The sequence below is a fragment of the Argiope bruennichi genome, chromosome 6, assembly GCF_947563725.1.
Source record: "Argiope bruennichi chromosome 6, qqArgBrue1.1, whole genome shotgun sequence".
In the NCBI taxonomy this organism is placed as follows: Eukaryota; Metazoa; Arthropoda; class Arachnida; order Araneae; family Araneidae; genus Argiope; species Argiope bruennichi.
The window spans coordinates 58,579,529-58,723,707 of record NC_079156.1 but is presented as its reverse complement, the minus strand read 5'-3'; the positions used below and the strand labels follow the sequence as shown (position 1 = coordinate 58,723,707).

General features: G+C 28.9%; 1 protein-coding gene across 7 annotated transcripts; it reads right to left on the bottom strand.

Annotated features, from left to right (window-relative positions):
* Window positions 1–46,775: 46,775 nt before the first annotated feature.
* On the bottom strand, window positions 46,776–126,054 carry LOC129972222 (transcription factor Sp9-like). Of its 7 annotated transcripts, XM_056086265.1 has the most exons (5): window positions 125,641–126,054; window positions 90,441–90,537; window positions 64,761–64,863; window positions 57,836–57,965; window positions 46,776–50,599 (listed from the first exon to the last, which is right to left on the bottom strand). In XM_056086265.1, exons 4-5 carry the CDS (start codon window positions 57,851–57,853, stop codon window positions 49,319–49,321), a joined length of 1,299 nt encoding a protein of 432 aa, XP_055942240.1. In that variant the 5' UTR covers window positions 57,854–57,965; window positions 64,761–64,863; window positions 90,441–90,537; window positions 125,641–126,054; the 3' UTR covers window positions 46,776–49,318. The 7 variants fall into 7 exon arrangements, with proteins under 7 accessions (XP_055942240.1, XP_055942237.1, XP_055942243.1 ...); XM_056086262.1 differs by lacking the exon at window positions 57,836–57,965; XM_056086268.1 differs by lacking the exon at window positions 64,761–64,863.
* Between the last annotated feature and the right edge of the window lie 18,125 nt (window positions 126,055–144,179).

Genomic DNA, 144,179 nt, shown 5'->3' with positions numbered 1-144,179 from the left:
CAAGTAAGCCTGGGAATGCGACTACGTTGGCAAAATCTTGGCATCTAATGTATAAGAGAACCTGTCGATCTTGGCATTATCTGAAAATTGTCATGTGAACTCGTGAGCATTAAAAATAAATAAGAACGGGAAAAAAAAATCCCGAAACAAAATCAAAAAAGAATTTATAAACAGCAAAACGACTGATATATTCAAATATTTTTTTTTATATATTGAAGAATACGAAATTGGCATTTTGAAAAAAATGCAAAAGATGAAATACATCATTTTTGTAGTCATTAAAATGATATATCATAAACAAATTTCATTTCTTTTTCAGCGAATAAATAATATCATCTTTTCGACATTTATTCAACTATCCGATTTGGACCTGGATCTATTTTATCCGACTAATTGGCATTCTACTGTATACAAAAAAAGTCTAAAGCATTGTCATCTGTGTGTGATGTACATTCTATTTTTCTTCTTTGTAATAAAGTGCATTCGAAATTTCATACATAATTTGTAATAATATATACTATGAACACATCGCTTAAATTACCTTTTTAGACATTTGTTTTACTATATGAATTTCACACCTTTATGTGAAAAATACACTTTCCAAGCTAGCTATTCCTCATTTCACCTATTACATTAAAATCTCATCTCTGCTATTTAGTAATAAAACTCTTTTTCACATAGAAATGCTTAACCTTAATCATAAAAGCGCTTTCAACACCTTTTAGCTACTACTTCAATCGTGATGATTTTCCTTAAGATCGTGAGCATGTTATTACCCTTCCATGATCTTGAAAGCTGTTATAATTGCATGCAAGAATGCACAGAAATTAAACGGATAATATGAAGCATATGGAGGCATTTTACTTTGATAAAAAGAAGGCAAAATAAAAATAAAGGAACGTTAATTGCATTTTTTATTGAGAGCATTGGCTTTATATACATGTATAGATGAGAAAAGTAGTAATTTTGATTTTTCGTTTGCTCTGGAGAATTTCGAAAATTGAGTAATTAAGTATTCATGCTGATATGAATATAAATTTTGAACTTATAAACCGGAGAAATATATTGCCCAAGTAAGTAGAATGTTGACCCTTTTAATATACAAATAACTCAGGTATTTTTTTTTTTTTTTTTTTTTTTTTGTACGTAGGATGAAATAAATGGCGCCTTTCAATACATTTGTATTTAGGACATGTTTCTTGTTTTAAATATTTCATGCCACAGATAAATTTCTAGAACTAGATATTGTCATAGCAACTCTGTTGCATATTGAGTGAAATATTATTTTGTTTCATCTGTGCCGATACATGAAAAGTATCTTGCAGAACAAGATAAAGGTCAGAATAATGAATGAGATACGATTTAAAACATGGATTGAACATGACAGAATATTTGATCAAGAATCAACAATTTAGATCCCGTTCGAAATCAGGAATGCTATTAAATATGAAGTTGGAAATAATCTTATACTAATACTTTTAAGGAATACTTAAAGAATACTAATTTATTGTAAATAATACTTTTAAAGAATTTAGAGATCTAATTATTTTATAAGATTGCTTACTAATGCGATCATGATTACTAGAATAATAATAATAATTTAAAACTAAATTAAGTATAGATTGTTAAGAAATATCGCTCATATATTAGTACCTTGTGGTACTACTTCATAAAACTTAAAATCTGAGAAAAAAAATATTAACGCACAAAAAAACCGAATAATAAAAAAAAAGGATTTTTTTTTTTCCAAAGCGAATGAAAGTGCATCATTTGTTAATAAGTAAAATTTCTTTCTTTCTTTCTTTCTTTTTTTTTTTTTTTTTTTTTTTGCAATTTATCATCGTTTTACCAATGGTTATTTTGGTATCATTTTAATAGAAACTCTTTTTGTTTAATTTTGAACTAGAAATAAACTTGTTTGGTTTAGTATGACCTTCATATAGGTTCCTATACCATAAAACCTCAAGTCAAACTTGCTTTGCAGTAAATGCAATGAATTTGCCAAGCCCAGCAACTATGTGGGATAATGCTTAATTTATGATGAAATAAAGACAAATAATAATATAAAAGGATAACAAAAAATTGTAGATGACAAAATTTTTACAACCAAAAATGATTCAGATTGGTTATATTAGAGTGAATATTTGCTTAGATTGTTTCAATCCATTCAATTTTAATACCATTGTTTTGTTTTTATTCACAATGGAAATAAATGACAATGAAATGTATACTTTCTTATTAAAAAGTCTGGTTGAAATGGGAAGGGAACATTCTAATGGCTTAAAATACAACAAGAATTGTTGGGAGGAGAGCATTTCTATTGGCTCTAAAGTCATAAAATTCTTATCTTGAAGCTGATTTGTGACTTCTTCTTGTATTTGAACACATGGATTCAATTTTATAGTCTGATTGGTCAGTAAGTGACATTCAGGTTTATTGAAAGACACTTATTTCATTAAATTCTTGCAGTTTGGAGCCTAGAAATCAGTTAAAGCGGGGGGGGGTTCAATTGCTATTCAATTGTTATTCCATGATTTTTAATCCTATCTAATGTAATGCATATGCGATAGGTTTCAAAACAAGAATAGTACCGTTATTGGTCAGTATTTATCAAATCTTTGTTTCCTGAAACCCATATGATTTTCCATAAAATCGCCTTTTATTTTGAAAAACTTCATTTAAATGAACATATAAAAGTTAAAACCAATTTAAAATGACGAAGTACAATCAATTTGTTTTTGAAAGGCTGACATATGTTTGGAAATTTTAATTTGCTTAAAAAAATTATTATAATTAAATTAAAATTAAAAGTTATAATCAAAAAGCATTAGTAATTATAATAGTCTATAAAGAATAAAGAAATGCTCTAATTAGAATTTAAGTCTTCTATTTGTTGTAGATTTCCTACTTCTTAAACATCATAATGGTGATTTACTTATTTCATCTTTAAGAATTTTAAAAACGAAGGAAATCGTTAGGGATAGAATTTTAGATCTTCATCTATTGGAAAAAAGAATTAAAATTAAAATTTTCTTTCCATTTATTGAATGAATAATAATACCTAAGCTTTTGGCCATCTGCAACTGAAACAAAAGTTATTAAGGAGCTATGCTTAATATTTCAATAATTGATTGCTATATATTAATATTTAATAATTGAAATAAATTTATCTTTTAAGATATTTGTATGTGTTTAACTATTTTTTTTAAAAAAAATAGTGTATCATTTACTGTATTAACTAAATGCATACTTTTTAAACTTTAATTTGACTACTAAAAATCAATTGTTTTATTTTTATGATTTCTAGCTCATTGTCACATTCTTATACACTTTCATTTAACTTGATTTTTTCCCACTTATAAAAATTAATTTTTGTAAATAGTTTTTCAACCATTATTATTCTTATTATCATTTTAATGAACAAGTGTTTGAAAATTATGCTGTTTTAAATTGTATTTGAACTGTTTGAAATAAAACTGCAATGTTTTAATCTTTTCAGAATTTGATTTTAAGTTCATCAATTAATTTTAATTTTATATGATAAGCATCCTTTGACTACGATTTAAGGAAGTTTTATTGCCAGATTCTTTAATATTTATAATTTCGAGACATGGAATATAATAAAATGAATAAAAGTAACAAAAAAAGCTCTAAAAGCACTCTTTCATTACTGAACGAAAAAATATCCATTTATCAGAAATTTGGAGAAGAAAATAAAATAACAGGCGCTGACATAACTAAACTGAGGCGCTGATACAAATATTCTTAATAAATAGAAATTGTTTGCTTTTTAAAATTTGTTTAAGAATAGTTCAAAATTTCTTCCTTGTGGCTGCTTTCAGCTCCTCACACATTTATGATTTGATCTGATCTTCAAATGATTGACAGTGGATTAATTTCGGTTTTAGAATCAATGTATATAACTGTCCGACGCCGTCTGTAATGCTAGGTGTAGTTTGAAAATATCTTTGACAATGCGAAACCTCAACTTCTTTTTTGGCGTCTAACAAAGCAGAATTTATTTTATGAGTGGTAATAAAGCTAAACATTACTAAAATTAATTATGGGATCATAAGCGATGTTTTATTTACATTTTTTTCTGGATTGTGGTAAACATCAATAAGCTGAGGTCTGCTATCTTGATTAAGTTGACATTTAGAAGTTATATTCTATTATTCTCTTTCAGTATTAGTTTTTTAATATTTTGTATTTGGCAATGCAATTTTTTTCTATTAGTAGATCACTATTAGTTTCGATCCATTTTTGATAACTAGTTTTGATTTGAGTTGCGTGAAGTTTTTTAGTTATATATATATATATATATATATATATATATATATATATATATATATACATATATATAAGCATTTTACGATGTGTGTGAAATTTTTTACAACTTTCGTTAGTTAATTCTTAGGAATCAAATCTAAGATATTGTGCACATGATAACGGTCCGCCTGAATGACCACATCTTCTAGCATACGTATAAAAAGCTCTTTAAAAAGAATCGTTTATATATATATATATATTCAACCTTAATTTTAATTTTTTTTTTCAGAAACAAATCTTGTTGTCATTGAAATTCAATAACAACCGAAAACCAGAAACCTTGGGACTCCGTATACACGAAGCTATTACTTTCCCTTTGGTGAAAAATTGGCTATTGGTAATCCGAAATTTATCGTTTGAATTTCTTTGTGAAACTCCTTCCATCCGACCCAGAATAATCGGCGTCTGATCCACGGGACAACTTCAAGGAGACCGAAGGCGCGAGGAAGCCGATCCACCCTTCCGACCGCCCCCTCTTTGTCGAAGGGGGTCGAATGGTTGGCGCTTTTTAGGCAGCTAATGAAGCCGCCGACACGCTCTGTCACCGACACCAAATATCGTCTGCAACCGCAGCTGCGGAATGCGTGTGTGAGTCTCCCTCCCCCACTCCTTCTCAACTTGCATCACCGTGACTGGTGATGACGCTTATTAAAAAGGGGTTCACACGTGCATGCTTTAACAACTACAAGGCAGACGATCCCTGGTAATAGGATTTAAATTTCCGTCGGAGGGGTCGTTTGGTTTAACTCCAGTTGATGAAACATTCAACCCCACTTTATAAAGGAATAATGGATACATGCTTTCATTTTTCATAATGTCATCTGGCACTTAATTGATAAGAGGGTACGAAATAGAATTGTGTTGTAACATCTTCTGTACTAAGCTATAAGTTTAAAAAATGTTTTCTTTTTAAAAGTAAATGGTACCATTGTTGTTTACAATTGCATACTGCTATATATTAATAATTGAAAAAATGTAGCCAAATTATCTTAAAAATGAAATTATCTAAAATAATCACAATAATTTAAAATCCTGAAATAAAATAACCTAAATGCGTGCCTCGGTTAATATTTGATGAAGCAGGGTAATATTGATACCTAGGTAGCAACCACAAGCGCTTTAAGGAAGAAATAAGAAAGATAAAATAAATAACTACAAAGTAAGTTTAATCAAGAACAGACAAAAAATACTAGTGTTTCAGAAATGGTTATGGCGACAATGACTACGCTGAAGATCAACAATGTTCTTAACAAAAAGAGGCAAACGAACCAGATCCTTCAAATATATCTTAAGACTTTGGCTGAGTGCATACATAACGCTTTCCTTCAAAAACAATCGCTAACAAATTTTTGACTTTGTTAATCTAAATTTGTATTAGTTTAAACGTTTTTCTTAGCTTGACTCAACTACCTTTAGAACATTGAAATAATTTTGATTGAGTTCTGATAAATCTTTGGTTACGTTGTAGAATTACAGTTGTATAAAAACAGGGAAGAAATTCAAAGAATTTTACCAATCTAAGATATGTATCTTTAAAACTACCAAAAAGGAAAATGTTAGTTAGTGATTCCAGTTTCATGGTACAAACTTGGACGAGAGGTACAGAACAAGGACACAAATAATATTCACATAAGGAACTCAGGTCAGAATCCAATTTTTTACTCATGAATACAGGGTGTCTCGATTGAATTGAAACAAGATATTTAGTCACTAACTTCTTCACTAGTGAAGATATTTTAATGAAAGTTTCAACATAAGACCCTTGACCATTCGAATCTTCCAACTTATTGAGAATGGATAACTTTTGTTGTTTTTTTATGGCACTTGCCACGGACAAGCCCGCTGTTCAAAGACAGCCGATTTAAGCCTAAGGGGGAGCGCCTCGTGTTTTTACTGTAGAGCCACCTCGGGCCAAGAGTACGACTTGACTATTCACGCATCACTCTTTCGCTTACACAACCCCTTTTTACAGGAGGGCACATTCACACATCCCACAGATAGAACAGAAAGAACAACCATGCCCAAACCAGGACTCGAACCCGAGACGCCCAGATCACGGAGAAGATGTGCAACCCCTCTGCTAGGACACCGGCTGGATAATTCTTTCTGAGGATATTTGAAAAGTCTTGATCTGAGATTCTAGTTGAGCCAATTAAAGCTCTCGTTGCTCGAATATCAATAGCTGTTCCACGTGTGCATGAAATGCCAGGCACCTTTGGCAGTGTACACTAATTAGTCTCTAACATTATCAAGCATATATAGAAAGCGCAATTTTGAATAGTTCTTATAAGCATTGCACTTGTTTAGGATGTCGTCTTTAAACGCTTTCTCTTCTTTTCATCTCTTATTTGATTCACTTGCGCCCATACATACCTGTTCAATAAATGGTTATTTTAAAAAAAATACGCCACAGTTGAAAATTTAATTGAAATATCTTTACTAATGTAGAAGTTGAAGACAAAATATTTTGTCTCAGCTGAATTGAGACACCTTGTATTTATGATTGCACAAATGGATTGCGACTTGGATTTCCTACGTGAATATTAGTTATACTCTTGTTCTTTTCCTCGCCTCTAAGTTTGTACCATGAATTCGGAATCTCCCTGTATAAAGATATTACTATCTAGATACCTTTTATTGAATTATAAAGAACGTGGCATTATTTATTCCAAACTTTATGTGATAAAATACTCCAGAAGGTAAATGAATCAAATATATTTTTTCACTCGCGTAAGTACAATATTATATTAATTCTAATATGAATTGCTATCTTAATAAGAATTGCTGTCACTTGCCATTTTCTCATTTTGCGCATATTTTCCTGGTACAACATAATAGATTTTTCTATGTATAAAATTCCTATGACTACAATAAAATTAGGGACATTTAAAAAAATCTTATACAGTTTTGCTGATTTTCATCTAACGCTACTTACTCTGGTAAAAATGTCAACAAAAAAACACGATAAAAATATAAGGTAAACTATGTAAAATATTATTCAATCACGCAACTTTAATTCCAATTTAACTCTTCTCTTAAAAATTTTTGGTAATGGCAGATTTATACAAAACCTATTTTTGTCACGTGCATCGCACTCGATTTGAAATTTATAATATTGCAAATTATTACGTTATTATTTCATTAGTCATTATTTTACAAACGTTTGTTGCAAATGTCATTATTCCACAAATATTTGTTGCCACACTGATGTAATGCAAATTATTTGCAAATAACATTTAGAATCATTCTATCAGAGTCTGAAATAAGTCTATAGGATGGAATATAGAGAAGAAATCATACTTGTTCAGGATATAATCCTTTTGCTTCTTATATTCTTCTCTTCTATTCCCTGAATAAATGATAAATAATCCTGTGGAAAAAAAAACGATCAAGTGCACTATGCTACAAAAAGTCGACTAACCTTTGTAGTCGATAACTAGCATTCTAAACATAATGGCATTTGACTAAATATATTAGCATTTCGAAATTCTTTTTTTTTATAGAAAATAAACTGCAATGGTTAAAAAAAAACATCCTCTCAAATAATTTATTAAGAACCATATTTCGACTTATTTTGTGCGTTTTATGCCTTTACCAGTCTTCTTATAGTGGATCATCATTGAACCCTTATCCTTTTTAACTTTCTAATCCAACAACTCAATATATTTTACCACTTTATTTATTAAGTATTTTTCGTATATCTTTTCGTTATGGTTTTTGGTGTGTATGTTCAGTTTTTGGTCATTTATTTGTTTATCCATTATTTGTATTATAATGTTTTATTTTGTACTTTGTCATTCCTTTTTTCCCCATTTCAAAATAAAAAGGTTAATTCCATTCATCCATACAGGAAGGGTGCTATTCGATTCTAAAAACGGTGTAATATAATGTAATGAAATGTAAAATTATTTGTATATCAGATTCAACAACTTTTATCTTCAATGATATGGATTTTACAAATGCCTCAAGTATATGATGCGTCGGTGGTTCTGCATAGCGTAAAGCCATCCACCCAAATTGTTCTCTGAAATATATAAAGAATGCACCGGAAAAAATCCATTTTATCGTTTCCGGAAACATCTTAGGATTCGATTTCGACGAAAGCTAATCAAATATACTTTCTCCATGCTTCAGAGCATAGTAAACAAGGCATGTAAATTTGCACATCGATTCACATAAAAACAGCTTTATCAAATATGTTAATCTTTTTAGATATTTATATAATATTTTCTCAAAAACATAAGGAAGCACCCGTAGGAAATATTCGTTGAATAATAAAATGTTGCATATGAAATTTTATGCATGCATTTATTTATAAATGACCCGTTTTATAGTTATTTTCATCAATAACATTTAAGTTTGCATTTCAAATGTTTAATCTGCTTTTCATCCTTTACTGAGAAAATACTAATATTTAGACAAAGATTTAAAAAATGCTTATACATTTTTATTTCACTTGATTTGTTTTATGTTAATAAAGATGAAATTTTGTATTTGGTTTCTTGTTCATTTCTAAGTGCGATAGAGTTTTCAAATTTCGTGTTCTCGTACGTGTTTTGTGTTCTTGATGACAATGTATTATTTTTATATTTTCAATTCATGATTATCAGTGAATAGATTAATTAAACTAAATTTCGATTCGACGCTTGTGGTGTTATCTGATAGTGAATTTGTGAAAACATTGAATTTATATTCCTTATTATTTATAATAACGAATTTTGAATTAAAAACAAGAAACAGAAAATAATTCAAATACAAAGGAATTCTACTTTCTAAAACTCTAATGAAAGCTCATTTGAAAGAGATATTTCCCTCTCCTTTCCCGAATTTTTTTTTGAATAACTTGATTTGAAATGAAGAATATTATTAACACATTCAGTTTATGCTTAAACTCATAAAATATTTTCTGAATTTTGAAATTTTAACTTGATGAAAGTTAAATCAGGTATTGCAAATTCAGTATTTCGAAATATTACTAGAATTTTAACCCTTTAAACGGCCATTTTTTTCTAGTCATATTATGTTAAAATATTTTTAGGCTTGAAATTAGAATAAGAAAAGGGATTCATTTAGCTTATTAGATAAATTTAATTTGATTCATTAATTAATTTGGTTAATTAATAATTAAGTAACAAATCAAGACACATCATTTTGTCTGAGATAAAGAGCTGAAGCATCTAAGTTTCTGTCGTACTAAAAAAATGTGTCAGAACTTATGCCAACCTACAAAATTTCATACAAAGATTGATAAATTTGGTGGGAAGCATTTGGTGGGAAAGAGTTAAAGTAAAATTAATGAATAAATAAACTCTAATGTTGGTGAAACTTAATACGAAGAGAGAAATAAACACAACCATTCTTATTAATATAAAGGTTAATCAATTTCAAAGTATTTTAATATATGTCACATACATTTTCATGCTTAAAAAGTACCGGAACTTGAAATGAATACAGATAGAGCCAGTTTATTTGGTATTTACTTCAAAATTTGACCTGGTCAAATAAGTGTATTTGTCATCGTTCATACAGAGATATAAATGAATTGCAAGCCTTTTTTAGTAACTTTGCATCTAATTGAGCCTTCATTGCTGCATTTCTACAAAATTTGTGAAAGTTGCGATTTAATTATTATTAATCCAAAATTGATTATTAAAAAATATTACTTTTTTATAATCAACTTTGGATTATTATCAATAAAATAAAGTGACTTATTCGAAATTCTTCTATTTTGAATGTTAAGTTTTCAATTGATTGCTGCTTATTCTAAACCATGGTCCAAGAACTGCACCAACCGTTAATCACTCATTGAACACATGCTTCTAAAAGGCAACACCGACATCCTGATTTAACATCCGGACGAATACCGACAGCAAGGCATTTGCATGGAAGGAGCCAAATGCAGAAAATACACCCGACGACATCCGAAAACGGCAACTCGAAATTCTTCTCCTTGTATTTTCCTATAAGACAAACTCCGCGGCGACTTTTCACAAATCTCGCTAACAAGTCAGGGAACTCGCGAGTGGAAAAACAAAACATGAGGCTCATATCTTCCTCTTCTTTACTTGACAGCTTGTTGCTTTGGAGAAAGATAAATGCAACTTGAAATAAAGACATCACTATCTTCTTGCTTCTGCAGCTCCGCTACGCCGCAGAGTTCCCGAATCCACACAGGGAGCTCGATCCGAGTGTAAACATGGGGACTAATGTGTCTCTTTGACACACACTCGACACATGGAAGCGATTATGGTGAGACACTGGATCCAGAAGAGAGACCCTCTTTCTTGTTTTTGGCGTTCTGAAAATCGGATTGATGATTTGCGCAGTGTTTGGGGAACAGTTAAGTTTGTTAAGCCGCTGAGTTTGTTTTTGGATCGCGAAAATGGGAGAATGAAATAAGGGATGTTGAAGGAGTAAATATAATAAACTGTATGTTATATGACATAATTTGGGAAGAGTAAATGTGCGCTAATTAGGTTATGTTATGAATTGACGTCATGTATCTCAGTGAATACGGTTCATCATAGTTAAGAACATTAAAAATGATTAAAATATGAACATTAGTTTAATTTTTTGGTAAAAAAATATCGGCAACAAAGATTAATTTGTTTTGCAGCAAATCAATTATTTTGCATGCTTTTATTTATTTATTTTCTAAATAGAAACGTGAAAGAATTGTTATACATGTTTCTAATGAAAATACCGTCTAGCGGACATTTGATTTAATGGTACATCTTCGTTTCACATAGTTCTCTAAATTGCACTGAAAAGGTCTTCATTAAAAATATCTAATTGTTGTTATTTAATGTTTTCCAAGTGAATATTCCACTGTAATCTTCTTTAAAGTTAATATTTTGAAATAGAAGATCTTAAAAATACTTATTTTAGAATTATTATGACTAAGAAACTTTAAATAAATTAATTTTGAATTATCAACTCCTTCAAATTATAGTAAGCATTCTTAAAATTTCTTGAGTACGCATAGCCGCACGTAAATGTCTACTTCCTCTCAATCTTGTATTTAAATTGCTGTATTATAATTGAATATTCTCTTTCCATTTTTTTTTATTTTTTTAAAATTATATACTTGCAACACCAGTTTAAAACATTAATACACTCAAAGTTAAATCACAGATACCGTGTCTAGTAAGACAATTGAAATGTTAAACAATACCTGAAGACTATTGGAATACTGCCTTAACATTCTTCGGGCTACCAAGGGTGCTCACATTGAAATTTACTGGCATATACGGTTTTATTAAAAACTTTATAAACATTGCGGTTTTATTAAAAACTTTATAAACATCTTACTTTATATCTTTATTATTGTCTTTACATGTATACTAAAGTACAGACCGACAGACTGTAAACTTTTTGAGAGATACGTGCTAAACCTGTGTACGAAATTTTATTTACCTAGCTCTTTGTGTTTTATTGTTATCGAGTTCACTCGTACTCGAACAGCAGACAGACAGACGTCTTGTCAAAGTCTCAGTCACTCTCACTTTCTGTCAAAGTCAAACGTTTTGATAGAAATCAATAAAATTTGGTGGTAATTCCATATACAGATATCAGCCTTAAAACGTTTCAATATACACATCATCTGTCTTAATACGTTTTCGAGCTATTGCATTTAAAGACAGACAGATACGTATCTGTCTGTCAGATACGTACTGTATCTGTCTGTCAGATACGTACTGTATCTGTCTGTACAGATACGTACTGTATCTGTCAGTACAGATACGTACGACTTAAGGAGTTCTAAAACGAGAAGATCAGTCAAAATCTACCCGTTCCATTTTTTTCTGGCTATTGTAACATCTTTTTTATATTTGTATAAGATAAAGTAAAAAATTTATTGGATGTTTTTGATTTTTAAGATATATCTGTTTAAAACCGATTTTACGAGTCATAAATCTTGACAGCCTAAAAGAGTCATTTTACAAGGGACATTAATTCCCGTATTTCGTTCCCATAGATATTTCAAAAGCGAAGTCACATATTCGCATCCAAGTTATCAAATGTCCGATAAACCAGCCTTCATTTGCATTTTTATGCCATTTATCATAACAAATTGGGATTTTTTCTAACAATGTAATCCTTTTTATGACAGTATTATCTGGTTGATCACTCAGCTTTATGAACTTGAAATGAATTTATAGCAAGTTAACCTTTTGATGCATAATTTTGTTTCACTTGGTTTGAATTTCTCATCGTTTTATATCTATAAATATAACTAAAAATAATGCTCTTACATAAAATATATTCTATGATGCCTTGCGGGTTATTTTATATAATAATTTTTTTATTTCTATAAAATCTGTTTACAACAATTCTTTGATTTATTCTTCAATCTGAAACTCATGAAAAGAGGTTTAAGTTTCCTTTTTATTTATACATATATTTTTATTACGGATGTCTAAGGAAAACTTCTTAATCTTTTCTTAAGTGAACACATTTCGAACATTGGGTATTACTTCGAACGCAAATCTCGTCGATCAATAATAATATGATATTGCTAACTGCAGACATAAGATTTTGAGAGATAAATGGATGTAACTTGCTTATAAAATTGTTACATAATGTCGAAAAAAATAATCACTCAATCGCCACATATAACTAGAAATATCGATGACTGTTACCTTTATATTATATATTGAATTAAAGCACTTTATTATTAATGCATTAGCTAACAGTCCACGGAATGGTAAATCTTGTAGTTTCAGTCTAGTGATTATTTTTCTCTATGTCTGGACAAAAACGTTAAAGAGAGACACATAAATTTTATAGTACAGAATCCTTCCCCTCTCCAATAATTTTGCTTTTTGTCACGAAATAATTTATTATGGAAAATATATTGATAAAATTCAGAAAACTTGCCTTTCCTGGGAACCTACTTCACATGAAGAAGGCTATCCCCAATAAGGCTGGTTTAAGCACTGTTGCGATTTATAGACAATGCTTTTGAGGCTTCTTGTTTCCTCTTCTCAACTAACTACCAAACCCAGATATTTTTTAATGATTTTTATTCAGTCTTTATGTAAGCAATTTTATGTAACAAATGCTACAACAAACTGAAGTAAGAAAATATTTTATTGCAAGTTCCATTAATGAAAATAGGTTTCAGTATCTATTAATGTAAAAAAATAACATAATTTTATTTCACACAAAATGATAAAAAAATTAAAAATATTTTTTGATACAATCTAAGTGCTTTTATACAACGTTTGGCTGGGTCGTTGACATGGGAATCAGCCATATAACCACGAAATAAATTTAAGCCCACTGATCTACAAATAAATTCGAAAATACAAGAAAAAATTTCTTTGAATAATGTTCTAAAATTTAAACATATATTCGATTATAATTTGAAATTACCCAATTATATAGCCTTTGGAAATCAAGCAAAAGTACAAAATTAAATGTAGGTGAAAAAATGTTTTTAAAAATCTCAAAGCGTTAGGGTTTTTAAAAGCTGTGAATCCTCTCTAAGCCTTCTTGGTCTATTTGATAATCCAACTCTGGCTGTCCCATGAATATATTATTGTAATAAATTAATACTGAATTACTAATTAAGGCGAAGCAACTAAATTCCATACTCTTCTTGCCTTCATGATTATCACCAGAATTTCTAAAATGTGTTTTGTGTGTAATGAATTTTTTTCATGACTTCGTACTCAAATTCATTTAGTCCCTGCCAAACAGTTTCAAAGACATTATGAATACATATTATTTTCTTTCAGTTCTCTTTTGTGTAATTTTCTGTTATTGTTTTCTCAGTTGGAAATTCCAATGGTTAATTTCTCTTAAAGAAAAAAAAATCATATTTTCTTTATTTTTTTAATAGTAACCGAATTTTAGATATCGCAAGTTTTGAGGTATAAGGTTCAAGACATTATCCTGCTTTAACAAATCTTTAAATGCACAGCATAATCTTTATAAGTGTGTGTATATATATATATATATATATATATATATATATATATATATATATATATATATATATATATATATATATATATATTCTATAGATAAAACCTTTCTGTCCTAATACGTTAATGTCATTCATTTTCCAATATTCATTCTTAAGCTACTTGTTTGAAAAAGCCTATATAACTGTTCATATTCAATATTTATTTTCTGAATTTTCGATTTTTGTAACATGGATCATTACGAACAAGGTCAGTATGAAAGTCCCTGACGCCTTTAGGTGGAGAAAAATTCATACGCTCTCAAACAAATAAATATTTATCCATTTCAAACCAATACTTGCATATTTAAAAAGCCAAACTAAACCTTTTAGCTCAATATAAATAATGTATTTTTTTTTCAGTTAACGACACATTGTAACTTGCCACCAAAGGGAAATGATTTTTAATGATATTCTTTATATTGTATCTTAAGGAAAAATAATACATTAATAATAAATTTAGAACCAAATGGTATAATCTAAAAATTATGATGCTCGGAAACTTGACGAAAACTTGACAGTTTCATTCGATTTTCAAATGTTTAATTGATGTGGAACTCTTCCCCTATCGTCTAGGCTTGACTAATCGTGAAGTAAGTCCTGTTTATAAAACAAACTCAATAATAATTTTTTTCTAAAAAATCGTATACAAATTCTGTTTAATCTGAATCTAATTAATTAATACATAGTCTTCGAAACTTTGGCTTTGATTAAATATAAACTCTATTTTGAATCTTTGTAAATTCGTACTGCAATTTAGATTTCCTTGCGCTTTGTAATAAATAATCTTTGAACATAAAGCAGAACCTCAAATGTAAACAAAAATAAAAAATAATAATGAAGAAAAAAAAAAACACCTCTGCGAATTCGATCTGTGCAATCTTCAAATCTCAAATTTCTTATAGCTGAGATATTTAAAAACGAAACATGGCAAAACAAAGCCGAAAAAAATGTTTCCTTTTATTTTCTCGTAAATCATTCCCAAATTAGCTTTGACTCAAACTTCATCAATACTTTAAAAAATACTCCCTTGCATATTGGATATTTTAATCTTCGAATCTTCGGTTTCTTGTAACCACGAATTGAATCTTTGCGAATCAAATCCGATAACCAATCGCTTAACTTCTCAGCTATCCGAAAAACAAATCACGCAGGAGAAATTAGCTTGGCGTTAAAAATTTACCCTTTGACTAAAACAGCCGATTCTTTAAACACTTGAGTCAAATCTTGATAGTTCTGGGTTCGCATATCGCAACCTGTTCACGTACGTGTGTGTAATCAAGGTTTAATATCTGAGAAGCAGTTTGCTATTAGCCTTAGCCGTGTTCTGCATTTTTTTCCCCTGCGTGCACGTCTCTGTACACAGATATCAGATATCTAGCATAACATGAACACAGCGGGCCTTAAATTAATGTTAACGAGTTCTGAACTTCCCTGGATCCGTGTTAAAATAAAGTAAACAAATAATTGATAAGTCAAGAAAACGAGTTTTAATTTATCCACTTGAATTTACCCACACCTTCTTTTCATGTGGCTATCTGCATGCGAATTTATAATGTGTTTCTCTGCGATTACTGGGGGCTGATTTATGTTATTTATTTTTATTTCATAAACTAAAGAGCACGGCAGTGAACTGCAATCGGAGGTAACTTTTAAGTGGACTCAAGTCGAAAAATGTTGCTCTGTGTTTTTATTAGTGTCAAATAATTTAACCCTTTCGCACTGAATTTTTTTGATCACTTAATTCTTTCTTTCATGATATAAGAAACTGATCTTTAAATTTTTACGAATATTTCTTGTTTTAAATTTTTTAAACAGGATATAGCGTCTAATTCTGGTTTCACAATTCAAATTTAAGGAAACAGCATCTAAACATGGCTTGATGAGGTTTATGGTGCTTTAATCCATAACTTTATTTCATTTCTCCATCGACAGAAGGAAAGTTTCAACTGTGAGATTATTTTACACTTTTATATAACCATGAACAAGAGCCTTGTTACTTATCAGGTTAAAAAGTAGAAGGTGAGCATGGGATTGCTTAAATATTTGTGAAAGTATTTTTTTCTGAAAAGTAGCATACCCAACATTTTTTTAGTGTGATTTCACAAGCTACGACAGTTCAACGTTAGACAATTTAAGTGACAAATATTAGACTTTGAGAATTCTAGAAAATGCCAGATGCTTGCTTAGCTCAGAAGTAAAATGCTTTTTTGAAGTTTAAGGAACAGAAGTAAAATGCTTTTTTTTAAGGAACATCATCTAATTCTGATTTTATGACTCAAATATATTGGAGGTAGTTTTTTATATTTGTTTTATAATTCTAACATTTTGTGAACAGAATCTATACTACTATTATAAATGTGAAAGTTTGGATGGATGGATGGATGTTTGATAGTTAATCACGCCAGAACGGCTGAACAGGGATGAAATTTAGCTGAGAGACAGATTATAGTCTGGAATAGGACATAGGCTACTATTTATTCAGTTTAATTGTGTGGTTAATTGTTTATTAATTAAAAACTAACTTTCCCGCCAAAAATCGCTAAATGTGTAGAGCTTCAGGGTTGTTGTTTTTTTTTTTTTCCCACGCCAATGAGATTAGGCTTAACATGATTTTGACTATTATTTCAAACGATTCTGTTTATTTTCTTAGTGTTTGATGCATTTAAAATTAAACATTGTTAATTAATCGATCTTTCGGATTCATTCTGAAGTACTTTTGAATTAAAATAAAACAGAATAAAGGTGATTAAAAATTTATAATCTATATTGCATTACCCCAACTGGCGGAGAAAATTCATACATTTGTGTTGTCCCAATTGGCATTGAAAATTCACGCATGCGCAGGAGTAACAAAAGATAAAGCCATTGATGCAATAAATTCCAATCTATTTCCACGCGTATGAAATCGCGGGTAAAAGCTAGTTTAATCTAAATTTGATGATTAAGCTGTGATGGAAATAACTCTTAATCGTGATTTTTAAATTAATCAAATATTATGTAAAACATCTCATCCTGTTTTTTGAATTATTCAAATATTTTGCAAAATATCTCATCCTGGTTTTTGCATTTCAGATATAATGGAAATAGCTCTCTACTCATAATAGAAATTGCTAATCCTGGTTTTAATGCTCAAATAAATAATAATAGCATCTATTCTTGTTTTCATAAATCAAATATAATGTGAATAGTGTAATATCCTGCGTTTATAAATAAAGTTTGTGTGGAATATGTTTATTCCTCATAAAAATGCTTCAAATTGAAGCAACGCAATTCTATTGAAATTTACCAATAATTATTTCAATTGATTTAACCAGGGCTGGATTAAGTCTTCTAGGAGTCCTTAGGCATAAAAAGTCTCCAGGCACCTTTTCTCCTCTCTAAAATTCCTACAAAAAATTATTAGTTTTTATTATCTCTTTATAAGCAATTTTATACAGTTAATTCGGATAAATTGGGAAAATATTTTAATCTCTTACAAGAGAGTCGGTCTCGGTATTTCGCTTATAAAAAGTTCAATATTCAAATTTATAACAACTTTAAACGAAATAACTGAAAACAAAAAAGCCTTTGATTACTATCTAAATATTATTTGACTAGAGAATAACTCATTTGTTAAATTGTAAAACAATATGTATTTATCAGAGTTTTTAAGTAATATAATATAAAATAATAAAAGAACCAACATAAAAAAATCAGTATAAAAAATAGATGTAATTAAAAAACATTAATTAAATATATTAAAGAATAATGTTCTAGCTTCTTAAGAGGTACTTGATTTTAATTTGAATCAGTTCAAATATCTGGACGTTAAAAATTAAATGATATCATAAAATAAACATATCGGAAAATATCGTTAAAAAAATTGAAATAATCCAGTAATATTGATAATGCAACTCTAATTGATAAGTTTCTAAGAACTTTTTGGGATTTCATTTATAATGAAGAACAATATAATATGAGTTCAAACAGAAATAAATAGAAAAAATATTGATTTTAACTCTATTTTTAGTATGGAAGAAGAAAATAAAATTTCCTTCCAAAATCCATTTAAGATAAATTGCTAGTGAAAATATTTAAATTAGGAAAACCACAAACATGAAAATGGACTATAATAATAATTTTAAAAGATCGTCCATGATGAATTTGTCTTCTAGTCGTCAATGCACTTCTCCGTAATAATAAAGTATAATTCTAATTATCTGGGTTAATATAGACCATAGCAATTCCTGATAATCGAATATTCAATAGTTGGATAATTCAAAATAAGATATTTCGTAGAGAAAAGATGAAAAAAGAAAGAACATTCTAATAATGTGATAGTTTAAGGACTACAAAACCTATGCTGTTTAGATTTGTATATTCATGTATATCAAGTTTAAAATATCTCTTGAAATGTCACAATATATACCGGATTAAATATCATTTATTCAGTCAAAATTAGGTGTATAGGTTTTTTAAGCTTGCAGGATCACTTTGCTGAAAATAAATTTTACCAGAAAACCGTAGAATTGGTTTGAGTCGAAGTTCATCCTTTAAATGCTAAGAAAATGACATTAAAATTTCAACTTTCTAATGTATATCCAGTGGCACAGAAAAGATAAATGGCTCTAGACATCTAGACATTACTTTTTTTTTTTTTTTTTTTTTTTACCCACTGGTTTATAAATTTTAAAAAATGAAATAATTACTCAAGCGTTTTGTTTGCATATTCAATAAAAAATCGAATACTCCGAAGTGAAATATTCAGCTTATTTTCAATATTCATACTTTATTACTTTTCAAAATAGAATTAAATTAACTTTAATAAATTTATGACACATTAAAAATTGTTTGGTAAATAATCCGAAGTGAAATATTCAGCTTATTTTCAATATTCATACTTTATTACTTTGCAAAACTTAGAATTAAAATAACTTTAATAAATTTATGACACATTAAAAATTGTTTGCTAAATAATAGTTATTAGTTACACAAAAAAATAATTTAACTACTTTTTCTCCCAAGCATTTCTTTCTAATTAGTTTAATTATTCTTTAACTTCTTTCAACAATAGTATGATTATTTAAGGTATCAAAATAAAATAGATGAAATGAATGCATTTTAATAACCAACAAAGAATAATTAAACTAATTAGGAAAATTGGATAACGCAGCTATTATTATTAGTAACAATATAATTACAATGATTAAAAATATTCTAAATTATACTTTTAAAGAATGTAATGATAAGAAATGAATAAGTAAGCAAGCTTTTTGAAGTCAGTCGCCTTCTACAAATTTTATTCACATCTGGCACCCATTAAAAAATAGACATTTCCTTGATAAATTGGTCAGTTCATTTTCGAATGTGGGAAAGTATGAATTCTTGTATTGAAAGTATCCTTAATTCTTGTAATTAAATATACTTGTTATTTCATTGAAAGAATGTAATGATAAGAAATGAATAAGTAAGAGAGCTTTTCGAAGTCAGGAGCCTTCTACAAGCTTTATTCACATCTGGCCCCCATTAAAATCTCCTTGATACCTTGGTCAGTTCATTTTCGAAAGTGGGAAAGCATGAATTCTTATATTGAAAGTATCCTTAATTCTTGTAGTGAAATATACTTGTTATTTCATTGAAAGAAAACATTTTAAAAATATGCTCACATATTCTTTGAATAAATGATTATGAAATAGATGTTTTCATACTTTATTTGATGTGCAAGAAAATTTCGTTATTATAAACTAGATGAATTTAGCAATCATACTGGTTGTGTTGAATTTTAGTTAAATCTTTTATAAATAACTTGTAGCTCATTCTTGCATTAAAAAAAATATTTTTAAGTATCGAACTGTAATGCGTATTAAGAATGTGATTTTAATAGACTTATACCTACTTCGTTTCTTTGTGCATGAAACTTACTAATGGAGCTCATCGCAAGACCATTTGAAACATAACTTTCCAGTTAATCTATTTCCTAATTGAAAGTCATCTTACGCGAAACCGTAATTTTGTTTGTTCATTCCTTATATATAGAAAACAAACATATTTTTTTTTCTTTAGCTACCAACAATGAAAGAAGATAAATGATTAATTTTTGAAGAAATGATGGAAAAAGCTTGAATTTTATTATAACAATGAAATGTATAGCTAAAAATTATGAAAAAAACTATTTTTTTTAAAGAATTGTCAGAATTCAGATTAAATTACATACATTTTTGATATCATTATAAAGATATTTTTAACTTTTAAAATAATATTAAAAAAACTTTCTTTTGCAATTATATATTTTGAAGTTACCGCTGGAAAAATGACAAAATTTCGCTTGATTTTTAATTAACTAAAATTTCAAAAAAAAAAAAAATCTTTCCAAGATACATATGTCCATCCTCCGAAACTTATTTCTTCCAAATTTGTGAAATCTAGCTCAGTTTGCCTGAAGAGCCAAAGCATACACACACACTCTCTAGTAGTATTTATAGAAATTTGTTCGGAAAAAATTCCCTCTTTTTTTCTGGTAAAATTCAAAAACTACTAATCCAGCTAATTCTAAATCATATTATACTTTTTTATTGGAAATCTGAAGCAATGACTCATACTTTAGGACTTGAAAAAAGAAATGCGAATTCTAAAAAAGGATTCATTTTTGTGTCTCCTTTGATGTCTCGATTTTTCTGAAGCGTTTCCGTGTTGGGTAAAAATAAAGGAAAGTAGGATCATTATGATTGCAAAAACAAATTACATAAACCATTAAGTTCATAAGCTAGACGCATTAATTCGCCTAATGGCGTGACCGTAGCGCTAAGGTTATAACATTGTGATAATGGGTGTGACAAACCATTGATTAGAATTATCCTTTTTCTTCGGTCAGTTGGCATTTGGTGGGTAAAAGACAAAATCTCCTACGGAAATAGCTATGCCTGATTGGAAGAAGTTCTCAAAAATTGTCCTTAGGCATTTGTTTTTTCTTCATCATTGCAATTTTAGATCCACACATAGTTTTTTAATGAACGAATTATGTATGAAATTATATAATTATATTTAGATTGAGAACAATGTAATTTGACAATTAAAGACGAATACGAATATGTCAATAAAAATGCCAAAAATAGTTTTAAAAATATTTTTGTAATTTTTATGAAAACACCGAGCATAAAATATAGTTTTTTTGGGGAAAATGCAATATATATATATAAAGTCAAATATAGATTCTAATGTCTTTATAATACAAAAAAAAGAAAAGAATCAAATCTACAAATAAGAATGAAACACTAATAACTGTGGAATGACTTACTAAAGTACCACTTACTATAATAATTATCTGTGGGATAATAATAATACTAATTAGTAGTTTAGCGACTTTGGTTAAAAGAAAAATCGATAGATAGAAAATTATAAAGGATTTTTCTGTTAGACTGCATGTAAATATGTATTATATTTCATATTGATTTTCATTATAATTATGCATTAATTTGTGCATTTATGAAATGTCTGTATGTATACTCCTCTTAAAGAAAAAGAAAAATTTTCCAGAAGAATCTGTAATTATTATATAAATCAGATGAGAACAATGAAGAATTTATCATTCATTCCAAAATTAAAAGCGCTTAATTCTTTTCAAAATAAAATTTTTAAAAAACTCTTTTTTTTTTTCAGTAAATGTCTCTAAACACCAGATGCATTTATCAGATACAGTAAAATATCATTTATATATTTTCAAGTGGTTGACATAAAAATAATGCCTGAATGAAAATGTGTAAAATCGAATTTTTAATAAACAACTTTAATTATTATAAATTTAATATCACTGATGCAAACCCATTTAAAAAGTAATGATTTTAAAGTTTTTAAAATATAACATATGTTACTGCATGGTATTAAAAACAATTAATAAAATGAAATATATTTATATGAAATAAAAATTAAGAAAAATCGAATTTTTATTTCATACTTTGAGTATAAATTTAAGATTTCTTTTTTATATGATTTAAGTGCCTGCACCACATATGCTTTTAATTTTTAAAAAATTTAATTATTGTCAAATGGAGTGATTATAATTATTGAATACAGAATCGAATTAAATTTATCAAAAATATTCTAACTAATGTATTGACAAACAAAATAAGTTCGAAATTTTTCTTTTGAAATAATTGCGTCTATAAAAGAAGATGAAATAATTTCTTCACATTCTAGGTCGTTGTCACTTAAATTCTTTCTTTCCTTTATTAATTTGTTGTGGAAAATTCCGTGACACGATATTACAACTTCAAACGCCTTGAAAATAATCTCTGCTCTGAAAATAATTCAATCTTTTTTCAATAACCAGAACCAGAACTTTGATCTCTTTGCGTTATATAATATATTTTATGACCATAATGGTTTCGAATGAATCGAGATTATAAGAAATGGCATATAAATGAGAAACGCATAAACGATACTCTGTTGCATGCTAAAATCGAACAAACTAATTAGTGTATGAAAAGTAAATTAATAAATTTGCAGCAATTAATAATAATCATCAGATATAGTGTAGAATTGAAATGGAGACTTATGTTATTTTCGAGGCGCAAAAGATCAAAATTTCTTATCCTAGCTTACATACAATTTTATGATAATTAAATAAATTTTAATAATGAGCCGTTTAAAAAAGGATTTTCTGAATTTATATTATATTATTTAAAATCACATTGATTTCATTTTACCTGAATGGATTTATTCAGTTTTCAAAGGGATGTTTAATAATTACCGCTGCAGTAGATTAACTGTGAAACTGATGTGATAAATGAGAAAAAGTAGAAGTGGTGACTCATTCTGTTCCAGAAACAGAAAATTTATATTTATTACAACAGAAACATATTATACTATTATATAGGGATTATACAAAAACCGACTTTTTGAAAAACCGGTTTTCGAATTCAATATTTCCAAAAAACCGGTTTTAGCCGGTCTTCGAATTTTTGTCAAAAGAATGAAAGGGAAAAAAATTTAATTTAATTTATATAAAATAACAAACGAAATCAATATCAAAGTCAAAATAAATAAAAAAAATTAAGGATTACATATATATATATATATTACTTGCACAAAATAACGAAAACTCAAACAAAAATGTCAAATAATATTTATATTATTTTCACCAATTTTAATTTCTCCTAAGAAAATATAATTTTAAAAAATATATAAAATATTCACTGAACAGTGGCTGTCTTGTTCTTATTTTGGACATAATATTGCCTGAAATTGAAAATACGCTTTCACTAGCTATTGGGCTTGGTTTTATAGTTTTTAGGGCATCAAATAACAAATCTAAGCTTTTTTTTTTTCTTTTATTCGTTGCCACAAATTATGAAAATTCAGCTTATAGTTTCTTTGGATTTGTAAGTTTTTCTTCGGGGTCTTCAAGAAACTTATGAATTGATTTTTCTATGACTTCTTTTAAAAAAGCATTACTCTGATGAGTAGTTTCTTCGGTTTGCTCTTCATCAGAATCGATTTCCACATAAGACTTTGAAAATGTTCAAGACAATATCTTTCCAGATAACTTAATAATTTCGGTTTTTGGAGCTAAAGAAAGTACACTAGATTTCTTCGCTGAATTAGAAATGTTTTGTGGATTTTGCTAATACAGTAAAAGAGTTGGTAATTCTACTTGTCTTCTTTCTTGAATTCGTTCTTCTAAAGCATATAATAATTTCAAACTTATTTCAGTGTTTAAATGTTTTAGTTCAATTAACAGAAATTAAAATTTGCACTCATTTGTTAATAAATTGGCATCTTATCGCCCTACGCCTTCAGCTGCTAGACAAATCGGTCTCAACCAATAAAATTCAATTTTTTTGAAGACGAGGAATATCCAGGTATTCCGGAAAACCAGTTTTCTTAATTTAAAAACCGGTTTTCAAATGTGACAAATTTACTATAAAAACCGGTTTTTTAAAACCTGGTTTGAAAACCAATAAACCCTACTATTATGCAAGCGTTAACAAAAAAATTTGTGCATGTTTCTATTAGCATTTCTAAATTCCATTTCAATTGATTAGTAGGAAAAGTATCATTAAAAAACACTAGCTTTCCTTTTGTGCATCTGTTAAACTGTATAAATAGAAATGAAAATATTAATAATAATAATTAATGTACCAATAGAAAGAGAAAAACAGTAAAGAAAATGTGCAGGCATTATATATGCAGCATATAATGCCTGATGATAGTACTTTTATAAACATAATACATTTAAAGATGAATTTTTAAAGGAAAGGACCTCGAATCTACAAATTTTCGATCTAAAGATTTCACCACCGAAATCCCTGATATTTCACTACAATGCCACTGAATAACATTAATAAGATAACAGTTAATTTGGAATCCTGGGGAAATTTTCTACTACCAATGTGCCACTGTAATTGTATTACTATAAATAAAAACTGTCGGCAATTTTTTTATATATTTTACAATATTCTACTATTATTCTACAATTAGGTTATAACAAATTTTTAAATCTTATATGTCTATTTTCCTCTGAAGTAAGCTCTTTGGTATCAGTTCATTTGTTGAGTTTGGAAAGTTGTACTATCAAGTTGTGGCTTTCAGAAATAACAGCTTATTGTTTCTTAAATAACTTCTTTACAAAATACATATTGAAACACATCTAAACTTTTACTATTTTCTTTCCATTGGTCAGACAAAAACTTTCGGAACTTTATTCCCATTTCAAAATGTTTCAAACAAACAAGATAAAAATTTCATTTTTGATCAAACTAGACTCTAACACAAAAAGCAATAAAACGAGTATCACCAGATAAAATAAAAATTCTGTTCCAAAAGGAGAAATAATAACAACAATACTAAGGAAACTTTTCCCAAAAAGAAGATCTGAACATGAAATGAAAAACAGCTCCAGAAGATACAGAACTGCAAATTAAACTCAAATATTATTATATTCCTTCGAGTGGTCAGATAGGAACTATTGAATTCGGACTAGGAGCGCCGGTCTGAGACGGAGAAGAAAGAAGAAAGTTTCTGCAAATAGAGAGAGAGAAAAAAAAAATAAAGATAGCAGTGTGTAAGTTCGTTTGAGAGCAAGCAGGAGGGTTGCGGAGGGGTGGTTCGTGGGTGTGGACGAAGCAAGAAGAGGATAGTATCAGCCAATTTTGGAGATGTCCTGAGCCCCAGAAGTCCGACTCCCACATTGTTCCTCAGGAATTCTCTTGGCTCAGAATGTTTCTGGTATAAGTTACTCTTCAGAAAATAAAGCTTGGCAGAAGTGTTTTAAAATAGTAAACATTTTCTATAACTACTTCCATACACAATTAAATTTTTTTCAAACATTTCTTCAATTAACGATTTATTTCACAATCAGAAACTAAAAAAAAGATAGTTATAAATTAAAAACAATTTGTTTTTTTATCAAAATAATATTAATGTAAAATTGCACTAATAAACTAAAACTGTAAATTTTAATCGTTAGTATTATGATACATTACTGTTAAAATTAAAAGGGTTTTTTTTTTTTTTTTTTACTAAAACTAAGCGCAATGCAAAGAACTTTTTTTAGTATAATATATCGATATATTTTTAGTATAATATATCGACACTTGGAAAAAAAAGTTGCAAAACACTTCAAAATTTCATATAGGATTCCTGATCTCAAATATTGTTATATTTATGCGAGATCCCTTATTTCTATTTGATTCTTCAATATTAAATTTTTAAAAAGTAACTCAAGTAATTCAAAAGTTTGTAATGTTTTTTTAAAAATATTTCAATCAAATTTTCCTTTCGTTCGTTATTATTTAATACTTCGCCTTACTTTACTATTCACCAAGGGTTTTTTTTTTTTTTTTTTTCACTTTTTGTATACTTGAAAGGTATGGAAAGGTATTGCTAGCGAAATGTTTTTAAGAAACCTTATTCTGCAATTAAATAAAGTTATACCCAGTGTCTAGGAATTTAAGTTGAATGCAAAATTTTAAAAAGTAACAAAGCAAAAAAAGAAACAGTGCAATTATAAAATAAACTGGAGTAAATGACAATTTGACCAAAACGTAGCAATTCTATATATTTTCTGCATCTTTCAATATTAATAATCTCTGTAAAAAAATACTTTATTTTTGAACTGATCGAAAAAAAATATAATAAATGTCAAATATGAAAATAACATATAATATTTCTTTCATTGGGTGTTATATTACAATTCCTTAACCTACGAATTTACTTGATGATGATTTCGTGTCAGCGGTACTACTGAAAGGGTGTGCAGTAGCTTCTGAGAATAAAGACCCCTGAGCACCCGAGGGCAGAAGTCTGACCTCTAGTTCATATGAAGAACTCACACACATTCGCTTGCACAACTCCTTTTTACAGGGGAGCATATTCACACACCTCACAGATAGATGAAGAACAAACATGCCCGAACCGGGATGCCCAGATCACGAGGAAGATGCGCTACCCCTATGCCAGGACGCCGGCTACGAATTTGCATAATTTTCTAATTAAATGGTACGTCCTATTTGAGGCCTTTATTGTTAATTTAATGCAAAAAATAATATTAAAGGCATCTAAGACAATGAAACATTGCTAAATGATTTTTTTTATTATTATTATTTTAAAATTGCTTCATACTTTCGCTTAGTTGTGGATACAAAATTAAAATTTCAATAATTCGAATTACCAAAGAGGTAAATAACAACAAATACTCTAAAATATACTTTACTTTTAAACAGATCGTTAAAGGGAGTTTTAAAAGAAAATATTAGATGTAAAAATAACATACAATATAAGATTCTTTCATTGAGTGCTGTATTACAAGTCAATTCCTTAAACTACGAATTTACTTAACTTTCTGATTAAATGATACAACCTATTTGAGACATTTATTGATATTTTTATGCATATAATAATATATAGGTCATTTAAGATATTGAAGCCTTTCTATGCATTTTTTTTTCTTTTGTATTTTAAATTGCTTAATACTTTCACTTGATTGTAGGTTTAAAATCAAAATTTCAGCAATTTGAAATACCCAAGGAATAAATTAATTTAAATTAATTTTGAAAATTAATCCACATTTTGTTTGTGGATCCAGCCGAATTGCATTATTTTAAAAACAGATATTTCAACACGTGCATAAAAGTTGTGTAATGAATAAGGGGTATCACTTTATTTTTACTTTGAGTACGAAGGAATTAAATCACATTTTCTATTTTTAATCTACAAACATTGCAATACAAACAAGTACATTTAAGCAAAATTTGACTTAAAATTACGTGATTTCTTAAAATAACACAAGAATCCTTTATTTATTTTTGGCTTAATGAAAGAATATATACTTAAATCAGAATGCGTCATCTATTTATTTGCATAGAAAAGTTAACTGAAGAATCAAGGGTTAAAAGTGAAGGTCTAATCTTTGCAACAATTCCTTCTCCATTATTGCATTTGCTAGATGTTTTGTGCCACTCATGAGCGGTATATAATAGCCTGTGATTCAAAAAAATGATGTAGAGCCGATATGATAATTACAAATACAAGTTTCTTTACATTCCGTTTAGATTAACAGGAAAATTATGCTAGGTATGAGAGATGTGATACTGAAGTTTTATGAATATAAAGAGGAGAAATTACGTTGTTTCTTTAAGAAAGGGTTACGAATTCTACCATGCAAACCATATTTAAGATTGTTCTCAAATTTAATATAGTAATACAAAATCCCTGTCATAAACTAAAGCGTTTTTAGATTGCAAAATTTCTTAGCTATAAGTATTCTTTAAGAATTTCAGTATTATATCACTTCATTTTTTTTCAAATGAAAATTTTGCCATTTAAAGTATAGAAAGCAGAATATAAAATTAAAAAATAATTATTGATAACCAAAAATTATTTTTGAAAAACACTTTAGAACTTTTTATTTCACATAATGATCTAATTTATTCTTAATTTCCTCGTGTTAAAGAATGAAATTAACAGTTCCAAATTTTAATAAATTAAATAATTTCAGTTTTTTTAAAAAAATGGGAACTATTCTTTAAAAAAAAGATTATGGATGTTATTATTTTAAGTGAAGACAAGAAAATTTTGATTTACAATCAGCCAAGAAGCAATCATTAGTTTCTATGAAATAGCAAGGAAGCAATTTTAAACTAATATTTATTTATTTTTTCTTTTGAATTGTTACCAGCAATTGACTTAAATGAATAAAAGATAAATTTTGAAGCAAAATTAGCACGCATTTGCAAATATATTTATTTTTAAATCAGTAGCTTAAATTTGTAGTAGTAGAATTTGTTATTTATTTGTCTTAGGTTAACAAATCAAAACAATTTTCGATTTTTTTTAACTAATCAATGTTCTTAAGGAAAACTAAACCTCTTTCAAAATAGCATTTTAGCTATTTTGACATATCTTTAAATTAAAACATAAGAAAAAGAATAATATTTAATATAAATATATGTTTCTATATCTGAATTATTGAATCATGGTCGATTCCATTTGATTTTTTTTTACTAATCAAAATTCAGCCCTATATCAAAATATTCAGACAATAGAATTTTGAAAGTTATACTATCATAAACAGGCAATAAACTCTTGCCTTTAAATTATTTTAGTTCACAGACTTCTGAACAAGAATTTCTTCAATACTTTTTTAAAAAATTAAGATTTGGTGTCATAAATTATTGCAAAATTTAGGTTTTTACTTGCTTATTTCGGACAACTGTAATATAAAATGCATTAAAATATTATCTATTAGTTTTTTTTTAATTTGAAACATGCAAATGTAAGTTGTCAGCTCAGACTGATTTGTTATATGCAGTTTGAATTAATTTCATATACTTACTTCATTTTCATCCTAAATAAGTAAATTCAGCATTGAACTATATATCTGGTTTGTTTTTATATTTTATGTGGAAAAAAAATTATTGTCTCATTTTATAACTAACTGAAAATAATCTCTTTTATGGAAAATAATGTTCCAATCCATTAAACAATAACATAAGCAGCATTTTGGAAACTCCTTTTTACTTTTATTGCAAGAATTTCAAGCAATTTGCATATTTGATATGTTTTTAAGAAAAGGGTTTAATGTTTTTTTTTTATTCTGTAGTCAAAGACTTCAAAGCTGGTGGTGTGCAAACTTACTCCACTGTTCCACCAAGATCTCCGAATTCATCCCTTTTCACTTTTCCATTGACTCCAACCCCAAATACACAATCCTGGAGCAATGTTCACGCAATTGTAAAAGAGGGTTTCAAAATTACTCCCACCCTTTGCTCTGTGTAATCTGAGCCGACCTACGCCCACTCGCAACCCCCCTTTACAAAACCTTTGATCTAAGCCGACCCCCTCCCCCAAACTCAATAGAAAGTGGTATTATTAGAATTTTAATACCATTCTTTTCTCTTTCTATTCTTTTTTTTTTCACACTTTTCTACTCTCTGGTCGGTTTTATAAAATAAATTTTCGAAGACTGCGTAACCAGGGGATACCGAATGGATGGCAGTTCAGGGTTTCATTACTGGTCGCGTGTGCCTTTCTACTGACCCCCCATCAAAAGTTGCAGACCCCCCTCGTACCTCCTGGTCCATCCCCTTTGTGTTATTACCTTTACTACAAGCAACCGCTATGAAGTTATAAGCCGGGCTTATTTGAAATTCGTTCTTTTCTAAAGTAATCTATTGGCAAAAGGAAAAAGATTAACATATAATGAAGTAGGGACTTTGAGTGTTCGGTGATCTGATAATCTGCCCTTTTCAACAGCGGGTAAGTTTGCTGTGACGAAATATTTGCGTTGAAAAAAAAAGAAGCATGTACAAATTGGTACTTTTTGTTTAAAAACTAATGTCAAATCAAAGAAAGGAAGTTGAAATATGTATTGATTTGACAATGAGTTTATATACATGTAAGTCAAATAAAGTCTTGCTCCCTTTTCATAGGTTTTGTGTCAATTTCTCTGCAAATTCGAAGGTACACATGTTTGGGCTCCACTTTCATTTATATTTCTTCCTTCTGTGAAAGATATATTCTTAAAGATTTGTTCTTAGTGACAATATTATATTACAGAACAAATGGATGGATGATTGGCTCCCAGAGCAATATATTTTTCCCCACTTTGTTGTCATCAATACCTTAGCAAGGAAACATGGCACCAGAGGGAAGAATATGTTTTACCGGCCCTTCGCCATATTTAATTTTAAATACAACAGATTATACAACAATTATCCAAATAAATGGATATCTGAACAGAGAATAGGAGGATTTATTAATGTTGCAAAACTTAATAAATAAGACTTCAAACGAAGAAAAAAGATAAATTTAAATTCATGATATTCGTACAATTAGTTGAATAATTGCATTTCTGCATTTATCATTAATACTTTGCTTTCGTGGCACCTTCCAAGACTGGCGTCTAAGACTTTTTTTCCCCTCTTGCTACAGCACTATTGTAATGTAATATGTACTTTATGTACACATTTACATTACTATTCTAATGTAAAGTTGTTTGTTTAATGTGTTTTAGTATAATTTTTAGATCATTTTACAATTTTAGTACACTAAGCGGAGACAATATTCAAGCGTTACATAAATCTGCTTTATATTAGAAACACATAATTTTTTAATAATACTTACGTATGATTACGTATATATAAGTTTAGAGATAAAGCTTGGTAGGTATAATAATAATGAAATGAAACATAAATGCACGTAAGTATGAATATTATTGTTACGAAATTTCCCGGGGTTCGTTTGGATAGTGGGAGTTATATTGTGTGGAGAACACTCAATCAGCAGGCGGCAGTAGAAAATGAAACAACGACGTTTATTTACACGAAGACACAAAGGACAGCACAAAGACGACAACTATATACAGCACAGAACACGATTATCTTCAGCGGAGACGTGCAGCATACAACAATACTCTCTACGGCAGACAGTAGCGCACAGCTTAGTTCAGCACTAGCTTCACTCCGTCGCTGCTCCGCTTATCTCTGGAAGGCCAGTTCTTTAGCGTCGATTCCGACTACTCTCCTCTGTCGCTTCCGCCTACTCTCTGATCTGGTTCACGACCGCCCGGCAGCTGCGGCTGCTTCCTTTTATATGTCTCAGGAGGCGGGGCTGGAAGCCTCTCAACCAATCAGGAACATTTGAGGCGTAACTCAGCTCCTACTGGACGGTCGGGAAAATTCTCCATGTTTCGGGTATAATCTATTTTGGTGCCAAAGTCACCAAATTCGTCGCCAAGTCGCTAAATGGTCACCAAGTTTGTCGCCAAGCACTGGGACCTCCTATGGAACCAACTGTGCTGGGAAGCAGCATCACAGGTTCGTAACATTATTTTAGCAATTTGACGGGGATGGTGCAATATTACCAATTGTTCTTTATTTTATTCAAAGTGAGTTAAAATAAAATTTATAAAAAGTAAGTCAAAATGAAATTATAAAATAAAACAAAATTTCAACCTTTATTTCATTTCTATATTTTGAAACTGCTTAAATATACATGGATTAAATATAAAGCTTAAATGAAATAAATTAAATTAAAATTTAGAGAAAGTTTTAATAGCAACTTTATATAAAAATGATTAGCTTAAAAATTTCCTGAAACTCCATGTTTTTTGGTTCTTTTGAATAAAAAATTAAAGCCAAATCTCTAAATTCGCCAAACTAAGGAATATAATAAGAAAGCGAGAACAAAGATTAAAGCATTTGACAACTTATCGATTTTACCACCATACGTTTGCGTGTAGTCGATTCTCTTGTATGAACATCTCTTCTTTTAGAATAAAACAAATTATTTTCTGAATAATTCTTCGTGATAATATTGAAAAAAAGGGAAAATCACTAATGCACTTACTGATTACGGGATCTCATTAACCAATAAGGATTCCTTTAAAATTTGTCTTGTGTTGCTTCTTATTTTTCCTTTAGATGTGCTTAAATACTGTCGGAAAGATTTAATTTATGCCTTGCTATCCAAAGAAAATACTTATTCTGACATTGGCTACAATAGTGACCAACCAATTTACTAATTGCATGTCAATGATCTTACCAAAGCGTAAAATAGGTTAGAGCTCAAATTTTGAATTATATGTTGCAATATTCATTACATGAAGAACAATATTGTTATATAAAAGTCTGCATATTTTGTCCAATGAACATAAGTTTTGTTATTTAAATGTATTTTTTTAAATGAATGATTTGTTATTCCTGAACTTTTGTTAATTTTCAAGTCCTTTGGTATGATGTCTACTTCGTTACTGAGTTATTGTTATTTTTATAATACTGTATTAAAATAAGTCAACCATTATAGCTTTTATCTAAATATCGGTACTTATATTAACCGCATAAAATGATTAATCCTTAAAAACGATCGCCAAATTATATTAGTTTATTGTCTATGTTCTCCAATGACATACGGTTAAGCCTAAAGTTTACCAATAGCAAGCAGTTAAAACACACGTATCGAAGTACATTTTTTAAAAAAATTGATTATATATTCCGTTTTACTCCAATAAATAGCTTGTTTTGAAATATTCAAAAGTGCAACAGATAAAAGCTTAATTCCAAGGTTAATTAAGAAAAGAGACGATTTTCTCCTTTTAATATAAATTAAAATTTAAACGATAAACTAGTGCTTTCTGTTATAAGACGTACTCCCTCCATTTAATTGAAAAAAAAAAGAATAATAGCAAACGATTGTTAATTTCTTCAAATATGTTTAAAGTGCAGAGGTAAATTTCTAGTTCTTGACAACTGATACAAATTTTTGACATTTGTTTAAAAATTTCTTTTCGAAAAAGATTTTAGATAGTATAAACTTTTTAACGTCTATATTTGCATACTATTTTTATAATATTTGTTATTTTAATATTTTTTTACTTTGCAATAAGTACTGAATTGTGCGATAGCAATAAATTCATTATCTATGGTTGATCAAAATGTAATATTTCATTGTTTTTGTCTAAGAATTGAAAAGAATTTGAAAACGAGACTTTAGATGCTAAGGAATTTACCTTTGCCTATCAGCTTGCGGAGAGAAATTGCTTATCGGTCCTGACTTCATAAACTTTTTTCACAAATAAGTCTACTAAAATACATAAGGAGCTCTCAGGAACAATGAAATAAGTAGCAGAGCATTAGGATTCAGAAGTATTAATTGATGATAAATTAAAAAGAAATTTAGTAAATATGTTTGCTTGTATAAACTTTTAAAAAAAGTGGGTTCAAAATTATGCTTACAAAAAGCTTTGTTTACTTTTGAGAAGCTCATGTTTTGTGCTTTCGTGATTCAATTGGAGATTGGAATTCATAGCATTATGTAACTTTGTCCAAGTCATATGACTGGGCAAGGTAAGATATCTAAATATTTATACTTTATAATCGAATAAGAAATGATTCACTGAAAGTCAATAAAAGGAATGAAAATGCATTAAAATTATTCCATTAAAGTACGATCAAAAATAATATTTTATTTGAAACATATAAAAAAATTAAAGTGTAAATTTATTTTTTTTAAAAATTACCATTACAAAAAGCATGAAATTCAAAATTGGGTATAAAATAAACCTTTTTTGAAACAATATTTAAAAATTGAAATTTCTTTTTGGAACATGTTTATGCATTAGGCAATCAATAACTTTTATAAAATGCAATTTCAAATTTATTTCCACTGATATTTTAAACACGATGTCGTAGAATTTAAGCAATCTAATTCAACAGCATCCAGAATCTATCATTTAATAACTGACTTTTAAGTCGAATAGATTGCCGACTACTAATCCAATCCAATTCTCCCTACAGGAGCCTTCCCTACTGTTTAGCATGTTATCACCAAGAAACGATCACGATTACGATGATATATCATTCCTCCGAATTGTCTATCGTAAATATCTTGTGGGTGTCGTTTAATACCCCACCATCTTTGTGTGATTAACGCTTCCCGTTTTAATGACATCCTCACAGTGATTGTGAATTAAGTGGAACTATATTTCTCCGCACGCTATTTACAGAGATGATATTCGGCCAATTATCACTACACAATTTATCAAGTTTGGAAGAAATTATTAGAAAAAGAATATACGCAAAAAAATGCCGAATCCGTAGCGTCATTAGATAGCGATCACACGATTAATTTATATACGCCAAGTGTACGTAAATGAAGTATGTTATACATCATTTTTAATAACAGCTTGTCACAAGGGACATTTTTTCGGACATACCAAGAACAGGTTCCTATTCCTAGTTCGTGATCAGGTTAAACAAAATCCCATAGATCACGGATTTCACTGTGAAGAAATAAGCAGGCGAAAATTGGCTGTGGGAACCTAAGGAAAATGGGCAATTATTTTTACTTTCGCACATAGGATGTGTCAGTTAGTGATACTTTATAGACGCCGGGCGATTCTCAGCTGCGCGCACGAGTTTTTGTTCTTCGTTAGGCCGCGAAGAGTGGCGGTTGTTTTCCAACTCGCAGGGAAAATGTTTTTATTAATTTGACAGAAAGGGAGTTCGGATTTGATTTATTGTCAATTGGCTGTGGTTAAACAATGTTAAGTCTTGTGGTTAACATCGCAGTTTGTTTAGTTAATCCAGTTTGGATGATTTTATTTTCTAAACAATAGAATTCTGAAGAATATGTTTCAATGTAAAATTTTATTGGAAGAGAAAAAAAAAATTATTTCTCTTAGTAAAGAGAAGCAAAAGTATTTCAATTTCTATCAAAAGAAAAAAATAATAATGAAGCTTTGAGAATTTTTTTAAACATCACTTAAAGTATTCAGAAGAATAATAAATTTGTTTGAATATAAAATTTTATTGCAGGGGAAAAAATGTTTATTTCTCTTTATAAGGAGGAACAAAATGTAAGTATTTTCAGTTTCCACTGCAAGAAAAAAATAATTAAACTTGGTAATATTTTAAACTTCATTTAAAGTATTCAGAAGAATTCCAATTATTTTGAAATTTGTAGTTTAATAATAAACTGAGTATTTATTCAGAATAATGCTTTAGTAATTAATTATACAAGGGTGAATCAAATATTAAAGGCTACTCCTTTGTTTTCTGAAATATCACTTATCAGAATTAGACCAATGTTATTGATCTCCTTTTATATGGTTATATTTCCATACAAAATGCATATTCTTACATTGTACACCTATACAAACCGTATATCTTCACATTGCATATACAAACTAAACGTATAATCCTCACTACGTCTTGGTTATTATGTCGTTCTTTAGCATTTACAAACTGTTTCCAGCGTATTGAAAATTTGATTATTTTTATTCCTGTAAGATAGAAGAATTCAGACGTGTACACAGTTAATCTCACAAAATTCACTTTACATCTTCAATTGATGAAAATTTTTAGTCTCCAATACTTCTTTAAAGAGTCCAAACAACGAGTTATGCAAAGTTTGTGATATTCAAGTGTTGTCCAGAGAAATACCTTTAATTTTGCTCGAGTTACAGCGTTTCGATTTTGCGTTATCTTGGAAAAGAAAAACGTTCCAGAACAGGACAGGATATCTATTAATTCTATATGTTCTTTTTAATATCCTGTCCAAAAGTTTACAATAATATACTGTATCTGTTATTCATCGGTCATCAAGAATAAGATCACTAGTTTATCAAATTTTCATTTCACTTTCACGTGTCCTCGGGCGACGCTTTATGAGTTTAACTTCCAACATCTTCACATCCTATGTCATCTGCATACTTCGAATTTCAATAGGGTGTCATTAGAGATCTAGGTATTCAATCTATGCCAAATTTTAATAGGTTTGAATTTTCCATCCGTTAAAAATTAATTGGTGAATTGCAAAGCAAAGGCGCTAGATATTTAGCGTTGACTCATTGTGCAATCGAATAAATAAATGGAGAATAAAATGATTCCAAACGATTATTTAAATTTTAAACAAATTATCATGGTAACTGTGAAAAATATATTAAAATTATCAGTTACTGTTCAGGAAAATAGCTTTTATAATTGAACTATTCTCTTAAGGAAAAAAAAGAAGCAAAATTTAAACCAGATATTCAGTAAATATTAATAAATCATTTTAAGACGACATTTTCAAAGAATTTGAAAAAACAAAACACTGAAAAAAATTATTTGCGATCTCAGCCGAGACCTTGATTTTCAATTTAAAAAGTCTGGAATTGATGGAAACATAAAAAATGATTTGAAAAATTTGAATTTTTTCTGCTGCAAATGAAAAAATCTAAAAAGAGAAAGCATTAATTACTATCGTAAGTGTGTTTTTGTTATGTGCACATGTGTATGAGGTATTCCAATATTCCAAAAGTATTAACCGCAATAAGTACAACTTTTACTATATTCAATGTTTTTTAATATTGTTTTCTAAACATAACATGTGCATATATATATATATATATATATATATATATATATATATATATATAATATATTTCAGCTTCATAAATAATTGATTATTTTTTAGTTTATTACATTTTAATTACTATTTTAAAAAACAAATCTGTTGTAATATTCAAATGCGCTGATTTCAAGATAAACCGGTAGAATCAGTCTATATTAGAAGTATCACATGAAATACTTTCTTTAAAGAGATCTGCGATGTACATTTTAATTTGTTATATAATTTATATTTTTTATTATTAATTTTCATTAAATTAAGAATTTTTGGAAAATCATTTTTCTTATAAGGATAAAAAAAGTCTAATTTATTATAATAAGAAGTAGATATTCTGAAGAAGTAGATAATGAAATCAACAGATTTCCTGAGCAGTTAAAATGTTTCCTCCTCGTCAATTAAAAAAGACTTTTACATTAAATAATATAGCAACTGTAAGACGCGACATAACAAAAAGAAAACATCAAAATGTCATGAATAAATTATATCTCATAATTTTCCCAAATTGATCAAGAAGAAACAAGTGCTTGCTTTGCCATCCTGTAGAAATCTTAAAATGACATATTTGGTGGTATTGCTTTATTTTTCTCTTTATAAGAATTGATTGACGCTGTTTATAGTAACTCTGTTCTTCGAAATAAGATTTCAAGCAGTTTTTATTATGCAACTAATTATTATAATACAAAATTCTTGGAAAATTTTATAGTGAATATTTTGTATGCAACAATTTACTCTGAAAAAAATCTTTTTTCAAAATTTTGTGTGATAACAATTATATTTATAATTAAATATTTGCTGGCATATATTTAGTAATTTAATTTACCGAGGATTATAGCTCCTTATTTAATATGTAATGCTTATAAATGCTGAGCTAGAATCAACACACTTGAAGAATGCGATAGCATCACTTCAGAGATTACTAGACTTGATTTCCGCTTTTTTTTTTTTTTTTTTTTTTAGCAAAGCAGTTTAATTTTTTGCATTATTTTGTAGCAAAGAAAAATCTACAGTACATTAAAAAAAATACATCTTTCTTCAGTTGAACGGTAGGACTTAAAATTTGATCCATATCTGCAATTCGGATGTGAAACTATCTGCAATCCTTGTTTATTAGTTCATTAGGTTATTGAATTATCGTGTACACATACATATAGATAGAGAAACAGACAGGCAGAGGCAGTTTATGCCTTGAAGAATAGGTTACAAATGTTTACAATCATCAACAGTTTAGTGTAAACGTAAGATTCATCCATCTGGCTGGTAGCAATTTTCAATTATGGTATTCATTTCACCATCACACGAATGGATATACTGACAAACTGTAATATCATCTCAATGATTGATTTAGTCCAAGTTTCTTCAGCCGAAACTAGAAATTAATTTAAAATTCTGGTGAAGAAATATCCATAAACTCTTTTTGGATGTTGACGTAGTAGTGTTAACGTTCACGAATGGACAGTCAGGTTTTTTCTTCCCTGAAGGATTCAGTTCCAAATTTACTTTTTTAAATTTTAAAGTTCACAGACCGGCAGTCATAAGTCCTAAAAATAGTTTTTTGAACTCAGAAAGAGCTGGAAGGAGAAGGTGAGTCCAACGTCGAGGTCGAATTTTTTTTTTTTTTTTTTTTTTTTTTTTTTTTTTTGCGCTATAATTTTTTTATTCAACACTGTACATCTGAGAAAATAAAAATTTTCGACCAAAGTAATGGATATTAATTTGCTTTAAATATATTTGTTTGCTTTATACTAGGAAATGCAAAAACAATTTCTTTAAGCAAGATAGAAGGCAAAGGTAAGTCATATCACTGACTCTCCGACCCACCCTAAGGTAACGGATAACAAAAACTGAATGACCGGACCGCCGCAACAGCAACACTGGCGGGAACTGTGGTTGAGTCCTAAGGGCCATCACCGGCGACAGTACAACCCTTCACGAAGGAAGTACGTCCCGTTATCAATGGGAGAAGACAGATTCCCCACCTTTTTGTGTACCTTCCAGGGTGGCGAGATCCAACCACCACACCAGAAGCCTCTCATCCTCATTTCGAGCCCTCCCCGGGGATTAGGAAGCAAAAGTAAATTTTATTTTGCTTATATTAAATACAGATCTTACGGGAAAGCGAGCTTTGGACACTGCAATCTGATCGTTCTATTGAATCCCGAAGCAACCTTACTTAGACGAATTAAGAACACAAATGTATTTTGCGACATTTTACTCTACGAATAAAGATTAGTAACTTCTACGGAATGACAGTATTAAAAAAATTTTAAAGGAAAATTACTCAGTATAATGAGAGCCATATTAATTCTTCTAGGAACCCACCATTAAGCAACGTAAATATCGGGGCTTCTTTACTTCTTTAAACTTTCAAAACCTAATTTCTTTCGAATTAATTTAATATTCTTATAAGTAGATTTAAGATTCAAATATTGACAAACTGAAATGGAAAGACACTTAATTACAGATTACTTTCTAAAAAATCTGTTTCAGTTTATCACGTATTAAAAAAAATGGGGTACATGAAATTTAAAGCTAATTTTAAGCAAAACAATAAAAAGAAACATGAAAAAATTTTTATTAACACAATATAGTTAATATTTTATAATATGATTGTATATTTTTTTTAATTATACAGCATCTCATTTTTTAAAGATAAAATAATATACAACTTCCAAATGATAAATAATTAAAAGTGTTTACAAGAATAAAATTCAGAAATTATTTTAAATAATATTTGATTTTATTTTCGACAGGTTCGATTACGTGGCCTTTATGAAACCACAAAACTAAATAAAAGGTCCCACTAAAGTTGTGCGGCCCTTAAGCAATGTCTGATTATCTTATTCAAAAATCAGGCTCTAAATATAATGAGGTAATTAGTCACCTTAATTTGAATAATCTTTCTATCCTTAATAGTAAAGGAGCCATGGAGAAATTAAAACTTAAACTTTTATTCTTGAATTGGATGACCATTCATGATATTGTCTAGGATTTTCACCCTTCTTACAGCATATTCCACACAGATTAAAATCAATTCATTTATGTGTGTGTGTGTGTGTATGTGTGTGTGTGCGTGCGTGCGCACGTGTGTGTGTAGTGATTTATCTTATTTTAATTCTGATTAATTTCCTAATTTTTATCGTAATTTAGCCCGTACTAACTTCATTCTAAAATGTCCTCTTATTTCCTGATCCAATTCCCGCTTTCTATTTAATTAATTCTGCATGCGCTCTATAAAACTGCTCACTTCAGCATTTTCTCGCACTCCAAGTGAAGGGATAAAAATTCTTAATGTTTACAGCATTATTAATCTAAAAGGCATACTATTGCTATCTATCTGAAATGCACATTACTATTATCTATTTGAAAGGCATACAAATATCTACTTGAATGCTATCTACCTAAAAGATGTTGAAAATGAATGATTTGAAATCAAATGATCAATATTATGCATTAAAAATTCCGGTCATAAGTAGTTATGATGAAAGCGCGTACCATTACACCATTACTTTAAATATATATAATATTTTCAATTGAATAAGAGGAGATTTCAAGACTCAATTCAATATAGTTTGGATAAAAATAATGAATCAGTAAAAAAATTGGATAAAAATCATTGCGTTATATGTGTTGAAAGAAACTTTTTTTTTTAATGCTTGTTGAATAACCGAGAAACATTTAACAATTCACTGAATAAAATGTTGTTTGAAAATCGATCTGATAGCTCCCTTCACAAAGAAAATTTTGATTTATTTTTATAAAATTGTTTCTCTGATAGAGATCTTTTCCTTACAAAATAATTCTATGTCATCACGGTCCTGTTCACATAATGATGGACTGTCATTATAGAATTTTCATAATAGCTCATTTTAGAAAAGAAGTGAATAGAAAAATTTCCCTCTGTGCTGTAAAACGTTGAGAAGATTCAACGCTTCTGATTTTCCTAGTATCAATTCATTTCTTGTCACTCAGTTGATCACTTTTCCCCACTTTTTAACCTTAACTATGGATTAAGGATAACTTATATGCGTTTTGAAACCACGATAATTTGATGATTATTTAAAATTCACGTAGAAAGGTTTAACCGCAAAATTATTATTATTTTAAATTCTAAAAATTTTCTCCTAATATATTGAAAAGAAAAAATATTCAGAAATCTCCATTAGATTTTAAATGCACGATAAAATAATTGATTCTTAAATATTTTTGTATATTTTAATTTACAACAGATGTTTAGAGAAATAAATTCGTGTTCTTAATATTTATGATATTAATGAAGTCTTTTGTGTATTAATTATTTTAGAAGACGAATTAATGTGTTCGCATGAGGTAGCAATTTATTATATATAATAATTTTTCACGCAGATTAAGAATTTAGAAAAACTAATACGGAATAGAACATTAATGTGAGGAAATCATAATTAATTGTTTTTGGTACCGCATTACTGTACCTGGTGAAGTAAACAATATTATCAGTGTAAATAATACATAGTTTTAATCTTCACTTGTATTAATTTTGTAAAATATGAGTGTTTAATGATTTCATTTTATTCATAATTTATACGTTTAAAATTCGAAATTATGACATTTTCTCCAGTTACAAAATGTTTTCAGTAAAAAAATAGTTCAATTTTTGTTTATAAAAATAATAATAAAATAAAATATAAATGACCATTAAAGTTTAATTACGCAGCTGAAAGCAACTTCTAAATGCACAATAATACTGATAGTGGTATTCGCAAAATCTTATGAAAAAATTCTTTGCTACATGCTTTACAAAAAAAAATTGAATATCATTTCAAATTAAATATATAAAAAATTAAAATGAAATCTACGATCTTAAATTTCAAGTTATCATGTGAGAATATTGTAATCTTTTAAGTCACTATTTCTCTTAATTAATTTAAATCATTAACCAGTTTAAACCAGTTTGAAACAATCACGAGACTTCTTTATCGATCTCTATCCCTATATAATATAATATAAAATATTTTTAAACTTTCATTTTCAATTTTTCTAGCTGGCAAACAAAGTTTCGGAGCTCGACTGATTTTGAGATGAAATAACAGCTATGATGTCATAGTTCTATGTCAACCTCTTAAAAACTCATCTGCTGTCAAAGAAGTATACGTAATAATAAAGCAATACTAGAAAAAGCAGGTCAACCTTTTAAAAACGCATCTGCTTTCAAAGAAGCAAACATAATAATAATGCAATACTGGTAAAAGCAGGTAAAAAAAATATATGCGATTCAAAGATGATGATGAAAATTGCCATTTATGCTTTATTCATTGCCTACGCGATTTCGAACTTAAAATCCTCTAACCAAAACAATATCATGTTCTCACATGATAAAAAGAAGAAAAAAAAGTATCTTCTTATCTAAAAGTTCAAATCTCCTTTAAATTTTATTGTTGCAAAGATGATCGGGAAACAAACATATTTACTTATCAAATATTAAAGCGTCAACGTAGCATAAAAACGTAACTGTAAGTTTGTTAAGCTGCAAATAAACATTCCAACAATAGATTTGTTTCAAAAATATAAAATATTAAAATTACCTCAAAGCAAAACGAATTTTGCCAAACTTGTGACATTTTTGCGCCGTACTGGATCTTTCTTTAAGTGCTTAATAACTCAGGCCGAATATTTTCTCTGTTGGAATCATTTTAAAATAAAGATCAGATGTAAAAATTTAAAACTGTAGAAGGAAAAAAAAAACAAAAATGAAAACAAGTTATTTTATCAATTATGGCAATAAATTATTATTTGAATTTAGGCGGAAAATATCAAAAAATAAATTATTTTAAATTCTTACTTGAACTAAGTTCGATTGTATCTATAATAGTTTTGATGAAGAAAATATTTATTTTCATTAAAAATATAAACATTTTTCATAATCATAAGATAGAAAGAAAAACAAATATTGTATTAACTACTTCATATCTATTGCCAATTAAAAAGCACAAAACTTTGTGAGAATTCTTTGACGTCAGAAATTTTTAAAAAATATTTATTTTATATTAATTTTTTGTCGATAATAATTCAGTACAAACGATTTTTATATACTGCTTTTTAATGTAAAACATTTTTATATATTTCTTTTTAATGCAAAAGATTTTTATATACTTCTGCATTATACAAGTTATTAAAAATTATTTTTTTATTTGCTTATATCATAAATTAATTGCTTCATTTCAGACGATTTATTAATTTTAGTTTAGTTTATTAAGTTATGAATGGCATTTGTAGAGTTTTGGAATATCTAGGAATTATTTCAGCTTCCATTTTAGAGAAATGAGATATTTGTTACATCTTTTTCACAACAAATAAATAGACTTTATTTTGAATTTCATCACTCAGAAGTAATCAAGACATAATCGAAACATAAATAACAGCTGAAATATTTAAATTTCATATCAATATCTAACGGTAAGTGGAAGCTATTTTTCTTTCATAGTAAATCTGAATGTGTGCTACATTTTAGTAGAATTTGTATTAGAGTAAATTTTTGAATGAATTTTGCTGTGCGATAATCGAGTAAAAAGTTAATATTGAACAAAATATGTTGGAAATTGAATTGGTGGAAAGTATAAGAGAGTTGCAAAAATTTTAATAACAAAATTCATCATACAATATTAAAAATTAGAAATAAAATAACTTTTTCCTAACAGCAAAGCGACTATAACTATTTTATGTTATATTTGGAAGGATTCTTGTAGAAAGTGTGAAATATTTCATCAAATTTATGGCTTAGATTCGAGAAAGTTGTGTGCAATTGGCAATAAAAAATTGATGAAAAGATTTGAGATTAATTAAGCCTAAAATGATGATAATTTTTACATTAGATAAATTATGCCTAAAATGATATTTTATGCTTAATTAATCCAGTGTAAACATTATCATTGTTGTATTATTAAGAACAAATTTTTAAGTAATTATGTAACGACAGAAGAATAATGTCTAAAGCATTATTATGTTACAACAATTCGAGCTAAATGTTTATATCCTTTATTGATTAAAGTATTATTTTACAGTTCATTCATATTAGAAAAAACAAATTAATTGTAAGCCAACAACATATATATATATATATATATATATATATCATTTTCGTTTTGTTTTTTTCCCACGGTAGTATGATAACTCTGATTGCGATGATAAAGGTGATCCTTTACTTTATTCTTTAAGATAATCGGAAACAATTTATTGGCATTATATATATATATATATATATATATATATATGCCAAAATCAAAAAACGAATGTAAAGACCCAGATTATGGATTAATAACTATGGATATTTTTAAATTGAGCTCCTATATAGATTTGTCAAAAGGTATTTAAACAATTTAATATAAAATAATAAATAATTACTGATATCTAAATATATAAACTGATTAATTTTTTTATTTCCGTTTCCATGCTGTTCTATATTAAATTTAAATTTCTTTGTTTTCATTATGACCATATCAATCAAACATTTGTTTAGCAACACCAATGTTTCAACATTTTGAATTAGCAAATTATTATCATTAACAATTTGCTGATTGTTGTTAACAAGTTGCCGGTGATTTTCATAAAAATAATCTCTTTTGTCTTCCTACGCTTTGGCTTCAACAGAAAGTGGGACATAATATTAAAGAACTAGATATCGGCAGAATTCTTTTTGTAAAAGTAAAACCTGTTACTTTAAAGGGAGAATTTACTTCACTTCTTAATAAAGTTATTTTTATTTTTTCTCCTCTTGCCCAAAATATCTTCCCCATCAAAATTGTATATAATTTAAGCTTTTTTTAAGTTTCGCTCAAGATGTGTAACAGCCGGTATAGCCATAACTGCCTCTTACGCCTTCATACATCTGCAATAATATCGTGTGCGTGTTTGTGCTTTTATTGCATTAGTTTTTGATTCTTTCTTGTCATAATTATTTATTTAAAAAAATAATAATAATATTTGCCAATACAAATTCAAGCCAAAATCGATCCTTATATCTCCAAACACGTCGAGATGATGTCAGTATTAATTGCATTTTTAGACTTATTTATGGTGTATTAAACAATTTCTGTATATTATTTTATCGAATAATTAATCTATACATGATTTCTGTGTTTTTTGGTTTTTATTTGAACTGCGATTAACAGATTCGATTTTATTAATTAGATACTTCCTTCCTGGATAAAGTTTTTTGAAATTCTATTACATATTTTGAAAAACTCATTAACGAAATGACTGGTTGAACTAGCATACTGTTCTAAATACTCATATTATATTTAAATCAATGTTCTCTCTTTCCTACATTCATGAAAGCTTTAAAATTATGTCCTAAAATTGTGATATTCAAAAAAAGAATTCTGAAAATGAGATTTAGGTATGTATGCAGGTCATCATCATCAAGAGCAAAACTGTTTGAAATGTTAATCTTGAAAATAAATAGAATTGTATAGAGCAATAATCAGCCGTAAGTTTATGCATAGAGAAGAAATTCATCGTTGCTGATATATAAGCTGAAAATGTTGTAACTAACTAATCACAGTATGCGTATTCTATCCTTTTCGACTCAGTCATTAAATTTACCAAACCATTCGGATTAGATGGCCGAGTTTTATTTACTTATAATTAATGTTCTATTTTCTTACGTATTTCGTGATTTAGGGGGGAATGGTTAAATTTTTTGAAAGTAAAAAATGGAACGAAAAGTAGAAGTGCTATTTTCTTTATCTCAGAAAAATATTAAAAAATGGGTCTTTCATTAAAAATATTCGTTACGTATAAAATTAAAACACAAGGACAGACTGAGTCTAAGATAATAAAATAGAATGGCAAATAAAATAGGTATTTTATTCATTGTATATGCTAACTCTTCCCAAATTTCTGATGTCCTTTACGTTTCTTTCCTTCGTATTTCTGGTTTTAGTTTGGATTTGAGAAAGTTTGATAAGACCTTAATAACATGATTTGGATAAAAACGATTAATGAATGAATAATTTTAATTAACAAAATGATTTGTAATGAATGAAAAATTTTAATTATAAGATATTTCTAAAGTTTTTTTTTTCAATTTTTATTAAAATGGTGGTAGCTTAAAATTAATAAAAGAAACTAATAATTTAGTATGGTTAAAATATTCTACGGTTTTGTAATATATATGCAAATGCATTTAGGTACTTAATAGTTTGGGTATAGCTTCTTGAATTTTTAATGTTCGGTACAATCACCTGGCTCAATAGATCGAAATAAGTATATTCATCAGTTTTAAGTCAATGACATTTTTGTCATATTTATGTAACTAATTTTGCCTTCAATTATATTTTAATACCTAAAAAAATAAATCATTTTTATTTGCCATTTTCATCTAAAATTTGCGAAAATGTTCCTACGAATTTACAATGAATCGAATAGCTATTTTTACGTGGTTCTATAATAATATATATACTTAATTTAATAAGTTTCATAAATTGTGGGATGGACAAGTATAAAACTTCTTATTCGGGTAAATCGTAAAAAAAACAGCTGAAAGTTTAAACTCGTTACATTCATTCATAACAGAAGGTGCGCAATTTTTACAGATTTCTATAATTATAAAGTTTATAGAATTGATAATAATCACTGATTCATTAATAGGAAGTTTATATAATTTTTTCTTGCTTTTTTAGAATTAAATCAACTTTTAATTTTTTAAAGCTTCCTTTGCTTTTAATTATACTCTTACGTACATACGTGAATATTTATTCTTCTGATTATTGTTCTGGATACAATAACAGAGGATACTTATAGATTAGTTAGAAAGAATATTTTAACGTTGTACAAAGAGAAAACTCAATAACAGATACTTTTATTACAAAGCAGAGACTGCATTGTTCGACGATATTTGATAACTTAATAAAGTTAGATTTAATTTTGACTAGAGAATTAGAGTTTTTGCCAAATGCCATCAATAAAAAAAATGAAAGGGTTTTTTTTTTCTTATTGTATGGTAAATTATTTGAATCGTGGGTTCCCTCTCCCCCCTCATTTTAACTGCATGCTTATAGATATTTATGTTAAGATAATGAAAAAACTCCTAAAATGAATAGAATTAAATTATTTAAGTAAAAAAATCGAACACACATCCTGGAACAGACTTTTTTTTATTCACATCATACTTTTAACAGTACACAAATTTACACTTGTTCCATTGTTTACAAGTGTCATTATTGAAGCATTCTTGGAAACAAACACTTCAGTTTACAATAATAGAGGTTAATGTACAATTTCCACTTCTTCGAAACACACCAGATAATTTGTTTCAGCAGATATTTAAAGAAATATACAGCATGAAATGCATTTTGCTCAATAACATTTTGCAGGATTCATTTTTTTTATATAAATAAGGAAATAATTTTTAATAAGATTAAATTTTAAGTCGTGCAGAACAAAACATCACAAACATTCTGATATAAGGAATTTTTTAACGCAATGAGCAATTAGAAATTTTTTTCGAATGAAAATATTTTATCACTTCATATCTTTGCTACATCCATAGTTTATGTCTACACATCATACCAAGCACCCATTACTTATTTGGGGGCCAAAATGGCTTCCAAAAATACTTTGGAACAAAAAAGACGTGTTCTTTCTGAAATGCGGGACTTTTAGAATCGTTTGGGATGTGTGACTGGCAATAAAATTACCAAATGGCATTTCTTTAAAGCAGACGATACTACTTAAATAATGATGTATTTAGAAAAATGACTACTAGTATCGTCACACACCGTTGAGACCACTCTAAAGACACCATTTTTGTTCTATTGTCAGTCACACATCGCAAAACAAGTCTATTTCGCACTCTCAGAGGGTACACGTCTCAAAGTATTATATTGGATTTGGTCTCAAAGGTGTGCTTTCTTTCGCTGCGTTTTTCTGGCATAAAGAGTATTTATGCATCAAATTTTAATTGCATATAGCATTGATTTGAAATTTTTTATCCTCTAAATTTTGTATCAAAATTAATCATTTAATTCAAATTAGTTTACACAGACATTCGAAAGTCTTTCAGAAATTACATATAAAAAAACAAATTCAATAATTGAAAATGCAATTTTGTAGATGAAATTTCGATATTATAGTTGATTTAAATATTTCTAAATAATTTAAATTGTGCAAATATATCTTAAGAAATCTGACTGATGTCCTGAATTTTTAGAATATTTACAAAAGAGAAATTAAATGTATACGATAATGCATAAAAAATAATGCTTCAGGAACCCGTAAGTAAGCTTTTTTTTTTTTTTCCAAATGAGCTTATTAAGAATTTTCAGAATAATATTTAAATACTGGAATTGTTTTCATACAAATTTCTAAAAAGGAAACTGTATCAAGAATTCAGTATCTCAGTTAATTTCAGTTTTCTTCAATAAATAATAGAAGAAAAAACACAATCATTTCAGACTGTTTATTTTATGTAAATAATTTCAGCCCAGAAAGGAACAATATTCATAAACACCTAATGTTTTGTGCACATTGATAAATGTTCATCAATTCTGTACAAAATTCATAGATGACATAAGATTATGTCAGGTGACATCTTTTTCTCCAGTATTCCACTTGAAATCCGTAGTTGATGCCGATGAAAAAAATTTAAAAATCATGATGACATGCATGTACACATTTAAGAGGTCCTACTTCGGACAGCAGGGACTTCAAAGCTTCACACGTATACACACACATGCATAAACTTACGTACACAATATACAAAGTACTATGAACATCTCCAGAAGTTGGCTCCTTGAACACTGATCTAGATTTTGAGGGAAATATCATCATGTGGACACTTATATTGGTGTTTATCATACTTTTTCTAAAACATGCTACTGTTTAACAAGGAACATAAAGTTATTTACAATTAAAACCACCTAGCAGTTTAATCCGCTAGAATCTATAAGAAGAAGGTGAACATTCCAACGGGAGCAATATAATAAGATTAACATGGAGAATTCTTAAATTTAAAAAACTGTTTTAATTGTTTAAATAATGGCAATTATGTAAAAGATGCATTTTTCAGTAACAATTATCAAAATCAACAATAAAAAAATTCAAAAAATATTTTTAAATACTTTTTGTAGGGCATAAATAGTTAACATGAAAATAAGGATTAAAATCAATCACTTAGTCTTTTGAAACAAAGCTTGTCGAAAAATAAAAAAATATATATCATTTGTTTTAGTCACTTCTTGGCAAAAAAATTTCATAAAATGATCAGACATATCATAAATAATATAAGAATCCAATTTGATTCAGAATCAATAACAAAAGTAAGAGTTCAAGTTATATCATCTCTTCCATTAGATTTTTTCCCCTCTGGAAATTACTTTGCAATCAATATTCATTAACAAAACTATTACACAGACTAGCTCGACACAAATGTAAACAGCTTACTATAACCGTAAACAAAAGTTTGCTAGGAAGGGCAAGCCATTTCTGGAGATGATCACATAATGTACAACGAGGTGACATCATCGTACTTTTGGCCACTTCAAAATTGAGGATTTGACAATATACATTGCAGCAAAAAAAAAGACAAAAGAAAATGATAAGGAAAAAAAAGCTCTAAAGGTTAAGGGAGTCATTGTGTATTCGTGGCTATTTTTTCTTTATATTTTCATACAATTACATTTACTTAGCAGTCACTTCTGGACCCATAGGTCCATTGGGAGGTCCCAATGGGGGTGTACCTACTGAAACAGGCGAATTTACGCTATGAGCCTCGGACTGACTGTTTTCGGAATCACTGCCACTAGTGGATCCCTTCTTATCCGTGCCATTTCCGTTGTGAGTTTTAATGTGCTTGCTAAGATGATCGGAGCGCATGAATCGCTTGTTACAGACAGGACAGACGAACCGTTTTTCTCCCGTATGGGTTCGCAAATGCCGTTGCAGTTCGTCGGACCGCGTGAAACGTTTGCCGCAAAACAGCCAGTTGCACACGAATGGCCTCTCGCCCGTGTGCCACCGAAGGTGAGCCTTCAGGTGGGACGTTTTACCGTAGACTTTGCCGCAGCCCGGAATGTGACAACTGTGGATGTTCTTCTTTCGCAAGTGGGCCCCTGCAGGTCCCAGTCGCTCAGCTTCCTGACAATTGGGGCAGTCGCAAGTCGCCCTGCCGCTGTAGCGTCGCTGTGATCGTGGAGGAGACATGTGCGGCAGTGATGGCTGACTGAGGGCGAAAGGCCCAGCCACGGAAGGCCCTTGAGCTGTTGGAAGCATCGATTTGTAGGAGTCCGGCAATAGATGCTGACCGGACGACAGGAGATGAGCCGTATTAGAGGCTGCCAGGCTGGGGCCTAGTCCATAATCCGAAGTTGGATAGTTGGTGGGCAGCTGAGAGTGGAGACCAGATGCTGCCCCCGACATATCCAACCACGAACCGGCTCCAGATGCTGTATGCATGTCCCACCATGTAGTAGTATTTAGGCTGTTTACAGAAGACACTTCTGTCTTGATGGGTCCGTGTGGCCCGCCAGCGACGTTCATGTTGAACGGCCAGCTCTCGTAAGGGTGAGAGGCTACTCGGGAGTACATAGTACCCAAATGAGAGGAATCTCCGTGAACCTTGCCTATCAGTGATCCTTGGCCACCTTCTCCTTGAGGTGATGTCACAGCGGCTCCGGGATAGAATAAGTTCTCTCCTCCGTAAGAAGCCGAACTACATGCAGAAGTGACGGTAGGTCGTTGGTAATTGAGATGCGATGGTGCACTGCTGTTGGTAAGCGTCGTTACCCGTTGAGAAGCCAGAGGGTGGGAAGTGGGTGATGAGGTGGGTTGAGCTCCTTTCTTCCATGGATGGAACCCTTTCCCCACGGCTGCATCTGCCAGTGGTGGAGGACTCTTGCTGGCGAGTTTATTACATTGTGCGGCGAGCATAGCAAGTGGTGTACCTCCCAATCGAGGATGGTCCTGCAGAGAAAAAATAATTAATTCATAATCGATAGAATTTATATTTGTTATTATCACATTCCATAAAACAGCGTAGTTTTTAAAAATCCCAAATTTCCTGTTTCTAACAATCAACAGTCATTTATTAAAAGTCCGTCGAAATGCTTGAATAAATTATTAACTTATTGAAATTACTCCATGTACCTTGCAAATACAATATGACGTAAATTTCTTGTGACAGAATCGAGTCTTGAATAGATGTTTTTAATTTTTGGAAACCTACATCAAATTCCATTTTAAAATGCATATCTTTATGAAAGAATGTTTTAATTAAGCATATTAATTATAGCATATGAATCTTATTATATCTAACAATTTTATTAAGAGCCGTTATCGAGTAAAAGGGCTAAAAATATATCCAGTTATATCAATACAATAGATCAGTTGACAAATTTATAATCATTATTTAATTGTCAAATTTTCTTAGCTTAAGCAATTTGGATACCTTTACTTCAAGTAAACAATGAAATGTATGCAAATGATGAACAAATTTCATTCAGTAAATTTTTCATGTTAAATAATCCGTCTGTTTTTTTATGTATGTTCTTTCATGAAAAGAATCTTTTGTGGATTTATGTTTATTAATATCCTATTTCATAAAGGTAAAATATTTGAAAAACATTTTCTTGAATTTTGAAAACATTCAAAGATTTGAACAACAACATTTTAAAATTTTACGCTTACTCTCCTGAAGCCTCAGACATCACGAGTTCTCACAATCAAAAATTCGAACGTTGAACTGCCTCACATTAATTTTGTCAATCATCACACATCTACTGAATGATTCTTTGATCCAGCTCAATTACAAATGTTGAGCACCCATAATAAACAAGAACAGGAAGAGAATTGTGGCTATGTGCTGCGACTATATTTTATAACAAAAACCCTTATTAAAGTATTTTCGTATTCACAACACAGCTCGTCATTCCCTTGTTATTAAACACTGGGAGGTAATTTAAACTGACAGTGAAGATCCAGGTACAAGGCGTTGAATTTCTTTTTTGTTCTTATTCCACTCGCATGAAACCGAAAAAGATAACCAAATTACTAAATTACCTGCCTTGTTTATCATTAATGCAATAATTGCCGCCTTTGGTAATCTTATCTCCACTCCCAAATGTTCTTTGTGCCCTCTGGTCACTGTCTCCAACACGCGCAAAGGGGGAAGGGGATCAAAAAGCTATACCACATATCTAGTTTGCAACAGTGCAAATGTGTCTCAGGCACACACCAGCTGCCCACTTTCACCCAGGCAGCCGACTTTACATTTCTTTTTGACTAATTATATCAAATCTGGTTTGAGAAAGATGTCTGTATCGATGTTCTTAGTGCTAGTTTTTGGTGGTCTCTAATAATTAATGTTGGAAGTGACAACATGATAGAATTTGATTTCTCAAGATGACTGTTGTTTCTAATAGTAGATCGATTCACTGTGAGTAGTTCTGTAGAGTTTGCATACATAAAAAGTATATTGAAGGTTTTTAAGTTTATAGAAAAGGAAATTTTTACACAGGAACCAAAAAAAAAAAAAAATGTGAATAAGTTTTTATATATTTGCAGAGCCTTGATCTTACACAGAAATTCATTGTAAGAGATTGCATTTTCTTTATGGTTTTGTTTTAAACCTTACCAATTTTTATATCGATCTACTTTACCATACAAACTGATTTTTTTTTCTTTTCTCTCTAACAATGTTTCTTACTTTATTAGATTTTACACAGAAAATAATGATTATTCAAGAAAAAAGTGCGATACAGATTTATCTGAATAATTTAATTATTTGACTTTTACAAGTTATTTGTATTTTTTTTTTTTTTGTAAATGCTTTACCCTCCTCCCTCAAAAAAACAGAGTTGTTTCCTGTGGGGAAAAAAACCCGCAGTTTTAACCATCCAGCTCGTTAAATGGAATTATTTCTTTTCGAAACCAATTATAATACACTATGCCAAACATTTTAAAAATCATAATTTTCAATGAACATTAATCGAGTTCTTTGTTACTTTTATTTTTTTTTTTAAATTTATTGTTGTTTGTTTTGTTTTTTCATACTTTTTGAGAGTTAGTTAATTTATTGCAAGAAGAATTTCATTAAAATTCAGCGAATTAAAATTTTTATTGTTAATATATAGAAAAAGAGTTTAAAAAAATCTGATTCTGGGAAGAAATGGAATGATAAAATTTTAATATTTCTTTATCAATGTTTACTTACAATCATACGATACTGCTGATCTTTCAAGAACTTAAAACTTATATTTCCATTCATACGGAAACTCACACTATGACCGTAATAAAAAATTAGTATCTCACCTGAAATCTAAAAGGAGACTTTTAATTTACACAAGACTTATTTCCACTGAAAATTTGTTATTTGTTGAGAAATAACCCAAAATCTGCTCTAACGTCCAAGCTTAACGTTAAAAAGAATTTTTGCATCTAAGCGAAACAAAATATCTGGAGTATGAAAAAAAATATCGTTTTCTCTAAACCATCTGCCCCGGAGTCGCGCTTTTCTGAACAGCTGCCAGGAGCAGAGCCTTTTCTCACAAAAGAAAACTTCCCTAAAACAAGTTATATACCAGCAAGTAGCATTCTGCCTGCTTTACCCAGTAATAGATTATAATGATGTCTAACCCTTATCAGTGTTGCAGGCTATAATTACGATTTTCGGTCATAATGTGTGTCCTTTTGAACTGTTAGCTGGTGAAAGTGTTGTTTCGTGCTGTTATTTATGTTTCAATTTTGAAACGATAATTACTTTCAGTTGTTGCTTTATTATCTGTAATCGAAATCCATTCTTTGGAAGATTTCGGTGCAGAATTTTTGTATGGAAGAAAACGTTTTTGTATTTTCTGAAGGGGCCCAATTTAAGTGGCAAGCATATGGAAATATGAAAGAAATTTTGAACATAATAAGTTTGAAAAAGTTTGCATGAAAAAAAATTCAAATAACTCATAGCATTTACCTACAAGTTGTCTTTATATCCGAGATTGCTATTTATTATATATTCATATTTTTATGTATATGCATTGTTTTCGATTTTTCAAATATTTCTTGCACATTTATGGTAATACATAAAAAAGGTAATTCACTTAGTTTTCGAATTCGAGGTACAGTTATGAAGAAATGAAATTTCAGAACAAATAAATGCAATTATTGCAAAAATTTGAAGCATTTGTCTGTAAGTTATATTTTAGCAGCCTTATTTTGTAAGAATCACTAACATATTTTAAGCCTAAATCAAAGACTGTCGTATAAAAATTGGCTACAGTTTCAATTAAAACGAAATAAACTTTAATTCCAAAAAAAGATTAATCAAATAATTCTTGAATTTTATCACATTTCAGAAGAGTATTATTTAAAATTCCGTTTTATATTGCATGTAAATAAATGAAAGATCAATTCGTTTTAGTGGAAGTAAGTGACCATCAGAAAGAAAAAAAATTACCCAAGAGCTCAAAATACAAAAATAAAAGCTATGATGCCAATCATAAATAAGCAAAGAATATCATCCCAATTGATACGTCCAAATACAGTAGGTGGACAAAACTATACGGTTTGGACAGAGAGCTTTTCCGTAAATTGCTGCGGCGGTCTATTTCATCGATAAAGCAAAATACAATTACTCATTAAAACATTAAAAAAACACCAGCGCGCATGAAAATTGCTGCACAAATTCCTCCATACTCCTGATTAATATCTTTCCCCCATCTAAACCATTATTTTTTCCCCCATAATACTTTAGCGTTGCTTCAGACATAGATGGACGATGTGAGGTGGGTCAAGCATCATTATCAATGGGCGTGGATTTATCTATCGGATCGCCCCCATTAACTACAGGGAGGGGTGTCAGGTATTACAAGATATGCCTGTGGAAGGCATCAACTACGATAACGATCGGCAAGTTCATGTTTTATGCATTTCAAATTATCATATCAGTGATCGCTGGTGAAAAATTATTTTTCTTTTTATTTTCCGCTTCCTTTATGTGCAGAATAAGAGATTTGGGTGGAATGTAATGCATGGTGGTATGTTTCATTCCGGTGCTTTTGAGTAAATATGGTGATGTTTGTTTAATGCAATCAGTTAAAGAAACGGAAGGCCCTGCACCCATCCCCAACTTCTCCTTCCTCCCACTGAGACTAGTTTACCTCTAAGAACAAACTCGTAAAATATTTTCTTACGCAAGATTCTTTTTTTAAAGATACGAAAGGAGGAACTTTTTTTTTTATTGATTTAAAAAATTAAATTGATAAAGTGCTGATGAATAATTTTTCAATACTAGTTCTATTTTTAACAAATTCTTAAATTCAAAAGACTCCACCCAAAAAGCAGCTTTTCCAGTTTAAAAAAGTAATTTCTTCTTTTGAAACTGCTCGATATTTTTTTAAAAATTATTAATGGAATAATTTTTTTAAGAAATAATATTAACTGTAAACAAATAGATGCAACTATTGATATGCATGATATTATGAAAACTTGCGATAGTGTTGTTAATAAAAATTGCCTTTTGTTTTTAATTGCTTGTTTATGAGAACAAGAAAAATTCTAATTATCCGAATATTTCTATATATACAAATTTTGTAATGAAATAATATTTCATGAAAAAAAGTAGAAAAAGGATTTCTCCATTAAAGATCATACTAATATTTTGATAACTTCTTTTCTAATTAAAATTAACAGTCGAAATACGTACAATAAACAATAAGGATCAGTAAAATGAAAAATATTCAACGATCTAAAATTAAATCAAAATATACTGATATTCAATCCTAAATATTTATTTGAACCCAATAATTGACACAATTCAATAAATTAGTCAAACACCAGCTGACTATTTTCCTTCATAAAAGTATAATTAGGGTCAAACTATAATGATTGCGATAAAAGAATTTGAATATTATAATACATTAGAGCAATGATTTTAAAATTTAAATAAACATTTAATAAGTAAATAATCTTAATTTCAAGAAAATGATTTCTCCATCTTATTTAACCCTCAGGTTTCCATTTAATTTTGATGTTTATAAAACAAGTAACGCCCAAAATAAAGTAGCTGACCTTATTAAATATTTAAAACCTTTTTATTCGCTTAAAATTTATTTTTATTTTAAATAATTATATAATGCAACCTATTAGCTGTTCGGAAACTTATGACAGAGAAATATGCAACTTAAAAATTTTTATGCATCGAAGTTTGCTGAAATAATTTTCTCAAAATTTATTTGAAAATTTCCTACTAAATAAATATTATCTTCCATATTTTCTACAAAAGCGATGAGCATGTTTCTTTTCCATTATATAATGGTACACAATGTACGATTGTCATTAACCTTAGTGAATACTACAATCCATCTTACTAAATAATTTAAAATCTAATCTGCAATCTAAATTTTTTTCATTTAATATAATTCATTAGAACCCTGGCATTAATTTTTTCGAAGCGATTAATTCGATTTTAACATTAACTAAAACAATTTTATGGAACATTGTTATTAATTAACGGATCCGTTTTTTTTAAAAAAATCAACATCATAAAAATGATATTCTAACAGATTATAAAATATGAATTTGAGTATGAGTATGCTTTGCTGATGAATTTTGAATTGAATGCAAGCTCAAAAAATATATATATAATTGTATTTATAAAGTTATTAATAGATGACAATAACACATTTGTAACTTATCTATTAATATTTTTTCTAACTTCATTGCAATTGATTTGAATAAAAAAATAATAATATTTGTTCAGAAAAGATAAGTTTAATAATTTCCCGTCAAAATGTTAAATGATTGGTGTAGCTTCGCTTAAATCATATAAAAAAGAAAAACCTTTTCTTCTTTACATATATATCCGAATTCATCCACAATCTACTAAGGTATCAAATAAACATTGATTACGATTATATCGTTTTAATCGATTGTTTGATGCAAAATTTTCGCCAAGAGCGCATATTTGGGAAATAATATCCCAATCTTAATTGGTTGACCTTTCTATCTGATTTACGGCAATTAAAATCTCTTAAACTTGGAGATGAACTGGAGACTTTTGCCCTGAGACTGTCTATTGTTTCCAATGACTTTAGACAGATTAACTAATTACATTGTCGTAGGACAGAATCAAATAACCGGAAGATTATGCGGTCCCCAATTATCTGTGGACCAAAGGTGGTGGGGCAAGCGATTTTGGTTAATTTCAGTAATTTGTTGCTGAATTATCTCGGCTTAAGTATCCAAAAATCTACCCTCAAGGGGTCCTCACGCACGTGTTCATCATATAAAAAAGGTATTTAGATGAAATAAATAGCACCATTTAGGCATCTTGACATTTGAATATCACCGTACATGACTATCCCCAAGATGAAAAGAACAAAAGAATCCGAACTGCTGTCCATAACAACGTTCCTGTTATTAATTTTACTTTCATGAAAATATAACTGTCTTATCTATTCTGTTTAGTATAGGACTAGCACTGAATATAAAAAAACAAAACGGATGTATACACTCATGCTCAATAAATTTTTCCATTGGCGGATTTAAGTATTTTGTGACCCTAGGCAGTGATTATTATGAGCCTCTTTTCATAAGGTGGTAATTCAGTTGCATGTCTCAGCACATTTTTAATTCACATATTAAAGGATTATTTTAGGTAATTATTAATATATTGACATTAGGTAGCTTTTTCAATGTAATAAACAAAACAAAAAATCAATTGTAACTCGTAATTATGCGACATCCAAGTATTGTATACAATATTTTTTATGCAGAAGTTTAGAGTTTATAAATGATCCTTCAAAATAAAATAAAATCCTTTTTATATTGGATTTCGTTTTAAAATAAGTTACCTTAACGACAAAGCGAATCGCTGCATACGTTTGATTGGTGAATTTGAAGCGATCGTAATAAGCATAGATTTATTGCAGCAATTTGTCTATAGAGTAAAGCAAATACTTGAATTATTGTAAATGTAGATAGGTATATAAAGTACATTTTCAGACTTTTAAAAAATTTATTTTTTAATCAAAATTTGCAAAATATATTTCTATAAATGGTTCAAATTATAAACCCACCACCATCATTTCAACATTCCATAAAAGAATCAACCATTAAGTCTGCTTTAAACAAACCAAAGTATTATTGATATATTTTTTAAAATTTTATTTTAAAACTAAATACTATACGACTAGTTAGTGCACTTACCACAATAGGTGAATTCATAATAAGCACTCACAGCCGAAAGTGGACCGAACAACCCAACAATCCTGGTTGAATTTGGACAAAGGTTTCAATAAATTTGGCAGGATCATCAAATTCCCCCAGTGTCCGGAAGCTGGTTTAATATAAACCACGTATTACTGATTCGACCAATACAGTAACGATAAAAATTACGATTTTCATTCAAACATTAATGGTACATATTTCAAAAACCAGTCTTAGTCAGAACCTAAATCTTTTAATGAATGCAGAATTCTAGATCAATCATAAAAAATAAAATTATACAACTGAAATGTATAACCAAAGAAAAATTGTCGTGCATTGATGGATCAAATAGATCGCCAGATTTATGAAAAAAAGAATGGATGAATTTTATCTTAAGACACAGTAATTACAAACTTCGATTTTATACTTTGGTATGAAGTATCATTTAAATTTCAAAGAGATCAAGCACTAAACTTTCTGATGAGTGGAATTGAAATGGATGTTGAAATCTAAATATATTTTAGCTCCTTATTTTCGAAGAAGTTATTTTTTTTTCGCTAATTAGTTTTTCTCAATAGTATTATTAACACACATTTCAAAGCGTGAAAAACAAGACGTTTTAAAGTATTCACGAGTGTTAACATTTGTAGGTTAAGAAGTAACCTAGAATTTAAAACGAGGCTAAGACAGGCTGTATTCTGATTTTAAATATATTCAAAGGATTAATACAGCATTTCTATTATTCAATAAAAAATTATAATCCTTCTTATTAAAATGGCAGCAGAACGTTTCTCCGTATTCCCCTCTATGTGCAACTTGAATATGTATCAGTTCCTTTGAAATCTTCCAGGACAGTAGTCCCTTTATCAAAGCATAATGAGAAAAAATGACGATTATCATTTTCAAGTTCTTTATCATTTTTCCAGACTCTATTGAATACAAAGATTTAAAGGTTAAAATTTTAAATAACGCATGTTTCAATTTTTGTACCATAAAAATTATTCATTTATTTATTTGTTCGTGTGTGTGATAAATATTAAAAAGAGAAAAAAAAATTGAAAACGTCAACAAACACCTATTATTATTCAGATGAAAACTAAAATCAGTTAAGAATAGTTATATTTCGAAAATTGTAATAAGCAAGAACATATGGGTAAATTATAATGAATGAAAACTTAATATGTTCCCAAATCTAAATACAGTTACAATTAAAAAGCAAGTAGTATCACTTCCTAATCCTTAATTCAGCTCTGTGAATCTAATAAGCCACAAAGCGGAGCAGTAAAAAGATGAATATTCATTGAGAATAAATGGAGTGAAAACTGGTAAACCATTAAACGCGGCACCTTCGCGAAATAAATGAAGTGATCTGGCACAGTAGGCAGGTAAACCTACTGAAAAGAATATCTAATTTAGATATATGGTGAAGCATAATTCTCGTCTACCGACGTTTATTAGCCCCATAAAAAGTAACTCTGGACTGTTATTGACCGTTAAGAGAAAACTGAACATTTCGTAAAACGACTGGCAGGAACTCAAGAATCTTCTTTCTGCCGCAATTTCGGGGGTGTAAATTATCCATTCTTTGAACAGTTTTAATCTAAAACTATGATTTTCTTTTATTTTTTGTATATTATTGCATGTTATAGATTTAAAAAAAAGTATTGTAATTTTCCCAGGAATTATTTATTGAAGTTTTTGAATGAATTTCTTTTTGTACAGAAAGAATAAAAAAAACTTTTAAATAGAATTTTTCCCCTATACATCAATTTGAGGAAAAATAAGCAAAAATTTCAGAATTAAAAAGAATTAAATAATTTTTATTAAAGTATTTTAACGCCGACTTTTTTAGATCGTTGAAAATGTACTTTTAGTATTTCGAGTAAACATTTCGGCAAACCTTATCTTTCTGCTCTGCAAGTTGATAATTTCTAAAATTATTAAATGAACCTTAATATTCGCAATAACGGCAATTCTATAAAATATTTTTATTAAATGTTTCAATTTTTTTTTTTAACTGACGTGAATGCTCTGAATTAAAAAAACGCATTGTAAATTTGCTTCGGATTCGATAACGTCAGGATAAATAAGACAAGCTCCAGCAAGATACGTTAATCTATCATAATAAGCAATTTAATTTTTTTCATGTTAAATATATAAATGTATAATTTTCAGAATAATTTAAAAATATGTAACGAAATTAAAGAAATAAAAAGCAAAATTTGGTAAAATAAACTTTACAGCTTTTAAAATTCTAAGAAAATTGAGAAATTAGCACATAGAAGTCTCAATTAAAAAAAAAATAATTATAATTCTACGACACCAACAGCAGAGCGCATGCATACCAGACCTAAAATATTTTAACTTCCAAGATTAGGAATAGTAAAATAATAATCCGGAAAAAATATATTTGTAAATGACAATATAATGTCGAAAATTCGTAATTTCTAATCTAATGTTGTAATAAAATATTAAAATATATATATATAATATTTATTTTTGTCACTGACTTTTACTATTGAAATTTCTACACCGGACAGAATTCAGACTATGTACAATTTTTTTTCTAAATATTTTTTTCAATAATTTTTAGAAATTTCTAAATTTAATATTTAGAAATAAATATTTAAAGCTAAAGGTTTTTTTTTTTTTTTTTTTTTTTTTTTTTTTTGCTCCTGCATATTTTTGCCTTATTAACAATAATGAATTGTGCACTTCTTCCAAAAAATGCAAGAAAGACCCAATTATCAACTATAATACTATATATATATATATAATAAAGTCAAAATTTATAGATGCCATTTGTCACCAAAACAGTTTAGAGACGTTATAATCTGTCGCTAAAACAGAATTAAAAGCATAATTTGTGGAGCATACATGAAGGAATAACCTCTGGCATTATTTGGTAATATTAACCCACCCCAGGGATAGACACACATCCATGCCATCGCTGTATATAGAGTCGCCCATTATTTATGAGCTATCAAATTTCGCGTAAACGCCATCACATAAATCACGGGTTCTCTTCATTTTTCAAAATAGAAGAGAGGGTAAGCGATGGTGATTTAGTATCAACAATAAATAATCGATTCCGGTTCTTCGTTGGAGGGCAGATGACTAGCTTAGATTTGCTATTTGTAATGCTAAATGGTGGTTATTATAAGCTCAAGTAAATCTTATTACTTTTCATTTCGGTTGTACATTTATAAAAAAAATGTCAAATTAACACATTAAATGAACGTATGTTGTGAAAAGCATGTTGGCCGAGTTCCCATATATTTAAGAATTTCTAGTATTAATATATATTTTTAAACAATACATCTAATTCAGTAAAAATGTTTGAGATTAGGATTTCTTTTAAGCATATAAGAATTATAACACCATGACTTAAATATAAGCAACAGCATTTATTTCAGAATAAATATTTATTTATTTATTATAATTACAAGAACTTGCATCCCTTTTTATTTTCTTTCTTTGTGTTATCTTTTTACTTCTGAATACTTTAGTTAAAAACTCATTCATTTATGAACAAATATCACAGTAATAAACAAAAGGCAATACAACCTGGATACACTTTTCCACTTCACATCTAACACATTTTATTAGCGATATAAATGAATTGTAATGGAAACTCAGGTAAATAATTTAAAATGGACAGGAAAGATCAGGTACAAAGAAATTTATAAAACAATTTCCATACATTAAAATGCAAATATACTTGTGCCAAGTCATAATACTCATGATGATCATTTTATTTTCTAAAAAGATCAATCTATAAATAATTTTATATTGACTATCACATTATTTCTTAATTGCATGGGTTAAACTTTTCATCAAATAGAATTTAGTAAAAATGAACATTGTGAGCAAATTTAAAACTTTACATTTGAAACATTTTACCAGTAAAACAATTTCATTTAAATCTTTTTAAAAAATGAGTTTAAGACCTCAAATACCAAAATTGTTTTAATAAATCCATTTATCTTCAGTATTTGTTTTGTATTAAAAGTCGAGAGGAAAAATATGCTAAAAATAAGTACGTCACTATTTAAAATTACTTTTTATCAAAAACATGTCCAGACCGATTGTTTTTCTATCTAAATACAATTCATAATTAATATAAAAGTGTTAATTTACAAAAATAAAAATTCATAACTTAAGTGATGAAAAATGTTTATGTATTTTTTTATAAATCCGTTTTCTTTCAATCATTTCAAGCTAAGCAAATAAATCCCAATTAAAGCCAAAAAAGAGAGCAGGGGAAAAAATCCCGAACTCGTTGTATATTTTTAACCAGGTGAATTAAAACGCCCTCTTATCCTCAAACTATCGGCTGTTTTTTAAAGGCATAGCATTTCATTATAAAGAAGTCTTTTTACACTACTGTCTATAATTTCGAGCAATTTGGGCACATTTCTCGGCTAGTAATAAGTCAAAAAACTTGCCGCTATTATAACCTCAAACATAAATCTTACACCATACTAGCGGAGTTTTATCGTGCGGGGCACTTAAAAAATATTAAAATAAAACAGTGAGATGAAGAGGAATATGCTTTTGGGAGCAGGCAACAAAAAATATAAAAACAAAAAAAGAGAAAAAATATATAGAAAAAAAATCAACATGTGCTGTTACTTTTTCGCGTTGGAAAAAATCCTGCTAAACCGGTCTTTGTGCATGTTTAACGTTAGCCGTTTCAGAAGTGATGTTTCTTTGTTTAGTGTTACTTCGTGGTAACGTGCACGTTCTGTGGACTTCTTTTCGTGAAAGCATTTTCTTCTCCCGGTATTGAAAGAGGCTGATAAGGTAGCGTACAAAGTGGCAAACATGATTACTTTACAAATTTGTTCGAAGAATAACAGAGTACTCCGGCGCTTGAGAATGCTCTTCCCGCGTTTTGTTGAAGCCTCACGGTGATTTAAGACAATTTCTATTGTGTTGTTTTGGTGAATGAATAGAAAATCGGGAGCCGATTGAGTTGTTATTTCCTTAATAAAGTGCTGCATGCTTGGTCGGGTATAGTAAAGCAGTTCTGAGAATCCTTTATTATTCGTACTGAAAAAACATTCATAGCAAATGTGCTTGCAATTTCGGCGAGTTTTGTAAAAGTCACTCTTCAGTTTCGGCACATTTAACAATTCACTCAACAATTTGTGTAAAAAGACTTGAATGTAATTGTCTATTCAAACATTAAATTAACTGTTATGTACGATAAATGTAGTAGTGGCGCCAGAAACTTCAGTTTTTCAGCTTTCCATTCTATATGAAACACACACGATACTGTTTTGTCATGATGCTCTATTAAACTGCGGCCCTAATATCAACAGTCCCTCTCTCTCACCGTCATCAAATTACTTGACTACTGAATAATGTGAACTATTTCACTGAAGGTGGTAAATAATGCAAGTTTTTTTCACACCAAATACAATATATTAGAGCTTTAGAAATATAACAAATTTATTAGAATCCATTTCTTGGTATTTGATTACAGCTTTCATTGTTATGTCTTGAGATAGTCGATTAACAAAATTTTCAGTCGACAGTCGCAAAGATGGAAATGTATAAAAATCAAGCTTAGAAACAAGCACAAATAAAAAGTTACATGGCATTTTACTTGCTTTAGAAAGTTATTTCATATTCGCTGTGTGTTTCATAAAATATCGAATCCCCATAAAATATAAATCAAAGACTATTTGATAAAATGTAGCTTAAAGAAATCTATTAAAATACAAGCATATTTTAGCATTTTTTCCCCCTCAATCTTATTTTCTCTTGATTTCTCTATATTAATTTTTCTCACTTACTAAAGTATAAAATTAATAGACATTTCGCCTTATTTGTCTTCAAAAAGTATTTATCGAAGCAGATGAAGAAATATCCCTGTGCATTTTCCAGTACTGTATTATGATAGGAAAACAACGAATTTGAGCTAAATAGACAATACTTAAAATGCTAATGAAGCTTTTGTTTAAAACCCATCATATAATATCAGATGCTACCCTAAATGTTAAATCTATCCTGCAGTTAGCTTTAAAACCCTTTCGGCTCTAATGGGCATATACTTTTCAGATATTAGATTTCATTCCTATTGGATAAATAAAATCCACTTTTACATGGGTTATGGCAGAAAGAACCATTTTTACATGGGATTTAAAATTTTAATCTTGCAAAAATCGAGTCGAAAAAGTTAAGCAAAAAATTAATTTTGTTTTTAAAACTCTAATGAAGTATTACGATTTTAGTTAATGATTATTTGTGATAAATATTTTTTTTAAAAACTAAGTAGTGTAATGTCTTTTCTGATAAACATCCATTGCAATCCACTGGATTTTCATTAATTCTGTTTTAATTCAGTGTTTATAATCTTAGATCGGATCTTTGCTGTAAAAGTAAAGGCGTTATTGCTGAAAACTTATTCCCGTTCTCCTGTTAATTTCGATTCGAAAGTTTCTTTTTTTCGGAAAATAATGCAGATTCGTTGTTTTTATTTTCAAATCATTTTCTAAACAGTCAAACTGATGGGATTTAAAATAAAGTTTTCGAAGCCCATTAAAATATTTTAGAATCTTGCTTACTGGGAAGCTACATTTTACCGGTAAAAAGACTGTATTACACAGTTCGAACTATTAAACGATTGTGCGCATTTGATATGTCGCCATGTTAACCGGTTTTGGGCTTTCAGAAAGATTTAAAAAACGCCTAGTATTTTTTTTATTAATAACCGTCCATTAGTTGAAAAAACAAAGGATTGAAATCTGCCTATGCAAATGTTACATTTTAAGAGTGCAGTACCAGATTTATATATGCTAGATATTCTCTCCCCCTCTCCCCTCCTCACTATTAAGTCATGAAAAATAAAAACATTTCCCCTCGCCGTCCAAAATTTTGTATGTTAATTTAGTTGTGTAAAATATGTAATACGTACTAAATAATAGGCTCCAAAGTGGGATCCTATTTTCGGTTCGTCGTAGGCCCGATTGATGTAATCATTCATAGTTGGATCCTGGCAACCGGAAGGGAACCAGAACCTGAGGGAATTAATTAACATCAATTCATAACGGACATGTAAATTTCTACTTATAATTCTAAAATTCTATATTGTCCTTATGTGAATCATTTATCAAAATGGATCCATATTTTCATGTTTTGTTGTGTTTTTACTATCATGAATACTTTAAACACAATTAGAAGTAAATATGAGCGAAAAGAAAATTTCGAATTTTTATGTTTTAAAGAAAATTTTAGAGAAATGAATAAAGATCGCTAAATTCGGCTTGTTAAATAAAGTTATCCAAGCATTATCTTTAAAATATAATTTATAGGTAAGTTTGGATATTGATACCGAAAATTTTAAAGGTAAGAATATTGATTATTAATCTCTTCATTGTCTTTTTCATGTGTAATCGACGCATGTTAAAATATCATAGACATGCCGATTATTATATTAGGCCATGTGCATTTTATTACATAATTTTTTTAAATTCCAAAAATTTAATTTAAAACACATTGTTAAAATTAAGAAGCTAAAATCGCATGACTGATTGTATCAATGAAACAATATCATTAAATTAAAAAACGTATGATATATAAAAATCAAAAATATAAATGAAAAAAAAACGAATTCAACTTTTTTTATGGGAGAGGGTTTTATTTTTTAGTATGAAGAAGGCATAATTAAATAATAAGAAAATCAAATAAAAAAGAAAAGAATATGACAAAATCAGATTATTAATTTTAGCTAATAAGTACTAACATAAAGTAATTTATTAACTATTATAAAAATAGCAAAGCTTTAAGAAACAATTGTACTACAAAGAAACACTACTACTTCCATAGATAAAGGGCGAACAAAACGTTTTATATATACTTCGATACATGCAGAACAAAATGAAGCTCCCACCAAAATATTCCTTTTAGCAATCGCGATATTATTACACACCATTGGTAGCACTTAAAAGATAACGAAACCGCATCTTAAAAAAGGAGAATAATATTTCTAATGCATATGTATTTCACCGGTGGATAAAAGAAAAATTACATTCAATTTCACTACACAAAGAAATGATTACATTTATCGAATAAGGAACAATAAGAATGCTCAGAAAGCAGCAATTCGTACATGTACTCAAATTTTCATTTGATAGAGATCAGGACCTAGGCGCCTTGACTTTTCACCGGTTTTATCAAATTTGTGATTAAGCATAGATAGAAACTCAATTACAATTATTTATATATTGCTTCCTGTGTCTGATAAAACCGATGTCTTTATAAGCTTTGAGCGAAACGAGATATAGGTAGATTATATTTAGACTTTGCGGCAAAGATACATGAGTTGATCCTTTGATGGTTTTGGTCCAGTGGTTTTACTGATTATCGCATTAAGCAAACAAAGGAATCATTCTTGAATTTTAAGGCAGTATGTTTTGGATGTCTGAGGCTGCAGAAATTCTGTACATTTAAATTTCTCCAAGCCTATAGCATACTATACATGCAAGGTAGATTATACTCGAATAAATCAAATTGTAAACACACTTATTCTACATAGAAATCCATAAAAACGTATTTTACAATTCATTCGTGAGTGAAATAATAGATAATTTTGACCGCAATTGTTAACTCAAAAAGGAAAACTCGGAAAGCAAATGCAGACAAAAAAAAAAAAAAAAATATGCAGATGCAACAGAAATAACCCTGGAAGAACCTGGACAGAATAATTATAACCAACACACACACACATATTCTCTTTTCTAAGTCAGCGGTGCGTATCAGCGTCAGGATCGTATTATTCGTCGCGACGAGTCAAAAATCGTTTATGTGTGACGTATCCTTCACTTTTTTTAAATATAAACCCATCATTATACAAGCGGGCATGAAGCTCCCAATTCAAAAATACGATTTGGAGAAATTTAGTCTTCCTTTTCGAATCACATTCCCAGTTTTAAATCTCAAATACACTTTCTGTCGTTTAAATCAAATTTTCGAACACGTTTTACAAATAGCTGGAGCAAGGAACTGTAAGCCAAAGAATTTACAATCAAAATTTAATTTCACATTTTTAAATAACCTTTCAACTTATAATATATAGCGCAATATTCTTAACTTAGTTGCAAATCTGAAGAGTAGTATGTCACCATCATAGAAAGTTATTTAAAACGAATCGAGCTTATTGAATAACTGGAATGACTTAGTTGGTATTCAGTCTTGTTACCGTTTGGCCAGCTAATATTATATACCATATTCTCCTGAAGTCCTTGAGTTGCAATCAGATTGAAAATGTACTAAAACTGCAAACTCGATAACATTCAGATAGAAAAAATTAGGAACATTCAAGTATTTAATAAGATTCGAGTAGTAATATGTAGAATGAAATTGAATGCCTTAAAAGTGAGATATTTTCTATAACCATATATTATATCCAAATATACATTTTCTATTACCATATATATTTGGACATGAATAAAAGTGAGAAGCTTGGATTTCTCAACTACTAATTTCCCTTTCGATGAATAAAATTAAGATGCACTGAAGGCTGAGAACCTTTAATCTCTTCCCATTATTTGAAATTAGAAGACTTTAAAATTATTTTTTTTTTATTATGAAGAAAAAAATTATGGTTGGTTAAATATTAATATTAAGAGTTGGTGACTTCGTAATATTTTTAAAATTTGGTGATAGGAAGAGATAGCTTAGAGATAGTATGAGAGTCAAAAAGTCTAATCGTAGACTGAAAAGGAAAGTACATACGTCTTCATAAACTTAAACATAAGTATTCATTAATTTAAACCCTTTATGATATAAAGAGAACTACAAAATAATTTGTCAAAGAATATTTCACCAAATTTTTTTTTAAAAAAATCATTATTTATTATCTTCAACTTTATCGCCATATTATAACCCTTATCGCTTATAAAGTTGCCTTTAAGTTAAAAATTTCTAGTATTCTCTAAGTATTTTTGGACTTATTTATATGATTCCAAAACAAAATTATTAAAGCAAAAATAAATATATATGTTATTAGCATAATTTTTACGCAGTGTATTCAATATATTTCTGTAATTCATTTCGCCATTGACAAAAAGTTACATTTGCGTGTCAAGCAGCACGAAAATGAGGTAGAGGAAAGGAGGGTTAAACTATAATAGACATTGAAAGGGTCTAACGCATCAGAAAAAGCGTCTTTGAAATGTCGCGAGGCGTGACAATCCTTGAAAGGGGTCCTTCCCATCCGCACATGCCTTATTCCCTCCCCCTCCTTTAGTGTAGTGGTGCCGGAGTGATGGTCATTCAGAATTTTCCAAGGCTCCGAGTGACTCCACTTCCAGGGGCTGAACGGGGTGGGTTTGCAGAATCCATCAAGTGTCCATGGAAGCGAAAGATTTTGTTCAGCAGATGTCCGATATCTCGTTTACAAAGGCTAACTTCACTCATTGTAAGAAAATGCTTGCCCAGAACTAGATTATCAATTAAAAATCAATGCGAAATATCGAAAATTAAACCAGTTGTCGCAGAAATTTTTTTTAAAAAGAAGAATCATTACAAATTGAAGGAAAAAGATCGAAAGTCTTCCTTTTATCTGTGAAAATTCCATACTAAGATTAGCTAAACAACTTTCGATCTCTCTGAATTTTACTGATAGTGGATATCAGTGACTTTCCATGAAAATTGTTTTGGTTACTCTTAAAAGTAATTTTGCTATTAAAAATGAACGTGGATTTGTATAATAATTCTAGGTATAAAACTGTCCCACAATTATGAATGAAGGAAGGGAATCACTTCACAAGAATTCTAGAAATTCTTACAAATCCTCTAATCGATTATTACTTTAAGATAAACATTTATCAATAAACTAAAACTGAAATATAGAATTCAGGCAAAAATAAACTGAAGAATTAAACTCGGAAATATCAAACAAATTAGATTTTTTTTTATGTATAAACTTCAAGAAAATTAAATTTCTTTTCTTGAAGAACAATATGTAAGAAACATAAATAATCTTTCGTAATTATTTATCTTTAAAACGCAGTTAAAATTTACTATATGTTTGACTCTAATTACATTTTATTTGACTAAAATCGGACTTTTAAATATATATATGAGAATTTTATTTAAAATCATGATAGAAAAAATTTATCTTGCATTAAGTTCTATTATAAGTTAAATAGGAAAAATAAATAAAATTTCTTTTAATGCAAACTACTTAGATATGTCCAAATACCGATTCAGTTATATTTTAATACAATATTAAATATACAAAATGCAAATAATGTTGTTTTTGTAATGACTAGATGAATACGTTAAAAATATATTTCGTTTATTAATTAGCCCCCCCCCCTACTTCCACCAAGTATACAATTATTCGGATCGGGTCTAATTTAAGTGATCCGTGTAGCTACAATTCTAATATTTTTTTAAAAAAATAACCTAAGCAAATAAAGGAAGTAATAATAGTATTGTTACTTCGAGCGAGCGAACTCAAACGCTCAAATCCTTTTATCGAAACTAATCAACCCGAGTTTGCAAACAGCATTTAAATCATCAATAACAAATCCCCCAACAAGTTTCAAGATGGATGTTTTTCAGAGCTTATCTCACCAGTCAACAAAAGGACTGCTAAGTCAAAAAGCCACTCGGTAATCATCAGAAGAATGAATATCCAAATCCTTCTCTTGCTGTCACCAAGCTTACATAAAACGAGGCTCCCAACATAGGACGGTAGATCCCCGCGGAAGATAGGAGGCAGTTCGCGCCTGTGGACAGCCATCAACCTTGAAAAAGGGATGGTTTCCCTTTCGGAAAAATAAGATGGTTGATGACATCGATGCCTGGAAATCGTGTTACACTTCCGTCACTTTCGATAGTGCTTATCTGGGCAGTTTGTTTTTGAAGGGTAAGGCAAGGAAAAACAAGGTTTTCCAACAAGTGGTAGTTTATCTACCGGTATCTTTGACAAGATAAACTAAGCAAGTATATGGCCAATCACTTTGGAAGTATTTTCATATGCAGTGAAGATGGCGACAGAGAATGTTAAAAAATTCTAATCTCTTTTAATAAGTTTTTAAAGAATTGAAGCGCATGTTGAAACAGATTTAAAAAATTTAAAATGAACGTCTTTTCCATAATCCCAGAATCTACTACACCACTCAGAATAGTGAAGTCAAAATCGAAATGTATCTATCAATATGATAGTAGATTAACTTTTAATGAAAGGGTTAAAATTTAAAATTTCTATTTTATATTAGAAAAAGGGCAATTCTTATATACACACATTATTATAATGAATTATTGAAGAAAACATTCCTGCAATCGATGATATTTATATGTTTTGAATTATATAGATTAAGTAAATATAAATGAATTTTCTTAGTTTGTTCTAACTATCATTAATTTCTTAACCGTTTCCAATTTGAAAAAAACTGCCAACCATCTTAATATTTAAGTGTTAGAAATAGAAATATTCAGTTTGAAAAGGAAAGTTTAAAAATGAATTAATCTAATAAAAATTAAAATACTCATTTATTGCCGGCAACAATTTAATCAAGCTACATCAAAAAATATATTCATCTCCAAAAGAATTTGTCAGATTTAAAATACTTACCATCATAGTCGAAACAGAAATTTTATATAAAAATAGTATTGAACCACACCCATTTTTTTATGCAAATGCTCAGCAAGGGATGTTTAATACCTTCCTCCCTTTTTCGCCCCACGTGATATGTCTGTTGGCCTATGACAAATCGGAGTGGGCGACAGACTGACAGGTTACAGCTGTCTGAACGCCCGTGAACAGTGAGCTATTAAATAGGTAACAGAGAGAGATTTGTGTCAAATTTTGCTTCCGTCTGTTCTAAAGAGAATGCGGAAGCTTCCATAAATTCATTCGACATTTTTTAGAATCGTTTTGTTACCAACATAGTTGAAACTAAAGAATGCTGCATTGGGAACTCTTCATAAATTTACAAGCGTTTAGGTGAATTTTGTGATTGTACAAAAGCGGAAAGTATAATAATCAGTCAAAATGATATCTTGAAATTAATCGCAAACAGAAACAGTGATACCGTCCATTTACTAATGGTAACATCAAAATTCAAAGCTAATATGTAAGGCAAGGCATCCATAGAAAAGCTGTGGGTACTTAAAATTTCGAAAACAAGTAAATTATTTCATTATTGTGATTTCAGATATACTTTAATAAGTATGTTTATACAAGTTTGAAGCAATGAAATAGCTGATAGTTCATTGCTTCAAATTTATTCAATTTTTTTACTTCACAGTTAGAAATATTTAGCGATTCGAAGTATAGTAAAATAAAATCGACCACACATTTTGAACATCTTTTTGCCTGAAGCAGAACTACAATTCTGATTTCAAGAATAGGGATATTTTATTTATCTAAGTCACTGTGTTTTAGTTCATATATACTTGAATCTTGTATACTGAAATGGATGGTCAACCTCTAGAAATATTTTGTTCAAATTTTGCTGCAGAGACACATATCTGGTGATAAAGCCATATGTAGAATTTCATCTATTTGGTTCATTGCGTTTTACAGGTATGTTCGTAATATAAATTGACAAATGAAAGCAAACGGATTTGTCTTTTTTACGAAAATTTGTCCACACACAATATGCAAAAACTACTTATAAAATAAAATTCTCCTAATCTTTCCTGCTTTGTGTTATTGCGGTCGTGTACAAACAGATGTAATTTTTTTTTAAATGTATTCAGGATGGTCTAAAACATGGAAATTTATTAAATTCTCGAGGCTAGTATTTTTTGACGATTACATTATTATTTTTTTTTTTTTCATTCAGGGAAAAGAAAAAATTATAAATTAAAACCAGCTGCTTTTGTTTCTAATAAATCTATAGAAGAAAAATTGCCTTACAAAAGAAACCTCTTTTACTTGAGAATCATGAAATTTTGATGCAACTATTCTGTAAAATTTCTAGCCCATGAGAGTCGATCGTCCGCAGCTCGGAAAGCTGGTAAGGAGCAAGCGAACGTCCTGTCTCTCAAAACTGTTGTCAATATAGACCCGACGACGCCTTAACTCTTTACTAACGTCGAGACAGCAGACATGAATTTATCTCTTCATTTATCGGGTTGGTCATGCTTCGTTGCAGACAGAAATATGAAAATGCATATTAAAAATGGAATCTGATATTTTTCAGCATTTCAATTCCAACTTTAGGTAATGTCGGTATAAATGTTTATTCATGGATTTCTATGAATAGACACATTTTTATGTTTACCCGAGACAAATACATTCATATTAATGTCATTTTATATTCAAATATTAACTAGCAAAAATATTTTTAAATAATTTTAGATTTAAAATTTACTTTAAAATGAAGGCCAATAATGTAAAAAAATGTAAATTGCTTCTAATTGTTTTAATTCTATCCGAAATGATAAAGAAAAAAAAAATCATTTGAATCGAAATATACCCTCCAATTATTTAGTTTATTTTATAATCACAGAAATGAAATCGTATGGAAGTTGTTAACCATGGAATAAATTAAGGAACAGTGATAATATAGATACAGGGTGACAAAGAATCTAATTAAATTCAAATCTTCCTTCCATCGTAAAATATTTTCTTCGTAGTTTAACTTATTTTTTAATTTAATGCTCTGCAATAAAAAAAATAGTACCTGCATTAAATTAAATATAATTTAAACTCAATCCTTTTAAATAGAATCGTTACATATAAATTAAGAATGCTAAAGAATCTAAGATGATTTAACATACGATTTTATTTCATTTCTAATTAGATAATGCATTCTATATTGTACATTAATTACTTCATTTCACATAAAAAACTAAATTAATTCCGAGGTACTTAAGAATTGCAAAAGATTTTTGATTTTTTAGTTAATTGATATTTTGGTTTAGAATTTAAAGAAATGTACTGTAATTCTGTCATGAGTAAGATACTATATGTGGAAGTGCTAAGAATATTGAGCAGGATAAGAAATTAATAAAAAAGACTTTTCAAATAACTATATTTAAAAAATATCACTATATATTAGCAACCAGTTTTTTTATAAATTTAATACAAAGTCAACCGTTCACTTTGCATTTTAACACTAAATATTATCCAAAGAAACTCGAAATTCAACTCCAGATAGCAGGACATATACGCTTCACTAAACGCATGTCGCAGCTTTTAAATTCCTAGGGAAAAGCGAGAGAAGAAATCTCTCCCAGCTAATGTAGTGTGCGGTATAAAAAGGCCACACAAGCATTTTAAATTGGACGACTTTGTTAAGTGTTCTCAGTATGGTACCGTACCTGTTTGGGGCATAGACTGTACTCATCTGGAGGTCCAAATTTGAAGATGAATGCGAAAAGTTATACTTTAAAGCGGCCAGATATCTCGAATTTTCGTCTGCAACGCTAGCAGACATGAATTGGAGGTATAGAAAATAGTAAATTAAAAAGAATAAAAAAAAAATCCAGAAAAAAATGAAGCAGTTAAGTGCAAAAAAAGTAAAAATTAAATGAAAAACAAAGAAATAAAAGAATTCTTTTTACTTTCGCTTCATGGCTTTTTCTTTAGGCAGAATAATTCTTTAAATTATGATGAAAATGTTCTAAGAGTAGTAGAGATTGCAAGGAAAAATTCTTCCGAATTGTAAAATTCTAAACCTTACGAAAATTAAACGGCTATTTTCTTTTCTTTTTTTTCAATATGAGTTATTTATTGAAATATAGAGTTCCGGATAAACACGAAAGAAAAGGTTGAAATTCTAAATTCACCCCACTTACTATTGGACAGCTGATGACTTCAATTAAACTTTGAATACTTATCTCATTTTATCCATTACTATATATATATATATATATAAACGAAATTTAGGTCATCTAAATATAAAAATGTTGCAGATAAATGGAATGTATCTGGACCTATGAACCTTTCATCAACTTAACGTTGCCTGTTTGGCAATTTCATGCGTTGTAATAAATATTTGTAAAAATGGTGGCCGATTTTTTCCCCTTAAACATTGTTTAAAAGAAGAAGTGTTAACTATGAAATAAAAATTCTTGCGTTTTCTCTAAAGAATAAGACTCTCTAGAGACTAATAATTATCGGAAAGAAATTTGTTTCTAAAAAAAATGGGTGTTATAAACTTTATCAACAAGAAGGCATAAAATAAAGAATTCCTTTTTAAAATTCATTTATTCATAGAACATCACAAAATAACGATTTGTTAAGTAATTAATAAATAATAGCCAACTGACACCATTCAGGCTTTCACCGAATAAACTACGCAAGAAAGAAAGAGAAAAAAATACGACCAAAAAGTGAAAGAAAAAGTATACACACCTTCGATAATATTCTTAGACCCATTTACTAAACCATTAGCAAGTTCAAAAAAAGGGAGACTCTGTTCTTCCTGTAACTTCCTGACACAAAATACTGCCTTCAATAGATTCTTCGGATATCGTAAATTAAGATTATTGACTTCTGCTCACGTTTCTGTGATTTCTGATCGCTAAGTTGTCCTATAACTTACCAGATTGTGTGGTGGATTTGCACTTTTTTTCTTCCCAGAAATGTACTAAACTAGTTTCTGAATTCGTTACGCACTAAAATGTTCCTTCATTTTGTTTGTGATTCTATTCTACTTCCATGTTTGTATGACCAAGATATACAAATTTTTATTGAGAAAATATTTCTCAGTAATACAGTCGAAAAGGGGGGGAGGGGGCTTGGATTTTTTTTTTAGATATTCTACTTGTAATCCGTTAACGCTGTCTTTTAATATCCATTATTTGTTCTTGGGAAATTAAAATTCAAAATCTGAGAAAAATGGTATTTTGTAATGAATAATATTTTTACTAGTCGAAAATATTCAGTAGGAAAAAAAAAAAAAAATCAAAAATTTGCGAAGGTCTCATATCAAAATTTATAATTATTAACAGAAAAAAAAAAACGCAATTCGCTTCAATAAGTATATATTATTTGCTATTATGAACATAGTATGCTAGTAGTAATACCCATTATAATGCATATTTAATAATTTATTTTATTGAAACGCTAGCGAATTGAAAAAAAATTAAAAAACATGCACAATATTGAAATACATAACTTCTGATGAATTTTATAATATTAATCATTTAATATTGAATTTATATTTAAACTTTGAAACTATTTAATCCAAATATTTTCCTATTTCGGTGGTGTTTAACAACAATTAATAGAAATTTCTGCCTTTGATGTACATAAAATTTTGTTCTTTGCATTTTATTAATTTTTTTTAAATTGCGAAAAGAAAACAAAAGTGCCTTTTTTTAAATTGATAATAGTGTTTCATTACTTTCTATTTATTTTTAAATTTCACAATAATAGGGTTTAACAATTTAAATTAAACACTGACATTTCATTTTTAAAAAATGACTCTGAATCTATAAATTTTAATCTCTTATAAATACAAATCCTTCAGAAGTTTCGATTGTATGGAATCAGATAATTCATCAGAGCACTGAACAAGCACGTGGTAACGTTTTTCCTTCAACAAAATGGCCGACGATAATGATTATAATATGCATATCAAAATCTTATCGCACAGACAAGATAATTTATTATTTCATGCATGCCTGGGATTTGGGAGAAAAAAGAAATGAAGAAACCATGATGAAGGAACTTGACAGTGAAAGATGAAGAAGTAAACTTGTCATTTATAAGAAGGTGGAGGGAGATTTTTTTTTTTTAATATCGTGTACAAGATCAAATCAAAACAGATTACTTGAGAATTACCATCAGCCATGTTTCAAGGACGCATAGAAATCAGTTTGCAGTGATTGGAGGGCTTCCTCCAGGAATATCTTAGAGCTTGAAGCTCCAATAAATGAAATGTCTTAAGATTCAGAATCATTTAACTAATTTTATTAAACAACTAACTAATTTTATCCAAGCCCATTCACAGAAAACTCATTTGAAGAGTGTCGGTTCATTTTTGAAAATTATTTTAATTGATCCTGTATCAATTCACTTTAAATAAACAGGCAATTTAAGAACAAAATAGATTATTCAACAAAAAGTTACCTCCTTTATATACGAATCTAATCTTCTAATCAGATGATGTCTTATTTAAATTTTTATTATTTCAAGGTATCCAAGATACTTAAGCATGTATAAATAGTTTTTCTTCTTTAAATTAATTGCTGCTTTGATTTAATTACAGCTTTAAATATCAAAAATTCTGTAATTCATCTATCACTTTATTGTGTATGAATACAAGTTATTTTATTTCCAAATCCCTTAATATGTCGTTAAGCAATTTTAATTCTCGAAAGATTCGTTATATCAACTTTATTAGAGGTATAATCTTCAAAATGAATGGCACAAAACATAACTATCACAGAGAATAGAATTGAATTTTAGTAAAATGAGGTGACGGGTGCAAAGCTGTCTTTGTACTACCTATTATAGATAATTTGGCATCGATTTGAGCATTGTGATGCAATTTGAATAAAATTTGAGGCCAATTAGTATATCAAGTCATTAAAAAAGCGCTTCCAGCGTCATACTGATAAAGAAAATAAGTCCTTATTTACATATACAAAAAGACAAATTAAATACAAATTAAATTCAATCTTAAATGTATTTAACTTAGTATTCCGTTTCATAATTGTTTACTTTTATATTAATTGCAAATATTTATTCTATAGAAATTGTATGGAGAGGTACTCAAAAACCAGAACGCAGTTTGGATTTTTGAATTTTCTGTACAGCCAATTTAAATACTAAGTTCACAGGGCAACAAAAATAAAATTTCCTTTATGTCTTATTAAATTTTTAAGAAAATGACATCCATTTAGTCTCAAACAATTTTTTTTTAATATTTTCCCCATCAAATCAGTTTTTAATAGAAAGCACTTGCCTCTTATAAGAAGTTAAAGTACCTCTTTTTTTTTCTTCCCCTGTCATGCGACTTTACTCTCGAATTTATGCATTACTTTTCTAATGATTGTTCAACTTTTATTTAATAAAAGAAATTAAGTAAAAGAATATAATATTATTATTATGTCTTTTAAAAGTAAAGGAAGAAAGACGCGTAATATTTATAAGATTTAAAAATAAGAAATTTTATTGACATCAGAAAAAGTTAATTTTTCCGCGAATTCTCAGTTGTAATATATCCTCAAACCTTCCGATGAAAAGTGAATAAACGCCATAAGTCATTGAAGAACTAAATTAAAAACTTAATAACCTCTCCTGTCATTCAAACCTAGAAACGTTTTTGTATATTAATACAGCAATTTCATCCGCGCAAAAATAAACCATTCCTCTCGATAGCACGAGACAAAACCCACAATCATTCTCCTAAAACACGTTATCAAGAGGTCAGGCGAACCATCCGTCTTTACAGATGCGTTTTTAAACGACAGAATGCGATCTCGCCAGGTATTAATCAAAAAGATTATGATTACTTCAAAAAAACACTGGAGAATGTCTTAAAAAGCTACAACATAGTATCTTCTCCGGCCAGAGAAGTACCGATAACAAAAACAGCGTTAACAACTCTATTAACTCCAGAAAATTAATGACTATTGGTTTCATACAATTAAAAGTCTACAAAGCTGCCTATCTTGAGCCCAACCAGTTAAAGCTCACCTCAAGATTGTCTTTTCTTAATTAACACTTCCTTTCAACACTGGCTCACAAAAACACGAAGTCTTTAAGGGATGGGCAGGCATCGGCAAAAAAAAGCGTTTTTCTCATCCTTATGGCTATTTATTATAGTGGTTTTTTAAGGCATTTCCAGATTGTAGAATGCTTGTAGGTGTCTTCGTTTTGTTATTAATGATATTACTCAGTCAAACACTGCGGCCTTTAAGTCTTAATTAATGTGAACCTTTGCTTGTTGAGAATACCTATTCATTAATCACAGGAGAGTTCACGGATATTTTGCCTCTATAGAGTTTTATTAGCGAGAACAAGATACATAGAGATATGCAAATTGCTTATCATCGAAGAACTCAGAAAATTCCATAGGTGTAATGCATATCTGATCTTGAACTCGGGCGAGATTTTAGACAATCTGAAAGAATGACAAAATAACAACAGATATTTGCGTTTATAAATGCAAAAATTTACGCCAACGCAAGTAAATTTAAATATTTAACTCATTACATTTTTACTCAAAAATTACTTTTTACTCTCAGCTATTCTATAAATTAATCAAAATTTTAATATTGGATGAGAAAATATAATTAACAAATTACTCCAATTAGAACAAGAATGAATCCATTTGGAATCAAAGTTGTGAATGAATCTTATGCTCAATGTAACTGGAAACGCGAATATTTTGATGCAAATCTATATCAAGATTTTCAATTAGCTTTTTGAACTTCGTTCGATTGAAGTATGAGAATTGTTTTCATATACCAAACGAGTTTCGAAACATAACAATAGGACAGAAATCACATTAAGAATATGGCTATAAGCATATTGAAAAATTCTATAACTTATTATCAAGACAATTTGGCACGTGTATAGTCACTAATGAGTTCGCATCCAAAAGTAATTTAAATAAATTAATACAAACATCAGATCATTAAAATAAATATCCTCCTTTTTTAGTAAACACAATTAAAGATTGAGTTATAAATTATCTTATTATTTTAATCTTAAAATTCGTTTCTACTAAGACATAATAGCATTCGATACGAAAATTAAAACTTTTACAAAAATGCGACACTGTATTTTTAACACTACGTTATTATAACAAACAAATTTAAAGAATGTAATAACATTACTGAAATAATCTTTAATTTTTAGTTGAATTAAGCCAGAAATTTTACTGAATTGTTTGAACTGAGACTTCTAACATAAATCACAGAATAAAAACATGAGGATTTGTGAAGTATCATAAAATATAAATATCTTTATGCACTAGTATCCATAACCATTTGAATAATGATTTGAAACCATATTAAAAAAAATCCCAATGCCTTTATGTACATAAGAAAAAAGGGCATAACAAACCAAGCACGAATTTACAGTGAACAAGCAGCCGACTTATAATAGGTTTTTTTTTAATTCAATAAATTAAAAACTAAAAAGATTGAATTATTCCAATGAAGCATCTATTTCTCGATTTCAATTATAGTAATAAAAAAAAATATTCATCGAATAGAAAGCAGAGAACTTACTATCAAAAACGCCTCCGGACTTATGACCATGTTCTCAACTAACCTTCTCTATATGCGCGTGCCAACTAAAATGCGCGTCACAAGCCATGCTTTTTGCAATTCGTCTCCAACTGAGTGTGTGGAGGGGGACATATTTTGTCTCCCTTCCAACTTCCAAGGGGGGAGGAAATGACCCCTACCCAAACAGGAGTTCTAGTTAAAGGCTTCTTCCCCAAAAGCATAAAATGGATGAACAGTCACTAATGAAATTTGAGCAATATGTCTGACAACTCACTTAGAGTTCAGGTTAAATAGGTTCGTTTCTAATCTGAATCTTTTAATAAATGGATCAGTTTATCGACGAAGAAATTAAAATGGAGGATACATTGAATAGATAATAGTTTCTGAAAGCTCGAGATACTTTTTGGTTAGTTATCTGATATAAGTTTCTAAAAGGATTCATAGGACCTCGAATTAACATTCCATTTGAGGAGAAAAAAAAAAAAAAAAAAAAAAAAAAAAGGAAATTTATCTGAATAAAATTTGAAACTCTTTAAAACGAAAATCATCAATACGCATCGTTTATCATAAAAATAAATGAACTTTTTTTTTAAAATCGTTGAAGTTAAAAACAAAAAGTTGATGAAAAAAAGCGGCGATGATTCTTAAAATCTTCAGCGTTAAAAACAATTAACGTTTAATATTAAATATTGATATAAAACATTAAATGTCGAATAATTGAATTGGTTATTTAAAATTATCGTGAGACATTTGCACCAATATTTGGCTTTAATTTTACTCGTTTTTTTAATTCGAAAAGAAAATAGTATTTCCCGACAAATGTAATGCACGCAACTTCGAAACATCTCCATAATCTGTTTGAAATGTAGATTCTTTCACAAAAATTCTGTTGCTGCATTTTTTTATATTTTTTGTTCAAAATTCATTATTGCCAAGCATGCTGTACAACAAATTAGAAATGTTTACATCTTGCAAGAAAAATCTCTTTTTCGTATGTACATTTTTCAATACTAAATCAAAATTTTTAAAGTATCGGCCAGTTTCCTGTAGCATAACAGCGTTCAGTTGCTAGACATGGAATAAACAAATATTAATTCTCTCATCCCCCTCTCTGTAATGTAAAATTTTAATTTAATGAATCTTAGAAATAATCATGCAATTATGAGAGTGTGTTAGTAATATAAAAGTATATTAATTTAAAATGTTTTCACTTTAAGCGAAATGGATTTTGATTTAAAAAATAGTTGTTTCCAGAAAACACAGTTTACTGGATACGGAAACACTTAAGACTTATTGCTTTATTTGCTGGAAATAATTTTCACATGCGTTTGCAATTCCAGAAGCTTGTCCACTCTCTAAATTAGGTTATCTCTTGAAATTGCTTTTGTTTGTTAAGAGATAATGATAGCCCTCAAGGTGTGAAGACTCTCCCCCAACATAGAAGTCATTCCACGTGTTTGAATATAAATCTTCCTGTCACTGGAACCATGGTCCCTTTCATGGACTGTCCACTTGCAATTTGAGAGACAGGAAGCTGGTACGGGGGAGGAGGGCAAGGGACAAGAAAGAAGAGAATATAAAGGAATAAAGCCACTCTATATATCCCCTAGATTTATGATCGTGGTCGAATTTCTTTGTTCAGAAACTTGCCCATTAACACTTGAACCCCTTCTTTTGACAATAAAAAAGGCTTTTATTGCTGTTAGACTCACAATAGATGATACTTTAGTATCAGGTAATAGATGAGATCTCTTTAGAAATTCGAAAAGTTCCCATTAAAAATCAGGATCTGAGGAAAAGTCAGTTCCTACTAAAAGACTTATCTTTGAGATTTATAGAACTAATCATATAAAATCACAGTCATAAGCTGAAGCCCGAGGTAATAAAAATGTCATCAACAACAATAATGATATTAACTGTTTTCTTCACTCTATCATTGAATTCGATGAAGTAAAGGATAATCGCAATATTTTCAAGATTTATTTTTATTATTATTTATCAAGTCCTCCTTTGAACCTAAAATACTAATTTGTTATAATTATACAAAGAATGTTATATGCAAAAAAGCATGGTTAAGTAATATTAAACAATTTAACATAAATATTTTTTTTATTTCCATGACCTTGAAAGATCATAACGTGTATTCGTTATTTCTATATAAAATTCATATATTTTCGAAATTTTTAAAAATTTTTATTGTAATTTAAATCCCTATTTATTCCTCTCGCAAAACCTGTTAAACTTTTTTTTATATGTTTTTAGAAGCAAATCATTACAATTTGAAATATTCATTCTTCGATTATCTAAATAGAGGAATAATTAGTTAAAATAAAAATAAGCAGCACATGTTATCTTATGCAATTTCTTCAGCGCATTCAATTAAGAGAAAATAACACTTAATAGAGAATTCCTTTTTTTTTTTTTTTCTTTTCAAAAAACACTGAATATCGCCGAGATAAAAAAAAAACGTCGCAATTTTTGATTTCAAAAAGTTTAATAGTAGTCTTATACAAATATATGTGAATTTACAAGTCAAATGACAGAAAAATTAACGGTAGGAGCGGATTAAAAGAAAATCCGAGCTCGCATGAATGAAAATATTGTTATATTTATCAAGAGATGGCGCCACAGAATGCAATCGTATGCCTGCTGATAAGATCTATCAAGTGAAAAGCAGGCAGCTATGAAACTTCAACGAAAACGTCTTATAATTTTTTTGCTTGACTTACGGAGTACCAAAAATTGGTCCTAATTAAGGCGGGGAGCTTCCAACTTGACGATGAACTTAATTTCTACCGTAATTACGCCATGAGGGTAGGAAGAGTGGAGGAACGATTTTACTTAGAACATAGAACGGGGCCCTGCTACACTGGCGGAATTTTTTTGTTTTGATTATATTTTTTAAGGAACCGGAATTTATTTTTGCATCTATGTCCGGTGATATTTTCTTCTTTATCTCTTCGTTTCTTCCGAGGCAGTGCTCTGACACAATGTCAGTGTAAATTTGGCAACCTTGTCAGAGGAAGCTTCAAGTTAGATAGATGTCATATCCAACTAAATGAAAACTGCGGCTTTAATGTATTTCAAGAAAATGAGTGTCAGTTATTTAATTCTTTTGTATCACGTTGAAAAAGAAAAGAAAATACGCAAAATATACTTCGAAAAGTATATTCGAAAAGTAAAGAAAGAAGCGGTTGTATGAAAAATTTGACCACACACATTCGATATGAAAAGTTACTTATGATGCATAATAAAAAAAGTCATATCTTAAAATTATTTGAAAGATTTAAAATCATAAAATTAATTCTTGAATAAATAATTTTCTAAAGACTTTTTCAAAATTGAATAATAGAAGTATCAATTTTAATTTTTTGATAAAATACGTCACTGATTTGATTAATATTTTACATATCCCGACAAAATAATGTTTCAACCGTGTGCTCTAAGACATAATAGTTATCATATCCAAAAATGAAGTATCTCTATTTAAAATTGTGCAATACATTATAAAATATGAAGTATTAAATTTAAATTGAATACATAAATTTATAAAAAAGAAATTCTGGAATTCTTATTATTATGATTTATTTGATAAAAACTTATTTAAAATAATTATTTATTTAAAATGCTTATTCCTTGCATTTTATATCATTTGGGACTAAATTGCAGATTTATATAAATCGTTAGAGTTTAAAAAGTCTGCTATATCAAATATTTTGTGATACAAGTAATCTTGAAATATAACTGATAAATATTACCTATAACCGTCTTCATATGCGAAAAAAATCGCATATCCAAAAAAACATCACTTACTATTACTACATTAACAAATTTTTGAAATACAATAGAAGTATTTTAATTACACCAGAAGTAAATATTTTCAAAATAAAAAAAAAAAAAATGTTCTGAAATTTTTGTTATAATCTTAGAATCTACTCAGGTGTTCTAGATGTGAGGTCTTTTTCTTCGTAAGTGAAATACCTGTAAAGGACTTCAACAATACTTCAGAGATCGTTAGTTAAAAGCAGGATTCTTTGCAGCCGTTAACAGACCACACATAAGATTTGGAGGACGGATAAGTGCTCCCCGGAAATCATTATTTTCAACCCTTTTCCAACCCTTTGTTAAACTCTTTCAAACCCCTTTCTCTACATTAGCTTATTCCCAGAAGACCCGGGTCTCTAATGCGGTTGTATGAAAAATTTGACCACACACCCTCGTTTTCGCATATGTGGTCAAACATTTTCAAAATTAGTTATCAAATATGATTAAAATTGAAATTCATTTTAAAGTGATATGATGAAAAAAATAGCCAATCATTTTTTCTCCTATATGTATAAATTTAAATCCATCGTGATGAATAACTATTAATCATTTCTTTCTCTTAAATTTTTGAAATATTAATGTCATCTGAAATACTAATTAAAAGTTTCCAACTTAATCCACCCCCAAATTCCATTTTAATACGGTTCTGTTGCGAATTGCGTTCATACTTAAAATGATTTTTTCCGACCTTCTTTTATTTTCATATATATGAAATGGGCAAAGAAAAAGTGCTAAAATCGTATAGAAAAAATCGAACTACAATATTTGATAAATCCGTTCTTTTTATAACCATCCTTATAAACCTCCCAGTTTTCGAAAAAATCATGTTGAATCTATCTGTCTGTGAATAACGATAATTCAAGAGACGGAACAAAAGTAGAGATTCAAATTTTGTTTGTGGTGTTTATAAAATTTAAAAAAAAATCTGTACGCGTAAAGTTTGCATATTTATCCAGCCATATGTGGAGAACACGAAAATTAAAAATGGTTAAATGGGTGAAATTTGGTATAAATTTTACAAACAGGATTGTAATAGATATGAATCATATTTAAACCAAATTTATCTAGCCGTAGACTGTCTTTTGATTTTTTTTGTTCTTGTGATTAAGGTTTGTAATTCGAATATACATACAAGCGAAATAAATGAATTTTATCATGTATTTTTGACATAAAAATCTGTGGATCCTTTTTAAATTTTAGTCTTCGTCGAGCAAAAATGTATATTGGATTCTCTTCATTATACAACGAAACCATATACAAAACTTGCATTATTGCGTCAGGTATACGAGATTATCGAGGAAAAAATGCTCTTGCTGTTTATTAATTTACTAGCCACAGAAATTATTTTTTGCTTCTTTCATTTCAAACACCTCCGAATAGTAATTTGCATTTTTACTTTATAAATTTAGTTTATAAATAGCATTTTTTTCTCTAAAGGTTTGTATCTAATAAATTTAGTCCAGAATTTACAAAAACAGTTTAATAACAAAATAATTCTTTTTATTGATTTCAGAATCGGATTTTTTTTTTAAGCTTTCTTTTTAACTTAATTAACAAAAATTGTCTATTCATTCATAGCTTACCAAAAAAGAAAAAAAAATTTATACTCTAACATATATTTTTCTATTTCTTTGCAAATAAAATAAATCCAATGGAAGCTTTGTTATCACTTAATTTATTAAATATGTTAATACAATGTTCCCAGCTTGTAAATTGGATGTAACCCCAGAAAAAGATAAATTGTAACTGTTCACAACACGCAAATTATTTATCAAATAAACAACGATGGATAATGCATTTTCATCATTTATTGACTGTATTTCCAAATTAAATTGAAGATAACATTTTTGAAATGACTGACAAATTTCGAACAATATGATAAAGAGAAATTATCGATTCCCAGCAGACAAAGGGTTAATAATAAGCTAAAAAGCAATAAATATAATACTGTAAGTTTTTAATTTTCTTTCAATTTCAGCTTAATGCAAAATACAATATTGCCGTCTTTTAAAAGACTTTATTGATTCCTTCGATTGATTTTAAGTGGCAATTTAGGTAAGTGGTTTCAACGGGCTACTTTTTCTCTTTCCAATATTCCTATGATCCCATGACTACATTTTACATGTAATTACACTTTACAAAACTAAACTTTTCGGGTGCATAATTAAGCACATTTGCATTCATCTAAAATATCCTCTGCGGCCTATGAGCCCTAGAACTATTTTTCCACGGGCTCTTAAACATACTTTGAATAAAAAGCTTTTTTTCATATCCATGCAAATGCAACAACAAATCATCAAGACAGAACAGTTTTCCATCCTTATGTATAATACAATGTAGACGGGTTCTTCCCGACTCAAAATCGGAAATGAACTGAAGTCCTTTCCTCACATTTTCATAGCATGTTTTGATAATCCCACAATAGACCCTACTTGATTCATAAATCCATGACCAAACCTAGAACCTTCCTTATCATTGTCATGCTAATATATTATCCACTATTACACGCCGCGCACCCATTTGAAAACATCTTTGCGAAAGCTTTTAAACATTATGGAAACATACGAGGGGCCTTTGCGCATGGGCATAGAAGAGCGGAGGGGAGGGGGGCATAAGTGTCTATAAAAAATCCTGCAAGGCAACAGGCATTATCACGTCTAGTTCTGAAATCTCGTACGAGGTAAATGCTTTCGGTCAAAGGTAGGGGGTAGCTCAAAGTTCCATCATTCGTTGTCAGCCCCCACCCCACGACCAGTGAATTTGTTTTCCTCAAAGAATACCCATTGCTTACCTTCGGTTTCAAAGGTATGGGGTTGCCAAAAGTATAGGATAATAGCCGCCAAAAGAAGGAATTATCATGCCAACTTAGATTTCCCAGATCTTTATCGCCGTAGATGTCTATTATCGGTAACAAGTGACGACCTTTGCAAAATGGAAATAGCGAATTATCATATGCGTGTTGTAGGCGCTGTCATTCCGTTTCTTGTGTTTTCTTAATAATTGTCAACTGTATTGCTGGTTTCTCCTCAATTATAATTTGTAAATAATAACAATAATAAGTGTTTTATCTTTGTTTACAAATTATATGTTTTGTAATGATAACCAGTAAAGAAGAAAGAAAATGAGAAAATCCGATTTCTTAAAAAAATGAGAGATGTATCAAAACAGCAATAGTTTCTAAAATATGCGACCATGTTAAAAAATAATGGGAGATTTAAAAATAATTTGCATTTTGAGTTTTAAAATCTCATACTCATTGGATTTCACAATTTAATACCATGTCTGTGAAAAATTTCAAAGAAAAAATATTAGCTTAAGACATTTAATAAATATTAATGCATTATTATTATTACACATTGTTTAATTCTATATTTTTAAAGCAGTTTATTTCTTTTCCTGCTCTGTATTATTATCTTCATTAAAGATATAATTTTTTACAGAAAATTTAATTCTCTAAAATAAATACGATTTTACGAAGTAAGTAAAAGCCTTTTCAAAGGCTTTTTTTTTTGTGCGAGTACAATATTAAATAAACATCAGTGGCATAGCGACCAGTGAGTAAAAAGAGTATGATCTGTGTGGCAATCTTAGAAGGCACCATGATGGCAAAACTTTGATACGTTCACGTCATTTTTTTAAAGTTAAATATGAGAAGAGATTGAAAAATTGATATCACGCATTGAGCAACTTTTCTATGTTAAGCCACCGTAACCAGAGATCAAAAATTTGTGTTCTCTCTTTAAATATAGCCAAACATTGAGTATTAATGAGTAATAGAAATGAAGTACAGAAATCTATAATTAATAATGCGTCTTAAAAGAAAGAATTTTTTTTTTGTTCACACATTAACAAGAAATAAATAATATTTTTCATCAAAACAATTATTAAAATAATTACCCCAATATTATAATATTATTTATGTTTTTTATTATTATTATTACATAGTTTCATTTGCGATGAAATATAGAAATTAATCAAAGCAATAAAGAATGCATTTTCCAACTCCTTTTCTATTTTGAGTTAAATTTTTAAAATAATTTATTATGAAGTATTCTTTTCATAATCTTCAGAGATAATATAAACATAATTACTAATTTAAATCTCCTTCTTCATTTTATAAAAACCATCATCAAATAGGAAGGGAAAATGCAATTTTAAATTACAATCTATCCAGCCATTTTATGAACTACTTATTACTATTTGTAAACTAAATATACATTTTATTCGTCTTAAATACTTAAAAAAGAATTGTTTGCAAGTGAAAAATATGCGCATTAAATAAACTACAACAAAAGGGAAAAGATTTCATTTGTTACTTAAGATTCTTACAGTACGATTTTCTATGTAAGTTCCCAGTCCGAATTCGGTACTTATATAAACCGATGTTAACAGACGAAAAAAATAAAATAAAAATAAATCATAACATAAAGGGCTCAACAAAACGGTCTCAACACCCCTACACAAACCCAACAAATCAGGCGTTGCCACAAGAAAAAGCTTTACCGGCTTAACAACCGATTGCAGCGCCCCCGCTGAGGGGGCAGCGGGTTCCTTTGAGGGGACACCAACTGTTGAGCCTTGTTGTCGGACATATGTTTGGTTTCTATTGATGCTATTCGTTGGGAGAATGACAAAAGGTGTCAAAAATCTTTTGCCTGAGCCGATTTTGCTGTTTCCTAAGCTTTTGAAACTCGGTTGTATCGAAGACTCAGTCGGTGAACGAGAGCTTTTGAATAACCACGGATAGAATTTTGCATTTTCTCTCTTCGGTGGATATATAAATAGGGTTAATCTCTTAATTCTAAAAATGAGAATTATTTTGGATAGGATTTTAATAGTTTTTGAATTAAATATAGCGAAGTATATGTTGCCAATACTGTGTCCTATATTACAAGCGTTATTTTTTTCCACAATACATGGTTTTCTGTGAAGAATTATATGAGCTTTTTTGATTGTTAAATTAAACCTTCATAACTTAGCTGAATATCTTATTGAATTTTTAAAAAATTAATTACACATTATACATATTGAACAGTCACTGAACCTGTACTTTGAAAAAAATCACAAAGGCTGTGGAATGAAGTGGAATGGAGTAACATAAAATAATTTGGCGACAAAACAGTACTTATTAAGATGCTATACTCTTATTCTTAAATAATTAAATAATCTCATAATTTAATTAAGAGAACAACAATATGAACAACAACAGTTCAGTTTCAGTAATACTAACAATACATTGCAAAAACCTCAAACATACGGTATATAAATCCAAGAACATTTCAAAACTCTAACTGCATTAAAATGTTCATAGCTTTGCTTAAAGTACGATGATAAATATGAAATTTACCAAGCACGTTGCTCAATTCTCACCATACTGAGTCATAACCGCAAATGGAGCTTCAAGAACTTTGGCAATGCTGTTGTTAAATTGCTCAGTGAACAACTACCAAAATTAATTCAGAGAACTATCTTGGTACGAACGTTTCAGTCTATCAAGATAATGTATAATTTTTCTTCGTTATCGTTTATTAATGCAATTAAAATCGTTTCTTTTTGTAATTTTCTGAGTTTATTTACAACTGAAGTTAAAACAGAAAAATGTTCAGAAATTTTTATGCTAGATTAGTCAAAGTGCTATATGAACGATCGAGTTATCTTAACGTAATAAACTACTCAACTTCTGAAATTAAATTATTGCTGATTTTCAAAAAATACCTAGCAAATATTTCCTTGAATTATAGTAGCATATGTTCAAATAAGTTGTTAAGAAGTCAGTGATCCCAATTTTGAGACACACAATAAAGCATTGCACAAAATATGGTTCCTCTTTTATGAATTTGTCAATTTGTCTCACATTTCTAGTACTTTTAATTCCATCACTATGTCAATGATTTATTTTTTATTTTAGTAATTTTGTATCTATCTATCTATCTATCTATCTATCTATCTATATATATATATATATATATATATATATATATATATATATATATATATATATATATATGTATATAATACTTCATAACTAAGCGGCGTTCACATTTGTACTCAATGTTATTCAAGCAGTCTCTTGTTATTTATAAATACTATAAAAATTAAGTGAACGCAATCAAATAGATAGGAACCTGGCTTATTGCATTTGACAAAATGTTATTATTATTTTAATACTTTATAATTTATAAAAAAAAATGCATTTTTCCGAATTTATTTATTTAATACCTATCCCAATTACCCTAAGCAAATGCCTCATCTAGTAATTTCGAAATAAGCAACTGAAAGAAGTAGATTTTATAATTCCACCTCAAAAGTAGCTTTACACCCCTGCTATCTTAAGATTACCCCTCCAGAATCAGATTCACGCGTCCAGCCTGTTAGATTCAGCAGCTGCCACCCCGTCCTGTTTCCAACCCTACATACTTGACCCATCGACCCCCACCATCCTTCAAAGACCCCTCTTCTGTGTTTGATCTACAGAGCCTTGTTGTTCGCCTGTTTATTTACGGAGCAGCGTCATGTGCACGGCAGGAATTTGTTAACGACCAAAATCTTTAGGGGTGAACTTTTGCGCAATTTTAGCTTTCGATTCAAGTTGTTCATTATTTTACAACAGCGAGATCTTTCACATTTGATCCATGCTTGTCCTTTTTTATACTCGTACCAATTTTTAATAGGGGAGTTGAGAAATCAGACTGACAATTAGTAAGATGTTGAAGATGACTTACATAAAATGAAACTTTGTATTATTAATTCACAAGATCAAGTTATGAATGTTTACTCTGACTTATGTTTAAAGTAAAATTATGACTAATAATACCCTCCATTTTTTAGTATTGCAAATAGAAATGTAGTCACCTTTCCTTAAACTAGATAACAGAAACCTTAGTAACTAATGTTAATTTGTTTTGTTTTCTATTCACTGATTTTACAGATATTTGCCTGAGTTTGCTTTAGCAGTTATTTTTTCTCTTTTATTTGTACAATAAATATATTCGTTCCTTCCCCCTTCCCTTTACGCATTAGAGCTCCTACCCCCCAGCATTGGCAATCATTATTTTAAATTCTTTAAGTAACCTTTTGAATTGCTCGAGAAAAATTCTTCTAATATTACTAAAAGTTGATACTAATTTGAATTTTGAACTGAGATTCTAACTGATTAATTTATCATTTTAGATTCTTTAAGAAACCATTTAAAAATTATTTCGATAATTCTCAACAGTACCTAATTCAAATTCTGAGTTATGATTCCAATTAATGCCAAAAATTTTTTGTAATCTTGATTATAGGCGTTAAAAGGCGGCTCTTTAGGTTTATATTAACAGAATATGTTTCCTCTGATGTTTATTTAGATAATACTTTTCCCCCAATTATTTTATTTATTTATTTGTTTTGTTTTCACGAGTTTAAGCCCCCAACACTGATACTCTCTACCTTAGAATCTTTAAAAAGTAATTTACACGTATTAGAATATATAAGTCTATAAAAATGTTTGGATTTATTATTTTATACGTTCATAAATTTTTATTTCGTATCTTTAGCATATATTTTGTGATTATCTATTGCTTTATTTGTTTACTTTTAAAAATTTTTAAGATGGTCACAAGTGCTTTCTACTTACCGAGTAGTCGGCAGCGCTTTCTATTTCGTGTTTTACAGCTGTAGAAAGTCGGAATTGTATGTCCGGGAAGTCATACATCTTGGTCGAGAATTTAATCCTAAAATCAGAGAAAATTAATTATTAATTGCAATATAACTGAAATAAAAAGTCAATTTATTATAAATTCCTCAAAATGGATTCAAGGATTGCATAAATAAGGCAACATTTCTCAAGAGAAAAAAAATCTCATGAATACATCACAGCTGATAAACAACCGCGTATTAAACATTCTTTTATTTAATCACTATTCTTTCGTCTCTATTAATTTTTAAATGGAAAAAAAAATGCATCGTTAGTGCTAGTAAGAAATATTACAGCATCCATCCTACATTCATTACAAAACAAATCACTTGACAACAATGATCATAAATAAACATATTTCCTTCTTTTAGTTTTCAACGTTTCAAGCGAATAATTTAGAAATAATAGACGGACAGTTTGGGAAAACCACATTAAAAACAGTTATTGTGTTTAAACTACCTTAATGGATTTTAAATAAGGATAATTACTTTATTTCCATCCAGATCAATCTTTTTGAATAATAGTGAAATGCATTTAGAACATGTTAATTGCAGAATAAACACCTCTAACTGTTTTTCATTATTTGGAAAGATAATCTTTTTCAATAATTTGAAATATCCAAAAACATAAATTTAAATCTAATGGCAGTGAGATGAAAAATGGATTTAATTCGATTGATACAAATAATATGGGAGTTATTTAATGATTTGCTTTCATGTTTATAACCCTTCTTCTTTCTTTTTTACAATCAAATTGATTATTTGAATTCTAAGCCTAACTGATGAGTACCACTTTCATGTGGATTGAGAAACTTATGTAAAACCTAAGCTTATAAATAGAAGCTGACTTTTTTTTAAAAATTATATTCTTGTAAAAAAAAGCTCATGAATTGCAAGAGGCGTTATTAGTTAAAGGTTATGTCACTAACGAATTATGAAAGACACTTTTTTCTTATCAGCACTATTTAAAAAGATGAAAATAAAAGTTATCTGTAGTTGTACGCCATTTTCAGAAGATCAATTAATTAATGTCACGCTTTCAAAAACTTTAGTTATATCGCCGATTAATAATTTCGAAAATATGATTTATTATGAATCGCATTTAGAAGAACTTATATTTCATTGATACGTTGTTTATAGGGCGGCATACTGTTTATAAATTGTGTCATACGACAAACAAAATGAAAAAAAAAAGACTTTAAAGCGTCCTATAGGCTAAAATATTGTATCCAGAGAACCCAAATTTAGCAGCTAATTATTTCTTGGATAATAGGTGTTTGTTGAAGAAGATTTTTCAAGTTTTAATAATAAATTGATAGACACACTAACATATTTCCTGAAAAAAAAAACATTCACTCAAAATTAAAAAAAAGTTTAATAAAGTTTTAAAAATATTTATTAAGTACATTTCACATCAATTCTTTAAAATATTTTAGTTAATAGATAAAACTGCATTTAAGATATTAATTTAATTTTATTTTTTTGCCTGTGCTATTTTTATTATTTAGTAAAGAGAGATTCTGAGAAATAAGATAAAGGTAGACGAACTAAATCAAAAGCATTATTATACTAAAATGTTTCGGGCTGGAGTCTCAAATCTGTTTTAAAGTTTTAATAAGATCTGAAAATGCAGAGAATGTTTACACATTCTAAAAATAATTTTGGGGCCGTTTTAATTGATGCTTAAAATGTAAAGATTATTTCTAAAATGTTTCATCTTATAGCTTTTTTTTTTTTTTTGGACTATAAGTCTGCATTGTTTTTTCTATGACAAAAGTTTTTTTTTTTTTTATCCTTTTATAAAATTTTCAGGAATATTGATTTCTATTCCTCGTTTACTATTTTCCAATGTTATCAATTCAGGTAGGTTTAGATTAAAATCGTTCTACAAATATGTAATTACTTTTTGTGTTTATGCTGAAATCATTTAAATTACAAGATCATTGCTTGTATCTTTGTTTTGTTTCATCTGGTATTTTGGTGTAACTTAAAACTTTTTTTTTTTTTCAAATCATTAAAATATGTTTCTCACGTTTTTCTTTTATCTCTGGTATTTGTTATCTACTTTTGTTCTTCTCTTTAACGATATATATATAGCATTATATACAGAGAGATTCAATAAAACTGGAGATTTGAATTAACTACGCAATTCAAAATAAGTTCTAATCTATCTCATAATCAGTTGGGAGACGTCTATTGATCGATAATTAGTCTCCTGTACTGTAAGCATGTACCACACAATCACATTGGGATTCAAGAGTTCTTTATTCAGTGACAACTCAGTTTAATTAAGAGTACACATTAGGCTACGATGATCTGATAATTAATAACATCACTTATATTTTTAAATGTATCAAGGAAATAAGAAGAATTTCGAAAAATTAAAAGACTTTCATACAAAATTCAAAGTTATATTACGCGTAATATTGCTAAGTGATATCTGTTAATCTGGGTGTAATGATACATCTAATAGCTGTCGTTGCATTGTCAGTAGAATGACACTGATTAAGAGCAAATGCATTGCCGCAAGGAGAAAGGTTAATTTGCTTAACAAGTGAACTTCTCCTATGGTGTAGGACAGATCCTATTGACAGACAGATGTATCACTCCAACGTAAGCGAAGTAAAGAACCTCTTTATTCTCTACTTTTTGTCACATCCAAAGAAACTAGAATCCTACTTATTCACAAAAGATTCGATCTGGTATGTGAGAAAAAGCAACTGTTTCTTTCTTTATCTCTTTTGACGGATGTCTTACCCACTGGGTAATAAAGTAGAATGGTCCAGTCTCTTTTTTTTTTCACTTTGTGCATTCTACAAAGCATGAAGAAGAAAACTGCAGCTATTTATCGCACTCCTCCCAATACAGAAAACTAACCCAGGATGTAAGGTTCCCCCATTGTCCCAGAAGGGGTCGAAACCCAATCTGGGTATGTTTTGACAATTTGAGCCCTCTTCCCCTCCCTCAAGCAAAGCGAGAGAGATCATTAAGTGGAGTGTTGAGTTTCGAGACGGCTCTCCAAACTAGGTTGAGCGGTGTGCTCTTGAAATTTGATCTTTTTTAACATATGGCTCGTAAAGGGCTGTCGATTCCCCTTGAAAAGATCTGGAAAAGCTCTTGAGGAAACAGTAGTTCCCGCATTCAATCGTTGTTCACCGCAATATTCTTTGCAGTTTTTCTGTGAGAAGGACATGTTTTCAAACAAATACTTTTTTTTTTCTCTGGAAATCACACTAGGGAGGATGAGTGTGAGGTTAACAAATGGTTTAAGTAAGTAGTTGAATGGTTGGTAAAGATACAATAAAAAGAAACATGCTGTGTTAGGTGCTGTCAATCAACTTGTGTGGAACGAAATTCATATCCTACTGATATACTGCTTGTATATCAGTCATCCTCATTTTATTATCGTTATATGAATGAAAGAAAAGTATCAAAAGTTTTTGTTACATACAAAAAAAATTAGATGTTAAATCTATTCAATTTCGAATATTGAGGTAATTAGGAATTTTAGAAATGACAGTAATAGAATTGATATAAAAACGATTGCAGTTCAGTTATTCGAATTCAAGTTTTGTACTTTTTAAACAATGATGACTTTGAATATATTAAATAGATAAGTTACGCAAATCTTCTGAACGATGTTATATTCAGATAAAAATTTTAGTTTCTTATGCAAGCAACAGAACAAATAATTCTAGTAAGGCACGTTCTCAAATAAATGGAAAAGTTAAAATTGGGTTTTTTTTTGTTTATAAAATTGAATTTTAAATTTTTGATCAAATTATTTACTTTTCCTTGCGTAAAAATATTTTAATGAAAAATTAGATATTTCCAGAATTTTGAAGAAAGAATTAAAATAATTGAAAAAAAGCAATTAAAAATGTTACCATTAAACCAAACTAAAAATCATGGAAAATGAGACATTTAATTACGTGCTGCAACTGATATAGATACTTTGGCATTAAAATTACAATTCTTTTTCTTTTTCACTTCTTCAAAGTAAGATAACTTTACCAAAACAGGAATTTTTACAAAACTAAAACATTTAAAATATCTAAGTTAAATTCAATAAAGAGAAAAGCGTGTCTCTTATTATTTTATTGTGATTTTATTTCTTCTTCTCTAATGCAATAATCAAAAGAAGCATTCTCTTCAAAAGGGAGGGGGTTGATTCCGAGAATTATGCGACTGAGAACTCCAACTGAACAATGCATTACACATTTATCTGCCGCTGAAAGATTAAAAGCAAATTTTCCTCGAGTGTAAGAATAATAATGCGCGACGTTTATGAAAAATAGCTGATGTAACAATCCCTCACGTTTTTTCCCACGTCTGTCACTTCTAGAAAAATCCAACAAAACTACCTAATGCGATGACAGAGAGGGGAAATGTATCATTAACACAAAGCACATACAGCGCTTCATTTTCCGAATAATGTTGCGAAGGATTTGCGGTTTTGGTCCATTGTCAGATGCCAGCGTTAAATACCTCAGCGACCTACCGAGTTGAAATCCAGATTGACGGCTGAATCTCTTAAGCCACCGCGAATCGGACAAATCCTGTTAAAACCATGAAAAGTCTTGTATTGACTGCGCACGGTACGTGTCGTTAATCCAGAAGAAATCTCTGTTAGATCTTTTGTTGCAGAATTGTCAAAAGTAACAAATACTGATCTTTTCACGTGGGAGATTGGTGTGGACTTAGATGTCTGCGCTTTCGTGTCTAATTTTAGAATCAACAGGGGTTATTATATTCAGACAGCTGTTTCATCACTTGAATAGTTGTATGTTATTTTTAGAATACTCAAACGGCTAAATATGTCAATATCTTTTAGTAAAAAAAGATATAAGTGTATCAACAAAACAGACTGATAAATAATGCAAGCGTTGAATATTTCCAAGTCATTGAAAACGAATTAAATAATTTAAAATATCATTTATTTGCTGTTTTTCAATTAAAATAGAATGTTTCTCATTTTCACGTCTAAAATAATCATATTATTTTAACAGAAAAAGGCACCGTATGTACAACTTGAATTTATAATCTATTTTGTAATTTGATGGGTAAATATATTGAAGTTTACTAAAAATTTACGAAACTTATTAATGAAAAAAGTTAAGTTTAATGAAAAAAGTTGTTATTTTAAACTTTTTATGTCGATAATTTGTGCTTCAAAAGGAACATTTATAACTGATGTTGTTTCTTTTCAATAAAAGGACAAGGTAGAAATAATCATTTAATTCTATGTGACCTGAAAATATGCCTCTGAAAGATCAGAAAATTGACTTACCTGAAGTACATTTTGCCATATATATATTTGTATGTGCGTTTGTGTGTGTTTAATTTGTTGCGAACAGAAATCCTTTCTCATTTTACAATCCAAATATGCTTTTAACAATAAGAAAGAGAGAAAAGATTTTTCAGTTTTATATATGTGTAGAGCAAGTCTTACAGCTAAAAAAAGCTATAAGAAGAGAAAGATAACTTATTCAAATGAAAAGAAATTCTTTGTTTTATGTGATTGAAAAAACATATAGAATTATTCTTTGTTTTTAGATCTATAGAGCAGAAACACACCATCGTGCATACATTCTTATTACTTTAAGAAAGAATTTATGGGTGCTTGAAGATTTTAAATATGAAACAAAGAAATAATTATTACGCCGATATACGATCAATCAGTAGGGCCGAGGATCAACATAGTGAATTAATGCTAAGTGATCTCTAGAATAATGGAAATCTATAGTTAAATTTCTATCAATAGACCCTAGTTTGTCACGATTACCTTTATTAGCAGCACTTAACTGTTTGTGGAAATATTAGTGAAAAGAATGAATAACGGAAAACATCAACAGCCTATTGATAAAAAACATTATCACCAATTTCCTCCTATCACACCACTTTCTTTATTACTATTGCCCAAAGAGCGCTCAGATAATGCAACGCTACGTATATAGCATCTATGGGAAGACCAAAGGTGTCGATACGATCCGTTGACCAAAAGCCCAGCCGGCCCAGACGGATTGGCCAGCGAAGGGCGATGCTGACATCATTCACTTAATCCAGCCGCCGCTGTTGGCGCAGGATGATGAGGGCGCCAGAATCATTACAGCTTGCGAGACTTTTGCATGATGCATTTTCCGCTGGCGCGCGCGAGAGAGAGAACCGCAAGGTGGCGGTAATTACAGGGAAATTCCCCAGCAAATGTGCACAGCAGAGGCTAACGGTTGACCTAAACCGGGTTTGCAAAATGGCCGCCTTTGAGGTACAGCGCATGCCAGGAGGGTGTCGGGAGAGGGTCGGCCGTATTGGATCGTAAATTATTCTCGAGGCATAAGCGATTGAGTTTGCATTTAGTGGCAAGGGGTGTCCCTTGTTAGCCGCTCCAATGGATTCTCACTCACTGGGAATGCTAAGTTGTAGCGGAATCTTGGACAGTGATGAGTGGAGACTGGGAGAGTTTATAGTTTATTAGAGGGAACTCAACTTTCGTCTTAACTTTTTAGGTAGGAGTCGGAATTTAACTTAATAAAAGTTTTAAAAAAAATATTGAAGTAATAATAGTTTCCTCAAGTCACATTTGTGTCCATGATTTATAATTCTCTGAAAAAATATCAACAGTTCTTCTCTTCTGTCCATGACTTTCAGTAAGATGTACTATTCTAAGTCATTCAATTTGCTAAATATTGGTAATAAAAATGTGCTCTAGGTTTACATTTGCGAATTCCCTTTACTGTTGAGACAGTATACTATTCGAAAGCACAACTGAAAAGAACCGTGGTTTTCGTAAAGTAAGACTATACAACAAGGTAATCACTGGTTTTCCTGAAATACGGATTATCATGAATATGAATAGACATAATAATTATTAAATATTCTAAAATGTATGGATTGTTTTGCTATTACTCTTCCGATATTACTGGTGGATGGACGGGCATTTATTTCAATTAAAATCACAACGAAATAATAAAGACGACATCTAAGCGATATTTCACATAAGTAACAGGAGGGATATTAAATGCTTTGACATAAAGAATTCGAGGACATTTTTTCAGTTTAATGAAGAAACAAATAAAATCTAAATGGGGCAGAGTACTAAAAGCACCGTTTCTTTACAGGATTTAATTAATATGTTTATTATTTATTTGAAATTTTTTCCTTTGAATAACTTTGTAAATATGCATAAGTTTTTACTTAATTATTATGACTCCTGAATGAGTGGCGTTATAATATTGTTCTATGCGAATGAAATAAAACAAACTGATATCTAGCTAATTATAAGTTAGAAATTGTTAATAACTATTCTTATATTTTATAATTAACAGAAATCTTATTTTTAGAATTTTACATTTCTATTTTCTACAAATTTATTTATTTGTTAATTATTATTTATTTATTTGGTATAATACTTTTTTAATTGATCTGCCAATTCCATCAGCGAAATGGCCCTAGGCAGATGCCTAATTTGACTAAGTGGATGCTATTCATGGGACTTCTGGTTTAATATATATATATATATATATATATATATATATATATATATATATATATATATATATATAATACAATCAAAAATTAGATTTTTTTTTTCCTCTTATCTATATCCTCCCCAATCCCTTTGTCCATTCTTCGGTACACCATTGGCAAGAACACAACAAGGCAAAAATAAATTTTTACATTAGACGATGTTCTGAAAAATCAGTTCCCATTAATAAAGCAATTAAAGAATTCCCTTTATTTCTAGTTAAAAGAGCAGTTTAGAAGAAATGAATAACACAATTTTTTTTTATCCTTAAACATTATAAGAGGTAAAATAAATAAATAAATAAAATAAACAAGTAGTTAAGAAAAAAGAATATTTAGTGAAATTTACAAATTTTCATTTGAAACTTCATGATAACTACCTCTTTCTATATGCTTTAATAAAGGTCAAGGAAACTATGTTATTTCATAGATTAAAATGGACAAATTATTAAAAATTCGATTCGATTAAAATTATAAGTTACTTTATCAATTATTTTAAACGAAAATCTTTTTTATCTTACCAGTAATTATATATAAAAATATTCCATATATTTCAATAAAATTAGTTATATGTTTATTTGATGCAAAATAGACAATATTGTCACTTCTGTATAAAATTATAATTCAAATCAAATTCTACTTTCTCTGTCACATTATATAGAGAGCAATATCCATTTGAAACTCGCATCAGGCATCTTTTTCTAACTAATATGGATGATAGAGTCTATGCCGTTTGATTGACACTTATTCTATCAGCAACATAAATATTAATAGAAATGCCTGAACCAAAAGGTTGGTCCTAACATCATCAATACCCATTTCCAGTGAAAAACTAATTTCCTTTTTTCCGATCACAAAGAACAACAATAAATTAACTCCCGCGCGTCGCTTTTCCAAAAGAGAGAATAAATAAACAATCTGGGGAGACAGAAAAAAAAAAATACTTGATAAGAAAGCAAATAACCCCCTCGCGCTTTCCCCCGACTGAACCCGGAACCGGCCGAAAAATGACGAATGGAGTCCCTCGTAACTTTAGCGTTGCCCGATGTAAATAAGAAATATCAGGAAATGTTAACAACAAAATGGAAGCATCTATCCATCAAAAATGGCTTTGTCCAGACACCGATACAAAAGGGCCGGCGGGGTAAGAAACTTGCAACTGCAAACGGGCTTTTAGGAGGAGTGATGGACTCGAAAGTTAAGTCTGTAATTGGTAAACAAATTTAAAAGCTGTTGTTCTTGAAGAACTGTCAAAATGGATATCTGACAAAGAGAATAACTGTCCCTCCAGGTATCAAAAATATACTAATAATATATTTGTAGAATGAAACAATTTGAAAAATTATTGATACATTTAATCAGAAAATAAATTAAGATTTATTGATAAATTTATCAGTAAGGAATATGCTTTAACCAGAAACAATTCAATTTAAGTAAAGATAAGGTGAAGACGTGATTTAGAATAAAATGAGCAGCCAATAATTTTTGGCACCTATCACTACATTTTCCAATTCTTTTTAACCCTTCAAATACGGATAAAACTATACACATCTATAACGTTAAACGTAGGAAAAATGAAATGAAAAGAACCGATTTAAAAATATAAACCTGTAAAAAATTACGAGTGAGGTAATTAACTTGCATATAACAAATTAAAAAACAGGAAGCGTCTTATTGGCAACCATCGGAATGCAAGGAGGACTTGCTTAATCACTTATTGTCACTAGCTGAAGTTAAAGGATTAATCTTGTCCCTTGTTAAATAATCTTTATTGCATTTTAACTCCATGCTAAATAGTTGATATCAAAATACTTTTTTGTACTTCTTATATGCGTTTACCTATTTGGCAAATGATGTATTTTGCTCTTGTATTACTGGATACCCTTTTTCTTATCCTGAATGAAATGTTCCAAAAGTAATAAAAAAAAACTTTTAAAAATCCAATAATTAAAGCTTTGTTATATTTCAAATTCTGTTTAAAATGTATTTTCTGTATCCGAAGCTAATGTATTTTCTTTTCAATTAAATTTCTTAATTCATATTAAGAATATATCTTGACATTTTTTGAAATCTTAAGATGGCAGAAACTGAAAATTAATAAAATATTTGTTTGATGATTGATATATAAGAGATAATAAAATTTGAATTCAATCTAAATCATTGTCGTGGTAATAATACACGGAGGAAAAAAAATATTCAATCTTAAAAGCTAAACTCTTTCATGCCGTTAAAAGTACCAATTGTGAAAAGAAAAATGAAAAATTGCAAAATAAATTATCTTCATGTGACAAAAAAAAGTATAAAGAAATAAGATAAGTACAATATAAATATGAAATTTATTTCTAAAGCTGTAGGTTTTTATGTCATTTATTTCAGAAATAAATGAACCATTAAGGAGCTCTTCCAAACAGTTATTAATCAAAGACTAAACGAGTTTGCTAACATCTGCGGTTTGATTCCGAATCTTTTTTTTTTCCACTAATGTTTTCCGCGACAGATTTCGAAGTAAAAGACAAACTGAACCCCTAGACATTAATAATTTTAGTGATTATTAAATTCAAATAAATTTTCCACGGATTTAACATTTCTTTTAATATGAACAGAACATTTTAGCCCTTACATCAACAAACTGGTTACAATTATTTTGTTCACTTCTCCGATGTCTTCGGGGCATGTAGCCAATTCCATTACTTGCAAAGCATTCCAGGACCTGCCTAACCTTCGGAAACACAGTATAATGGCACAGTTCCAATTAAACTGGTTACCGAACCCAGATGCACCCCCTTAATAAGATATGATGCAGTAAGATTCTCATTGAACGATCAAGCTTTTGATCGACTCCACGTGCTGATATTAATTGCAAAAATGTTAGTTTTCTAAGAGGCATTGCAATCGCACGTAAATAACCAAGCAATCTTAACGACATGGCAATACATAATAGAATAACAGATAGTATCTGAAAGTAATATTGGAAATTCAATATGAACGTCACTTCTTTTGTAAAATTATTTAAATGTATGATAACAATCACTTTATGGAACGTTTAGCTTAATGTAAGTATGAATGTAACTTAACGATTTATGATATCAATCACCTTATGAAACGCTTAGCTCATTGTTAAGCATGAATATAGCTTAATGATTTGGCTGTAAGATTTTGATTAAATTATCAAATCTTTGAGGCATGCTAGCACTGATTGCAAAAAAAAAAAAAAAAAAAGATTAAGGAAGATCTATAATAATATTGTGAATATTTTAATATCTATATTTGCAATTCTAAATATTGTTATCTTTAAACGCAGCTGCCTACCATTAAGACAATTTTACATAAAATACTATTTCTGTTAATTAAATTACTATTTTATTTTATTCATTGTCCCATTTCAAGTTTGCGAGTATATAATTATAAAGATCTTCAACATTTCAGAATATACTAAATACGACTCCAGTAAGTGCTAAATAATAAAGCAATAAACTTTTTATACAAAAAAAAAAAAAAAAAAATACAATTAAAAATCTTTCAAAATTTTATAAGAAAATACGAAATGAAATTTTTTAGTCATGAAAATGTTATACTTTACTACGATTTTCAAATGTTGAACTAAATTGCCAGTTATTGTTAGAAATTCAAATTTATAAAAAAACAATTACAAAGGCAAGAAATTTCATTATAGAATTCAGTAATTTTAAATTAGTGTTACATAAACGAGGCTTTTTTTTTTTTATAAAAATGCATCGCTTATAAATAGGGCAAGGTAAAAAAAAAAAAAAAAAACTACTTTCGTAATTTCAATATTTTTTAAATGTATGCATGCTTACATAGTTTTTAAACTAGTTGAAAGAAAAGTTTCTTTGAAAACCATAAAAAGTATAGATAATTAAAATATTTTTACCTTCATTTATTAATAAATTTGGAAAAAGAATTTTAAAACAAATTTTGCTATTTGTTTGTGCCTACTTTACAGACACGCATAATTAGCTTGCTTTGTTATTGTTTTTACAATTTCCAAATTATTATCTAGTTTTCGCACAATCTATTTATTTATATCAATTTCATAACAAACCAATTTCAAATAAAAAAAACACATAGTCAATACAAAAACAAAAACAAAAAAAAAAACAAAAAACAAAAAAAAATATTTTCAACATACAGCCGACTTTCAAATTTCATTTAGAAATGTAATTTCTAACAATACTTTCCAGTTATTTTTCATGCCAATTAGCATATTAGCAGAAAGTAAATAAATAACAACAAAAAATGCCATTTAGTTCACTAGAAAACGAGAACGGGACCAAAAAAAAAAAGAGTGTTAAAAAAATAGTTGTAGTAGCCACAAACGAAACGAGTCGCCGAGTGTACTAAGTCGTTGCTTCAAAGAGCCGAACTCAGCGTTAAGCTGATGCCCGAAATGAAAATGCCACTCGAAACGTCGCTCAGAATGAGTTTCTTGAATGATAGCTCATTCACAGAAGGATAAGGGGGTCAACGGGAGTCACATCCTTTAATAAGATAATCGTGAATATAAACGGTGGAGTTGCTTTTATTTGTTCCAGCATCGTGATGGACTCGCATTTCTAGAAATGGAGGGTTTCTAACTTTGTTCTCTTTTAGAAAGGATTGAAAAACAGTTGCTCGGCATTTAACGCCCCAGAATAGAAGTAAATAAATGAAGTGGTGTGTGAAAAAATAGATATAAATGATAGTTTTGGAATACAATTTTATATTACTTTTATTCTCTTAGGAAATTTTTAGAGAATAGCTTCTTCACTTTCAAGTTGATTATTTTTAACTCATTATTATATAAATTTTTATGATGTTAGTGATATTTTTAATAGATTCTAGGCTTACATATCTGAATAAAGTTAACACTACTTATAAATAAAAATCTAAATCGTGTAAATATGAGAGAATAATCATAGAGGTTTCAATCCATATTTATATAGCTATATTATAGTATAAAAATGTTTGCTAAAGTTCCCTTCTTTTTACTTTTTTTTCTAACACCTGCATTATACTTTTCTACATTAAAAAGCTATTCAAGAATCATTAATTACGATTGCTCTTTGATTTGTCATTTATTTCTTCTTGTTGTTTATATAATTGAAAGAAGTATAAGTGAATTTCCAGTTTCATATGCTGTACCTAACTTTATACTCCTTTCCAATACCAAAGACTTATTATTATTTTTTTGTAATTTCATAAAAGCGTTGCACGACTAGCAATCATCCGAAATGGCACCAAATAAGTAAGTTCATTAATACGAACTCTAGTTTAAAAAATATATATATATATATAATTTTTGATGATTTGGAAACATATCATTATAAATGTAACGTTATTTATACCTTGTAGTAAATACATAAAGAGAAAATTATGGCTTTTTAAATACAATGACCAATGCACATTTTTTCTTACTCCAATTCATAAATGATGTTTTTCCCCCCTGATAAAATGGTCCGCATCTGTGTCAAAGATCTTTTTAGACTATTCTACTAAATTTGGAAATCGATTATCATTAACTTGAGTAAAACAATTCCTATTAAAAAATTATTATACTTTTTTTTTATTTTATAATAAGCATCTTAAAGGGACTTAATATACAATGTTATTATTATCAGTTTATCATAGATTTCGTTGCTTAAACATAAGAAATTTAAGTAAAATAAAATTTTTATGATGATGCATGAAAATCTCCGCGAGTATTTTAATGTACGATTTTATAATATTCTTATAACCTGCATGTTTGAAAACCAAATGTGTCTGAAATACGGCGACTGGATCGATTTTAGTATTTGTAGAAACCGAGAAATTCCTCATACAATCGTATGTTTAAGTAAAACTTCATTCATTCATTTACAAAATATCAACAACTCTCTACAGATTATTAAGTATTGGTTTAAAATAAGTTGAAGTAAAACTTCATTCAATCAACAACTCTCCGCATATCCGAAAAATATCAACAACTCTCTGTCTATTATTAAAGTATTCATTTGCTTCAAAAGCATTCATTTCACGTTCTACAAATATTTTTCCATCAAGATAAATTAATTCTTTTCCCCAACAAGAACTATGCTGATAGACACTAAACGGATACATAATATCTTGCGTTCGATGTATGTTCATGGACCCGCAATGGAAAGATTCGCCTCTGACGGGGGCTCCATTCACACGGTGGTCACTTCCATCACGTAATTCGGCGCGTCGAAAAGCTGTAACTGTCACTGCATGAATGAAAATGCCCGCTCTGAATGACACGTCTGACGTACGCTTTGAATGATAGCTGCAACCGTAACGGCTTACTCAAAGGTCACAAGTCACCAGGGGAAGAAAAAGCATGATTTAAATGAGATGAATAAAAAAGATTCAGTAACGCTTCTTCGCCCATTATGATTCGAAAGAGAGAAAGATTAATCTTTTTCTTTATCTCCCTTGGAAAATTTTCCATCTTCCACACGTTGGGAGTTTATTCATTTCTTTTTCTTTCCAAGAATATCTAATTGCGTCCTATTAACAAACGTTTATTGCAAGACTTGGAGGCGCGTGCAAATTATTCGTTCCCCAAACGCTGTCTATTAATGCCTCCGTTATCAATTGAGCAGAATATGTTCTATCCGAGCACTGAAAATGGCATTCTGTGCTGTCACACTTATGATGAAATTTTTATGAAGTTTATTTTTAAAATAACCTGCGGAACACCACATCATAAACATTTATTTTGGGTCTTTGCTTACACGTAAGAGGATCTTTTTCTCCATCATAACAATATATTATTCATGGTTAATAGAAACATGGTTTAATTGTCAGACGAGAATAAAAAAGATATGAGCCTAATGATATTCTGAAAATTAAGTATGAATTGCAAAAAAGAATAAATTCGGCATTTCGATTAACATCGTATGAGCATTTTTCCTTGGTCTCAAAAATATCGGTAATTTAACTCAAAGTCCCCAAACGACAATACTCTTGCAACTTCAGCCAGATAGATCAAGAAACACCCCCCCCCCCAAAAAAAAAAGATGTTTTTTAGGTTTGAGTTCTAAAGATGAGTATTTATAGACTTTTATTTCATTTAAACTTTTCAATTCATTGCTCAGATTCAAAATTTTTCATCTGGATTGTAGGGAGTCAGAAAGAATAATGAGACCCAGATATGATTGAATCAAATAGAAAGAACTTTTGTGTCCATCGCAAATGTATTTTTATCTAATTTTAATGATCTGTTCCAATATTTCAATGAAAATAAATAGCAAGTTGATTAATGTTATTAATATTTTAACTATCATGGTAAAAATTATGAAAAATATATGAAGATGTGTTAATAATATCATTCTAAAGGTGGTTATTTGTCTTCACATTGACGTCTGTTTGTGAACAAAATATTTGATTTCAAGAATCAACAACAGGCACAAATTAATTATACGTTCTTCGAACCACAACAGAAACATTTAATTGTTGATTGTGAATTTCTGAGTTAAAAAGTATAATAGCCTCTTAACTTTTTACATTCGGAAAAGTAATCCGATGCATAATTATTCACCTAATACAAGGGCTTGTTTATTGTTCCGAAAAATAAATAAATATATATATATATATGATTGTTTTAAGTTGAATTTCTCTGAAAATTTAATCTACATCTTTTTATCGCTCTGTAGAAGTTTTTGACAATCAAAATTGAAAAATAAATAAATAAAACGTCAAAATGATGCACCATCCGAGTGCAAAGAGTCAAAAAGTGTTGTTTATAAGATAGATTATTGAAGAAATACGTAATTTTTTGTTATATTCTTTAAAATTAAATAGAATTGATAATTCCTAAACATTTTTAAATGAAATTTAATTACAAATTAGATGAAATGACTATAAAATTGACTAATCACTTTATACTAAATTTATTTTTATTTCATTTCTATATCCTTCTTTTACCTGATTTGATTATTATACGAAGCTTATTTATTTTTATTACTGGAGGCCGTAAAAAGATCTTTCATACAAAAATTGGTGCTAGAATGAAAGAAGTTCAAAAGACCCTCAATAAGAAAAAAAAAATTATGAAGTCATAAAATAATATAAGTGTAATGCTAAATTCAGAAATAAACGGGACACGATGAACGAAATTCATCTTGATCAACGCAAATCCCATGCCCTCCCCTATAAAATAATAAACACCGCCCTCTTTGACAAGCCGGATGATATCCGGCGAATCCAGCACACACAGCATCCGGCCCAGGGTCTAATCGCCGGGTGAATAGGGCTGTACCGACGCCGGAAAGGAGGGGACGATGTTCCGCAGCGAGTCCCACTCATCACCCGTCACAAGTGGGAGTCGAATTAGGCTTAAGACGTGTCTACCTCGGGTTGTGAGGGGAGGGAAAGGGAGGCAACTGAAACTGGTTTTGTGAAAAAGTTGAAAAAAAGGGAGGGAGAAAGAAGAATACGTATCGCGGTTCTACGAATGCGGGGTGTAATCGGTGGTATCAGACGATTCTCACCTACGAACGTCACGGGATATTGACGTATACGAGTTATTATGAGCCTAATATTTGATAGCTGATATTTTCTGAGTTTTAATAGATAGAGGAAAACGATTAAGACGCCTTATCTTTGGCTTTATCATCTATTATTCAATTAAGTGTCTTAAATATGAAATAAATTAAGTAACTGAAAACAATCATTTATTGTTTTTAGTACAAATATAAGATTTCTTATTTTAAAAATGTGAAAATGCATATAAAAATGTTGCAGACGGGGGATGAATATTTCAGATGCTGTTATAATATTTTAATGAAACGTTTAATAAATATATCATTTTAATTACTTTTTATTCATTTGAATTTTGTTTCTTCTTTTTAAAAAAAAATACCGTTAGAGTTAACATAAAACGAAACTTGATAAAATGATTAAAATAAACATGCAACAATCAACCTTTAAATTATTTAAGACTTGCTCTTGAATGTGAAAATTTAAGTAATATTGTTTTTCAATAATGTACTATAAAAGTGTTAGGAATTAATTAACTTAATTACAATAGACTTCTTTAAATCTGACACTCGTGAATCCGACACTCTTACTAGTCCTACACTTCTTCTGGAGCATATTAATAGGTAATAAACCGTTCTTGCCAGTAAAATCTTGAAAATTTCCCTCTTTCAGTAGGTGATTTATCTATTTAACGTGTTCCTACTCAATACTTTAATATATCGATGGCTCATACCCCACACATGGAAAAATGTATCATTATATAATTCAGTAATGTGTATATGATTCTCTTTAGTCCAGAATCCTTTCTACAATCCGACAGGTGTCCAGTCTTGTTTAATCGCATAAGAAATTACCATTATTAATTACTACTTCAATAAATTATTGTCATACATTCACAAAAATGCAATTACTTATTTATGTAAATTAAGAGAGGAAGAAAAAATCTATTCGTTCCATACATAAAAAAATTGTTGCATATAAGAACTGAGATTTAAAAACTGATTTTTTTTTTTTTTTAAAGTTGAATGTTAAAAACATTTAAGTTATCTTGATAAGTATTTGTTGCAAAAATAAATTTTTTTTAAAAAAAATCAAATTTGAACAAAAATTAAAACATATCCGTAGAATAAAACTTTGAAGAGCTCTTACTGGAAACATCTCTGCAGTTCAATAACTATTAGTTGTTTATAAGTAAAACCTATATGATATGCTTCAGAAACTATGAACCTTGAATTTAAGACATTAATCTTTGGAACTAAACCGATTTTGTTTTTTGTACAAAAGGTTCAAACATAAAAATATTAAAGGACAAGCAAATATTAATTGAGCAGAAAAGGTTTAAGATGGTTTAGCCTTAGACGAGAACCAATTCGTAAGCGGAATCGCCGAAAACAATATTACCAGATTTCACGACATCTTTTCATAAGACAACTGTAAGAATATGCAACGACTATTCAATTCATTCACTGATGACAGTAATCTAAAAAAAAAGTCTTTATATCTCTTACGAAAGTTTTTTTTATTCGGATACCTGAACACAGCATCCATAATCTCCTGTATCGTCTTGTCTTACAAACAAACCTCCGGGCAATATCTGGGTAAGAATCATTTAATGCCGCAAGGAACAGGAATCAAAATGCGCAGAATACGTGGAAAAGGACTAGTTCAGATTTATACAACGACGAATGGCAACAGATGATGCATGGCAAAGTCACCGAACTTACCTGTGGCGACAATTATTTCTGATCCCTTCTTTCTTTTGAAGACGACCGATGCTAATGGGTGTCTTGAAAAAACAAGTGGATGGAATCACTTAGATCTTCTTAGGAGGGCGTTGGATTACGGCTGGATTTATGGATTTTGAATTTATTTGATCTTTTCTAATGCTCTAATTGCGGTGAAATTCAGTAGCCCGAGGAACGAATTAAGACTTTGCTATCTGTGTTAATAGATAGATATTCTTCTTTGTCACCTGAACATGACCAAATCCCTTGAAAACCTTCATTGATATGGATGAAATGGATTTATTTATTCTACAGGAAATGAGAAAGTATGTTTTTTTGAAGATGTTACAGTGTAGCGAAGGATTTTTGCCTCTGGTGTTATCTGCATGAGATGGGAGTTTTGGCATAATTTCATGAGCTGTAAGCGCGAATGAATTTGTAAAACTTGCAGTTTACTATTTTTTATACTACCATCTTGGATTAAGAGAAGATAAGCATATAAAGAATTCGTTCCGACAGTGTCTTATGATCTCAATAACAAGCCGTTTGACGTGTAATGAAGCTTATAATTGTCTTCAAAAATGCAGATGAAAATCTGCGATACATTACATCAATCTAGTGAAATATTATACAGATATTTGATGGATTTTAATTCTTTTTAATATAAAATATCTTTAAGATAAAATGTTTTATGATGCATAATTTTTTTTTAATTCATGGCAATTGAAAACGAAACCAAACCAACTAATTTCATTCGAAACCATTGTAATTATAAAGAAATTGTGTAACTTAGAGAATACAAAACTTTCATTATAAATCGTTTTCAAAAAAAAAAAAAGAGAGAGAGATTGGAATTTCCTAAAAATAGATATAACTTTCGAGACGTATGTGAGCTGCGATACTGATATCATAACTACGGTATTATAACTGACGGCAAATCATCTGATGCTTTTAAACAATGATGAAAAAAGATTAAGAAGAGCTACTCCAGTTTCAATTTAAAGAGGCAATGGATTTCATTGAAATACTCTATTCGAAACCGAAATTATTTTGTTTATCAGTAAGTAAGTAAAAAAATTCTAAGAGCTTAATTTGAACTATAATCTGTCGATTAAAATTTTTTTAATAATATCAATTTCGACGATTAAAGATTTTTTAAAAAATTTAACTTCTACCTGTATGAACATAAATCGTATAAAGTAAGAAATGTGTAATTTATATGCAAGATTTTTTTATTCTAATGGTAAATTTTCAATTTTAAAACTTAATATTTGGGCAATTTAATTAACATAATAATGTATTTCAAAAATTTATTACTTTTAAATGAATTTGCATTAGTAGCCTTAAGTTTGTTTATTAAATTTTCGATTATATGTCTTTTCATTTACATGTTATTACACTTTTTTATAAGTCTCTTGAAAAAGGTATCAATGATGCTTGATTGTATTTTATAAATATGCATACTCCTTCACAATATGCTTATTTTTATAATTTTATGAAGACAAAGAATTTCTTCAAATACTGGTAATTTTAATCCGATTTAATTTAGCATCAAGAACTTGAGAGTAAAGGAACTTGTGGCATTCTATGTTGATCTAAATGATTTTGGAACGTCTAGGTATCATTTGAGGTTTACTGAATAGACTTCTCGATGTAGCTATAATAATCAATATTTTTGGAGGCAGGGGTCGGTAATATTTTGCATTTGTGTAACTGAAATAAGGTTGTATTAATTATTATTTAATATTAATTTTAGTAGATATTTATTTTTAAACCTTTAGAACTCACAATCTCATTTCAAATGAATTTTTTGTGGTTATTTTTCATTCCTATTTTCACATTTAGATATGAACTTGTAAATGATAATTTATTTTTTCAATTAAACTCTGCTACTGAATTCTCTCTCTCTTTTTTTTTTCATTCATATTTGGTGCTTTTAATTTTTTTGGATTAAAGGATAAATTAATCTTTAACTTCGAACTTGAAAATTCGAAACATATGCAAGAAAAAAAAATCTTTTTCATTTTCCAGACTTTATAAATTTGTCATAAGCTCGTTATATTAAAAAAAAAAAAAAAAAAAAAATTCCTTCAATTCTACCCGTTTCGATATAACGTTTGGAGGATTTTCTAAAATTTAGCAGAAATAGAGCTGTGAAATTTTTAGCGCCCTCAAAATATCTGTAGTTTAAAATATGCAGAATAGTTTAAAACATTGTATTCATTGTCGCAAAGGTTATAATCTACCATACAAAATACATAATAAGTTTTAACTTTATAACATGAATGTATTCAGAAATCGATTTTCACAACAGACTCCATATACTGGGAGAGATACGTTCTAAAGGGGGAAATACGTTTGAAGCTCTCTTTCCTCAAACAATAGCTGTTCGAATTTCGTTCTTTCTTTTATTTTCACCAAAACTGGCAATTTTGAATTTGAGAACGAATCTTCCACGCCCCGTCAAAATATTCACTCCCCAATTCCAAAAATCGGATATCCTTGCAAAAAAATTTTTTTTCTCTGCACCACATTCGTTATCAGTAGAAAGATCGCTCTTGAAAGATTGTATACATAATTTTTTTTCGTGCTATCCAATATGGAGATATGATCGGAACTCTTCTCCCACGTTTCATGGAAGACGATAGCAGAAATAATGAGATTACACGATGGGCAAAGAGGGGGGGGGGGTAGGGAAGTATCTGCGCACACAGATACACTGCCACCATTCCATTTTTCAAAAAAGAATAACGGCCGTGGAAGAGGTGGAGGGGGGGGGTGCGCATCGAAACATCGCGCCGTTCGGTGGAGGCAGAGCAAATTACGATAAGTGGTTGGCCACCCCCTTATGCTACAGGGAGGGGTGCTCCGAGATAGTTGTTCAGTTGGCTAAGCAAAACGTGTTAGTCTGTGAAGAGAGCGTTCATTCCGCTAAGAAAAAACTAATAAAAAAGACATTGAATGGCAAGGGGCAGGCATTTTTAACGCTTTGTTAACGTTTACGCTGAAAAATGTATTACCCATCGTGCGTTTTGGATGATATTTCGCTCGGTACGATTGTGGGTAAGTTTCATAAGGACTTCGTATGAAGATTTTTAGGCTTCCGCAAAAGGAGAAACAGTATTTTCACAATTGAAAATACAGGTCATCCTAATTTCAGAATTTTGTATATTATTTTTTTTTCGCCAGTCTTTTATGAATATGAATGAATTCCATCTATGATGGATGATTTTGTTTCATTACTGCACAAAATTAAATAATTTATTTCCTGCAGAGGTGGGAGGGATTATAACGATACTTTCTTTTACTGTTTATTTGGCCATCGTTATCTTCTTAAAAGTAATGATACCCGATTTATATATTACATCGAAGCATAATAATAGAAGACAATTACAAAAATTTCAATGATGTTTTTATAATTTCCTGTTAATTACTAACCTAGCCATCTAAACCATCCTTTAGTAATTAAAAAGCTGGTAACAATCTTTTTGAGCAGTTTAGCGAAAAAGTGAGCTAAAGAAAACATTCAGCATCTTAACATCTTTTAAACTTGTATTGTATGTATGAGAGATTCACTAATAAGTGTTGTGTGTATGAAATTGTATGAGAAATTCACTAACTTTAAAATTTGGGTTACGTGTTTAATTGACATATTTTTTATTTAATAAACAAAAGTACTGTTCTGTTTATTCACAGTAATAATTCTTCGGGTAAATTACTCCCCTTTCAGATACAGTTTCTTAATCTAATAAGAATTACAACTCGGAAAAACTTGTAGAATCGAGTAAATTAGTGAAGAATTAATAAATATTGAATGAAGTTATATTGATAAATTTTTTTGTTTGGCCTAAAAACTGAAGTACATGACTTTATTTGGCATCAAGAGCCATAATTTACATTACTTTTTAATCTTCTTCCATTCTCTATGCATTTTAAACCAAACATGTTTTCAGAATTCAATTCTAAAACAGACTTTTATTACGTGATGAAGCAGGAAAATCACAGGTAAATGGAACATGCGAATGCAATAATGATAAAGAAAGAAATAAAAAAAAAATATGCCTTGTTTCAAAATTTTTTATGATAAACTGGGCTCCAAAATTTTATAAATCACTATCATCAAATTTGTTTAAGAATATTGGACATTATTATATATGCTTCTTTTAGTCAGCTCTTCCCAACTTCATCCGGTACCGTGATCTATAAATTAAGAAACACTAACTGAAAAAGAACCTCGCTATAAGTTTATTTTTATGTCGAAAACCCCTATTAAATAAGCCATTAATAATATTACATCAAGATGATTTTCATCAAAAAATTTGTTTACAGACATTGAAAAATTTGATGCATGCATTTTATGTTAATCATTTCAGGACCCCATTTTTTTAAAAACACACTTCGGTCCATTTATGGGAATCCAATTTTATATCAAGCGACTTAAGTTTTAAAAACTCAGCTTCAAGTTTATTTTTATATCTAAACTTTCCATCAAATAAACTTGAAATCGGCGGCGCGTTCCAAGAAAGTTCCAAACATGATCTCATGCATGACGATACAATCCCGCTGGACATAAAATTCCCTTGACAAAAGGGCCAGGGTGAGGGGTGGAGGAGGACAGGCACCGGGTCATAAAGTGCCGATTGGCGTAATTTGAGTCTTAATCACGGTTTTGACATTACTTCGCCGGCAGCACACATAGCATATCAAGAAGGACCCTTCGTATTCTATCTGTGCATCCAGAAAATCTGGGTGTGGTGCTGGCCGCTTGTGTCACTGGCGACGCAGCTTGCATACGTGAGGAAGGTGGCCAAGTCGCCAGAAAACGAGTTGCCTGATCTGGTGTGATTCTGTTGACACAGGCGGATTAGGGCATATATTTTACACTGCTTTCGCGTTCGGATATTAATTTTATTTAATTTCGTCTTCTCCCATCGTGTCATGCGTTCTATAAATACCACGTTGAGTGGGGTTGGCTTAATAAGTACGCGAGTGGTGGTGCTTGATATTTTTATTAAGGACTGCCAGATAGCAGTACAGGACGAGCGGGTGAGTAATGATGATATTGAGTGAAAAGGAGGATTGTTAGTTTTTGGTACACTGATTGTTTGTTAGGCCCCAGAGATAAAGAGATTGTGTCAAATGTGGTTACAATGCCAAATGTGAATGGATGATTGATTGTTTTATTTGAAGCATTTAAGTGCTATTACAATACATTTAAGAACAAAGTGATACCTCGTAACATTGGATACTTTCTTTATTAAGTAGAGAATTAAATTTAATTAATATAGAAATGTTTCTTCAGAGCTAGCAGCAAAATCGGGTGAAGATAAATATAATGAGAAATAGCAAAAATTATGTGACTTCTTTCATAATCTTAAAGCTATTTTTAATTTGAACTGTCGCCAAACATAAATTGTTATTTTAATTAAGCATAAAAGTATCTTTAAATATAAAATATTAAATTAAAATTTATCTTGCATTTAAATCCAGAGAATGCACTAACTTTTAGTGCATAAAGAATTTCTAATATTGTAACTGTAAATATTATAATTAATATTGTAAATATTGTAATGTAATATAAAAATTGTAAAGATTTTAGAATGGAAAAAAAAAAGAAAAAAGAAGGAGAAAAGAGGGAAAAAAGGTAGAAACTGCCAACAATAATTTATTATTAGTATTAAAAGAAACTGCGCTCATCGTAAAATACAACTAGCGAATAAATTCTCTTTTTCTTTTATTTGCTTAAGGAGAGAAAATGAATAAATGATAATGCTAAATTGATTAATTACTTTGTTGTAATGGTTTATGATTGAAAAGAAACCTTTCAAAAAGTGATGCCATGAATCATTCATAAGAAGGGCAATATCCTCTGAGTGTCCGATCGATTGAAATTGATATAGGAAGAAGATGACACAGAGCAGATCAAACTGTCCTCCTATAGCAGTATTGCTATTAATTGAATTGGAGTATAATTTCTTTAATTCCTCTCTCTTTCTATCTCAGTGATCCTATATTTATTTTGTTTAAAGTTGTAAATCCAAGAATTGGCATTTTTAGAGAAATAAAATTAAAACAATAATTAACAAAAATTTTAATTTATATTTTTGTAAAAGGCAAAGAATGTTAATATACTAATAAGAAATAAATTATATCACTCCTGTTTAAAATATTAAATACAGACAGAGATTTCGCACAGCAATATATATTTTATACATAATATTCTTTATATTGATCAAAACACAAATAAAAGTCTTACATTTAACTACTTTTATCAGAATTCAAAATAAACTCTCCCCCTAATAATAATTGCAACTTATATATGTGTATTTATTTATATTTAAAGTATTTGTTTCTAGTAAAAAATTCTAAAGAATTGCATAAAATTCAATTATATACAATACATATCTAATGTTGTAAAAAATTTGTCATAATACCGAAATTTGTTATTTCATATTGTGGCAAGTTTGTCAGAATGTGACCTTGTAATAGATTTTTCCAAAATATTTTGTTATACGTATTTATATGTTATTTGCATTTGTATGTTATATGTTATTTGTATGTTAAAAAAAATCGTGCTGTGTAATTTTGTCACAATATTATGTTATAGAAAATTTATCAGAATACCTTGTAAGAGAATTGTTGCGATTTTTGCACCATGATATATGAAACCATATTGCTAAAATATGCTATTATGAATATCTACTAAAAAGTCAAAACTTTTACTTATCACGGTGTATGGAAAACATATAAAAAATATTTGTTGTGAGACGTTGAATGTTGTAATTTCATTAAGAAAATTCGCCCAATACATTATAACATGCAAAATTCATTCCGTGTTTTACCAAAAGCTTGTAAGAAGCTTGTCATAATATCTTGTTATTGAAGAGCTTTTGACATTTTTACACGATGTTATATGAAAACTATTATTAAAACACAGTTTTTTGCACCAAGTTATATGGTAACGATGTTGTCGAAATACCGAATTCTAAGAGGGCTGATTGTTACAACTATAACTGTAATTTAAAAAATACAGCATGAGTATTACTTTCATACAACGGTGCAAAATTTAATTAAGATTTTAATGAAATTGTTATATAATTAAATAAAAAAAACTCTTTTAATGGAAATGCTACTAAGGTTTAGAAATTCTTTTACCTTTCCTGGCGACAGTGAAAATTTTCACGCAAAGGGCAAATATATAGTAAGAATATATAGTAATATTAGAATTTTAGTACAATATACTTCTTACTAATAAAATAATAATTTTTTCAATTGAATAGAATATAGAATTAAATATTGAAGAAAGTGAATAAGCGAAATAACTGCAAGTATCACGGATTATAAGGCCATGTTATAAGAATTAAAGTTATGCAGGTAAGGTTGAAGGAGCAAGTTGCTAAAGATCATATAAATTTGAATGCCATTTATATATCTTTTATGAGTTATGAATATATCTTCATGATCAACTTTAAACTTAACTTTATTGCAAAGAATATTAGATGTTATATCTTAAAACGCAAATCTGGAAAAATATACAAACTATCTTTAAATGTATCAGAACTATAATCAGGACCTTTTAACAGGGAAATTCACGTATCAAGTAACTTCTTTTATAGAGACTATTTGATTTTTCATTGACTGAAAGACCGATTTGCAAATTTGATACGAAATGAATAGCTTTCTGTAAATTGAGGTAATTGAAAGAAAAAAAACTTTAGTAATTTTCTTTTTGATTTTATATAAATATGTAATAAAAATAAAAATTAATTTATGAAAACACAAATTTTTTTTAAAAAAAATCGTATTTGGAAGATAACAAATTTTGATGATTTATTAAATGTCCAAAACAGCAAGCAACGTAAAAAGTTTTTAAGAAAATTTGCTTTATATTATATATATATATATATATATATATATATATTTGAAAGCGGAGAAACTTTTTTTTTCTCCTTCTTCTTTTGATTGACAAAAATGGTGAAAAGTAAACAGAGCAATTTTTCGCGATAAAGAATATCATTTTCATTTGAAAAAACGTTTTGCTACCAAAGCTTAAATTTTGACAGAAACAAAATCGTCTTTGTGAACAATTAAGTTTGCTTTAGATACGAATCACTCATTACCATAAAATAACCATGAGCAGCACATGCAACATTTATAAACTGCAACAGAGGCGATTCAGAAATCAATGCATAATGGAGTCCAATAAAAAAAAAAAAGTCTATTTTGCTTTCAATGGATGGAGTGAGGGAGGGGATCTAATAACTTTGGATATGTAATAAGTGCTACTAAAAATCAAAACAATTTGAATACCAATTACATCTATCATTTTATAATTATAAATACGAATTTTATGTCTTAATTTAGTCAGAAAAAGTAGAAGGAGAAAAGAAAAAGAAAAATGATGCTTCATAAATAATTGAATCTATCTCAATAAAAAAAAAAAAAAAAAAAAAAAAAAATGCAAGTTGGGAAGTCTAAGAACTACTGAATAAGTTCTTTCTTACTGAAAGTACTTATATAAACATATTAAACATGTGCTTAGCGAGAGGCTTTTATATAATATGCTAATAATTCTACCGGTGTTTACATAGTACTCCTATCACAGCCCTGAAAACTAACAAAATTGAAGTGGGCTGTTTTTTTCCTCCTACTGAAACTTGTTTACGTAAAAGCTTAACACTTCTGAATTTTTTCCCCTCTTTTTTCCATCTGTCTTTTCATCTTTTAAGCCGTATTAGCCGGGTTGATATAAAATTAAAAAAAAAATAAAATATCTCGAATGACAGCAATTAAAACAAAAACAAATTCAAATATTAAACTTAATTACTGTTACAAGCAATATCAAATATCAATAAAATAATCCGACTCAAAGAAATTAATTAATAGTTTTTTTTCTTCTTTTTTTTAATTCAATATTTCGCTTTGGTTGCAAAATTCAGCAGAACTGGCTAGAATATTTATGTTAGATTCAAAACCAAATAAACATATAATGACAGCTGCTAACTTCCACTGTGACAGATGAAATAATTAATCATAATGTGACAATTTTCAGCTAATAATTAATATTCCCTAATGATCTATTAACAGTGACTAATAACCGTTTATATATGGATAAAAACAATTCAAAATTTCATTTTCTCAAACGATTTCCATTAAAATTATTAATTTATTGAATGATCTGCCATCAAAAATTGAAATTTTGACTAATTTATATTTCAAGATTGATAAATATACAAAACGGAAACTATTATGGCTGTTTCAAGTTTGTTAACTTTATTTTAAATAAAATATCTAGTTAAGAGTTTGAAAACATAATTTTATTTATTTTTATTTACAGGTATATATAGATGCAGATAACAAATTACAATAATTTTGCATACGTTTGTTTAATATTGATATATTTGCCAAGCTAAAGAAATTAGTCACCGGCAACATTTGTAATTTTTAAACTATTAAAGAGATACTTAGCTCATACTATTTAAATATTCTAAATTGTTACAAGAAAAATTGAATATTAAACTTGAATTGGGCTATCATGTTCAGCAAATAGAAAATGATGAAACGTTTCAATTTCTCAAGTTAGTAACATTTTGTTTTTATTCTAAGACTTAATTAATATTTCACAATACCAAAAAAGCAAAACGGAGGGTTTCCCCCCCCTTTTTTGCTATAAATAAATTTTTGAAATTTAAGGGATACTTAAATTCAAAGGATGCTGTAAAAAAATAATAAGATGCTGTAGATGATGCAGCAAAGGTTATTAATGATATTTTGAAATCAGTTTGACATCAAATTGTATTCTCGATGTATTGAATGAATTTGATGCGAATTACTAAAAGAGAATTTTAGATTGGAATTTCAAAATTCGTAAATTTTTTTGGCATGCAAAATTCTTTAATTTGTATTTTATGACACCTTTATATATCTCTATTAAAATAGCATTTTGTGCTAACATCGCAAATATAGGAACGTCCAAATATGGATACAAAAATTTTATAGTATACAAAATTAAATTTTATAATTATTTTTTCAAATTATAAAATTTAATTTTACATATGAATTATTTTTAAATATATTTTCACTATATAAGTAATATCTCCTTGGGCAAATATTCTTATGAATTTTATTCTTCGAATGGAAAATAAATTTTAGAAAAATCTCAAATCAAACTATTTTATGAAATGTGGTGTAAAGCCTGGTCTTTAAGCTAGGAATTAGTTTTGCAAGCAATGCTATTTTAAAAGCATACAAATAATATAAATATGTCAGAAAAGATAATTGAAAGATTTTTTCCATAATAAAAATTTTCTGTCACTAATGTGAAATTAAAATAAATACAATAACTCAACGAATAAAAAGTTCATTCTTAAAATTATTCTCCAGCTCTCTCCCTTTCTTGAATTAATACATTAATACATTTCTTGATTAATACATCAGTATCTATTTGATTTAAAATTATTTCCTATATATCACTGCGCATAGACTCATGTTAAAAAATTTGGATATATTCAAACAATCTATTCTCTAGTACTTTGCAATTTTGAAATAAAGCTAAAAGAAAATGACCTTTACGCACAAAGCTGAGATTTGAAAGCCTTAAATAACCATTTGGGAGACAATTTTCCTTTATAATAAAAGTTCTTTATTTATTTATTATTATTATCATTGTTCAATTTTGGAATCCAATGAGCAAATTATGGGATAAAAATGGTATCGCGATTTATTATATATATATATATATTACTTTGCCATTTTTGAAACAAAATTTATTTACAATAAAAGTCATTTATTTATTGTTATTATTGTCCAGTTTTGGTAGCTCTATACATTACTAGCCAAATACAATTGTGTTAAGTTGAGAGCTTTATTTATTCATTATTACTATCCAGTTTTAAGATTGCGATCAAATAATTAGATGAAAACAATATCAAGAACATTTTTTTTTTCATTTCAAAAAAGTTTATGCTTATAAAAAGTTTTTTTAAAAAAAAAATGTTTTAATCTACAATTGCAACAATAGCCTAAATGTAGTTTCATAACTGTCGACAAACCTCACGGATGCACCCCTGTATTTCTGCCTATGCGAACCCCACCAATTCATTTTTCGGCGACCCCCTCATGGTGATACCGGCTCACTCCCCGGGAAAATATCTCGCACGTCGTAAATTTTACGGAATTCAATAAAAGCCGCTGAGAGTCCCATAAGTCATACTGGGTGTGAGAGCAACCAACTGCTGGATTTTTTCCCCCTCCCTTCTCTCCAGTTATTTTTCTTCACGGATATCAGATCTGTAAACATAGATTTGTTTATTTGCGCATTATTCCGATTTACATTACTTGATTTTTCTTTTGTTTGCTTTGAAATGGGCCTGTTTATCTAAATTATATACAGAGGAGAATGGGCGGTATTTGAAATATGTCTCTGGGATTCTGTTTCATAAAAAAGAATGATTATTTAAAACCATTCAATTATACCCATGAATTTATTATTACTATTACAAGTATGAAAGACATGAAACAAAGGAAATTATTCTTAAAGAAATATAATAATAATATCTTATTACATAATTTTTACATCAAATTTCCGTTACTCATAGAAATAATAAAAAAAAATTAATTTTAATTTATTTATTTTATTATTATTATTATTATTTTGTTATAATGAAGCAAAAGATTTCACAAAAAATTGTAATGTATCTAACTAAATAAAGACGCATATAAAACAAGGTTGCTTAGTTAAAAACTCGTATTTGTGATAATAACAATTGAATTTAATTCTTATGTTATGTTAGTTAAATATATATGTATAAAACAACATATGTTATTTGCAAATCTTTTATTTGAAGTTTCATTATTTTTGTTATTTTTATTTATCAAAATAAAGGGGAACAGAAATCAGAATTTTCTTAAGTCATAAAAAATTTTGCTGCCATTTCAAAAATATCTTTTTTAATTAGATATTAGACTTATAAATACCTCAAGTGTATAACTAAGTTTAAATACTTTATTATTATCAAAAAATAAAATGAATTACAATTTAGAACATATAATTATTCATTTCTTTTATTTTTGGTAGAACTTGATATTTTTAGGTTTGTTTTTATACATTATGTAAAAATGGAAAGATAAGTTGATAAATATGCATTCTTTCTCACAAATTCCATGGCGCTAATCTTAAAATTAATAAACAAATAATAAATAATAAAATTTTGAATTATTATGCATTCCTTGTTTCAGTTTAATTTTTGAGTTTGACTTTGTGCATATACTTATAGCAGTATCGAAAGTGAATTATTTACGAATATATACATAAAGAGTTATTTTTCAATGAAAAATATATTTATAAACTATGCCCCAAGCAGAAAAAAGTGATTTAAATATTTTTCAAGTAAAAGCTTTTCTTTAATAATTTAAAAATTAAAAAAAATTCAAATAATCTACAATTTTTGAAATAATTCTTCATTTTTTCAAATTTGGATGGAAAATTCATTTTAAAATAACACCATCAAATAATACTAACACATACATATGTGTTAGTAAGTTTCATATGTCTATGGAGAGAATAAAAATTTCTTCAAATTTGGGAAATAAAAAGGTTGAAACAGAGGTTATTTTTCTAAACATAGTTTCGGAAACAATTGGATGTTTTTTTCTTAGTTAATTGTGGCATAATGTTTGCTTGTTGATTTTAAAATATGTTTTTGAAAAAATTAAAATAATATTTTTTTTTCAGTCAAATCAGTGAAAAATTTAGAGGAACACCTCCGCCCATTATATTCTTCCTTAAATGAACTGACAATCGATTGCACGTTCTTAACAAATCTTTAAAAATATATTTGCAAGAAACTTTAAACTTATCTGTAAGCAATGCTATCGTAGAACTTAAAACAATTGCATTGTTTCTTGTTTCAAATTTTTGTTTCGGATTTTTTTTCTATTGTAAAAATAATAATAATAAAAATGCTTATGATCAACAAAGAATCAAATATTGGAATGCATTTTTCACAGTGTAATGTGATGATAACCTTTGTTCCTTTTGAATGAAAATAAATAATTCCATGTATTTGGGTAATTTGGTCGATTGTAAATAAAGAGATAATGTAACAAACAACACAATATTTGCGCACTTAAAAAAAACACGTGTTTTTATCAAGGCGTGAATCAAAACTTTCAAAGTATTTGTTTTCTTATATTACAGATATTTATTTTGGAGAAGAAACATCTCCCTTATCAGTTCCCCCCCCCCTAACTATTAAAGTAGCATTAATATCAGTTACCCTAAACAAATAATCTTAAGATTGACAACAAGTATCACCCGCTGAGATCGCAGTCGTATCTGACAAGATCACAAGATAAAAATCATACTTCCAAACACTGTCGAATTTAAAAACATATAACCTTACAGACATATCTCCCTAAATAATGATACTCCGACCCTGTCTTAATCCATCATCCAAGTGACCACTTCAAAACTCCTTTCTTTTCCATGCATACAATTATCATACGCATTATTGTTTTTGTGTACTACATACATAACCAGCAAAACTGTACGCTACGCTGCATATATACAAAATGATGGAAATGTTATCTCTGGCGCAAATAAAAATAACAACATCATTAATCCTTGGTGTATCGAGGAGTGTTGAGCAGTGCTTGTCCAAAGTATGGAAAAAGACGATTTATAAACCTTGTGAGCTGCGGGTTGACATGTGAGCTAAGGGTTTTTATCGGCTGCAGTTTCACGCAACATGAATAATACCGAGGACCCACGACAGGGGTGTTTATCGAAATGCGCTATCGCCAGAACTGCTCTTGTTACGCAGCAGCCCTATCTACCTATGCGTGACCAGGGATCCGGGTGCCGGTAAAATACGGGAGATAGACCGCCCGATGCAATGGACGAATACGCTCGCAATGGGTGTCTATAATGTACTATATCTAATCTTATACTTTATATTAATAAAACAATGATATAGTATTTTAATTAAATGGAATTTCCAAAAATTCATTAACAAATTAATTTTATTATTTATATTCAAACTACACTATTTTCAAGTATCAATACACTTCTTTATGTATGACTTTTCATATAAAAATGATATAACGATAATAATGATATAACATTTTAATAAAAGGATATATCTAAAAAATTCCTGGCCTAATTACGTTTTGTTAGGTTTTATTTCGGTATTTTAAAAAACATATTACATCTTTTTAAAACTTTGAAATACTTTTGATTTAGGTTTATATAATAAATATTCAATAAATTATATCTTGAAAGGACTGCAGCCAATATAAAACTAATTATCCTCCTTCTTATTTATTTACGTATCACTTATTTATAAGTCTTCCCCTGCATTTGGATTTTTGTAATTAAATAAGTAATGAAAGTTTCTTTTTTTCTCTTAAATATTTCCTTTCTTAAAATACTTTCAATATTATTTTAACAACTAAAATCACGGGAAGGAAAATTAACATTTGAACTAAGACAAAATTCTGCAAATTAATTGGTTTACAAATGTAAGCAATTCCTTAAATTAAGTAACTTATATATACAGCTCCGAATATATTTTTAACCCCCCTCACTTTTTATGCGTTTTGTGATCGAATTATAATTTATATAATCAACATTAACCAGAATATCAATAAGCACTTTTAACAAGTAAACTGAGATATTGATTTATAGATTTAAGATCGATAATTCAAGAAAAATTTTTTAACTTAAACTTGAACACTAAACAATTAAGTAAAAATCTTTACTATACTGTAATTCTAACAAATTTTGTAAATATAATTTTTATGCATATGTCTATTAGGTAATAGTAATAATAGTCCTGTTTTATATTATTAGAATTATTTTAACACATTATAACTGCGATTAATATGTATCTGAAATATGATTCTTATATCAAATAATTTAAATTCTTTTAGCAATAATTTAAAACTAATTGTTATAGAAACTATTATTATATTTTTTAATACATACATATATTCAATGTACTTCTTACTTTGACTGTACTTAAAAAATAGTATTCGAAAGTGAGGAATCAGAATTTGCTTTAGTCTTGTTATTTCATTACATTTTTTAAAATTTCATATAGTTAGTTTTTGGTATATTAAATAATAAATATTTTTAAAAAGATTTGCTAATTATTGAAGTAAATTTAAAGGCAAATAAAAACTACCATTGATGCAGAACAGTTTTGAACAAATCAAATTAAAATTGTATTTTTCTAGTCATATATTCAATAAATACTCTGAAATTTTTAGGGAAAAGAAGTTAATTTGCTTTCGTTGTTGTTTTCGGTACGCCACTAAACAAAGATAGATTTAAACTTTCCACTATCTTTGTACTATTTGGAAACATATTGTTTTGCATTAGAAAGTCTGTTATCTAAAATTTTAAACAATTGAAATAGACTGTAAATAAGTAATGAATTTTCAAGTTAGAAACCCAAATTTGGGAAGAAAGATCTCCCATCCGAAAATACTAAATGATTATAACCATTGTAATCGTACTTCCTGACGAATGAAGAAACATCTATCATATTATTTAATGAAATTTTGCTGCTATGAGAACGGATTTATTAGGAAAATCAGTTACACTAGAGGTGTAAAATTTACTATTAAGAGTAATATAATTCTGATGAAAACCTGTTTTAAAACATTTTAAAACATTTCTTCCATGCATCATTTAAAAACTAATTGCAATTTTCATAAAAAGTTTCCGCTATTTTAAGAAAATTTCAGAAAATAATTTTCTATGCAATTTTTCTCTAAAATTTTTTTTATAAAAGAAATTAACTTTTTGTTTAAGAAAAGACACGATCCGTTTTACGCAATGATTTATTTTGTTAAATAACCTACATTAAAATAAGTGATGCAATCGTTTAAAATTTATTTTTAAGAATGAATTATCGCATATGTAACTTTTTTTTTAAATGTAGCATTAAAATGCTTCTCTGCTGTGATATATTCTTTCGAAAATTTCAAATCTTGATATGTGAATAAAATGAAGAATTTAAAAAGATTTTCTATTTAATTAAAGATTTTAATTATCTTAAAAGATTTAAGTATCGCAAATTGATATAGTTAATGACTGAAGAAAATGTTTTATTTTATATTTAAAGAGTTTAATCGAAAAATAGAAATATTCTTAAAGAGAGAGAAATTTTTATCTTTAAAAATAAAACATTTATTATTCCATTAATGTAAAAATAGCAGTCTGCTAAGTACTGCTGTTTGAATTGTTTTAGAACAAAGTGAAGACAAGCAAAAGATTTTCCTTAATACAATAGTTTAAATCAATGGTGAAAGTAATTGTTTAATTAGCAGGATTTATAAGTATTTCAGTTTTTATTCATTGCTATCTGAAACTTATTGCTTATAAAATAACTAAAGATAATAAATATATTTTAAGTTCAATAATATGATGTTAAATTAATGATAAAGTGCTTGAAATCTACTATAAAAAAGCATTTTACAAAGAGAATAAAGATGGAGAAATCGTGATCATTCTTATTACTGTTATATAAAAAGAGCTAGAACTACTTTCATATATTCTGTCATTTATATACTAAATTATTCTTTAAAAGAAGTTAATTATAATTTTAAAAAATGTTATATTAAAAATATTAAGAAATTAAGTGAAAGCCTATAAAACTGCGTATAAATAATTGAACAAATTCATGTTTTAAAAATTCATATAGTTTCAATCTATAATAGTGCGCCAATTGCTTATAAAATAAATAAAGGCAATATACATACATTAAGTGTAATAATATGACGTAAAACCTTTTGCTTAAAAAATAAAGATAATATAGATATATTAATTGTTCCCTAAAGTTGAAAAGATATTTCACGTCCTTTGTAATTTTATGGGTTGGACTTAATAAACTAACTTTTAGCACACAGTTAGAAACAACTGACATTTTCATTTAATAGGAAAATAAGACTTAGAGTTAGCTTGATTGAAAAAAAAAAAGATTTTATCACGACGACATTTGTTCTCTTAAAAGAAATATTAAGTCCCAAAGTCCCTTTCAATAAAATATTGATCAATTACTAATAAAATCTTATCAACTAAGGACTCATCAGAATGGCATCATAAACCGCGCTATTAATATAATATAGTTTTTAAGTATTTACTATGCATAACTCATGAAAAATATTGCTTGAATGAAACAATAGTTTCATAGTAAATGTCATTATTGTCAGTAACTTTACAAAAGCCTGTTTTAACTTACCCATGTTAAATGTTTCAAATAAAGTGTATCATAAAGAATGAAAAAAAAAAAAAGATACATGCAATATTGTTAAATATCTAGTTATAAATTATCAATACTAAATTCTTTAAGTACTGAAATGTATAAAAGAGAAATATTATTCAAATGCGAAAAGTATATTTCAACTTACCCCAATAGTGGAGCCAGCCATGTAAGTGAAAGTGAGCAGATTCCTTTTGAAATGTCAAATGGGATGTACAAAGATGAGCAGGAACGTCGAAAAAAATATAAAACCGACGTGGAGGATAATAAAAGATGAGTAAAAAAAATACGCTGATGTTCGGCCCCACTGAAAAAAAGGGACCCTTTTCTCTAAAGAACACACACAAAAAACAAAAAGAAAGGAAACTAGAAGAATACTGTGTTCCCTTCTTTTGTTGTGCGGCGTCACGGAATACAAGAGAAGGATGGTACTCAACGAGCACGGTAAATTATTTGAGCAAACCGATCCCTCAGCATGCGCTGCAATCCGACACAGTTATGGGAAGCAACTGTGAAGCAAACAGCCACACAAACTGGATTCAATAGCTGTGGTTAGCGATCTGGCCATACCCAAACGACAGGCCAATAAGTGGCAGAAGGGGGCGGCACCCAGTGGGTACCGCCTACCGAGCCGCCGCTAATTGCAGGTGCTCCCCTGCCGAGGAAAGGGGCGGGTCCCATCAGCCAATGGCGGACCGCCTGGGTTGTCATGATTGATGGACAGCAGTAGTGGCATCTGGTGGCTGACTGCAATATCACACATTTGTTTGTTTTTCGGCAACGCCAGAGGGCGCTACTAGATGGAGATCACGTGACGACCGTGGACCGGAATGTTTAGTTTTTTTCACTGCGTTGAAGAATTGGATCAGGGAATGAAAAGGGGGTAAATGTGGGGGTTATAATTTCATAACGGGGAAGATAATTTTCGGGGGATGGCATGTGCCCTTCGTTTCAAGAGTATGCTGTAGACATCATGAGGTGAATGGACAATGAGAGGAGTTCTAGTCATGGGCGGACAAGGAAATGCCATATATCTTTTATTTATTTATTTATAAAATTTCAATCCAGGTCAGTAAAGTTTTCTTCGCTTGCAATTTTAAATATTTTCTTTATGAATTTATTGTGTTTTAATTTTAATAAATAATATTAATCATCTAAAATATTTAAATAATATTAGATTTTGAGAAAAAAAATATAAGAATATTCTACCCATCAAAAGTTTTCAAAAAAGCCATTCATAGATGTTTTAATTTTTGCTTAATGCTTGAATTTGAATTAATTGTTAAATATTAACTTGATTCAAAGAACGCAAAAGCCGCGTTGAGAACACGTTATCTTTTTGCTAATTATATTAATCTTCAAGAGTAATTATTATTATTATTATTATTTTGGTACTTCAGAATGCATGAAAAAGGAGCTTTTTTTAAATGGCCGTTACAAGTGATTGTTTACAAATTTTATGAAAAGTGTTTTTTCTTTCTTGTTAAAAATGAAAGTTAAAAACTTCAAAATTTATCTTATAGTCTATTTTCTAAACGATTCTTTCTTAGTCCATTAAAACTGTATTATTCATTATTAAATTCTGCATTGTTCGAAATATTCTTGTTAAATTGAAAGAAAATAAAAATTTCCGCTTTTCATATATATATAGAGAGAGAGAGTTTTCACTGTTTTTAGATAATTATAAATTGTCTTAGCGATAGAAAGGTCAAAATGTCAAAGCAATAAAAATTAAGAATTTATTAAATATTTTAATTAGCTTCTACTAAAAGTAATCTCTGGTTTTAGGTGCAGATACAGGACTTAATGTAAAGAATTTTAGATTCAGTAGAATACTTTTCTCCAAAACAATTCGTTACTGGAAATCCAGTAAAAATTGAAAAAAAAAAAAAAAAAACACTACATAGTTTGGAAATAAATACAAAATATAGAGAATTTTAATTGCGCCATAAATAAATTATATTTAACTTACATAGACGAAAAAAAATTATATTTCTCTTATCTCAAGAATAAAAATTAAGAAAACTGAAAAATTAGTGCAATAAATATAATTAAAAAAAACTAACTGATAAATATTAGTATATTCTACTGTATATTCTTATAGTCCAAATTTATTATTTGATATTATGTATTAATGTTGATTTTACTCTTAAATACACTTTATAACTACAACTTTTACCGATAAATACAATAAATAAATGAAGAAAAAATTAAACATCGTCTTCATAGTTCATGATGTATATTCCTATTTTTAAGCACAATATTTTTTATTTCTAACAAAACCTCCTAATGAGTGCATTTTATTACAAAAATAATTTAGAAACTAATTACCAAATAAAATAGTCGGAATTATTATATCAAAAACTTGCGGAATAGCACCCCCACTTTTTTTTTTCTTTTCATATTTTGTACGACGTATAAAAATGTGCAGATTCATACAAAATTACAATTGGATATTATTTCAAATGAAATGGTAGAAATGCACTGAAGTTGAACATAAGAGGAAATGAATCATTTTTCTGAAGATGATTCATTAGCTCTATATGTTTTAGATTTATTTAGAATCTTTTACTGTTACTTGTACATCAAGCAAATGATCGATTTTTCAAGATATATATCACTTTGTTCTTTTTATAATAATATTTAATAGTCTATTTTCCTTTAAAAATTGGAAAAAAAGCAAGTTTTTAAAGATATTTCAAACAACCTTTTTTTATTCTTTTATTTAAGCGTCACTTACAATTATATTAAAAACAATATTTTTAAATGAAAGAAAAAAAAATTCGATAATTCGCAGAGAAGAAATCCGAGAGCTGTTTTATAGTCATAACCTACAGCGAAAAATAAAGAGATTAAGAGTGACAAGTTGTAGACATTTATCATATTATTTAGTTGCTTTAACATGCTAATTATATGAATAAGATTATCACCTTTTCTTGCCTAGAACTCCAATCAAATCGTGTTGTGTTACTTAACAATCTCTCTGATGTCAACAATCCCTTTCCAAACAAGATTTTCGTTGGAAAGATGACAATTTAATTACTGCCTTCATCCGATGACGAGCATTTACATAAACGGCAATACTCTTGGAATGTTGAATACAAAAATGAAGATTCCATTTATGAATTCTGAAGAGTAGTGTGTTTCAGCTCAAAGCTGCAATATGAGTATTTTCTCGCCTTCAGTCACAACCAAATGAAATTCAAATGTGGCTGTAAAAGAAGTTGGCGCTAAGAGTTGTCTATTACTGAAAAGGCAGCCTTAATCTTGTTTTATTCGACACCTTTCCGTCTCTTGCTTAAACAAACTTACCACATGTTTAATTTAAAAAAAAAGCAATTATGATTGTAAATGTTTCTGAAGCAGAGAAAATTGTATTGTTTTATTGTCATTATTATTGCTTTTGTTCAATAATAATTTGCAAATAGTTAAATAACAATTTGTATTTACTTATTATTTATTAATGCATGCCAAATCTTAACCTTATAAGAATTGGATCTTACAATTTGTCTCCTCTCTCTCTTATTGTCCATTAAAGTTATTTTAAAACGGGAAAAAAACATATTATTCCTTTGTTCTATTTAACAAAGCTTGTAAATATTATTTTTTTTTTGAAAACTTGTTCTAAACAAAGCCACAAAACACAAATTATTCTGTTATTTAAATAGCTGAATTTTCAATTAAATCATTTGCTTTAAATTTTTAAGTTAAAAAAAAACAGAAACGTGTTATATATAATATACTTGTATCTTTTATACAAGCATATTATGATATACTTTATATTATTATCAATATTTCTATTGCCATTATTACTAATTGTATCTCTCTACAGCAGCATAAGATATTTCAAAATAATGGATTCTTGAGCAAAATAGCCATTTAAGAAAATTTTCCAGTTTCTGCAAATGGTTAAGATTTTTTTAAAATCAAAAACTTAAAAAATTTCTATTTCTAAAAGAGTTCAAATGAACACTTTTAAAAAAAAAGCAACTGTCTATATTCTTAGGGCTGATTAGAAAATCATTGGTTTAAAATAAAACATATTTAATAATAATAAATATATGATGAAAAGAATTTAGTTTTAAACGCAAATAACCGATAATGCATGTTATAAAATTCAGTATTTGTAAAAAAATTTGTTTAATTTCATGTAACTTTTCTTGTTACCCAAAGAAATTAGAAAATAGTATTGCTTCATCCAGTGGAGAATCGATTACTAATTGTATTCTGTATACAAGTCGGAATTGGTCTATATGTCTATAAACACTATGCACACTTCAAGGTCTATACACACTTCAATGGGTCTATATACACTTCAAGACACCCTTTCTCTCCTAAACTTTCAAAATAAGATATTTTTCATTCATTTTAATTTAATCTTTTTATACGTAGTTTTTACTCAACAAATGGTTTGATAAAGTAAAGTAAAAGAAATTTAAATGTAAATTTTTTTGCATACATTGATGATATGTCTGACATGCATTGACTAACAAAATTTTTGATGATCAAATCTGATAAAAATCGTTCAAATACACATGAGCGTCTTAGGTGCCATTTGCACTCTTACATGGATTGAAATGGCGAAAACAGTCCCAAACAGAAATCGTCATCTAATGAGAAGATTAAATATATTCTCTAATCAAAATATCAAGATTTATATAATTTTATTCTCAATTACAGTATTTTAAATGACATGAAAATTTTTATTGGCTGTCATCCTATTTGTTAGTTGCAAAAGTAGTTTAAAGCACTCTACAGAACAAATATTCGGGCTTAGACCTACAAAATTTGGTAAATAATTATGTCTTGGGTATTAAAGATTTCTAAAAGTTTTTTTAAAAAACTTAAGTTGATTTTTAATTTAAAACTAATCGAAATTTTGAAGTTTTCCTTCAATAGCCTCGAAGCATACTAATGCTTATAATCAAGTTTAGCACCACTTTCAAATTTGAAAAATAAAATGTTCAATGATATTAGTTTCATAATCATGCACTGCTATTTTGTTCCAATATTCGCACATTTCAAAAGTATTTTTCAGCCTATTTTACAACAATACTTTTCTTTTTAGCTTGCATATTTTCACACGCACGTGTTGCGATGAAATGGAATTCATTTCTTTGTGTGCATATTATCGCAATTATCTAATTAAAATTATATTTTAAAATATAATAAAGTAGACGAATCAAGACAAAAACATTATCATGATACGATATTTCAAGCTAGAAAATCGATCCTTCTCAAATTATTTTTGGATTAAATATTATCTTATCTCAAATAAAGGATTTCTGTCTTCTTCAGATAAAATAAAAAGATGGAGGGTCAGCAAGCAGTATTGCAATGTTATTATAAATATCAAGCGTTGAAAAAATACAAACAGCAATTTCTAAAATTCCTTTTTTCTAGTATTCTCTTTTTTATATTCGAAAAGTTAATGAATTTTTTTAAAAAAAATGTTTTTTTGACAATTTTACTGATTTTAATTAAAATACATTATTAACTTATATCGTTTATTTACTTAATTATTATTTTTTTAACAAAAATATTCATATAATTGATCCTTACCTTAAAATAATACGAAATACTTCTTTCGTTATGCATAATAAGATATACTTTGTGAGATATACCTTGCGAATTGCAATTAAACTGTAACTTTGAAATAAAATTATTTTTCAGAGTCTCACTAGATGTCGCTGCAAATGCATGCAATGAGAGAGAGTATAAAAAGAAACTGTTTGATGTTCACTCACTGAAAATTTATCCCAAACTGTCGTATTCAACTAAACATCTTTTTATTGATAAAAATTCTCATATATGTTTTGAAAAGGATCTTCAACTTTCATAATCAAGGTTATTAGCATCTAGTTTATATCACAAATTATTGCCTATTGATATCCAAATCATTGCTCTATTAAATTGCATTGACTACATTATTCACCAAATATTCAACCATGCGATTTTTATTTTTGAAATAATATGAAAGATTTGGTTTGTAAGAAGAAGATGAAAGGCATGATGAGCCTTAAAAATGATACATCTGATTCATTTTTAAGCGTAAAAAGAAAAGAAAAAAAAATTCAATCTGTATCTAATGGATTATGTTGCTTTATAAATTGAAGATACTCGTTTGCATTATCCATTAAATTCTTACTTTCAAAATTATTTCAAGATCAGGCACAAATATGAATGAATCATGAAGTTCTTATTAATTTTAAAAAATTAGTTAGATTATAAAAATGCATTGTTGTTTACGTAAGGATTAAATGAGTCAATTTATTTCTATCTCCTTGGCTTTCTCACAATTGAACTTAACTTGGATGAAAATTCTTTCTACAATATCTTTAATTATTAGCAAAAGGAAACTTTTATTTTAATAAAATATGAAAATATTTAATAACTCATTAAAATATTTATATTCATTTTATGGAATCGAAATAATTGGTATTAAATTATTGTTTCTATATGAAAAATATATTAATATATATTTCCATTGCATCTAAAAAGTTTTTAAAAATTATATTTATATAATCGATAACTAAACAGAGAATTAAAATTTGGATTCTGGAAACTTTTACAACAGAAAAAGATTTGAATTCAAACAAATAATGTTCCATAACTTTCGAAATTGCATCAAATGGACTTTTTCTTTGTCGAAGTTTTTTTTAATGATATTTTGAAGCTAAAATAAGTTTTCAAAATGAGAAGAATCCTAAAAAATTCTAGCGAAAAGTCAAATTTTTCATTAAAAAATGAACCCACAAAATATTACCGCTTTTCAACTTCTTGACAAGAAATAAGCAAAGATCATTTTTAATATGATATTGCTTATAGTTTATATACTCTGTGTAAAGAATAAAAAGTATGATGAGACATATATGGAAACTATTGTTCATAATGCTATATAGTTCAAACAGTTTGACCTAAAAATACCAAATTTAACAGGTATTTACTTGTAGTATAATAGTAGATGACCGCTCACTGAGATGGAGATTTTCAAAAATTTAATTCCATTTTTTATTTAAAAGATCAAAATGTTAAATTGTTTTTTACATTATTTTCGCATTATATTATTACACAAATCTCATTTTTAAATTTAAAATAATAATACTAATTTTATTTCCATATAAATTAGTTTACAATCACAATTTATTTTAAATAAATTTTATAAAAATATTTTAAAGTATATTTTACATTCCTTTTTATTATTTTAGTTATTAGATTTATATTCAATCCCAGTCCGTCCATATTAAACACTTCTTCTTCTTTTTTTTTTTTTTTTTTTTTTGCTCACAAGTTTTTACTACTATATAATTAACTTTAAAAAGTAAAACAAGGATAAACGAATTGAACCTAAAACAATACCATACTACGATGGTTCGAACAAAAGGTCTGCATCTTCTTTGATTTTTTCCCTTCTTTTTTCTTTGAAAGCTATTGGGGATTTAAAGACTTACGAATGAATCAACTATTCGTAGAACTCCATTACATCTAATAGTATCAATCGATCAAAGACTGTTTCAGTCAATCATCGATCAATCGGCCTTGGAGATTCACTAAATAGGCCTAATTCATCTGATAAATGATTGTCGAACGTTACCATCAATTAGAACTGGCAAAAGAATTTAAATACAAATTACTTGTTTTTGACTGTAAACACTCATTGAAATATTTGTTATATACTTTTATTTAGTTTCACTTTATTTCCTGCATGGAATTTCGTTATCGTTTTTTCACTTTCTTTCTAATTTGATGGAGTTTTTGAAAGTTTGTACATTGACTTATTCCTATTGGCAACATGTTATTTTAGAATTTTTATAACTTAATTAGCAATTTCTTGATTACCTTAATTCAATTATGATTCCGTACCAGTGGCGCCCTCTAATAGTAACTCAATCAGAGAAAAATAATTATAAAATTTATAAAAATGATTTTTAAATTAAAGAAAAAAGAAATTGATTAAAATAGAATTTTATTTTTAATACATTAATAAAAGGGTGTTTAAATGAATATTTTTTATTAAATTAAAAAATAGTTTTTTTTCCTTGTAATTAATAATTTCAATCGATTAAAGATTTTCACAACCAATAGTTGACGAGTTTCTGGCGATTTTTATAAAGTCTTAAGCAGAGAATTAAAGAATTAGAGTGTTTAATTTCTTTAAAAGCATTTAAAGAAGTTCAAGGAACAGTGAGGCTTAGGTTAGATTCGTCTATACTTATTTCATTATTTAAATTTTTTCTTAATTATATGAAAGCAAAAAAGTGCTCATAAAATACGCATTTAATGCAGTCTTAAATCGCGTGAATGTAAATTTTTTAACTAAATCAACGGAAATTATTGTTTTATGATATATTTGAAAATTTATTAAAGTAAAAATTACATGGGATTACCTAAATTGATATAACATAGAAGCTTTTCTAAAAGTCAAAATGTAATGAAAATGTTTTTCTTGTAATAAATGCTCTGAAGTTAAGGAAATACTTTAAAATTTCTTTTCGTTTTTAATTAAAAATGAATTAAAATTTAAAAAAAAACTTTTCTTTTTATTGATTACCTAGCACCCAAGAAAAACTACTTGCGAAATTTGATGTCAATAGTTCTAAATGTCTAAGAATGATCTTGCATTTTGAAAGATTTTTTTTTTCAACATGCACATCATTCAATTTCAAATAGTTTGCAAACTTATAAACATTATTATCATTATTATATTATTAACATTATCATATTAAATAAGAAACACTATTATTAGCTTTTTTTATCTTTCCAAACTGACGAGGATTAATTTAAAAATTTATATGTAATCAAAGCGACTTCCACTTGATGATTAAATGATATAGTGATTTGATTTTGATTAGCATTTGCAAACGGTATTTGAATGATAGTTAATCGAGAAAAAAAATGAAACTAAATCTAATTTATTCCATATTAATTCCTTTATAACATAATAATTCATTTTTTATAAGATGTTTTGTGAAAAAGGCTTTATATTAAAGCAGGGAATTTTGAAGTTGGTCCCATTATTGCATTCGATGCATCTATTTTGTTTACAATAAATTAATTCGATGTTTCTGAGTCTCTCTCAACGTGAAATTGGACATTCTTGTATTAAGTGTTATTTGCATCAATATATAATTTGTACACAAATCCTTAAATGAAAGCATAGATACTTAAATTGGCTAATTACTGAATTATAAAGTGTCTATTGTTTATTATAATTTCGATGATATTTATGAATCTATCAGTCATTTAACGAAACTTTATTATATCGAATTTCATTTGCTTTAACAAATAATTTGTTATAAAATTCTTTAATGGGAATACAGATGTAAAATTAACTACTCATTGAATAATAAGGAGTAATTATAATTAATTGTTGTAGTATAAAAAGCCTATTGTGGGTTAGATTATGAATAGCTTAATTCTGCGCAGGAAATTAAGCATATTATAATGCAGTTTGCAATATTTATTTTGAAATCCATGAAATAACGATTAATTACCGATTGCATGCTTTGCATAATGGATTACATAATTAATTAACAATTTATTGCTAAGCCGTTGACAGAATTGAAGGCTAAAAGTGCGATTATTGAATTATATGGGAGGTTATTGTGCAACAGGTTAGAGATAAGCTAATTCTGCATGGCAGATGAAATTGCACACTTTACAGTTTGCAATTCGGAGTTCGAAATTCTTGAAATGGTGTTTGGTTATCTATTGCATAACTACATTCAATTAATTATTTCCCTGTTTTAGGATGGATTTTTTTTTTAAATTTGAAATCTAGGAAAGCTATCTTTTTGGAGTCACAGATGATTACAAGAAAAATTTCTATTAAAGTATAAAAGCTATCTTTTTGGAGTCACAAAAGATTGCACGAATAATTTCTATTAAAGCTATCTCTTTGGATTCACAAACGATTACAAGAATAATTTCTATGAAAGCTATCTTTTTTGAGTCACAAACGATTACAAGAATAATTTCTATGACAGCTATTTTTTTGGAATCGCAAATGATTACAAGAATAATTGTTATGAATAATTTTTATAATTTTTATCTTTTTGGAGTCTCAAACGATTACAAGAGTAATTTCTATGAAAGCTATCCTTTTGGAGCCACATGCAATTAATTACAAGAACAATTTCTTACTAAGTTGTTGACAGAATTAGCTAGAAGGAAAGAACGATTATTATTTAATTATTAAGAATAGTGATAATTAATTATTTAATTATGTCTATTGTGTAATATATTAGAGATAACATAATCTTGAATAATAAGCCAAACACGATTTAGCACATTTTGCAATGCTGAATTCGTAATTCTTAAAATGGTTATTGGTCGCCAATTACGTAACTACATCGAACTGATTAATTCTGTTTTTGCATAGATATCTATGCACCTGAAGACTAAGAAAGCTGACTCTGGAGTCAAGAATTTTCAAGAGCAATTTCTTGCCAAGCCGTTGGCGAAATTGGTGAAGGGGGGGGGGGAGATTAGACATTATCATTCAGAGTGAAGGCCAGAGGCGATTTGAAATGACGACGATGCAGAGTTTATGTTTATTCATGAAATACACTTGTTTTGATTTATGATCACCGATCGAAGTCGGGTCGAGAATAAATATACATCTTAATCGGAAACCGAACTGGCCTATTTGTAGAGGACATGCCTCCCCCTATCCCCACCCCAATAAAGTGTTCAGAAGAACTGTGCAGAGGGGGGGGGGGGAGCACATACTTGAAGTGAAGGGTTAGAATTTGCATGCGGAATGTTTCAAAACGTTAGAATTCTTCTTCTTGAAAGAAAAAAATCATGCCAGATTTAGATTTATCGCGAAATTAAAGCTTGAGATTTTTCTAAAAAGCAGAAAGTCGTGTTTAGAATTCCCTCATGATTAATGCAAAGAAATTCATGAAGTGTAGAAAAAAGATTATGTTGGGATATTTAGTTAGAATGATTTTAAATTGTCTCCAGCTTTAATTGCTAATTTATTAATGAAGCCGGTATTAAAAGACTTGGAAAGGAAATGAAAGATAAATATTCAAAAAGTTTTCTGTAGAAAGATAACAAAAATAAAAAAATTTTATTTCAATGCCATCATTTCCTAGTGAAAAATGTATATTTTATTCATTTATTTATTTTCTGTTACAACAAAACTTGAAACATATAAACACGTAATACAATTTTTAATATAAACACCAACGAAAAAAAGAACTCTTAGTATATGTAGTATATGTACATGTAATAATTGATTTATAATTTGAACTAAGATCTGAAAAATTTTGTTTTAGTATATTAGAAGTATTATCGGTTAAGATTTAACAGTAAACTTTTGTTTATTTTAAAATGCAAATTATAAACAAGATCTCTAAAAATCAAACTTGCCACTAGAACAAACATAGTTAACCAATCATTCATATTAAAAAATATGCCTGTTCATGTATGATGGTTTGTGAAAGCATGCGAATTATGAATAATGCATGAAAATATGAAGAATGGATATCTTCAGTGGAAATGAATGGACTTCTTCCAAAAATTTCCAATCGGAAACATATCAAAAGCGTTTCAGGCAACCGGATATAACAATAAATTTAATTCTTTTACAGCAAAAGGGAGCTACTACCGCTTTGCTGTAATATCAAAAGTAATTGAATGACAATCATCGCAACAATTGCAATAATATAATACGATAATCACAATTGACTGCTCCAATCCGTCCTGAGGTACATGGAAAAATCTGAATGTAGCACAGACGGAAACTATAATTGAGTTTATGTACACCTCCTATCGTAAGAGACATGTCCCGCTATCGGAGTATCGATTTCACATCTGACATTAGCCACCAAGGAAAATAAGAGAACCAACCACCATGCTGAAAACTTCACGTCTCTCTTTTTGAAGCACCTTTTGTTGGCACATCCCAAAAAATGGGAATGAGAAATCCATATCTTTCCTTCAAATCATTTAATTCCTTTAAAGGCAGGGTTTGAAGATGTAAACAATCATAGAAAAATAAATATTTCACCTCAATGTAAAAACTGACCTAAATTTAGCCTATATATCTAATAATTGACGTATGTGAATTCCCTTGGTCACACAGGCAATATCCATTCGGTAATCCTAGTCCATTTCGTACTATATAATGTTACCATTGATGAATATTCGATATTTACATTCATACGTGACTATCTAAAGGTAAAGAAATTATCTCTTGTATTTTTATTTCATTGCGATATGTCTTAAACTTTATCTTAAAGCCTCCTTGAAAGCACGCACACACTAATGTTTCGCCTAATAATGAAATAAGCTATATCATAAATGCTGAGATATGACAAAAGAAGTCATATAGGATTTTCGTTACTTACCCAATTAAAATTTCCATCTTCTTCTATGTTGTGTTCGAAGATTTATTTCCTTTAGTTTTCATGGGAATTGAGACCATTTGTGGACAATTATTTCGTATAATTTAACATTTCTAATTTCTTTGCACATGATATAATTTTATATATAAAATACATAGGAAAATTGGGAAAATATTGTATGCATGCATCAAACTGCATTGTAATTTTGCATTATAAACATATTCATGCTCTTGAGTAAAAATATGTTGAAATAGTTATATATAAACGATATTCAATAGGTAACTGTTATTTTAATCACTCTATCCAACCACAGAATACCAATAGTTATTAAAAATGAAATGGGCAATTATATTTTGTCGAGTAGAGATTAGAATTTACCAGAAAAAATCAGACATCACCTTTAAAAATATTAGGTTGGTCAATACTATAGCAGAATTCGACTGAACAATCTAAAACTGCATTGCTAAAAGGAAGACTACAAAAAAGCAAATTTCACACACAAGCACGCTTAAACACTTAATTTCAGTTCAGGATCATAATATATGCGTACCCACATAGAATAAAGCACTCAATAATCGCACTTAACTTTGGCTAATAATCCTACTCACGTCATTTAGACAAAAGATGTACCGACTAAATACTGACTTGATTCATATATAATTGCTGAGAGACGTCGGCGGGACCGTTTTGCAATTCTTTTTGCGGCCGCTTTGTACGTTTTTAGCAGAAAAGTGCGTTTATTCAACTGATTGATCCGTATCGACAGCATTCACTCACGGAGGAAATACTAAGCACGATTCTAACGCTCACAAAAATAAAATAAAATCGTATAATGAATGAAGAAGAGAGGTTTTGTCGCCGGGTATTTTCTGCGGCACGGAAATGCATAATCTATAATAATATTAGCGTAAGCGTCAAGGAAATGCGTGTACGGAAGTGGTAATTGTGTAGGACTGGAGTGGTATAATGTCTTATTTTGTATTTATGGTTACTGGTCGGGGGATTTGGTCCCCCCCCTTCTTTGCATCTAGAGGTTTGAATGAAAGTTTTGTGCAGTACAAATATCCAATCACGCTCGGGCAGTCGCGTGTTTCTGGTTCTAATAGAAAGGAATGGATTAATTTAAGTTTGAACAACTGGCAGCTGGTGGACTCACCATAGTAAGTCACGACTGCCTTGCATAATGAGACAACAAAAAGCGACGGACGTCATAGGCTGATGAGAATATATCGACGCCCCCATTCACTCAAACTGACTAATTGCTGATTTTTAAAGCACTAACCCACAGCCAGAATTATAGGTTATTTATAACAGATAACTTTAAAAGTACATCGTAATATTACTGTTTCACAAGTTCACCGCAATTTTAACATTGAATCTACAAGACTCGTTATTGAAGAATTAAATATTGAATAATTTTAGATAAATGTAATCGCTTTTGAAATCAAATTAAATTGCAGAGGTCCAAGAACATTACATTATTGATATAAAGATGTGAAAATCAGTGCCAAATCTTGCTTATAAAACTGATAAAACTGTGTCAACTCTTGTATTACTTTCAGAAGTGTATCAGTGAAGCTCTGGTCTTTATAAAAGAATGAAAATCCCAGCAGACTGCAATTTCAAAATTGGTCACTCCAGATGTCTTTTACTTATACATGGAGAAGAGAAATTTTACACTTGTACAAAATGAAATTTCACCGCGTTGTTCCCCAAACAATTTCTGCAATGTGCTTGTTGATACTTCTTCGTTCAGTGGTGGCGGGGTGGTCGGCTATACATAAGAAGTTTCTGTAATGAGGGCTGTCGATTTGCTTTGTCCAGTGGTGGCGGGGCCGTCGGCTGTACATAAGAAGTTTCTTCAATGTGGGCTGTCGATACTACTTCGTTCAGTGGTGGCTGAGTGGCCAGCTGCACATAAGAAGTTTCTGTGATGTGGGCTGTCGATATTGCTTTTTTCAGTGTTGGCGGAGTCGTCGGTTGTACATAAGTAGAAATTTCTTCTATGTAGGCTGTCGATACTACTTCGTTCAGAGGTGGCGGGGTGGTCAACTGTACATAAGAAGAAGTTTCTTCAATGTGGACTGTCCATACTACTTCGTTCAGGGGTGGCGGAATGGTCGGCTGTACATAAGAAGTTTCTGCAATGTACCAGAATCTCCCTTCAAGAAGTTGTTGCAGATTATTTATCTTCCTTGAACTGGTTGTTAAAGTACACGGTTTTACTTTAATTATATTAACGTTCTATTTTAAAGCAATACTAGTATTATTTTGTTAAAGTACACGGATATGTGGACTTGATAAAAAAAAATCAACCCATGAGGGATAAGAACCATAATCACCACTTCTTACAATTACTTTAAAAATCCGTTTTCTTGAGTTTTTTCCAATGTGATAATTTAAATTGAAAAAACTTACCATCTGCATTTGGAATAGTAGTTTAATGAAAATGGAGTCAAATATGTGCTTATTGCAGTCGTTTTATAATTGTGCTATTTACTTACTTACGTTATCTGAATCATTACTGAACAAAGGCGCAATGATTTATTTCAAAAATTTATCTACTGAAAACGTGTTTCTCACCCATTAATTCGTTTCAAATTTTACGAATATTTCAAAATAATGCATAAAATAATTGATAATTATGTAATTCAGATGAGAAATCTAAGTATTCAACATGACTTAGAGAATAATCAGGAATCATGAAATTCAGATTAGAAATCTGACTATTAAAAATAATTCAAAGCATAATCGGGAATTATGCAATTCATATTAGAAGTCTCAGTATTCAAAAATAATGAAATTAAAAAAAGTAAGAACTCTACTCTGCTTAGAACATCCACATGATAAAAAGCATATTTTTAATTTTATTGTAACTGATTAAGTAATATTATTATTTATAGCCTTATTATTTAAAATAAATATACAAGTATTACTATTTGTGTAAGTATTATTCAAAATTAAAAATATATAATTTTAATCTCATTTAATTTCACAGACACAATAATTAACTGTTTTTGTACATTATTCTGTCCGTTTATTAGTATTTATAAAATCAGCAGAAATGGTCTCCCCAAAACTTTCTCGCATACTTTCTAATAAATTTGTCATACCAGAGCACGCCTTAAATGCACTGACGTACACTAATTATGGAATATTAACTTTTGGCATGAATTAAGCATATTTACTGAATAAATAGTGTCATACGTGGCGAGTTATTCGGCGATTTATTCCTGACATGCGATAATATTAAAGAAAAATTGAATTTCTGTTTTAAACATCCTTTTCTCGACCGATTGGAACAAAAATTTTGACACAAAACTGCATTTGTAGTCACAAATTTCCATACCAATTTTGATATATTTAAATCATTCGTTTTTGAGTTATATCGTTTACTTATTTCCAAAAGTAGCACAAACCGACAGACAGTCAACCCATAGTTGGATTTGTCACGAAATTTGACAGATGTCTACACTATAGATGTTATATCTGTACCGAATCTTATATATCTAGCTCTCTTTATTATGTAGTTGTCGTGTTAACTTATATTAGAAAAACAGGACAAACGGACTTCCTCTAACAGGTATTACTCAAATCTTGAGAGAAATCTGCAACTTTGGTGTAAAGACCGCATACCAAATTTCAACCATTTAGCTAATATCATTTTTGAGTTGTCTTTGTTACAGACAGACAGACGTAAGGACATTTTCCAAAAATGTGTTTTTCGAACTCAGGGAGGACTAAAACGTAAAGTAATTCTATAAATTGTTATTCTAATAAACAAAAAAAAGTATAAAATACATATCTATAATATGTTTATTATTAAAAAAACTTTTACAAATTTAGTATTTATTTGTATTTGCTATTCATAAATAATATCATTTTTTTTCTTGCAGAACAAACACGAAATGATATGACAATATATACGTCTTATTTTCTTTATAATGTTTTATTTGAAAAAGAGACCCTAAACAATTCTTGAAACCAGAAAATTCTGTTTATTTATGATTCAAATCTGCTGCGTTCTGTTCAGGTCTACAAAAGACATTACAATTATTAAATAAACATGAAAAAGTTAATTCCTTACACCCCTTTTTATTGAAGTAAACATATACAGTGATCCGCCATTTTATTCAGCCCAATCCATTATATTTTCTATGTAGGTTTCCCATTTTATTGTATAAAAGCAAAAAGAATCATAAAAGTTTTTCTAAGAAATCAGAAACATCTTTACTGCTTGTCACTTCCAGGATTGTTTAAACTTCTTCTAGAGTACTGCATGTAGTAACTTTTATTGATCGTCTACTCAAACAGACATATTTTTGCGATGGTGTTGATTACATAATGGATTTCTCAACAACAACAACAGCAGACAAAGGAAAAAAATAAAATTTTTAAAACTACAGGATATTTTCTTTTTCAAGTGACAAGCAATTTTAGTGTCAGCAGCAGAATACGTGAAACTGTTAGTATCATGTTTATTATTGAACAAATGCAAATATCTATCGGAATATTTTCCCCATAATTTCTTAAACCTGTTTGTTGTTCGAATTCAAAGAATTTTATGCTTATCTTGTCAAGAATGATTGTATGTTTTCTCAGAGAAATGCTTCAAATTATTTTTGTTTAATAAAATGCCCATAAATGTGCGTTTCAATTGTGAATAATAAAGATATTATATATCTACATTTTACGAAAAAAAAATTGTTGTTTATATGACTCTTCTGTTGCTTAAACCGTAGAAGATTACTTATTTGTACAATTCCGCAACTTGTAAGTTATTTGTTTTCATAAGAAGAAATGCTTACAAATTTATTCTTTCCTTTAATTTAATGTCAACTTTGAAATTCCTTTCCAGAGTAAAAAACATTACCATTTTTGAAATAGTGCAGGAATATTTACACAGAATTCATAAAACAAATTTCTTGAATTGTACAGATCATTAAAACCAAGACAGCTCAAAATATGGAAATATGGTCCACAAAAAATAATCACAGGATGCCCTTTTGCAATATATTTCGATATCATAAAGCAAGAAAGTTATAGACAATTCGATTTCTAGTCTAAAATACCACACCGCGTTAACATTACACTTGATTCGTCTGCCTTTAGAGTATTATTTTTAACCAGCGAGAGTGGTCTCTCCAAAATTTTCTCGCATACTCTCTAATAAATTTATCATGCTAGAGAACGTCTTACATGGCATTGGCGTACAATGGTTACGAAATATTAACTTTTGGCGAATATTTAGATTTTTACTGAACCTATTGTGCCATCTCTGGCGAGTTATTTGGTGATAGTGCTAATAGTGTCCAAAATTTGAATTTGCGCTTCAGAAATGTTTTTCTCAACTGATTGAACCAAAAATCTTATACAAAACTGCACTTGTAGCCACCAAATCCCATACCAAATTTGTTATACTATCATTGCGTTTTTAATGATCGCATATACATGTTTTTGAAAGTACAAACCGACAGATGGCCAACCCGTAGTTAGATTTGGCTCAAACTTTGACAGGTGTTTACACCATCGATGATAAATCTGTGTACTGAATTTTATTTATCTAGATCTCTTCGTGTTGTAATTATCATGTTAACTTATATTAGAATATCCAGACAGACGGACTTCCTTTGAGCAGATTTTACTCAACATTTCATAGAAATCTGCATATTTGTTATCGAGACAGTATAACGAATTTCAATCATTTAGCTCAAAGCGTTTTTGAGTTATATTTATCAGAGATAGACAGAAAAAAATTTTCCAAATTTTTTTTTCATTTTTCGAATTCAAGGATGTCTAAAATGTGGAGATTCGCCAAAATCTTGAGTTCGAACTCGTTGACAATTGCTATCTCTATGCTACCTATATGAGAAAGTAAAAAATTATTATAATTATAATAATGTGCATTAAAAAAAATTAATATCTTTGCAACGCGCATGCGCATAAAGAAGACAACTTAAGAATTGAAAAGTTTTTTTTTAAAAACCACAATGAAAAATATTTAAAAAAATTATTAAAAAAGCATAAATAAAAATTGAGTAGAATAAAATCATAATAAGGCTAATTTTTTAAAATACTGAAGTCATATAAAAATGGTTTTAGTACTATAACATGCTTTGCAGATATCAATGGCATGGGCTGACTAAGTGCTTAAATGCCAATAGAAAATGCACATGTTACAGCTCTATATTTTCCCCTTATACTTTCAAAATCAGTATATAATTTATAATTTAATCTCAGGATAATCAGGTTTTAGTTACCAATATTATGACAAACATTTAATTGAGGGTTACCTTCAAGAGAGTTCAGTATCTCACATATAAAAAAATTA

Excerpts from the sequence above, each read along its gene's own strand:
- LOC129972222 (XM_056086261.1), bottom strand. The coding sequence starts at position 90,518 with ATGTATGACTTCCCGGACATACAATTCCGACTTTCTACAGCTGTAAAA. Across the intron at positions 50,600-90,440 it reads AAAGCGCTGCCGACTACTCG|GACCATCCTCGATTGGGAGG; the intron begins GTAAGTAGAAAG and ends TTTTCTCTGCAG.